The sequence below is a fragment of the Pezoporus occidentalis genome, unplaced genomic scaffold (assembly GCF_034315485.1).
Source record: "Pezoporus occidentalis ecotype Australia unplaced genomic scaffold, CSIRO_AGI_Poc_V1 ctg288, whole genome shotgun sequence".
NCBI lineage: Eukaryota > Metazoa > Chordata > Aves > Psittaciformes > Psittacidae > Pezoporus > Pezoporus occidentalis.
The window spans coordinates 40,619-184,797 of NW_026914807.1; the positions used below are offsets into that span (position 1 = coordinate 40,619).

The 144,179-nt window shown below is 38.9% G+C and overlaps 1 protein-coding gene across 2 annotated transcripts; it reads right to left on the minus strand.

Annotated features, from left to right (window-relative positions):
* Positions 1 to 5,176: 5,176 nt before the first annotated feature.
* USP9X (ubiquitin specific peptidase 9 X-linked) lies at positions 5,177 to 105,185 on the minus strand. 2 transcript variants are annotated; one of them, XM_062626053.1, is made up of 45 exons: positions 105,050 to 105,185; positions 79,807 to 80,060; positions 77,845 to 77,990; positions 77,440 to 77,519; positions 72,110 to 72,222; positions 71,130 to 71,348; positions 69,872 to 69,987; positions 69,358 to 69,609; positions 69,146 to 69,284; positions 66,915 to 67,067; positions 62,895 to 62,999; positions 61,306 to 61,512; positions 60,280 to 60,416; positions 52,961 to 53,094; positions 48,394 to 48,481; positions 47,296 to 47,638; positions 45,686 to 45,781; positions 43,925 to 44,136; positions 41,893 to 42,133; positions 41,548 to 41,697; positions 41,330 to 41,450; positions 40,739 to 40,869; positions 40,205 to 40,483; positions 37,487 to 37,612; positions 36,888 to 37,013; positions 33,083 to 33,249; positions 27,401 to 27,509; positions 27,146 to 27,292; positions 26,884 to 27,030; positions 25,872 to 26,079; positions 23,316 to 23,536; positions 22,732 to 22,922; positions 22,107 to 22,280; positions 20,174 to 20,315; positions 19,249 to 19,999; positions 18,607 to 18,730; positions 17,320 to 17,545; positions 16,110 to 16,239; positions 13,460 to 13,645; positions 11,517 to 11,737; positions 10,361 to 10,449; positions 9,444 to 9,600; positions 8,804 to 9,016; positions 8,259 to 8,354; positions 5,177 to 6,777 (listed from the first exon to the last, which is right to left on the minus strand). In XM_062626053.1, the coding sequence occupies exons 2-45, from the start codon at positions 79,900 to 79,902 to the stop codon at positions 6,643 to 6,645; spliced, it is 7,644 nt and encodes a 2,547-aa protein (XP_062482037.1). In that variant the 5' UTR covers positions 79,903 to 80,060; positions 105,050 to 105,185; the 3' UTR covers positions 5,177 to 6,642. The 2 variants fall into 2 exon arrangements, with proteins under 2 accessions (XP_062482037.1, XP_062482036.1); XM_062626052.1 differs by having other exon boundaries at positions 25,857 to 26,079.
* Between the last annotated feature and the right edge of the window lie 38,994 nt (positions 105,186 to 144,179).

Here is a 144,179-nt window from a genome sequence, read left to right on the forward strand (position 1 = left end):
CATCCCCGGGGAGGGCAGGGAGCCCTGTGCCAGCCTGACCAGCTATTCCTGCACCCGCACTAGCCTGACCCAGAAGCTGTCACACTGCTAAAGCCCCTTCCTGGCACATCAGCCTGCAGCAGCTCGGCAATGAATGTTAAGAGGTATAAACGGAACAAGCTCACAAGGCCTCTCGCTCAGCTCACTCCTGTCTTTGTTCGCCCAGAGGATTCAGCTTGGTACAGATCTTAGAGCAGAAGGATAAAAAAATGCTTTACATGCTCCCTAACTTCCTGCCAGAAACCAATTCTTCAGTGCAAGGGGGAGGCCTGAGGTTCAGGAGGGCTCACACTCAGTGGTGTGTGCAAGGCCACACAAAGCATGTTCAGCACTTCCAGTTACCCAGGGGCTTCACTCGGTGTGACCTCCCTCCCTTCAGTGAGACATCTCCATTTCTGCCCTTCACCTGTCCCGAGTCCACAGCAGGACAGGTAGGTGGAATTTGCGAGTATCATTAAACCCTGAAGACCTGGTTTTGTGTTTCTAAGCTTTTGAATTGGCTTCCAGAAGGACTGTAAAGCACCTACCAATTTAAATACAATCAAGTGTATTAAGAAGTGTCCAAGTTTTCAAACAGCCTTATTTCCAAAGTAGATTCCAGTGAAACCTATTGGTTTTATTCACCTGTAGGAACTAACTGTCCAAGACAGAAAATGAAGCAAAAAACCCCAAACCTAAACCCCAGTAAGTTACAAGCTGTTTGAATTCAAGACTGCCACCCACAGCATAAAGCTTTCATATCCTACATATGTTCTGAGAAGATTTAAGTTCACCTTGTCAAGGCTGTGACTGCTGCTGTTGCCCTGTAAAATGCTCTGCTGCCTGGTGAACATGGCTCTTCTGTAGCAGCCAACAGCAGAACAGCAAGTGTTGGCAGAAACAAAGGTAAAAGCCATCATGGCAAGTGAAGGGATTTGATTCCAAGAAAATACAAAAGTATTACATAGAAAATGATCCTGGCAATCCAGAGTGAAAAACTTGGTAAGAAAGAATCCTAAGAAGTGATTGACAGAAGTTTAGGAGTGAAGGACAAGAACTGAGCAGAATGTCAATAAATAAAACTACAAAAAATGCAATCAATGCCTTCAAAAGCTGCATCCACAGAGGTATCAGTACCAGAAAAAAGAATGTAACTGCTTGTTTCATGGCTTAGGTGAAATCACACTTTGACAGCATTCATCCAGCCCTGTGGCCACGTGGCTTGTATGGGAAAACCAGACATTTAAAGACTCTGCTCTGGTAAGGACCAGAAGGGACATAACTGCAAACACATGAGGAAGCTGCAAACTACACAGCTTGTGGCAACATAAACCAAGTTACTGGAACAGCAGCTGTAGGTTAAGAATAAAAATTATCAGACGTTTAAGATAGTATAGATACAGAAAAGAAGGGAATGGTCTTATTTTCCTGCACTGGATGTTCTTCTATGGTTAGATTTTGGCCAAATTCATAGAACCTGTTTTCTTTTTCCTCCTATTTTCATTATTCAAGGTTAGCTCATTGTTAAAAACCAGAAGACATTCACACATTATTTTGACCACTGAAGAACGATGCTGTTGTTTCAGAATTGTGCTAATGTAATTAAGGCTACATGAAATTCTTCCATGGAAACAACCTGTAGGCCAGTTTTATTATTAAGAAGCAGCTTTAAGGAATTATAAAGCTAAAAAATACAGAGTTGGGTATTTAAAATCTGATGAAAAATTAGCCCTTACTCAGGAGTGGTTTTCTCCCTCAGAAATAGGCTCTCCTGTGCTTGTTTTGATTTCACTGTCGCAAACAACTGTAAACAAAGCCAAGTAAGAGAGCCATCTTTTGTGCTACCTGCTGACTTATCTGTCCTGATCACTTCAAACATCACCAACTTCAACTCTTAGGGTGCTGAAATCAACAGGACTCATACAAACACAACTGAAATCCAAAGCTCCACCACAGCTTGCATTGGAAAAATCAGATTACGGGAGTTCCTCTGAATGTAAGTGCTGGAATCTGTGTCAACAGTTCTGAGAACAACCTATGGTGAAGACGTGGCAGGGGCAGGACTGAACACTTCTCTTGTATAAAAAGACAGAAGTATTTGATGCTTTAAAAAGTTAGTCCCAAGGAAATTCTTACAAAGGACATTTATAGTATGAAATTTAAGAAGTTGCGCACTGTAAAAGCAACAGTGCTCAGACTGAGTTAAAGCCCTTCTAGTGCAGCAGAGCTGCCTGGTGTGTGTGTGTGGGGGCAAGTTTCAGTGTAAATGAATCTGTCAAGGTGACAATCCCCACAGAGCAATAGAAGGAAGGTAAGCGAACACCCTGGAACAGTATGGAGGGCATAGAGGGTGTGCTGCCTGTGCTGCTGCTGCCCAGGGATCTTTACTGCACTACTAGAGATCAACTCTAGCTGTGAGCCAGAAATGTACATGCACTGCGCTTTGAAGAGCTGTTTGCTGTCATGTTCCTCAGGAGACCACTTGCAAGAGGAACAGAAATCATGCAGAAGGATGTAGCTGCGTTTGTTTCACTTGCTTTCTGCTTGTTGTAGTACCACTGTCCAGCATGCAGCATTTTTACAAGATGGTTCCTACCTCTCTCCCAGAAAGCCTCGCACGTCCTGCTCTAGAGAGAAGTCAGGTTTACTTTATTCCTAAGATCTCATGGCTGTGACAAAAGCGGTATCATGAACATGATGCAGAGCACAGGAGGCAAGAAGACAGGGAGCAACAATTAATTGTCTTAATTATGCTGTGCTGGAGCAAACAGGAAACTCCCATACCTGTCATCAGAAATGTACGGTCAGCATCAGCATCTCACCCTCCCAAAAACTGAGGTTTGTGTCCTTCATCACAGAGGTGAACTTGCTTTCAGTGTGGGTTTGCAAATGTGGACCAACAAGGTTTAACAAAGATATTTAAACACTTAATTGGTTACCCTGCAGATCTCCCAACATGCCACTTCTTCCTCTAATTTATATAGTTAGCCTTTAACTTTTGTTTGAAGCTGAAGTCATTGCATGGAAAGCCTCACTGCAATCAATGCCTAGTGACTGAAACAGCCCAACAAAAACGCTGAGCCACTTCGCCTCGACACAGTTCACCAGCCTATTCGTTTCTGGCAAAAGACACAGAGGTAGACAAAACTGATTGAAACAAAAATGAAGTTCATTGCTACAGCGGCCAATTTTTCCCCTTTTTAGCTCTGGCAGAATGGCCGATACCATTTTCTCCTGGAACTTAGGAAATACACAGAAAGTTTTGGAACCCTAAGTGCTTTTTCATGACACAAGCTAAACCACACAAGCTAGGCACAACAAAGTGGCTGAAAAGGCATAATAGCAATGACTGTAACATAATTTTCTCATATTGTCTACAAGTCTCACTCTGGAGAAAAAAAAAAAAAAGGAGTGTAATTGTGGAATTTCATTTCTTCCTGGCTCAATTTCAGCAAGAAGCACTCAGCTTTAAAAACACAGAACTTCAGTTTTCAGGGCTGGTAAGTTAGCAGGGAAAATAATATGAAAAAAATTTAAGTCAAGCTGAGTCCTTTCCTGCTTGTGCATCACCACAGAAGTAGGTTCTGCAGGGCAAGTAAGCTTTGACTGAACCCTGTGCAATCCCATTGTTGTCAGTAGGGTAACACAGGTGTAGGTGACCAAAACTTAGGTCAACTATTGATGCACAAATATTAACTGAATTCCTTTCATATATGGCTGTACTGATTTTTTTTTAACACTAACAGCAGCAAGTGTTAAAAGCTCACTTTAGTCACTAAACAACCTAAATCCAAATGTAGTAGAGGGAGAAATTCTGCTTAGCAAGGCTATGGTCAAACTACACATTAGCCACCATACACCACCACCTAGGAATTCTCAGTTTCTATGTATTTGATGTTACATCGTCAGAAACATTACTATTTATTGGCTCATTTTGTGGAAGACCAGAGATCCCCTAGTAACTGTTCTAAACAGAAGAGAGGACTAAAATTAGTAATGGGGATATCAAATCTTTAGGCACTTTGAGGACTAGTATTTTAAAGTGTGCCATCAACAATGAGGTACTGTGTAGTGCCTGAAAATGACTGCTGCCAAAATGCTGTGACAGTAACGTGCATATGAAACTTTTTACTTGTATGATATTCATCAAGTACAATTCAAACTTGTTTTGCCCAGAGTGAAGAGAATGTTGCACCCCTCACTGTAGCCAGCCTTTTAGAAGCAGCAGCTGCGACAAAGAATACAAGGCTTATCCTTCTTCAAAGTCACAAAGATGCACAAAGATGCACAATATTCTCCATTTGCCGCCTGAAAAACAACTGCCCCTGCAGTCATTCTCAACTCAAGGACTGGGGGTGTATGACTGAAGAGTCCCAGCCTTGAAGCGTCACAGGTTTGACGTGTCTCTACAATCACTGCACTATTAAAAGCGAACACATGTAGCAAGGCTGAACTAGCACTTTATATATTTTACCTATTAGTAAAAAAATACAGAATAATCGCCTCTGAGATAGCTTGTTTAACAATTACTGGTCCAAATAAATACAAACTCTTTCAGTTAGAGCACTTAGGGTAGAACTTTTGAGTTAAAACCTCCAACAAGCATTCCCAAACATAAGTGGGGGTGCTTTATCCAGATTTACTAAGTCCAGGTAAAATGGAATCACCAAAAAACTATGAAAAAAAATCTGAATTAACTTGAGCACGAGGGAAACACAGAAGCATAAAAGAGATCATTGAAACACAGCGTATTCAAAAACCTTCTGTGTCCCTTCCTTGTTACACTAAATGCGTAAGAATTAACTTGCAACCGAATTTCCCTTTGTCCATTTCAAAACTAAACCTTTGATAAGCAACTTTGTTTCTATCAACTTTTTTGTAAAAAACACCATCAAGCTTGTGCTCATTAAATATATATATGTATATATAAAAACATACAAAAAGTACAAGATAAATCACATTAAGAAACTTTTACAGTGTAATTGTCCTGGTTATTTTATTCTTAAGGGCCAATTTTTTTTTGTGCACAGAATCTCAATGTGACTGTTGTTCCAGAATTCAGCATCGTGCCACTGCACAGAATTCACGTTTCTGTGCAGTCCATTAAAAAAAAGCCAAAAACAAAACAAAAAAAACCAACACACCACAGGACAAAACATTCTTCTTAAATCAAATTCTATTTGTGAATTCAGCAAAATAATTTCTATAAAATAAAACAGCAAAATATTTAAATAGTATAGGGTGGGCTGTATCTGTTTTGCAGGGGTATTTGGTTTTTAGACAGGTTCCAAAAAAATTACACACATTCAAGTTACCAATTTTCATTTAAATACAGTATTTACTGATGCGGTTCTTGAAGTCTTTAAACAAATGTTTATTCTGGAACAGAGATACCTCAGAATTGTATTTGACTAACCAGTAGTTTCTTTTATAATTAAACCCTGCTTCTAATGTTAAGATTTCCTGTATAATGGATAAAGAGCTAAGACAATTCTCGCTTTCAAGTAGAACTGTGAACGAGCAGAAAACCAGCAAGTTAACTTGGTGCAGTGGCACTCACAAGTACTGTGTGATTTCGTTGACTTCCACTTCACTGGGATGCAGTAGAAGGAAAGTGTTAGAAGTTTATCTAATAAGCTCTACCAAAGAAACAAAACAAGCACACCAAATACAGTCTATTATGCTCCAGGCATCCTGGCATAGCAAATTTTTGCATATTTGTTTTAAATCTTTTAAATTCCTATTACTGAAAACTAAGTGTTCTTTATCCCACCCAGAGACAGAACTGTCAAACATCAGATGTGAGGAACATATGTGAAACTGAAAACCACTTGTTTGTCACATTTTCCCTCCCCATTTTATAGTCTAGGTGTAAGAAGAGAAAGTTCTGAGCAATGCAGTTGTCACACTGGGACAACTGCTGTCACCACTTTTTTTTTCCCCCCTCATTGGCTACACTAACTTGGTGTGAAGCCATGCTAAATGTTACAGCATAACTATAGCTTCAAAGTGATTAACCTAATACCAGAATGAAAAAGGCAATGAAAAAAGATCTAGAAACAATGTTACATCACCAATTTTCCACATCAACCAAATAATTAAAAGGTTACCAGCCATTACGTTGCTCATAGTAAAATCGACTCCAGTGGCAAAGAATTAACATGAAACTATTCTTGTGGTTGACATGGATAGGCTTTTTCGTAAAGGAGTTGATCCAACTGCCATGAGGCAGGCAACACTGGTTGCAGAGCGCAGCAGATATATCAAGATTTTTTTTTTGTTGGTTTTTTTTTTTTTGTAGATCTGTGAGTCTCATCAAGACAAAAAAAAAATGTTTCTTGCTCAAGAATTAACAGTCAAACATTAATATACTATATACACCTTTGCCATTTACACATTAGCATCAGGCCATTTATTACAAAACACTATACACTTTCCACTGCAGGCGGGTTATATATTGACAGCAATTTTCTGCAGATAAGACAGTGAATAGACTCTCCACTCCATGTTGATTAGGAATAGTTTTTCTAGTTTTAAATATTAGCCAGACACAGAGAAAGGTTGGACTGTAAGGCCTGGGTGCACAGTCTTGATGGAGCAAGTTAATTGATTATGTGCATTTCACTAATCTTTTGTCTGAGGCGGGGAAACTTCTTCACTGCCCTCATAATTTTCTTGTGCTCGTTGGCCAGTTCGCTGAGGGTTGTTCATATGATGTGCTGCTGGGCCAGTATACGGCTGTCCATGCACGTGGTTATTCTGCAATAAAGCATAAACATTTTAAAGGGACATTAAACTTATGGGCTGTTCCTGACTAATTTTTGTGTTTGCTCCTTTATATTCAGACCATTGAAAAGCATCTTCAAGCCCAACAATGAACTTCTCATGTAGCAGTATCTGTATGTACACGCACTACAGTTCCCTTCATTCCCCTGGATGACGCTTTTCACTTACCTTTTTAATTTACACTGAAGGAAAACAAACTTTCAACTTGTAAAGATAAAAGGATTTACTTGAAATAGTATTATCTGGTTTAGAAATAGCAATCTCAGCTTTTGAATAAGTTACATGCAAAGCAAAGGCAGCAAAAAAGAAAAAAAAGGAGATGGAAAGAGGCTGCCCATATGCTGTGGACATTAAACTGCACGTCTATCAAAAGTTTCAACCACCCTGAATTCTTTTCCTAAGTCAATGGAAAAAGCATACCTGTATCGAATTTTTGAGAGGAAAACTTTAATACTACAGAGTTGAATGAAATCTAGACCAATAGTTTTCTGCAGATGTTCTGCCCCAATTTAAAAAGTCATACACACATCTGGCAAAAGAAAACAACTCATCTATCTACCCCTTTGCAGAGTTTAACTAACTGTGGAGAAACCAGGAATACGAGGATTGTGTGTGTTAGTGAGAAATGCCATCTCTTGCAAGAAGGTGAACACATCAAACAGGTAATGGTGAGGTTACGGTATATGTCTGGATTCAGGAGCTCAGGAAGGAGTGGGAAAATCTGCATGACTTACCAGCTGCTCTGCTGAGAACATCAAGTAGGGGAAGCAAGATGGAGGGGAAAATGCATTTGGGCAGGAAAGGAAATTAAATTAGCAGATTTGGAATATATAAAATGAATTGGAACAAAAAAAGAAAAAAAAATCACAACTAAGTGGGGGATCTACTATTTTAGTCAATTTGGTAAGAAAACTGGTTATGATTTTTTTCAGATCTGTCTTTCCACCGAAAGATAGTAACAAAGCAACCATTTCACATAAAACCAGGTTCAGATTTTATATGTACTTAAGATTTAGAAATCAGTGTTCATAGCACAAATCATATGTAACAGCCACGTGGATTTTTCTGAAAGCCTTCCAATTACCCAAACTGAAATTCAGACCTTGAGGCTTGATTTTGTATTTAAAAACAAGAAAGCAACTCTCAAAATATTACCAACAGCAACAAATATGACATAATCAAATTCAGTCCACACTAGACTGTGATAGCATCTATCCTTCTACTCTTTCTATGGACAATTAATCCATGATCTGATAATATTAAAATTTTCATCTGAAGCTCTAATGGTGAAACTGTTGCTGGCAAAATGGAGGTGTATCTATATGTTTATCCCTGCAAGTGTGACAGTGGACAATAACATGCTTCTGGCTAGATGCCAGTAATTTAATTTACCATAAATGCTAAAAAAAGCTAACCTGGAACTCTGAATAAATGGTTCAACTATGAGCTTTTACCTGTTGATACTGGGAACCAGGTGAATGGGGATACAGTGGGGCATCTTCAGGTGGAGAAGATTCATGTTCATCTGGGGCATCAGGATCATCTGGTTCCTAAAGTTTGAAAAAACATTTTATTTACTTAGATAAGATGTGGTTATTTTATCCAGAGCCAATTCTACATCCAAATGATCCTTTCACTCATGCCTGAAAAATGGAAAAATCTCCACCCCACTGTGTCATCCACAGCTTGCACTGTACTACATAAAAATTCTCACTATCAACGTATTACTGGAAAAACAGACCCCTTCATAATCTACTTTAAATGGCCACTTTCAATTTTATACTGCTAATTCTCTAAGTGGTAGATGCCTACAGAAACAGTAATAAAAGTAAATGAACATAATGAAATTATGTAAATGAACCACAAAAATAGAAATCCAGATTTATAAAATTTGGTACCTCTATAATGGCCAGTAACTGTTACTAAGGTTCACAATTTATAGAAGCACTTTACTCAGATTTATTTATTTTTTTTCTTACAAGTCAAATGAATTCCTTACCTCCTCTGGACAGAGTTCACAAGCTTTTGCAAGAGTCATTCTAGCACTGTGTGATCTCTCTAGGAAGTAGCCATTTGATGTTTCGTTGCTTTGTATTGGTGGAGACCAATTATTATAGGTGTATTGGGGATTGCCAGTGTATGGTCTACGCTCAAGTTCATCTCCAAGCCATTCTACTGCCCACGTCCATTTTCTCTTCAAGTCCCCATTGCTCTGCAGGTGGAAAATTAACAATTCAGAATGGTTTTTTGTATTCTTCAAAATAGAAGGATTTTTCTCTTCCTATACATCAGCTATCAGAGAACAGACCACTAACGCACATTTTGCTGTTTAACAGACTCCCTGAAATATCCCTCTTTTGCACAAAGAAAACTTTGAATTTGAAATGAAATCTATGGATTTGCAGCTGCATCACAAAATCATGAGTCTGAATTTAACCGAATTGCTTTCAATCCTGTATACTGAGCTTCTGATACAGGAAGGTTCAACTGAGTTGTACTCAAAAGTCGTAATTTCTTCAAGGTGATGAAAACTTAAAAATGGTGGGGTATTTTTTGCAGGGCTTAGCTCATTGATTGATTGTTGTTTTTAACATAGAACTTGGAAAAAAAGCAGCAAGAAACAGAACAAAAGGTATCACCTGAAGGATCTGGTAGGCTACAGGACAGTTGCTGAAGAGAGCTACCATGCACTTTATGCACTGGTAAGCTCTTTTCTGATAATGGTTCTTAGAGCGCTGAATGGTGTCAAACAGCCCATCCCTGTCATCTGGGATTCCTTTAAGTGCATTGTGAATCCTACAAAAAAGAAAACCAAAATAAACCCCCAAAACTTCAAGAGTTAAAGAGTTTTAGTATTTAAATTAGTCAGTATCTACAATAATTAAACCTTTTTAATCTCAACTTTCAAAAGCCTTATTCTGTAGACATATAAAAGTTAGGTTTGAAACCAGATGAATATTTAATAGATTTAATATACTAAAGTTAAAATTCTCTTGAAATGTGATTGCATAGAGAACATTTATGTATTAAATACACTTTTGCCCCCAAGTTCACACTTTTTTCATGTCTTAGTATCACTGCTACGACTGACATGCTGCTGAGTCAGTCCAGGCTATCACTGGACTCTCTTGAATGAGATGTTTCTAAGAATCAATCTAAGCAGCTCACAGTAAATACCAATGAGTTCAGTCCAGGCTATCACTGGACTCTCTTGAATGAGATTGTTTCTAAGAACCAATCTAAGCACCTCACAGTAAATACCAATGAGTTTAGCCTAAATGGCACACTCTTGTATGTGAAAAATCTTGGGTTTATGGGACTAAGAAGTAAATTTCCGACTACTAAGGAAGGTCAAGGTGAAAAATTGTAGGTTTATCATAAAAACTGAGGTTTCTGAATTATCTCAAAAATTGAGATAAAAGTGAAAAAATGCTTTATTAATTTAATATAGATTTTGAACAGTCCTCTTGAAAGGATGAGCGCAAGAACCACTGGGGAAACAAGCTGTACAAAACATAATAATGATGAATTATAAGAAAGACAGGTACGTACTAACCTGTGAGTTTGCCAAGAGTCCTCAATTAAAAGGATTTGTAGAAGCAGATCCAAATAAGGACGAAGCTCATATGTATATGAATATGCAACCTTAAAAAGTAAAAGTGCAGAGAACGTAAGAAAGCATTCCTTGAAGCATGCAAATTACATGGTGCAACACAAGAATACAATTAATCTGAAGTGAACTTCACTGTAATTTAAATGATACCTCAAGATACGATGCCTACTTTTCTTTTTTTACGTTGATTGTGTCAGTCTTTCCAGGGGTTGTGGTTTTGTTGGGTTTTATTTGATTTTTCAATACAGGAAGTTTTGCAAAGGACAAAATGTTTTCTGATGAATTTTTAACACAACTAAAATGAAGCCCCAAGCATGTCCATGCTGAAGAAGCTACCTTAAAAATTATCTTTAGAAAAGCAAAATTACATAACAGTGTTTTTCCCTGATAGTGCTACTTTTAGATATTAGGTTCAAAGGTTATCCTAAAATGTAAAACACATGGCTAGCAAAGTATCAGTGAAGCGATTTTTATTCTGATTCTTTCAATTGCCAAACAAAAGGACATAGAAAAATGTCATGTTTACATGGGGGGGGTGGGGAGGAAGGGTGAATGTAAAGATGAGCAATAGTAAAGTTTTATGTGGTGTGGGAAAGTGTAAGTACTTTATAGAGATTGAAAAAGGAAAAAACAAGACAGTCCAAAAAGGCTTTCCTGAGTCTGAAGCCAAGCATGTTCTGCAGGCTTGTAACAAAGAACCTTATGAATGTACTTCAGCACAAAGGAGATCTTATAAAATTATTCTTATTTTCCACACAACATAACAAGCTCTTTTAGGGATAATGATGGAAAAGGCTGAGGAAATGACACTTTCACAACACATAAAGAGCACCTCAGCCTAGTTACTTTCCATCTTTAACACAGCGTTTCTAACTCAGAACAGGTTGACTGCTTTCCTAAACTTGTAAAATGACTTCCCATACTACTCCAAGTACTTAGTTATAGACCTAAGAGTGTAAATACTGACAAACGATGCCATCTTCAGAAAAGTTTATCAACCACCTGTTAATTATTTAACACAACATTTCTATATCTAAATACAGAATCATGTGCCGTACACATATGTATTCCCATCTTTCTCCTAGTTTTTTATTTTTACCTGCCAGAGAAGCTCACTGAGGACAGTTGAAGAGAACTGAGGATTCTCCCAACAGCAGAAACGAAGCAACTTGATGGTCTCTTCAGAGTTGCTGCAATCTTCAATAATTTTCTTCACATAACTAGTTCTCACAAACAAAATGTCTGTTACGTTCTGCTGAAGTGCCATTATAGGCTGAGATAAATTAGGATCACCATAAGGGTTGGCCAGTGGGGGATTACCTACAAGAGACAGTTACTACAGATGAAAAGGTACTGAAGCACTTTCAATGTAGACACAACAAAATATGAATTGGTGTAACTCAACAAAAAACAACAGATAGAGGAAGAAAAAACCACCAACCACACAACCCAGCTGATTTTCTTTGAAAGATACTGTGGTATGAAATAACTAAGTTTTCCAACTGTGAAGCTAGACACCTGCTGCCTGAGAGAGCTACTTCTCAGGCAAGATTATGCAGGGACAATCAAAGCAATACAGCTGAAGGCATGTTCATATGCAAGATGAGAAATTATGCAGTTTTCTTAGTAAAATCATCTCCTGAGTTTATCTGCTTTGCTGATTGTGTAACACAGCAAAAATCTATCATATTTTAGGACACAAGGTCTATTTGCTGCACAGGCAATGGGAAACAGTTCAGAGGAATATGTATGTCAGAACAGCCCTGTCTGAACCTCTAGAGTGCAGAGAACATACTCCTGAAACAATAATAAAAAAAAAAGTATCTTATTTAGTAAGCTTCATTTTTGTGAAAGGCAAGACGGCTGATTTGCTCCTGATGTTCCTAAATTTAACAGTGTTTTGAGTTATTGTTTGAAGATGCCCAAAAGTCCAAGACAGAACTTTTCTAGCTTAGTACGTTGAAGCAAAAAATAACTTTACTCTGCCAATAGCAATTATAATTAGTTACAATAATGTTCATACAAACTAAATATTTCAGTACGACATTATGAGTACAGTGAACATATTTTCATAGGTAGAATACCTTTCAAGTTAGTCTCGAATAGTGCACTGGAGACAAAACCAAATCAAAATTGCCAAATGGTTCTGAAGCTTATTATAGCACAGTAAAATTTTCAGTTTGTTAATCTTACAATAACATATTCTAGCCCCTACTGACTTCACAACCTGACACATCAAGTTGTAATGAGCTTGCCATTAAATAGCTTCTCTACAAATTCCCAATTAGGTTTTCTAGAATATGCTTAACAGAACATGTATATGCTAGGTATAAAGTCGATGTAGGCCAATATTCTGTCACTGTTTCTCAAAAATAATTGCACTACTGGGTATATTAATGCTTCATGCTATGGTCAATCAATTTCTAGCTGATCCTTTATCTGTTTTAAGTTAAAGTGCTGGCGTGCTGGCTTCTGTTTGTTGTCTTGAGTGCAAACAAGCACCAAATAATTTTTGAAAGCTATCCACAACAATGCAAGGTCTCTTTACTGATAAGCAGTATTAGCTGTTTTTAAAGCCTGCTCTAGTGTTTCTCCTGTACAGATTACTTTTGTACTGGTAACATGAAAGTGATCTATTATTTCATTTCCTATTCAGAATCAAAAGATCTTTATGCAGTTCTTTAAAATGAGCTTAAACTATTCTAAAATCATTAGTATTTTATAATCAATAAAATAGTACTTTACTACTTGGTTGTCTTCCTGTATCTTTAAGGAATAAGCCAAGAAGCATAAGCTACAGAACAGATTTCCGTCTTGTGCATTAGTACAGCAAATGTTTTGCTGTATTATAAAAAAGTTTTGCTATGTATAAAAAAGTTTTGCTAATGACAAAGAGTTTGGTCATTATATAAAAGGAGCTGCTGAACATGAAAGGCAAATATTTTCCCAGCTAATCCATTTTACACATAATAGCTAAATATGCACAAAAGACATTTACAGATATGTTCAATTAACCTACGGAAACCTTAACATTCACTATACCATTGATAGAAGACTGCATCCGTGATGACACATTGCAACAACGGATCAGTTGCGACACAACAGTGTACAGCTTCCCCAATTCAGCATACTGGTATTTAATTGGAGGACCTGGACCTTCATCCAGAGCCACAAGCATGAAGGTTGCAGGAACACTTAATTTCAGAAGTTGTGTCTTCTCTGCTACACCTTTACAGGGGTGGGGAGAGAAAAGAAAAACAAGATGTATCTTATTTGTTTACATGATAAAACCCTGCAACTGAAAAGTAATTTATCATAATCATCATTTATGTTTTCTGAGGAAAAAAATACATCAGCAAAGATGCACAAGAAAATTATGTTCAGTTGAAATATCACACTGAAGGAGAGTTGTAAATGACTACGATTTGTTAACTGTGCTCATGAGCACTTTAGTAACTAACATTTATATTAATAGCAAAGCCTCAGAGAAGTCTTTTGGACAAAGAATTAACCTTATATTTGCAAGGCCCAGGACAGGATGAACAACCCCACAGTACATTTTGTTATTTTTCCATCACATCCTAGATACTTCAATTACAAATTTAAGACATTTCCAACTGTGCCATACTATGCAGTAAGTGTAAGGGTGACAAATCAATTTAAGACAAGACATAAAAGCAAATGAGAAAGCCTCCAAAACCAGCCAAAAACCTAACCAAAATATCCAAACCATACAGCTAGTTTCATTCCAAGAACACCTTGCATGTACTACATTAAGTACTTACTTAAATTTGGTATGTCCCTTCTGATCTTGTATTCTGTTTCTCAATTAGGTAGAACTAATGATTTTTCATACATATCCAAGTTTTTTCTTATTCTGAAATACAACTGGGCCTTACCTACCATCTCTCTGATAAGGAGGAATCTAAGCACTCTTTTATAGGATCTTTCTGATCATTAGATAGTTCTGCGGTTATATCCTTTGTATAACTGATCTCTCACTTGTTCTGATGTGAACAATATATTAATTTCTCAAACTATCAGACAACTTAATCTTTTTCACAGAACATGAGGTGGTGCAGGAATGATGCATTTGTTGATTTTGCTGAATCAACACCCTACACGCGTAGAGAAGCCTTCAGGTAACAGTAGTAAGACAAGCACAACTGCTTAATAATTTCATGCTTTATCTTTGCAGGTAGATAATGATCAGACCCACAAATATAATTTAGTTACTCTTTTCCATCTGGCTTCTGAGTGCTTTCCTAGTCAGAAGCTTCAACTGCACTCACTGACTATGAAAACCTAGTGAAGGAAAAAAGGCAAGTTAGAAGATCTCTCTTCTCTGTAATTAAATCCATTATATCCACTTTGGGGGTCATAACAGACCTCTGGCTGACAGAGAATGCTTTGGCAGATGAAGTATATGAAAGCAACACGTATTATGAGTGAAATCATGTTAATTTAATTTCCTAGATTAATTTTACAGGTAGGAAATTAAATTACTTTGAAACTGTCTACCCACACAAAATAGCTTCCAGAGGAGTGAATGAGAGAGTGTGTGTGTCACTGAATTCTATGTAGAAATACTGAAATAACTCCCATCTGGACTAATGCATATGCTTAATACTTTAGCCACAAAGTAATATAACAGAAATTCATATTTATAACTTGTCTGTATGAGCTGATAACCAGTAACGGCTGAGCTGCTCAGTATTATGGGCATTCTGTAAAATTTCCAAGGGAACTGGATCTTCTAGTTTCATACCCTTTTACATAAAAGGATTAAAATACCTTGTATTAGAATATGAGGAGAGTGTAATAGACTACCACTATGGAAGAATATCATGTCTTGTTTAGAACTTGCTTAAGAGGACGATGCTTTGTCACTTAAGCTACCATGTGTGAAAGAGAAACGGGCCTCCAATAGAAGACACTAGTATCTGGGGAAAGTAAGAATGTAGAACTCTGTGACTTATCACTAGGTATGAAACTGTGACTACCCTCATCAACCTGAGAGCAAAACCAACCCTTTATTCATTTGACATTTATTCATACGATGTCTATGGTAAAAGCATTCTGCAAGCAATGATGTCTAAGAACATATACAGACTGACCTATTTCCTCAGCCTCCCAGAGAGTCTTTAACAGGAAGAGAGATACTGAATCGGTGTTCTGTATTCATAGCTATGAGCTTCAAAAGTGAACTGAAGAAATTAATATTGAAAGGACACAGTAGGAATATATAGATAAAGCACAACCATCCCTATCAACATTTTCATAAAGGAAAACCATGCATCTCTCTCTTTTTTTATCTTCACCAACTTCTTCAGGCTCAAGCCAGTTGAGAGCCCCACATGCTTCTGGGGTCTCATGACCCCCTGTGAATGAGCCCTGAACAAAGCATCATCTCTCTCGCCATTTTTTCACCACCACACCCTCCCAGATGGACACTGCCTTATTCCTCCAACCTTATCGTGTTCATCTTCCAAGTATGCTAGGAAGACTCAAACCCCAAACTCCAAACTGGAGGAACACAGATGCTCTGGTGACCATTTATATGACACTTAATCATACCAACCTGCCTGAGGCTGAAAAACTGGATTCTCCTGCTGTTACTTGTGTGACTGGATTATTAATAAAAACCAGTTTATTACAGTGTCATCAGCAAAGATCTGTGTAATTTCCTTACCAAGATTGGCATACATCACGAACAGATTGAAATACTGTTGCAAATGGCGCCCATGTTCAGATACTTCCCTTCTTAGAAGATTTAGTACCGCTCTCAGCAAATGATCACTTAAACTCAAGTTATCATAAGCCTAAAAGAAAAAAGAAAAAAAGGTTTTCATATTCACAGCTGAACCTATCAAATCTTTATTTTGTTTATACTTTTTACTATGGCAGAAAACAGAACTGGTTAAAAGGTACGGAATTCATACAAGCTCCAAAATACTAGCAGCTGGTTAGTCTTCTGCATCTCACACAGACAGACATAGAGAAATGACTGCCATCACTAAATACCATGCAGGACCAAGAAATTATGCAAATACAGAAGCTTTTAATTGAGCTTTCTCTCTAATTGCAGCTAGGCTTAAATACTCCAAAAAGCATATGTAGTTCCACTGTGAACTTCACAGAGTAAGACAGACAACCAAATCACCTTTACAAGTGTATCTCTAATACCTTGTGAAACAAACACTGTCAAAGCATATGTAGCTTTAACTTAATACAAATTCTTTTGCTGCATACAATAGCGAAAAACATTCTGAGAAGGGGAACAGTACAAATAAAAAGTGTCTTGCTGTGGACATTAAAAATACGACAAAGCAAATGCCGCAAAAGGTTGATATTTAAATTTTAATACAGTACAAATCTCCCCCACACCCACTGTTATGACAAGTACTACATGAAGGTTACTGGGGGTTTTGGTGTCGGTGGTTCGGGTTTTTTTTGTTTGTTTTGTGTTTTTTTGTCAGTTTTAGGTGTATAAAATTAGTCAAAGTTTTCAACAATTTCAATGTTGCAGGATACAGGAAGAAAACTCGGGGAACTTCTGCGTGCTTTCATAGGGTTTGGTTTTTTTTTTTTTTTTGGTTTGCGGGGTTTTGTTTGTTTGGCTGGTTTTTGTTTTGTTTTGCTTTAGGGTGTTTCCATTTGGTTTGAATTCTAGATGAAAAACAAGGGTTCACTCCATTCACATTATTTTACTATAAGCCACTGCTTTTATTTTGCAGATTTCACATGTGCAACCCAACTCAAAATTCTCACTACTTACTTTTCACAGAGATTTACAAATGAGGTGCAAAACGGACTGTACAGATTTCCTGTCAACACTGATGTATCTAATCCAGAATTTACATTAAATGGTTTTTAAAGTTTTTCATTAGAAAATTAAATACCTGACTGGAAGGTCCAGGAGAGGCAAAAGGTGAAGGACATGGCCCATCTTGCAATGAAAAATGTGCAATAAATACTATAAGTTTTGCAAATGCACCCCTCACTTCTGCACTAGGGCATTCCAGAAGATACTCAGAGAAGCGGTTTGAAACATTAAAAAGGACATTGTGTGCAAACCAAAAGCGTACATTCTTGCTGTGACGAAGAAGGATGCATAATGCATCATACCTGAAATAGAAGATGATGCAACTGAGAGATTACGACCACATGTAGACATTGACGAATTTTGGCAGACATATTCTTTTGCAGAATTTGAAGAAAATACATAATATTAAGGGTGATCCCCAAACACATTTTCTCACAAAAACAATCAGATAAACTATAGTTCCTATAGTGATATTAGCTATCACAAATTAAAAACATCCTTCGATTAAAAACCTAACATTTAACTGTAGCACTTTACTTCTGTCACCCATAGGAACTAAGACAGGATGATGATCCCCTAATAGTAAAATAACTGTTCCAGAGAGGCTCTTGTGTGACTCTGTCCTCTTATCTGCAGCAATATTTGAACTTCTCTTGACATCTTAAAATAACAGGAGTAACTTAGCTACTCTGCAAGTTGCTCTCTCTAATAAGAGAAAAACTCAAGGTATATATTTGCCATGTATTACACAACTGCTTATTAGTAGTAGGTAAACTACTGGTCATCATGAAGATCATGTAAAGACTAGTAAGCTATTGGTCATCATGAAGATGTGGTGCTATAAGTAAGATGGTATTGTTTGTTATATTACAGATTTGAATTACAGGCCCTGTAGCAATATATATAAAGCACTCTGCTAACAGTCTAGAATACTATTACATACATGTTTCAGAAACCAAATATAAATAACAAGCTACAAAAATGGGTTGAAAAGAGCTTTGTCTAAAACTTCCCAAACCATGAACAAACCACTCTGATTTAGTCAGAACATATAGCCTATTAGTTCTGCACTAGTAATAGACTCTAATCCTTTATTCTTAAAAAAACAGATAAAAGGTAGATTTAGGCTCTGTTTGAAAATGAATTTTGAAGCTGCTCAGCTCAGCAGCTTATTTTAAAGCTGTTTCTCCCCTATATTTTCTGTTCACATTTCCCCCACTTTTCATATGCACCCTGACCACGCATCTGGGGAGGAGGGGAAAATGAGACAGACCACTAACACCTTTTATTGTCAAATGCATATAACTGGGATTTTAACAGACATCCAACTTTCAAAACTAATTGCTCTTAAAAGACAAAATACCAATCACTCGCAGGGCCACGGACTATTTTCTTCGTATGAAATCCTGTGGTAAAGAGAAATCTAGCAGCGAGCTGAATACTAATCATAGTTATTTCTTCTGCTTCAGGCAACAGATGATCTTGTCCTAAAGAAAAATCAAAATACTGACATGTAGACAAAGTAAAAGCAGTGTACTTTTACCAATTTAACTGATTCCAGATTACTGTTTTGTCTTGACATCATCTTCCAATTTTAACCAGAAACCTGGATCAAAACAGCCTCTAACTTCTATAATGTATCATTTGAAAATGTAAGCTTTAAAACAGGCACCTGGGAGGCTAACCAGTGTTTGATTTTTAGAAATTCAGCATCTCACCTTAGAGAACTGTCTTCAGCGGAACACTGCACAAACTGCAATATTTTAATATGACTTAGTGCATTAATTGAGTCACAGTTGATAGTTTATCAAAGTATTATTTGCTAAATATTCTGGGATGTATCACTGATGAACAACTCAGCAACAGATGTTTAACTGCAGAAGTCTGGATGGACAGAGTATTCAAAGCAGATCACTCAAAATTTCACTGGCAGACAAATTGTTAACAACACAAATAAAGTTTCCTTCAAGAAATTAATCCATAATTACCACACTAACATACTAACCTGGAGGAGGATTTAAGTAGACACTATTACAAGTAAGCAACTTCTTTATGAACTGGAAATATTCTAGGCTGTACTGCATACGATTATGCATGAATTGCACGTTCTGCTTCCGTACACTTCGTTCAATGGCTGATGGCATTTTAATCTGATGGGGTTTAATGGTGATAGAGAGTTCTGAAATATATTTTATTAGTTCATTGTCTTTGTCTATTGTGTCCATACGTTCATAAAAAAGAATATAAGCATTCCACCACCTCTTCTGGCGTCTGTAGGACATACGCTTCATCATGTGATCGAATACTTCTCCCATGTATTCTCCACCAAAACACTGATTTTTCATTTCTTCATCATCATCCATTTTACACTCTGTCACATCTCCATCATCAAATTTATACCACCGATTCTTCTCACCATCTCCACCATTCCTCTGGATAATGTAGGAGTAATAATGTCCACCACTGGCCTGGCCACTGTGTACAAGTACACCAACAAGCCTGTATTTTGTGCTCCCAGAGTGCTCATTTTCGGACTGCTCATTTTGTATTATCTGATTTTCAGGATTTACATCATCTCCTTCCAGTTTAGCTACACCTGCCACTGTGTAAGGCTCCATGTCCAGCTCTCGTGGAAATTCAAAATAGTCATTGAACTTGATTGCACATTCCCTTTCCCAGTCATAATCAAATCTTTTCAACTGGATTGCAAGAACTGGAGGCAACTTCTTAATCAACAAGCGTTTCACTGTATCGACCTAGAAAAGGACATGAATAGTTATCAGCTCTTAAGTTTCCATTCACATACTCCTAGCAACAACTGAATTCAGTAATTAAAGGATTTTATTTTCCCTGAACATGAACTAAGACTAACCTTAGTACAGCTGTAACATCACAGTTGTATGCAACTGTAATATGTAAGGAATCATTACCTTTTTGTTGCATTTTTCACAATGATATGCATTTGCTCCTTCCAATAAATCTCCTTTGACGTACTGTTCCAAAGAATCAAGAAGGTTTTGGTGATTTCTTATATCTACATTCAGAGTTGTGAAGGATTCCTCGCATTCGTACCTACCAATGAACAGACAAGTGTAAAAGAAAGGTAGTAACATGCTCAACTTTTACGTTTTACAGTTGCTACACAGCACCTTTCTACAAAAGTTTTATTCAGCACTTGATGTCAACTTCTGGCAAAAGTAGCTAAGAAGTAAAAAAAGAACTCTTTTTTTATTGCAGTCTTCCTACAATTACCTTACAGTATCTGCCACTGTACTTTTTGATCTGCATTAATTATAGTTATTTTATGAACATCATAGAAATTACCTGTATGCCTCAAATTCACTGAAAAGATCATGGAAATTAAATCTTCTGGCACATCTTGTTTTTAATGCAGTTTAAGTAGCATGACAGACTCTTGGCTAACTTAAGCTAGTAGAGAAGCACAGACAGCAAAGTAGAGTATTTTTTCCAATCACTTCACGTATTCTTGACTGACTGAATTTAATTTATTGTGTTATGACACAACCTTTAAACAACTGCCTAGCAATGAAACAGCAGTGCTTGAGACAAAACCAGTTAAAACATCTTGGAAATGTTTTTGGTTGGTTGGGTTTTGTGGGTGTTTTTGGTTTGTTTGTTTGTTTTTGGTCGGTTTTTTTTTTTTTTTTTAAGGCTAAAGAAGTGATAAATAAACTTTAAAAGTTGCATCTATTCCAACATAACCCTGCAGGGCTTGTTTCTCAGATATGCAATCACGCATATAAAGGGTTCTGTAACAGTGAATAAATTAATATTTAGAAACACTTCAACCAAAACAGCATTATTCATTCATCTATGAGATAACTTACAAATTCAGAAAGGCTTTGTCATACCCCAAATCCAATGGTTTAGTTTGTCATCAGTTCTGTCCTCCCTAAACTATCAGGGTAAAATTTTTATTAAGAAGTACAGTTACACAAATCCAGCAGAATTCTGTAACGATAGATAATATTTGTCTATCATGTAAGAATCAGAGAGGATCTGAAAGATGTCGTGAACAGTAAGAAGGCCAACTGTTAGTGATACAAAACACGATTACAAAAAAAGCCAACTGCTGAAAAAAAACAAGTCCATCATTAGGCCATCTTGAACCTTGCACATAATTTTAATCATCCACCTCAAGAAGGACAGAAGAAAGTCTAGAAGTACAACTGTACAATGCCTAGTTCTATTCCTCCAGAAAGCATTTGTCATTGATCACCATCATCAAGATGGTGCACCAAAGAACTTCAGTCTCATTCGATACAGGTGGTTTTTTACATACCCTGTATGAAGCTGAACTTCAATGTTCACATTTTAAGTTATTTAAACATACAGCAAAAACCTTAAGATAAACTTTTTTTACACTATTATCCCTAGTTACAGCTTATATAGTGAGTATGAACAGGGTTTCACTCATTGGAATTAAAGATTCATACTTGGGTCAGCATTATCCACACACTGTGGAAGACAGAAGCCAGCAACAGCTGTTTCCTATGGCTTAAAACTTTATACACTGCATGGTCCCGAAACTGTTTTCACTCTTAACATGGAAAAACTGTATCTTTTCCTCTGCTGATCAATACACAACACTTCACATAGAACTGTTAAGTAGAAGCAATAATCAAGTATTTCAAAGCACCTGAAGCCAAATCAATGTAGAAAAATCAATGCTGTAGAAAAAACAACATACCGAATTCTATTAGCTTAAAAAATCCCCAACAAAACAACAAACCAAACCAACACCAAAACCACACAAAGTACCTACTCTTGGCTCTTTACTCATTTTCATAAGGCTAAAAACACAGGCTGCTTTTCCTGGAAGAAGAATCTTAAAACACTTACCGATGTGGGCATCCTTGACAAATCTTCTGATCAGCAAAGGACCCTCCTAGAACTTTACTTAACATTGCTGGATGGCCCAAAGCTTTTAAAGCTTCATCTAAACTGTCCACTAAGGAATTAAAAAATTCTAAAGCATCATGTTGTTCACGTAGATTTACAGGTTCACCCCAAAGTCTGAAAACAAAAGCACATTCTTGTCAAATATTTTTGGGTTTGTTCCCCAACAATTTATTAAAAAAAAAAAACCCAAACACTATTCACACTATTCATCCCTCTTTCTTACTGACCAAGACTATTTGCTGGTTTGTGATGTAGGATACCACCTCTTACACTGTCCCTGACACTTACTGATAAGTAAAAGCAAGCTTTTGTGTATAACATCATAGCTAATTCACTCTTAATATCAAGCTCAAGAACTACTATAATTCCAAATAACCATCTTGCTGTAAGCTTTAGTTTTTCAAGAGACTTCTACAGAATGGTAGAAAGGTAGGATAACAGATGCAAGGCTGAACAAGTTCTGCTAATTTACACTTAATATCCCTGTCATTTCTTCTATTACAGCTAGTTTTGTGGCATTTCAGTGGCCCAGTGAACAGACATCAATACTAAATCTTCTATTTACCTAAATTGTTTCCAAAACCCTCTTGGTACATAGTACTGTAGCCTGGAAGCCGCTAAATGACCAAAAATTACTTGGAGATGTCTCAGAACTCCAATATTGTACTCTTTTCTATCTTCTGTTTTACTCAATGCTGGTTTGTCTTCATACTGATGTGGATAACCAAACACATCATCTCTTGGGTCAACATTGCTCTGAAAAGCAGAAGAAAATTTGTGCTATTAATTTTGATACATAGCTGTCTTATAGCCAGTTGTATCCCTTGTTTAATTTAACCATCTAAAGCGCTTCATATTCTCATCTGAAGAAACAAGTGTCTTGGTATGCATTAACGGAGTTCTGTTGGCAGAATTAGTGTATGGTGCTGTCAAGTGAAAATCCATGAGGAGGAAGTCTGCAAACCCTGCTACCTGAATCTTTTGAACTGCCTCTCTGGCAGTGAGCCTATTCAAATAAGAAACATTACGCCACTGCCCCCACTGCCAGCAGTGGAAAGAAAAGTGATAAGAAACCTGAATTTGTTATAACCTTTTCCTAAAAAAGAATTCTATTTCAAAGATAAGCAAGTTCTGAATAATTAAATTTACCTCATTGTCCTGCTTTTCGTCCCCAGACATGTCATCATCTACATCACTGCCTGTGCCTTCAATTGCAAGAATCCCATTCCTGATGGCTGGAATCATGTACAGCTGCTGAATGACAGAATTCATGTAACAAGTGGCACCAGCATTTTTTAGCCCTACAAATCCCTTTGGTGGTCGAGGCCCAACAGGTGGTAGATATTCCCATTCTGTGAGCGCTTCACAAGCTAGAAGAAAATAGCAGAATGTGATTAGAAACAATTTTATTATAAAAGAATCAGAATATCAATGCAATACAAAGGGCAGTTGCACAATATTAGTACTAGTCTGTATCACCCTGCAATTCAGTAAAGCAAACGTTTCACTGGACAACTTAATTGCTAAAATAAACACAACTTCTATGATCAGTATTTCTATCTGTAATCCTACCATTAAACTATTTTACCAATTGCATAACTCAAAAGGTAGCCAGACAAAAATTCAGTCTATTTTTGTATCAAACAGAAGTCTTCTCTCAATACCAGCAAGTTTCTTAGCTGAAGAACTCAGCTGAATGAATCTAGAGTGTACAGCCAATTTATAATGCCTTTCACAAATGTGTAATGTTTTTAAAATCGGAAAATTTCACGTATGCCTCACTTTCCCTTGCCAGGATAGGAAACAGTGTTAGATAATGCTATTTATATGACCTTGTGACAGATTTTTTTTTTTTTCCCTCCTGATTCTTCTCCCTCAGACCTCTCACATCTCTTCCTAGTACATTTACAATCACAGGTTTACTACATTAACCTTTTGTTCTGTGGTTTTAACACAAAAATAATACGAGATCATGCACGTTTGCAAGCAAGCTATATTTGGTATATGACACACAGAGCATGCACAGTTCATACATGTGTTCCCTTTTCTGTCTCATACCATGGAGAACTGGTGTTCTACTGTGCTTACCAAATAACTGAGTGCAAGGAAATGCCATAAAATCTTTCTAATTGTGAGGTGATAGGAAACAATTCCCAAGAGAAAAGGATGAAGAAAAAAGGATGAGGCAGGGGGATAAACCATAAAGCTGCCCTTTTCATTTATTCATTTGAGATGGAACTGGACAGGGAGATTGAAAAAACCTCAGATAACTCAGTGATACCACCAACTGGGTAAGTGGCACTGCCATTCTGAGAGGTAGTGGACAATTCCCACTATGGGAAACTCTTTGTAGTTGCTTATAATTTTGCTAAACTCTAAAAGTTTAAATATATTTCAATCATAGAATGGCTTGGGTTGGAAGGGACTTTCAAGATCACCCAGTTCCAACCCCCGCCATGGGTAGGGACATCTTCCACTAGACCAGGTTGCTCAAAGTCCTGTCCAACCTTGAACGCTTCCAGGGATGGAGTAGTCACAAGTCCTCTGGGCAACCTGTTCCAGTGCCTCACCACCCTCACAGTAAAGAACTTCCTTCCTATCTAAATCTACCCTCTTTCAGTTTAAAATCATTGGCCCCTGTTCTGTCACTACAGGCCATAATAAAAAGTCTCTCCACCTTTCTTATAAACTCCCCCTAAGTACTGAAAAGCTGATCTCCCCAGATCCTTCTCTTTCGCAGCTGAACAACCCCAACACTCCAAGCCTTTCTTCCCAGACAAACTTGGTTTTGCTTGTTTTCAATTGTTCCACTCACCTCTTCCCCCTCTCCCTATCTTTCCTTCTCTTTTCCCTGTCAATATTACAGCCAAAATAGTTACTTATCCCATTTAGGGCTGCAGAAAATACTCTTTTCATTCATTTCTTAAGAAAGAAGTAAGTCTTACATGCTTTTTATTGGTAACAAAAATCTATGTTAAGTATGAGCCCTTTGTCACCCTTGTAAGTATTAGCCTGCTTCATTTGAATACCAGATTTTGAAACACTTAATATTTGCAAGTTTCTGTACATACTGCAATTGCTATAATCTTTCTCCAGTGAGGAGAAAGTTGTTTTGAGTGCAGAGCTGTGCTGAGACAAGGCCAGAACCGAGAGCACAAACGTCGGAGGAAGGACCACAACAAGCAGAGAGTAAGTACAGAACTAAACAGGACAGTGGACCTGTGTCTGTGTCTGGACAACGATGACAAATTAAGTGAGCAACCAAGAGACTGGCACTAAAACTAAGCCAAAGATACCTGATGAGTTTCTGGGATTGGTTAGGCAGAGCCTGAAATGATGAGGCAAAAGTAGAAGATACAGACAGAATGAGGTTCCTGGGAGCTGGCACAGACAAAGGGGAGTAGCCAGGTCGGGGTAGGTGGGGGTCTGACTGTAAGTGACTGGGTCTGGAACTTGGATGCAACTGTGTAATGCAAGTCAGTACATTTACCGCATAAAGAAGAAAAGAGAAAGGCTACACTGACAAACTTTTCTAGATTTTTGACAGCTTGATGTTGCAACATTAAAGCAGCCACAAACATACCACAAACTAAAACATTTAGCATCTAGTTCAGTTGACAATATAAACAAAACCTAGGCATAATATATACATTAAAAAGTAGAAAACAGATAATTAAAAATATTACATACTAGTGATTGCTGTACCTATGTAATACATTTCAGTCAACGTGTCTACTATCTGTTTGAGATTTCGTACACATCCAACTGCTAATGCAACCAGTAGCTCAAACCCAGCGTTAATAGTAGCTGGTGAACTACAGACTGGTATAGCCTGCTCAGCAGGCAATTCTCCATTTCTCATGTACTGTAGATAAACATTTGATGCTGGAAAGATGAAATCATCTATCAACTCCTGCAGGGAAAAAAAAAACAAACAACAAAACAAGGAAAATAAATCACCTGTTACTTTATAAATTTGTATTAGTAACAGAGTAAGTATTATTATGTAAATGAATGTCTGAGAAACAGAGTAGTACTTAAAACACTCGAGTTAAAATTGAGACCAACGCCATCATAAGCTTTTAAATTTAGAACAGAATAACTCCATTTTAATGTGGTTCCCTGAAAAACCACCCCCCACTACAAGCTAAAAATACATCTGTTATTTTTCTTGATTGGTAAAATTTTTGTTTTGTCCAACCAATATTATCTACAAAGCTCTTTACCAATTACTGTTGGAAAAAACAACATTCCTGCTGTATAATATCAGAGGTACAAAGAAGACATGACTGTTGAAAGAGACACTCAGACATCATGCATTCATTCAAACCTGCCATAAACGTTAACAGCACTAATTAGGAACATGTGACGAAAAGACAATACAGGGGTAATGAGAGAAAACAGTCCTGTACAGGACCATCCTGTATCTAGCTCACTATCCCTGTGTGATGTTTGCTCTTGGGATAACAGTTCACAAGGTCACAGCGACTCCATATGCCATGGTTCCAAAGAATGAGAATGTTAAGTGCTCTTATGAATGAAACATGTATTTTAAAAAAAATTTTAAACCCCGACTGGAAGCCCTTTTCAAATACTTAAACTGAGATCTTTTATGGTTACAGACCACAAGACGCAAGGCTTGTTTTTACCTCTTTGTATTTAACACCCTCCCCAAATATCATCAAAAAACTCCATACATCAAAAAGTTTGAACCTACTTTAATGAGATTTGCACCTCCTTTTTCACAACCAATATGGTATTTCTTTTCAGGTGTCTGGAATGCTAACAACTCTTTTGTTACTCCAAGGTGACCCTCTAAGATAGTTTCTTCGACACCAGTTTCCCCTGTTCTTTTCACTTCATCCTGTAATTCAAGCTAAAGTTAGCATAATATATATACACTTAACAAGCGTAAAACTTATTTCACATCAAAGTAGTAAAAAAATGATTATTAGAAATAAATTGATCCTGAAACTTACCCTAATCCTCTTAAGCCAGTCAATTTCATTATTGAGAAGAACTTCAGCATTGGGTACGTTAATATTACTGTTGTAAGCATAGTTAAGAAGATGTCTTAAGAGAGTGAAGTAGTCTCCAGAATGCTTAGCTCGCTCTCTTGCAGTACTCTATGTAAACAAAAAACAAATAATATGCAATTCAAACATGCTTCTACTTAAGAGTGCAACCCTAACAGAAGCCTAACTCTACTGAAGCCTTTACCTCTAAAAACTTACCCCTAGGACAGTAAACAGCAGGGTAATGAAGAAAAGGAGAGGTCTCTGCCCCATGCAACACCTGGTAGCCATTAAAAAGAATTGCTCCTGTGCCATCTGACGAACAGTTCTGAAAAATCATTTAACAGAAGCATTAAACTCAACCTTCCGATCCAAACAGGATATTAAAAGAAAAAAATAAAAAATATTTGTGCTTATCTGCTCGATGCCAAACTCTATAATTGCACATAATGTAAGAAATGGGAATGCTTTAATTATTGTCCATTCATCATATTGTTTCGCCTTGCAGTGGAATTTTATATAATTTGAATTACTATTACAAAACCTGTTCCACAAATCAAATATTTAAAGGTGAAAAGACATTTATTAGCAGCTAACCACTACACAACTGCCACCAAATACTGCATAATGCAACAAGCAATATGCAACCCTAAATAATTCTTTTGTGTTTTTTTTTAATTTTCAAGCACCAGCTGTGCCTGAAAGACACACTAGAACTGCCCTAGTAAAACTGCTCTTACGTATTACTTTGGCAGCCTGCTCAGCATCTGAAGTGATCAAAATTTATCATTAGTAAGAAATCAGAAAAGATGACCCCCTGAAAATTCAAGAGGCTAGAATTAAAAGACATTTTCCATCTATAAACTTAATCTAAGCACTGGCATAATATAGGAACAGATAAGCCTGAGGAAAAAAAGTAATTTAAGGCAAACCCTATTCTTTCCAGTTGCAAGACTGCCTCAGCATTGTATCTTGTGAAAATTCAGAAACAGCTCTGCTTGTGTGGGGAGAGAACACAAATTAATGCTGTGCTTTATGAAGTATCTCAACATAAGAAACTGAATTTTACAGTGTACTTCTGGTTGCGGCTGTCATTGTTTTCTACTCATGAGGTCACTGTGGCAAGCACACAAAGAATCCTATTTCCCTCAGAGTTCCTTCACCTGCAGTTAACTGTGCTTCAAAAGACATGCAAGCATGATCAGAGGTCAGAGCAAAAGATGCAGGTAGCTAAGCACTCTGCCTCTGGTATACACCTAGGAAAGTGCACAAGAACAGAGAAGCATGCAGTGACAGCTCTCCAGAATGTTCTCTCAGCTTCTAACAATCTGTGGTTCAGGAAGACTAACCAAAGCAGTATTTCATAGCTCTCACTGGACAAATTAATGAACAACCCCTCAAACTATTTCCAAACTAAAGGTTTACACTGCTTACATGTTATGCTCATACACAGAATGTTCTCTTTCTTCTCTCTGCTACGTCTGACTTTAAAAGTCTCTGTGGTATTCTCCTCCCACCATGGATCTCTTCACCAATACCAAGTGCCCCAAGCTATTCAGCTGTTCCTCAGATGGAAATAATTCCAGAGCTTTGATCTCCCTTGTCACCCTTGCCTGATCACTGCAAGTTCTACTACATTTCTTTGAATTGCAGAAGGCCATGGGATGTATGGGGTCTGTTTTGTTCTTCAGAATAATTGACATTTTATCTGATCTGATTGCTGAGCTGACGTTTCCATAAAACTCACAGAAATTTATTTTCAGATATAACCCTTCAATTGCTTGGGACAGATCACACAGACACTCCTCAGGTTCATGCATTTCAAGGCAGAATGAAACAGATAAAGGTGGTATTTTCCTAAAGTAGAAATGTGACCAATGAAACACAGACTTCACACTGTTATGTCTCTAATTAGCATGAAATATTTGAACACAGGTATTAAACTTTCATGAGGCTGTAACAATCTAAGTGCTCTTAAGAAGCCATGGGATGGATACAGCTGCCTTAATATAGGCATTTTGTGCCATGTTAAGACACCATGACAACAGCATAGAACTGGCAGGACATTTGCATGGTGAACTTACACTCATCCAACAAAACAGCTGAAGGCCAAATGCCTCCGATCAAGGCAGCAGGCAATTTGAATCCCATCCCATTGATAGTCCCAGGATACAGACTTCTGCCTAGTTAGCAGAAGTCAGCCTCTTCAATGGATATAGGTGCCACTGCTTTCCACAGGCAGTAAGAAATTTTATTTATGTGCGCCACATATGTATGACCACCGAACAGTTTGCAGCCATCAGCTGGAACACTTCTGGGTTCCAGGGTCATTTTAGGACTAACTGTTCAGCTGCCCAAGTCATTCTTATATTCAGGCGTTACCACTATAAAATCAATTACCTTGGAGTGCAAGAACTGCTCTAGTATTCAGTATTAAGCATTTTGCATTATGTTTCTCAATTTATAGGTAGCATGGTTATGCTATGAGGAAACAGCATTAGGCCCATAAAATCTTGGAAGTCTGAAATAAACAAAACCCACCGATCCATCCAAATCTTTTCCAGAAAGACTGTATTTGTGAGATCTGAACTTGACCATCTTCCTTGTCTTTTATGGTTCACCAAAAACATTTTCTCACATGCATATTTTTTCTCACATTGTTTTTCAATTGATGATACCAGATTAGAGAACAATAGTTGAAAGGATATTCAGAATTCTGCCCAGTATTTGCTAAACTTTCTCTACACTGTAAACACTGATTTGTTTCCACATTAAGTCAGAAGAGCTTTTTTTTTTGATTACTTCACAGTCTTTATTTTCAAAGCAGTCTTCTGTTTCTACTCATATTTAATGCTGTTCTATCATGTAATAATGAACAGCTGCATTCAAAGTGAGATTATCAGATGTATCAGAAGTTTTACAAGCATATGAGAGAAGACAGCTCAAAAGTTAGCTTCTACGGACAATATGAAGCATTTCTCCATACAATAAATTCAGCTCATTTCCCATTCTGGTAGAGGGAAAAAAAAAGCAGAGATAAGGAGCTGAGCAGCAGTTCACTTGGAGAAGAGAAGCCCTTAAAAATTTTCTCCCCTCCGACAAAACAAACCAACCACATCTATTAATGCTACTCTTATTATTAAAGGGCAAGAAGCTAACATATCCAGGGAATTAAAACACAGCTGTTCAGATGTGGGCTGACATGCCAACACACATGCAGAAAGAGAAGCCCACACAGATTGTTTCTTCCAGTATTTTAGGAAGAAAAGTACAACAATTAACTATTCAGTAGACATAATATCATCATACAGCTGGGTTTCAAATTCAGTCAACAAAGCTCAAATCAGCAAGAGTAATCATCAGAAGAAACTGGCAAAACCACAACAGATATTCCAATCTTTAAATCAAGACTAGGCTTTGCTAAGATGCCATTCTATCTCCATCACAAACTGTGTTAGATGCAATCTGCAAAATGAAATTCAGAGACTAAACTGTTTAAGACTTATAGAAGTTCTGATTAGAACCAAGAGTCCACTTCATTAAAGAAATACAACCAGAATAGAAAAATCCTCATGAAGAGCATCTGCAGTTTCAAAGACAGAAAGAGTGGTAACTGTTGATACCAAACACTAACTGAAATATAAATAAATGCTGGTGAACGCTTGAGAAATGTCACCTTAACTCCAAATATAAAGCACAAAGTCAAATAACTACAGTGACATTTATTATAGAAATTATCACTCATTACTTGTATTTTCACAGTTAAGATTATGTTAAAAAGCCACAGATCTCATAAATCTTCAGACAGATACTAAAAATTAAAAAATAAAAAAATAAAAAAAATCAAAGGATGGGGCACTGACACTTGCCCATGCTATTCAGTTGTACTGGTGCTCCAAATGTGACATGTGGCCAACATACACTTACTGTCAAAACAGTAACTTGGTATCAACTGTTGATGTTTTTAAAAATAAAATGTAGTGATTTCTTACTCATCAGCCTTGAAAGTTACCAAAAATAGTGAAAGACAGCTTGTTCCATTTAATGTATAAAGTTACAACGTATATTTGCCAGCATGTTTTGTTAAACTTGTCTAACTTCAATGATAATAACAAGCTTCAGTGAACCTGAAAATTCAACATCCTATAACACAGGTTGCAAACTAATAAAGCTTGTGAGATTCCAATAACAACACTCCACGGTTTCACCAGAATGTGCAAATAATTCATTATAAAGAGATATTCTGATGATACCATTGATTATTTTGTTATGGTGAATATTCCTGAACATAAGACTTATCAACCTATTTTACCTAGAAAAGTAAAACTGCAAAACATGTTTCTTGCTAGAATTTATTCAGCACTTCACTGTTTTTTCAGAAACACAAAGTAGCTGAAACAATTTTCAAACATAGTTGCTGTGGTGATTTTTTAAATAGAATAGTATTTCTAATTGGTACATGGGTTACTCTTTCAATTAAAGATTTGACTCATGCGTGTTTTGATACATTTCTCTAAAATAAATACTTGAGAATAAAAGCAAGGCTTTTCCTCCATCTAAGCCAAAACTAATTAAATAGAAGTTCTGAAAAAACTGAATGTGAATATTCCTGAACATGAGACTTAGCAACCTGTTTTATCTAGAAAAGTAGAAACAAGAAAACATGGTGCTGAAATTCTGACCCTGTTCACCTGAGAGCATCACAATCTGACTCCATTTAAAATGTACTGAAAGGCTTATATAATGCCACTAATTTCTGATCTCTGGCATTTCTCAATGAAAAGTTAACATAATACATATCTGACAAAACTAGATCTTTAGTAACAATTCAAAGCACCAGTAACTAAGTTTAATAGCAACATACCAAAACTTTCCACCCGGATAGCTTTGAAAAACACCCCCCTGCCCAATACTCCACAATTTCAGATGGGCTAAAAGTCACAAGACGCACATTGCACAGATGCTGTATTGTGCAGATGCTGTCTGAGCAGATGTGTAGGAAAAGCCTGGAGATAACAAGAGATCCCCTAACTCCAAGGGGCAAGACTGCAGGGCAACAGACACACATAGCTCTTGGCAGCTCCTGATAGTTTTTCCTGTCTCTCCCCAGTGTGACAGCTCTATGTAAAACATGTGTCACATGAGAACTCAGAAGTGTGCCACTCCAGTACAAAAATCAGAGGATTAATCTTAAATTCCCCCTCTCCTCAAACTGCTAGTACTTAGTACTGTGTTTTGCCTTTATTTAGCAGAAGTATAAGAAAGTTCTTCTATACCTAAGTTACTTAAATGTTCTAACGTAGTGAGTATTCACACAACTTCTGAAAAACAAATTACCTATGATTTTATTCTAAAGTTGTTCTAAAGCCATCAGTAGCACATTATCTGGCATCCGTCTTGCTTCACAATATCCTCCTTATGAACACAAAGAAGATGGAACTGATACAGCTGCCACTTTAGGACAGGTATCCAAATTACAGATTTATATTGCTAAACAATAAATTAAAACAACTGCAGAGAAAAATCACTTAAATAAGAAGTCACTGCTCTGTGTTTAGGCTTTATATTAATTTTGAATTGTAAAATAATTGCTCCTCATCCAGCAAGAGGACAAGGAGAGTTGTGCATAAACTAAAACACAAGACATTTCGCCTCAACATGAGGAAGAACTTCTTTACATTGAGGGTGGCAGAACACTGGAACAGGCTGTCCAGGAGGAGTCGTGGAGTCTCCCTTTCTGACGGCATTTAAACCCCACCAGGACATGTTCCTGTGTAACCTGCTCCAGGTAGCCCTGCCTTGACAGAGGGGTTTGGGCTAGATGATCTCCAGAGGTCCCTTGCAACCCTAATGACTCTGTGATTTTGTGATTAAAAAACCAACCAAAACACCAAAACTTACTTGCTGTGACAGTGCAATAGCAAATCAATGATAAATGTCTGCCATGCCTTTTCTTTACTGAGTGCATCCAGTGCTGTTGGAATCAAAGCAAAACACAGGGTCATCACCTCCAGTGCTTCACAGCAAACCTGTTCATCTTCTATGTCTGGTTCATTTCCTGCATTTGTCTGTGAATATAAAAAAGAGAACACAAAGTGGGTATAGAAAAAAAATATTCAAAGAAACCCAACTGGCTCCAAGGTACATACTCTTAACACAAACACAAACCACAAATCTGTATACTAAGTGATTATCAGTGCCAAGTATTCTATGCACTCCACTCAGATGTGATTCAGAGCACTCCGTGGAATGACCTGAACTTCCAGTACTGTGCTTCTCAAAGGAGGCTTCCAAGCATGAACTTAAGGAGCCAGAAATGAAATAGGAAGCTCGTAGGCAAAAGTTACAACAGTTAATAATGTTAGGGTTGGTTTTTTTTTTTGGTTTGTACTTGGGTTAATTCTTAAATAAGATGTTTTTCTTTACTACTCAGAACCTGAAGTTTAAAGCTTTGGAAACAGTTACTACTTAAACACAGGAAGGCAACAATGCTGTAAAACTCTTCAAGAAGTTCAGTTTTACAAAGCTTTGACACTCACAACTTATTTAACAAAAGTTTCTTAATACTGCTAGAATTTATTCAGCACTTCACTATTTTTCAGAAACGCAAAGCATCTGAAACAATTTTCAAACAGATTCTATGGTGATTTTTGAAATAGGAAAGAATAATATTTTTAATTGGTACATAGGTTACTCTTTCAATTAAAAAACTGAATCTAGCAAGTTGATTTTGGTACATTTCTCCAAAATAATACTTGAGAATAAAAAGCAAGCCCTGTCCTCCATCTAAGCCAAAATTAATTAGCTTGAAGAAGTTCTGAAGAAACTGAATGTGAGTAGGTTTCAATCTTAACTCACCAGTAATCCTGGCTGCAGGTTAGCAACATTAACTACAGCCATTAAGTGTTTTATACATGGAAAGGTATCAAGAATAAGTAGGCAGAAAGAGGTGATTACAATGTAGAAGAGATAACTAATTGTAAACAGCAGTAGAAGAGAATGAAGTATGTCTCAGTCTGGCAATAGACACTATTTTATCTTTGTGCAACAGCTAAAAATCAGGGACAGTCACTACCACTGCAGCAGGAGGCCACTGTAATTCTGACATAATTCTGACATATCTCAAGACAGGAAAGTAAAAGCAAAATGTTTTCAACAAGTTCAGGACTGCACCTGCTTCTGTACTGAAGCTCTATGTAGAAAGAAAATAATTTTTGCATGGGTGCAGAGATCTAGTAGAAAGGAAAAGTGAATTTTCTATTCAATGAAGTACTTCCCTATACACAGGCACCAAGAGCTCATGAGTTTGTGCAAGCAGCATAGTTGTGGTATTTCAGGTGGGTATGAGCCTTCTCTGAGATAATAAGAAAATGGCAGTTTGACACCACTGAAAGTCACACACAGCCTTTTTCAACCACTGAGAGGACTCCCATACCAGAATTTTTAGGCAGAAGGCAAAAGAGACTCCATAAAAGTTATGCTCTCAAAATAATTTATCTTGGCTTTAAAGTCTAACTGAATTCACCAGTTAAGTTCAGAAGCTTCTTAAAGCGCTCACAACACTGTTGCATAAGTCATACTTAATGAGACTACTCTGAAGTGCTCATAGTAAAAAAGTTTACCATAGTTGCCTTTGATGTTTTCAGGAATCCTGACATGACATTCCTGACTTCACAAAGATAAGTCTGCTTTTGTTCTTAAACTAACATTTAATGATAAATCTCTGCACCATAGACTCAGCAAAATACTCCTATGACCTATGAGCTAAGTCTAAGATTTAGTGGTAAACTCAGGAAACTGAAAGCATTTTTCTTGAAACACTTTTTCCTCTAAGCCAGTGTTTGTCAGTCACTGGTTTATTCAATCTTTATAAAATACCACAGGAGATATTTTCTGTCATCTACAACCAAACACAGTTCTCTTATACTGAAAGTGTGTATTTTCATGCCTCATATTCCTTTTTTTCTGCAATAATTTCTATGTTATTTTAACAGTGTTCTTTATCCCCCCTTATTATTTCTGCATTTTCTTCCTCTTTTTATATTTTTCACTACCATTTTTACTTCCTTTTGCCTAGCATAAATCAAATGCAGCTGCCATTTATTACAAATGTCAAGTTAAGTGTCAATAATAATCATAAAAAATAATCATAATCATAAAAAAGTCATTTGAAGGATGACTGATCATGTGCAGCTTAAACTTCAACTATTTTAAAACTTCAATTGTTTGAAAGTATTCTTATAGAACTTAACTGCAAAATTTTCACCCAGAAAAATACCCGGAGGACATTTAGGTGTATTTTCCTTTAGGTGTATTTTCTCTAGAACAATACTGCTGAAAACACTGGGGCTGTTCAGCCTGGAGAACAACAGAAGGCTGCGTGGAGAACTGAGAGCAGCCTTCCAGTATCTGAAGAGGGCCTACAGGGATACTGGGGGAGGGACTGCAGTGATAGGACAAGGGGTAACGGGTTAAAACTTAAACAGGGGAAGTTCAGGTTACATATAAGGAGGAAGTTCTTTACTGTGAGAGTGGTGAGGCACTGGAATGGGTTGCCCAAGGAAGCTGTGAATGCTCCATCCCTGGCAGTGTCCAGGGCCAAGTTGGACAGAGCCTTGGGTGACATGGTTTAGTGTGAGGTGTCCCTGCCCATGGCAGGGAGGTTGGAACTAGATGATCTTAAGGTCCTTTCCAACCCTAACTATTCTATGATTCTATGGATGTGTAGATGTAGGAGCACATCTTCATATGCCTGGACTGTCATGCTAACTAAACTACATTTTATATGCAAGTTAATCACATCAATTAAAAAAGAAAACAAACCAACTCATAGAAACACAACCACCCCACTCCAACTTATTTCATGAAGCTGTCATTCCCACAGCAATCAAAGCAGATACCATTATATCCCTATGTAAGCTAAATGAAAAGGCGTTGCAATTTGAAGTAAATATTCTTCCTCTAACTGATCATTTAAGCACAACCCTAGATATTCCTTTCCCTTTAACTCTGAAGCATTAATTGATTTTACAAGACAAACAAGAAGATACTTAACAAAATTTATTTCTTAAATCACTTCCAGAATACAGATTACTATTTCCTAAAACTGTAAGCAACGTTCATTAAACGAGGTATGTCATAACATACATACAACCCCCAACTCCAAATGATCTGCATAAGCCACATGTGAAACCATGAATATATTTTACACATCTACATAATAAAAGAAAAAACCCATAAAGGATTGGCACTGAACTTTCATTTTACCAGTGTTTCAGCGCTGATTTCAAATCAATTACTTTGTTTCTCATTCTAGACTGCACATACACTTTACATCAGCTTTTGAGGAATATACCTTTAAGTTCAAAGAACAGAAAACATTTGCATTGCAAGAAACGCTTATTCCTTATTTCGACACAGAATCTAACTGGGCTGAAAATATGTTAGCAGCTTACAGAACTGGTGCATTTTTGAACTGACATCAGATTTAAGTTACAATTAAATAGTTACTGAGAAGAGTAATTTCAAATAGAGAATTAAACTGTGGTATGACAAGCGACATGTTCTAGACTACAAGTACCAATTACTAGACTCCATCACGAAGACATCCACCTAAAAGCTCATCACACTAAGTCTGACCTGGTTGATACTGTCTCTTCTGTAAGAAAAACACCAGTTAGAAAAGAAGTTGCTTGGGAGTTCTTACCTTTTCATAGATTTTACTAATTTCCTCATTTGAGCTGAAAACCAGTTGAACTGACCCACAACCTGATGCCCAAACAATTTTTTGTACTGCCCTAATAACACAGATATCAGGGATGTATTTTGAAGCCTGAAAAAAAGAGAAATAAACCAAAGCAACATTAAAATGCAGTTGCAAATAACATTACAATGGTTTCTGAACTCTTACAAACGTATTTTATAGAAAGTTTAAAGTTTTAAAATTTAACATAGAATTTTTCTTTAAATAGAAAAAAGATGATGCATCTTGAAAAGCATTTGTATGTCATATTTTATTTTTTAATAGAAGTAGCATGTAAATTAACATGTGAACTTAAAATCTGCAGCAGTTTTCATAACTTCAGAAACTTACAGACACAGTGATACTGTCAAAGAAATTCAGATTTTGTTTGCTTTGACGTGCCTGGTGAAAGCAGAAACTTATTTATTAGAAGTCCTCTAAAAAGGGCAAAGGCACAATTAAAACCCTTTTTTCATACCTTACTGCAAAGACATTTCTTCTGCATAAGGAATCTAGTTAAATCAGAGTTCAACTGTCTGATTTTACAGATACAATTCACTAACCTCATCAGATATTTGTTGTGCAAGACGTATTGCTACATTTCTTAGCATGCATTCTGAAGTTGGATTAGGAATGTTTTGTAGGGCATTTTGTAGCACCACTGCCTGGTCATGCGTAGCCTGATTTATCTGGAAGAAAGTATTTCTTATTTATACATAGAAAAAAGAAAACAAGAAGATATGAAAAGCTAATGTTACTTGGAAAGGTTTGGTAGAATTAAGAAAGATCTTGGAAGGACAGAAAATGCAAACACCAAGAAAAATAAGCCCCCTCATTTTCAAATAGATACCATCACATCTGAAGACATCGCATGCTATCCTGGACAATCACAGAACACAAGCAGTTAAGAGGCACTTGCTCAAAACTATGTTGTAGGTTTGGGGGTTTCTCTACTGATCCAATTATTTCAAGTTAACATTAATATAACATTTAGATGCCTTCTTCCCTTCCTGATGATGTAGGAAAGAATGGGTATGCTAAAACAATAAGTCTCCCTCTGGATTCGCTACTAGTGTCCAGGAAGAACATAGCTGTAATTTTCGTTATAGTTAAGTAAATTTTACGCATTTGTGTTAAAGCCCTGTTGAAGAATTCTGTTCCGAATTATCCCTCCCATTCTTTATCACACTTTCACAACAGGAACAACAGCAAGACAACCGTTTTTTTTTGTACTGGTTTGAGCATGGAGCTCGTTCTCATGAAGTTTCTTTGTCTGACAGAGCTTCACAGTTTTAACAGGTCAAATCCAATATGGTTGTTTCCTTCCCATAGACAAACTTACTTGAAAGGACTGTATGCCATGGTCTTGCACAAAAGAGTTTCCTCAGTTTCTATTACCATTTCAACCAAAACCCCTGTCTCAAATGCTGCTCAAAAGGTACTCCATGAAGTTGTTCTGTAACACCTGACGCTGGTCATATCCCTTTGCTTTAACAGGTTCACTAAAGACACTTGATTCAGGGAGCAAAATTACAGAACTTCCACTGATGACGGACAGAGCTTAGAGTTAATATAACTATTGGAAGCAGGCTGTAAATAATCAAACAATATATATGGGGGCAAATCAGGATCTGTGAACCAGAATACTATGCCTAACATTACTGCTTCAACTTGCTATGAAAGCAAAAAAGAAAATAAAAATCTAAAAGGTCCTAGTGACAGCAGCAGACTGATAACAGGAAGACTGCAGACATGTAATAATGGTTATCTTGTTATCTTAAGTACAGATGGAAAGCCAAGACAAAGTTATGATGTGGTACTTATGTTTTAGACAAGAAAGGTGCAAAGTGTTCAAAAATCTCACCTCCAACCCAATGTGTAAGCTCACTGGTGCTGCAGCAATAAAAATTATAAAGACCAAAGTCCTTCAAACAGGATGACGATGACAGCAAGAATAACAGTTTTTTTTCCAACAAAGCAGTTAACAAATTGGGTGCTTGAAACATTAAACATTGAATGTCAGTAGTCATGGACAAATGCTGCTTCCTCCTAAGTGGGCATCATTAATCTGTTTCAAACAGTACTTCAAGACTGTTGTTTCAAACAGTACTTCAAGAATCAACTGTTATCTGTGTTCCAAATAATCGTAAGAAAATAGGGCAGTAACATTTACTCATTTTAAATAGATGAGGGACAGGGCAGGAAACATGTTTGCTTGAAGATGTTTTTTATTATATTCTAACATGAGACATAAAGAGGGATATTCACCTTTTTGCAATCAGGACTTTTGACTTCCTTGAAAAAGAATGAATTAGGTATCTTCTAATAGATGCTGCTAACCAGAACAGATACTTATTTTTCAGACTTAAGAGGAATGTACTTCTCTGATTCAGAGATGGATCTTAGTACAGATACTAGAAAAAAGTGCTCTGAAGTGGGGCCCTGTTATGTATTGTTGAGCATAAGTTGATAGCTCAAGCAACCATCTGGGACAAAATCTCACAAGAAAAAAACAAAAAACAAAATAAATAGCTGGAATACCTGGAAGTAATTGTCCAAGAAGGAAAGCAGCATTTTTTTCTTTTTGGGTCTACACTGTACGCCTTCTTTAACAGGGCAGAAATAAAATCTTGACCCACAACATATCTGTCCAGATGCAGACAAGCTAGCCAGCCATATTAAACATCAAAAAATCTATTATTACGGACACGTTAGATCACAGTTCAGAACTTCCCTTTCCAACTCCGAGAAATCTTAGGGTAGAACTCCTTTCAACTATCAACACTCAACTTTGCAGTGTACCTAGCTGTTCTCTGCAAGAGCTTTCTACGAGCAATGGACAGAATTAAGAATCTAGCAAGCCAGGAACTTATTTTTGTGTACAAAAAGCGCTAGCAAGACTCAGTGTCAATTCTGTTGTTTTATGCTCTAAATAGAAGATGGAAGAAATTCAGAGGCACATCGAATGTAGACTCCACAGCTCAAAAAAAAAAAAAAAAAAAATCAGAATTCACATGTATGGGATAGACGTACTTGCATAGTAAGTACATACATAAAAGCAAGTGGATCTCACATCTAACTTTTCTACAGTCAGAAAGAAACAGAATTTGTTTAGTAAGTTGACTTCTTTTTTTTTAGAATTACAAGATAACATTATCTGAAAGTACCACGAGTTCTTGATATGCAACTCAAAGATTGTCAATAGAGAGTAGAGAAATGTTGCTAGAGACAATATAAAACCAAAGTAAGCTGGTATTTGAAGCAAGGAACATTTGTATTACCGGTGAAATTGTACTTGTGCCTTCCACAACTGGCTGACAAGCTTCTGCCACAGCTCGAACATGGCCATATCCAATTGCTGTTAGCAATAATTTGGCTATTTTTAGAGCATTAAGGTAGGCACCCCTTCGAGTTTCCATATCTGCATTTGGGAGGAAGTTATTTCTAGTCAGCATGCTCAATACAAGAGGCAAGCCACCACTTTTTAAGAAGTTGTATTGAAAGTCGCTGGCATCTTCTCCCAGAGGTGCACTGGCAGGCATTAACAAGGCATAAACTACCTGCAGAACAAAATACAGAGTTAACAGAAATGCACTAAATTGAATACAGATGACTGAACATGAGTCTGTGTTGGAATATTACTTAGGCAATGCTTTGACAGCATTTGTCATACACCAGTTTATTTCAGTAAATTGTTAGGTATCTTCAATTGTTAATTTCAAACCAGAATTTGGTCTTAGGCTTCCATAATGTTACAAAAAGGATTTCCAAAGACAGAGTTGAAAATTTTTACATAACAGCAAAGCATCACAAACCTCTGTTAGATACAGCACTTGTGAGGCAGAAGGACCAAAGAACAGAGAATCAAGGGATGGACTAAGGCTGCTTTCCCCAAGCTTTGCATGATCTAAACAAATAGCTCTTAGTTTCTCAACGGTAGTGTTATCTGCAATAAAAACACAACTTATAAATATTTTGAACAAACCTAGAACAAGACAGTAATAACACTTACGATTATTTACAATTGATTAAAATCTGAAGAATTTTAAGTGTAAGGTTGCACAAAATGTAACTGATAGAAGATCAGACTATGAAGTGTTCTGCAGTGATTTTTTCTGACAGTACAAATGTGATCCTATTAAAGCAGTGCTACAGAAACATTTCCAAGATACAATGCTTCTCCCCATTTTCACTGCACCGAACCCTACCAAAACCAAACTTTACATACAAGAAATAACTATCTGGGAAATACATTTATAATCCCAATTAGGATAACAGTCATAAATTACATTATCAAAAAATTACCAAGAAGTGGAACATACTACTCTATCCTCATTTTTATACAACAGGTGAGAAATTATTACACAGGATTTTGCAAGATAAAACAGGATAAAATTAGGTTTTACCTGGTGGCATGAGCTTCATAAGTACACGTGCTCCATCTCTAAGAGGTGGCATATTTAGGCTACTGCCCAGGTCTGCAACTTGCCAAAGAAAAGAGATGTACCGAGGATGCAGGGACATGATCTTAAAATAAGCAAATAAAAAAAAAACAACATAAAATAACTGAAGACAAAGTCTAGGGAAAAAATGCTTTTAACTGTTCATTTCAGAATATGCGTACCACTCCAGGCAAACAGCTTTCAACTTCTGGATTTGGACCATCACTGTAGTGATTGCCATGGTTGCCCGGAGAACCAGTTGAAGAGTCAGAAGAACTATCTGGACTTGAGGGCATATTAGAATTTATCTGTGTAAGCTTCGCTGTAATTAGCTGAAAAACACAATCAAAGCTTTAATACTACTGAAAAATGAAGATTCTGTCCTAAATAAGCACCTGATACAATGCTGATGGCATAATACAAGGAGGAGGAATGGAACTATTTCACATAAGTAAGCAATCCCATGCATGGTATTTTTCAAACGTTTACAAAAGGGAAGATGTAAACAATCAACCTGCAGCACTTACCGTTTTATCTTTGAGATTCAACTGCCCGATTAATTTTCTATCATCTGCAGGGTCCACCAGCTCACCACCAATGAACAGTTCTACTTTTGTGTGTGCGCTATTGGCTTTAATACGATTGAGAATACAACGCCGTACTTGGCCAATTGTGTCATTTGTATGAGACCAAATATCCAAATCTTCCACTTGTCGGCCTTGGTTTGGAAAACGAACCACTAGTGTGATATGTTTACCACGGAAAGCTCTGAAAACACACAAATCAGATAAAGTAATTTTCATCCTCACAAAAGAAATTACTTTTCCTGCTGAATTTTGTGCTGTGGATATTTCAACATCAGATCTTTACACATGGTGATATACTCCAGCATGAGATTTTATGCAAGCCCCAGGAACTATGTGGACATAACACACAAGAGAAACTCTGAAGAAGCCACACTCCACACAACTGCACTACGAATATGGTCAACTTTACAGACAGATTAGGAACTTTAACAGAATTCTGGGAAGTCTCTTATGGAGTTTTAGACCTTTTCTCTGGCTTGCAATTTCCTTATGAAAACATGTAAATAAAGCTCAATCAGACTGGCAACTATGTCTTGCTCTTTTAGCAAAACAACTTAGTTTTAAACACACCAAGATCAGAAAAAGCCATCAGGACAGCAGTTCTTAATGCCTTCTGTCAAAAGCTGTCAGAAGTTTTATATTAGGATTTTTTTTTTTTAAATTAGAGTCCTTTTAAAAAATTTAAAGAGGTCAAAAAAAGAAGAAACGCTTTCACACTTAGCAGTGATCACGCTTTGCACAATGGCAGAGAATTCATTAGGAAAGATGTGCCCAGAGAAGCCTAACAAACTACTCCCACGCAAAAGAAGAAGGAAAAAATTCCTCATAAATGCTCCTTGCTAACAAGACCTGTGAAAAAGTTAGACTAATCAAATAAACAGCCTATATAAAAGAGATGCTCCTGTAATCAACAAGAGAAGTTCATCAGGACTAATCAATTATATAAACAATAAAAATGCTGTAGGAGTGCTGCAAATTACTGACACATCACGAAGAAACAGCCATCTCTTCAATTTTCTTGACAAAAAGGGCATTTAAAGTAAGGGGACAACAAACCCCCATCATGTCTAAGAATATATTAGATGCATCATAAACCCATAGCAATCTCAGTGTATTCATCATGTATTTTTGAGACTTGCTTCCCACAGAAATCAGCTACCATCACTGGAGTATTTAAACAGTTTTCTGTTCTGCTTTTCTCTCTCAGGAAATAAAGTATTTTGCCTGTGAAGACAACCACACAACACTAGATTTAAGCGTTTCCTTTTCCTTTGTACCAAAGACAGTTTTGAAGAAGGAGCAACTAGGATTTAAGCTGTTTTTTACTCAAGGATGTATTTAAAAAGAGTGAAGGTATACAGAAAATAAATACATCTCAAAGTGCTATTCTCATCTTTCTCTTTTTATGAGCAACTTACACAGAACATTTCACTTAGAAATAATGCTAAATTTTAGTTTGCAAAGTAAGATTAGCATCTCTGTAAACAAATACAGAGGAGGTTGAAGATATACATTACCACCACCTTTTTTTGTGGTTGACATGACAGGAGTATGAAAAATAAGGAAGCTTTGCCCACAGTAACTTAGAGAATGATACTGCTTTTAAATAATTATCGGGGGGGGGGGGGGGGGGGGGGGGAAAGCGGGAAAAATTAAAAAAAAAAAAAAAAAAAGCCCATCTAAAACTATGTAGCCACAAGGTACACTGGTGTTAGCTACAGAATAAACCACCAGAAACAACTTTATTGTCGGGTCTGCTGTCCCTCTCATATATGCCTGTGTTTGCCTGATTTTTCAGATTTATTATTTTTTTAAACTACAGACCAGTTTCATGTGTGAAGAAAGTAGGATCCTGAAACTCTATACGTTTATTCCCTGAACAGATGCCCTTTAGACCACAGAAATCACAAAGAGATCAGTAATATTCTGGTTAACAGAAATCAAGATCATAGTAGTGCGTTTTCACACATACCTTGACATAGGTAGAATAGTTCTCTCTTCATGGTAATCACTGTCACATTCATTTATATACTCTCTTAAAACAGTCAACACTCTCACCATTCGTATGGCTTCTTGTCTTGCACAATTGATACTGTCTTTATCTCCATCCAACACACATAATGTATCATAGGAGGCTTTTAGACGATCAAAACAGGACTGAATGAAGTCTTCATGAATCACTACCTAATTACATTGAAAAATGGTCCAATTACAAGAAATATTAAAAAACATCATTTCAGCTGGATAAACCAATGGCAGATGTAAAGAAAAAAAGCAACAACCAAACAAAGCCAGGTACATGACTCTGGTTTTATTCCACTTTAGAATAAACTCCTGTTGATAAATAGCTCTAACTTCGTGTGCGCTTCAAAAATCTTGCATGTCATCAGTAGCTGTAACTGTACAGAAAAAAACTTGCATTTACACAGAAAAAGTGAAAATCTGAACAGAAAACACTAGAATTTATTCTCTCTTACTTCCTCAGATGATGTTAAAGAACCTGTAGCTGACAATCTAGTGTACAGGTTAATTTAAGGAGTGAACACACAACACTTACAGACCACAATGTCCCCCCCCTCCAAAACACATAACACAGTTCCAGATACACTCTATGCATTCTTCTCCTGAATTAACTCAGAAGTGAATTTTGAGTGAGATTCAGTATAGTGGCAGCTGCAGCTAATCTTTTCCTTCTGTCTGATATCTAACATCTCCTTGCTCCTGACAGATAACCTGTACTTTTGCTATAAAAAGTTTGCAGTGTCTCCAGGTAGTAGCCTGCAACAAAACATCATAGCTATGGCAGTAAACCATAGTCCAGTATGCAGTTTTCTTACAGGCAACTCAGGAGCAGAGGAATTACCATCACACTGAAACAAAATACTTGTGTGCATGTTATATAAATCCAACACCTCCTGTATGTCAGATCTATCAATGTGCACATGGACAGATCTATACATGCTTAGCAAGAAGGAAGCACAAAGCCCATTTGCCACTACACTTAAGTTATAGCTTGAATGGCTGCAAATGCACTACCTAGAACAGTTGTGCTATATCTATCAGACTGACAGCTCTGAAGCCTGTAAGAGTGTTTTTGAGGACAGTACGAAAACTGGAGTTTTAAGAAATACATATGAAAAGCTACCAACTGAAGACTGCCTGAAGGACAATATCCCCCCTAAAATTTGTGAAATCCCAACAGTTCACCTCCTCTGAACTTTCAGAAACTCAGCATCTCTTTCCCCTGTCCACTGAAACATATCTCCCAGAAAATATTAATGCAGGGAGGTAATGCCTGGTTTGCTAGAGCTCAGCTTGACCATTATATGGAAACTCTATGACCCTTTGTAAGGGACATAACATAAAGATTAGGTGAGCTTATGACAACACTCAACAGACCCACCCACTGAACATACTGCAAATTCAAGTCTTATTACTTAAGCATACTTATGCATATGATACCAACTTTTTCTGAGTAGAAAGAGCACATGACAGATCAATTAAATGCAAAAAGTTTATCAGAATTCAGTCTGAAAGTATCAGAAAAAGCTCTCAGTTCTGCATCTGACCAGAACCTGATGGCTGGACCCAGGCCCATACTCTCCAAAATATGAAAAGTCTTCTCTGTTTTCAAAGCTTTCAAATATGCAAATATCACCAAACTTTATTTTATCACTATTTTTCTATCTCATTACATCCCAGTTTTCTTGTTGCTTTTTTTTTTTTTTTTTACCTGATTAACTTGTAACCTTGGGCCAAGATTAGTATAGATCTCTTTAAGAAGATCTATTGCTCTGTTTGCGATGTCATCATTTCCCTGAATCACAACCTAGCACAATAAAAAAAAAAAAAAGAAAAAAAAAAGTTTTAGAACATCTTAAAACTTTTTGGTGTAAAATTTAAAACCAAAACATCTATGTAAGTATCCTGATACAACAGTATCTCTACCTAGTTTATGAGACAAAAGTGACTAAAATGCTAGGTTGCAAAATACAATCAATACAATTTACACAGAAGTTAACTACGTAAGAGTCAAAATTAAGAATTAACTAGTTTAAAGGAGTTCAGAGGTAGCAAAAAAAGTTGATGCTTTATAAACTGAATAAAAGCAGTGTTTATGTATTAATATTCACATTACATTTCCATTTTCACTAGTTTCAGAGAGTAAGACAACTATTTTTTCAGATGCTTGAACACTCTACATTACCAAAGACTTAAACCCAGAATTTTAAAGTATTTAAACAGCTGTGAGTGGGGGGCAGGGGAACAGGCAAATGAGTTCTGTTTCTAACCTGATAATCTAAATTTTGTTTATTAGCCACCAGGTCTGAAAGCAGCCCTTACAGACAAGCCCTGCAGGATAGTGAGCAGAAGCTTCGCAAGTTCTGTCATACTGCCAGCAGCAGGGCAGATCGAAGTAAATTGATTCTCATAACTAAAACATGCTAGCATTAAGTGTGCACTTTGTAAACAAACACTATGTGAAAACTTACTTGCATAAAAATTGTGATCTTTGGTTTACCTGTCATCACTAGGATTAAAATACCTAACCCTTCAATAAGCCACAACCAAAATTACTGAAGACCACTGCTTTATATACAGCACATTTTACAAAACACAGCCATGATAATCATGCCACAGTGTGTTACTGTGGGTTCCAATGCAGCTCCTGAAAACTAGAAATATTCTGAAAAAATTAAGTATCAAATTAGATATTGGTGTTTTTCACTGATATATTTGGCAAGCTACAAAATGCTACAATGTTTCCGTTAAAAACCTATGACCATGTTCAGGTGAAAAGTTGGGGATATAAGAATCAGACCAGTCATCACTTGGTCTAATCTAGAATCATTCCAGTTTACCATACTAGAATGAATTACATGAATTAGCTTATGAAGTACACAAAATAAAGTTTATTTCTAATATGCATGAGAAGGAGAAAGGAAAACCTACAGATAATTCAAATGGAACAAGCCTTTCTTCTTGAAAAACATAGGTAAATTTTCAGTCTCATGCACATACACAAATATACTTGATGTTTCAAATAACTTTCCATTAAACATCAGTCTGCAAATGTACCAGCTTGCATACTTGCTGGAAAGACACTAGAATCAACATCCAGGCATTTAGTAGCTTTTTTACCAAGCAAAGGAGCTTTTTTTAATTTCAGTCTCAATTAACAATTTATTAATAATTTTATCAATATACTTATTAATTTATATTTAAGTATTATTTAAATTTTATTATAAACATTAATTAAATTACACATTCCCCAAAACACAAAAAAGAGACTGAGAAAGACTTAGGAGTTAACCTTTCACATGTTTCCTCCAGTTAACTCACCCTCCAAAGGTAGTCTAATCCTATTAATTCCAGATCGTCCATCATATAGGCTCGCCTTTTTGCTACTAGCTTTCCTTCTCGACAGTTCACAGCTTTGAAGAAACGTTCAAAACATTTCATTCCATTTTCTGTTAATAGGGAAGGATCCAGCTGAAGCACATTATTTTCAAAGAAGTCCTTATTAATGTCAGGGTCTAAGTCTGGTTCATCCCCCATTAGTTTGGAATACCATTTAAAACAGGCTTCACGATCACAAAGATAAACTGCATTTTCAGCTAAACACTTCCATATTTGCTTCGCCTGCGGGGCACAGAGCCACAGCTGACCATCCTTCAATAAAAATCTTGAGCAAAACAAAGAGACAATTAATAGCACTGTCTAACAGACATCTAGAGTTACAATTCAGTAAAAAGTACAGGCAAAAAGGTGAATATGCACATTATACACATATGTATCACAAGTATGACCAAATAATAAAAAGCTGAGAGAGACACAGCTTAAAGAAAACGCCAACATAGTGCAGCTCTGTGATGAGCACAGGTCCTTTGTTTTCTTGCTTTACTCAAAGAGCAGCTGGTCAAGAGCCACTAATTTTTTTTACTCCAACCTCTTTTTAACACTCAGTTTCTGACAACCTAACATCAGTGTCTGACAAGAGTGTATGCTCGTTTATGATCATGGAATTAAATCTGACGTGGTAGAACACATGGGCATATCCCCACAGAAATATTTTTAATTTTCAGCTAAGTTACAGCAATATGTATGTAACTGTATCCACATGCTAACTGTATTCAAGTCAGTAGGGTTCTGCACACTAACAGACAAAGCCTACACAAATCTTAATGCATAATCACTAGCATGGATTGCAGAGATCCTAGTAAATTCTATTCGAATATTCCAATAGTAGCATAGAAGACCTTGGGGGAGGCGGTGGGGATGACAACAACAAACTAAAACAAAAACATTCAGTGCATTTTTGCATCTGTGTTTTGGAAGAAGTTAACACAGGAACTTAAAGCTAGATAAAGATACAGAGTTTAGGGTTTTGCTTCTCTTTAAAGTTAACAGAAGTTAAACACATGATAAGTTAAAACTAACCGTAAAAAGTTAAGTCGCTCCTGTACTTCCTGTACATGACTGTATCTGCTTCCTGGTCTTACAGTTTGAGGATCATATTCACCATGCTCTGAAAATATAAAAAGTTTTATTAGACAATACATTCAGAAAAAGACATGCTGATCCTAACAGACACATTTGAAGACTTAAGTCTTGTAATTAAAACCACTCAAAAAACAATAAATTTTCAGTAAGGTGTATGAAAACAGTTTTCAGCAGCCTGCTACCAGTTGATATTTAATCCTAAATTAAATGCAATCCTGAATACAAGCAAAGACTAGGAAGGCGTATAATCAAATCAACAAACAATTACATGCAGATACATGTGCTTATCATTAAGTATAACCGAAGTGTTAAAGAACAATTAAGAATCCACATTCTACTTATTCAGATCAATTTTCCCTAATTTCAAGTAGTCAGTTTGAAGTCAGAAGTCAGAACAAAAGTGTACCAATCATATAATTCATATTACCCAATGCTTTTTTTTCTGAGGATGCTTTAGTTTCATTACAGAGCATCTTTTCCAAATTTCAGTTTTCCCTCTTTAGGGTTTTTCCTCTCCAAATGAAATAAATCATGACTCCAGTTCTTTAACACCTTTTAAGTAGCTATGTATGCAATATCACTTAGAGGAAAAAAGTATATGACAACTTTATTTACTGCAAGTTTTCAAGTACAAAAAACCAAATGCCTTTAATATTGAAAAGCTTTAAACAGAAGAAGCCGAGTAATTTGAAAGTAATGCTAAAAGTAAAACTGTTACCTGCATGTTATCAATTCTCAGTATAGTATTTTATTTAATAAACAGCTGCTTGTTGCATAGGAACTTTGTTTTGGTGTTGTTTTGTGTTCATTTTGCTTCCTGTTGTTGGGGTGTTTTTTTTTTAATTAGAGATACAAGCTAGATCTGTACTTGCACTACCTTGACCTGTACTAGTAATATTTCACCATGACACATTCATTATGACAGTTCTGTTAAACTAATTAATGCTGTATTTCTTATTTGCAAATATATTATCTGTACCACGATGACATCTGGACTCAGTAAAAATTATCTTCAGAACTGAAAAATCAGTTATCTCCTTTGATATCAAGGAACAAGGAATACAAAACAATAAAATCTAACAGCCAATCTATCATCATAAATGTTTCAAAATTAGGAGAAAAATAATTGTCATAAATGCTGCTCTCTACACTAGTGCAAAACGTATATTAAAAAGATCAAGTAAAAGGAAAAACAGAAGGGTAGTAGTTAACTGATGTCTACAACACTGAAGAAATTAGGTTCACCAGAATTCCTTCCAAAATTTAAATCACGAACCTCATGAAGTAAGCATAAATGGGCAATTATAAAAAGAAGACGTGAAAGAAATTCTGAGGAAAGAATATAAAAGTAATAGATAAAAAAATATTTAAATACTAGAAGCAGAAAATCTGAAAAATATGCTGAGGTCCTTGCAGAAGAAACAATTGCAGTACATATGCAATTACAGTACTGCAGAGAAATGAAAGCTGTTCACTTCAAATGTTGGGTTTTTTTTGTTTGAATTTGTTTTGGTGGGGGGAGGTGGTGGCGGTGTTCATTTCTTTTTACTATGGGGACTAACTGGGCTTTTTTTTTTTTCCTGAGTAGAGATTAATTCACAGACACAAGTGTCAATAGTGGCCACAAGAGAAGAACTCAAGTACTAAAGGTCAGTCAGTTGTTCAAAAGCAGCATGTACTTTAGAACTCTGAAAAATTCTGAACTACAAAAAAAATCAGTTTCCCTAAATATTCTCCATCTCAGCTTTTTTCTACATTTGCCCGACTTATTTTCTACACTGTGCATCCCACAGCAAGTTCAAGTGTGATCTCCTTAAAAATTCTTTCTACATACAGAAGCAGAAGAATGAAGAAATTATACATCAGAAAAGGACCGGTTGAAAATTTAAGTGTAACTAGTGATAAACACATATGGCACAATTTCTACAAATAATTATACTTCATTAACACTCTAGATTTTATTTCTTCAGAAAAAGATAAGAACTGGCTAGCAATCTTCTAAGATTTCAAAAGGCTTTGATGAGTAACCAAGGAGATTAACTATGACCTCCTCCTTCAGGACTACACAATGCAGTAGTAGATGCCTAATCTCCGGGAGGACTTCGCAGATTTAGAGGAAAGGGTAAATTCAGTAGAAAGGAAAGTCACAGAAAAATATGAATCACAGATTAGGCTTTTCTTCAACTGTAAAAGGGCAAACATATAAAAGGTAATATGATAGAAAAGAATATGCATTAGCAAGTAACAGGAGCATAGGAACAGTCTTCTCTGTCACAGGACACAACTATGGAAGTCTTCAAGGAAAAGGAAAACATGGCAAAATCAAAATTAAAAACGTTAACTGTAAATAAGAATGATGCCAAGTGAATTCTTGGTTTGTTTTTTTTTTTGTCTGTGGCATTTGTTTGACCTGTGCTATTTGGACCTTTGCCTTGAATTTTCTCCTTCTGTCTCATTCACCTTCTCTAACTAAGCTTAATTCTACACATGTCCAGTTCTTTCTTCTGGACTCACAATCACTATCTTCCTTCTTCTCCTTTCATTATTCTCTTCCCCACTTCTGGAATCTTTTCTCCAGGAAGGCATGGAAGGCAATCTTCACAGTGCTGTCTCTGTGTTCTGCTCTACTTAATATATAAAACTGAAACTGAAACAGAAGTTGCACAGAAACTGTATTCCAGTTTAACTACATAATCTGAAGCATCAGGAGGTATTTTCTGACTGCCTTTAATCATGTACTAAACTATCTAATTAAAAAAATCCACAGTATTGCTCATCTGGTTTTGTACTTCAATGCAAACAAGTAGAAGTTCTGTAGCAACTCTGTCTCAAGAAAGCACAACATAACTGCTTTGTAATTAGATTCCATTAAACTCTACACACTTGTAATTCCTACTGCGCTGAAGATGTTTATATTACTGCTTTACTGAGTCATTATAGTTGGGGAGGGGCAGGGAATGGTATGTGTCTTTTGGCACAAAAGGATCATGCAAGACAGGCATCAGCCTAATTCTTCTGCTAAAGTCATCAATAATTTGATAGGTACACTATATTATAAAAAATGACCTTTTGGCTTCAGAAATCAAAATTACTGAAATTAATGATTAGCAGTTCATACATTAATAGTACATACAGGCTACTTTTGGACGAAGATAACACTGCATTAGAATATAGCTGCTGATTATGTTTCCTTCCTAACCCTGAGGCCAAACCCTGGATTTCATATCTGGCCAAAGTCCAAAAGAAAGAAGAACCACAGATTCTAGCCTATTCATTTAGTTAAGATGCAAACTTTGTTACAAACGAAAGAGCACTCCTGCATCACTTTTGCAAAGTTACAGAAGTTGTAAGAAATCATACTTGTTTTATTCTACCTTTCTGAACAAGATTAAGCCTAAGACTGTATGGCTTCAGAACAGAGCAAGAGTTCATTTTAACATTAATTAGTGCAATGCTGTGATTAATTAAGGAACTTAAGGTAACCCCCCTCATGTATTCATGAAGAGAGAAATATAGCTGCAGCATACAGATTTAGCTTAAATGTCATTCTCATTGACCTATTCCTGGCTGAAGCTATCATCTTCACACAGCACCACTATTCAAACAAGTCTTCAAGAATGTATTTTGGATACCTGTTATCAAATACTCCAAAATCAAATGAACTCCAAAATTAAAGGTGTCTAGGCAAATTACGCAAGCATTGCACGACATGCACATGTGCTTTACAATGTGCAAGTATCTTGTCCTCTGAACAATCTACACTGAATTCCTGCATAACATACTGTGTCATTTTTGAGATGTAACTGGGAAGCTGGCAGGATGTTAAAATGCCAGAGCAGTATGCGTGTGTGTGTGTGTGTGTGTGTGTGTGCGCGAATCTCTTCACTTCTGTTGACTTAATTCAGTATATAAAGCACTGCAGTCTAGTGTAAGAAGTTTCCTGGATGACCATTCTCCTTCACTTCCCTACTCTCATCTCAGCAGCTAGAGAGCTAATCCAGAGTAAGAGTATAAACTCATCAGTGAAAGGTTGAGTTTAGCCTGAAATACATAAATACTAACATGATGTGCTGCAAAAGGGTTGCTGATAATAAATGCAGTGAGAAAGCAGCTGAACAGAAATAAGAGTTGCATGGCAAAAGGAAATGGTATCCCTGTGATTTGAAGTTCTTCTCCCTGACAAATTCCAAACACTGGCTTCAAATTGAGGTGATTAAAAAACTTCTCAAATGAGCCTACAAAAGTTCAAAATTGAAGTGTGACAAAATCCAAGATGATTATTAGGCCTTTCCACAAAAATAGTGACCCTAGCCTTAGTAAGGCAAGATGATGTTTACCAATCCACAGATAAACAAGAGCTGCCACTTCCCCATATTCTGCTGCTAAACACAAATAAACTTGACAAATAAAAGTTATTTCATTATCAGAATTTGCTTTTAACTTGATTTTCAACTGGAGCTTACATGCAATCTATTTCTGAGGCAATTCGTATTTGAAAACTTACCTTTAGCATACTGCCTCATGCTTTCCATATAGGCAGAGAGATTTTCTGCAACCAATGTAACTAGGGCGTGATTGTGCTGAAGTTGATTGATTAAGTCATGCCGGTAAAACACGTGGGGACTTCTCTGGGTTTGACTGAAATTAAAATACAAATATTGTAAGATATGTGGAGAAGTCTTGCACCTAATAGTTCAGAAATCAGTTTAAGAAACTCATCTTTGATACAAGATCCAAATTTTCCTAGATCTCTAACAGAAAGCATATGAAGTCTCTTGCAATATTTTTTTTTATTCTGACACATCAACAGTTCTTACCAGTTATTAAAAGTAGTTAATTTATGAGGATTATACAGTTACAGTATGGATGGAAAATATCAAAGCAATCCGAGAAGCTCAGTATGCTGGAGGGAGAATTAGCTGCAACAAGACGGGAACAGAAATACTGGCCCACAAACTTGATAATAAAGACAGAGAACATAAACTGTAGTATATCTACACTATGCATAATCACAGTTTCTTCCACATCACCTGATATTGTTTTCAAAATTTAATATGAACACACTAAATAAAACTAGGTCAATTTTCAAATCGAAAGCCTGTGGTCTTAAAACTATAGTGAAAGAATACTAGCTAATAATCACGTCATTTCTCTCAATACTTCACACACAGCTCTGCATTAGGGTTTTTAATACTATCTATATGAAAAAATGTTGTTACAAACATAAAAAAACCCAAGATTGCTATGCAGAGCATACAGCCTAAGAAAAAACACAAAAGTTCAAGAAAAAAATTATTCTAAATAATCAATCATAATTTTAGCCTATTAAGCAAGATCTGACAAAAATGCTGTTCTTAAACAATACTAGATATATTTAGATTACAGAAGTAAACTCCACAAGAAAATATAGTGCTTTGGTCCAAAACCCACATGGCCATGAACACTGTCAAATTCTACTAATTAATTCTGCACAACAATCTCAAAATGCTTCAACTTGTGTAGATAAGAGCACTGATCCCAGCTGCATAAACAATGCAAATTTGCACTGTTCTTCCACCATTAACAAAGGGGGGGGGGGGGGGGGGGCAGAGAAGAGGGAAGAGCAGCATTCCTCATTGTTTGCCATTCAGATGATACTGTAGCCTGCCCTGAAGAGACAGAGATGGGCTTTCAGAACTGTTCTCCTTTCCTTCAATACTTAAGAAGGCAGACTCCACACTCAGCTGAATGGATTACAGGTAGGAATTCTCACCCTTCTTAGGAAACACGGTCTCCATACTACAGGACCTAGAGTACTCTACAGTATCTCCACACATTTTGAGAACAGTAGGGAAGGCAAGAAATCCCAGTTCCAGCACCAGCTGATAACGATCTTGCTGCAGCTGACAAACCACATTTCACTGCCCATGTACAGGAACTGATAAACCGATTCACTGGGCCAAAAAGCACTTCAATTTGAGCTTAAAAGACAGAAGCCATCAAGACCCTGCCAATAATTTTATAATCTGCAACCAACAGAATTTGGCCTGCTAAGTACAGAGGTGTTCAAAAGATTAAATTTCATAACATGCAGAGCTTTCCAAAACAGCTTAAAAGAGGCACTTAAAGCACAAATTGTGCTTAAAAAAAAAAAAAAGAAAACAAAACAGATAGAAACATGAAAGAAGAAAATATACAGGACTTCAGAAAGCACATCCTTGGTTTTGCTTTGAGAAACTTTCTAATTACACTTCATTCCATCTCTGCCAACCGTCCTTGCTCAGCATAAGCCAGCAACAAAACCAGCAAAAGACTGGATGTGTCTCTTTTAATGGCTATCTCTAGATAGAGAGATGCATTTACAGAATATAACAATAAATAAGAACACTGACTATTCAGGAAAAACAAATGACAGAACAACTAAAGGAACAAACAGAAGCAAGACAGGATATTTTGCAAAATCAAGTTATTGGAGTATTTATACATACATAATACTACACATTTATATCAGTCTTACAAAGCATAGAAAAAAGCTTTATTGGCAAATGAAGTTGCGAAGCCGCTGGCCATCCTATTTGAAAAATCATGGCAGTCAGGTGAAGTTCCCAACGACTGGAAAAAGGGAAATAAAACCCCCTTTTTCAAGAAGGGGAAAATGGATGACCCAGGGAATTACAGACCAGTCAGTCTCACCTCTGTGCCTGGCAAAATCTTGGAGCAGATTCTCCTGGAAGGCATGCTAAGGCACATGAAAAACAACAAGGTGCTTGGTGACAGCCAGCATGGCTTCACTAAGGGGAAATCCTGCCTGACCAATTTGGTGGCCTTCTATGATGGGGCTACGGAACTGATGGACAGGGGTAGAGCAGCTGATGTCATCTACCTGGACTTGTGTAAAGCATTTGACACTGTCCCACATGGCATCCTTGTCTCTAAATTGGAGTGACATCAATTTGATGGACGGACCACTCGGTGGATAAAGAACTGGCTGGATGGCTGCATGCTAAGAGTTGTGGTCAATGGCTCAATGTCCGGCTGGAGACCAGTAACAAGTGGCGTCCCTCAGGGATCAGTGTTGGGACCGGTCTTGTTCAACATCTTTGTCGCTGACATGGACAGTGGGATTGAGCGTGCCCTCAGCAAGTTTGCCAATGACACCAAGCTGTGTGGTTCTGTTGATACGCTGGAGGGAAGAAATGCCATCCAGAGGGACCTTGACACGCTTGTGAGGTGGGCTGATGCCAACCTCATGAAGTTTAACCATGACAAGTGCAAGGTCCTACACCTGGGTCGGAGCAATCCCAGGCACAGATACAGGTTGGGCAGAGCAGAGATTCAGAGCAGCCCTGTGGAGAAGGACTTGTGGGTGCTGGTCGATGAGAAAATGAACATGGGCCGGCTTCACTGTGCACTTGCAGCCCAGAAAGCCAACCATATCCTGGGCTGCATCAAAAGGAGTGTGACCAGCAGGTAGAAGGAGGTGATCCTGCCCCTCTACTCTGCTCTTGTGAGACCTCACCTGGAGCACTGTGTGCAGTTCTGGTGTCCTCAACATAAAAAGGACATGGAACTGTTGGAACAAGTCCAGAGAAGGGCCACGAGGATGATCAGGGGACTGGAGCACCTCCTGTATGAAGACAGGCTGAGAAAGTTGGGGCTGTTCAGCCTGGAGAAGAGAAGGCTGCGTGGAGACCTCCTAGAAGCCTTCCAGTATCTGAAGGGGCCTATAGGGATGCTGGGGAAGGACTCTTCATTAGGGACTGCAGTGACAGGACGAGGGGTAACGGGTTTAAACTTAAACAGGGGAAGTTTAGGTTGGATATAAGGAGGAAATTCTTTCCTGTTAGGATGGTGAGGCACTGGAGTGGGTTGCCCATGGAGGCTGTGAATGCTCCATCCCTGGCAGTGTTCAAGACCAGGTTGGACAAGGCCTTGGGTGATATGGTTTAGTGTAAGGTGTCCCCTGCCCATGGCAGGGTGGCTGGAACTAGAGGATCTTAAGGTCCTTTTGAACCCTGACTATTCTATGATTCTATGAAAACTAAAAACTTCTGTGCTAGACATTTTTTACTTCTTTCTCAACAATGCACATAAACAGTAAATTTGTACACGGATTTATCTTGGTTACCAACTACTTCTGAAAGTTGAATAACTGTAATTACTGGAGTTATCAGCTGTGAGTTGTTACACACAGTATTTCTGAGCAAAATTTTAGACGTTATTTTAATCCTTTGCTAGGACGAAATCAAGGGCAAGACGATTGTCTTTAAGCACAGAAAAAAGCCTGTCTGATAAGACTTTCTAGCATGCTTTCTAGAATTAAAGCAAACTCCATACTCAACTAAAGAATTATTCCTTAAGTATCTGAGGTTAAGCTATATGATGATGTTGCCACTGGAACATATTGCTTTAGTAGTAACTGAGGAACATGAAAAATTTAAGTTAACAACAAAACTCATCTTTTCACCATGCTTCTACTAAATGGAAATCAAAAGCCACTGTATAAGAAAAAAATATGTTTTGAGATGGATGACAAAGTACTTTGGAAATACTAAAGACGACACTTCATAGTTAGAATGCATGCTTATTTGCTAGGAAAAAACTGGCAAAGTGACAAAAGCAAAATTCCAAACTACTTCATTTACATGAATTTTAAAATAATTACGTCTGCACAAACAATTTGCTCAACACAGTACTGCACATGTAACTCATGTTTTGAAGTCATGAGTTCTACTACATGAATAGATGTTATATACCATGAAAGCAGACATTAAAGATCCAAACAGCAAGTGAGTAAACCCAGCAAATTCTACTATTTGGGCTAAAATGTGACATGAAGCTAGCATCACTGCTGCTTTAAAACACTAATGAAACCCCTAAACACTTACAGAAGGTCCTCTCAATGCTCAGTTAATTCTTCTTGGAAAGTAATTTAGAAGACCAATCTTACACTGCTTGAGTAGATACAGGTCAAATTAAGTGCTTGAAATTAGTATAAAGGAGGCTCTACCTTCATCAGCTGACACAGAGAAAATTAAGATGATTCATTATCTGTACATTAAGGGTCAGTATGTTGAGTAATAAAGTTGACTATTCCCTACAAGTGTCCTCGCACCCAAAGAGGAACTATTTTTTTATGCTGTTATAATTGTGGTTAAGTTAAACTTCCTGAAATATGCTGCATTTCTCTGTGATCAGGGAGTTAAGTTTTGCCAAAGCTTGTGTATAACCTCTTTGTCACTTTGCTCAACTGCATGAATAACCAGCAACAATTAAATCCTCTTCCTCCTCTCAAAAGGATCTCTACGGTGCCAATGGCAGAAGATAATTTATACTTATTTCTGCCAAGAATAAGCCACCTTAGTTGTTCTGAACTTTTAACTGCTATTGACAATCAACTGAATCACCCCAAAAGAGTCATATACAGATTATAGGATTAATGCTGCACACAGAAAGCTCTATGAAATATTTTTGAGGCACTTGTCAAAAAACATCTGGTTTGATCTACTTTCAATCCAAATTCTAGAAGGATGTTACAGATTAAAATTTAAGTCAGATAAGTAACCTGATAGGAACAGGTGCCAGATGGATGCGTTGCAATTTCCAAGCTGCATCAAGGTTGTAAGAAAACATCACATTTTACTTCAAAATGATGTTTTCACTTACTAGGTTTCCCAGTTGACTGGGAAACCTGACTACCTGACTAAAATAACTCCCTCACCAATATCTTGCTAACAAAGACTTCTCCACAGAAAGAAGTCTTTATAAGACCCTTGAGTAAAACCTTTAAATCGTTGTTTACTTTCCTGCAATATGTGTTTTAAAATTCCGCATAAAAGAAGAGGCATTATCACACACTGCACTACGGACTTCCTTGAAATGTGAGCAATGGAAGAGATGATCTGACAAAAAGATATATTCAAGCCATCTTGTACTGTATATATACCATACTGGGAACCTGCATTTCCATAATCAGAAGTAGTTAGGTTCCTCCCAAGATTAACTCAGAGCAGAAAAATAATAAAGTGCCTTGAATGAGCTCTACTTCAATAATTACTTAAAGCAAAGCCTTTTGTTAAGGCATTGTTCTAAGAAGCATTCAACTTAACAAGTACCATGAATAACCAGGTGGCTACAATCACCTAGAGCTTATAGCATGTAAAAGGTTATGGATTCCAATACACACAAGAGAGACTTATCTACTAAACAGCAAGTACTTTTGTGACCTTACTGGAAAAGCCTCAAACAATAATTAATGTGAACCTTTAAAGGATTAAAATATCATGAAACATTAAAAAAGATGTTGCAAACTAAATTAATAAAGAAACCTCCAAAAGCCAGGAATGCAGTGTTATCACTGCTCCTTAAAAACACTCTTTATCATTAAGTAGATAGTGTTGAGTAAACTGAAGGCTTATTTTGCCCATCTTTCCCTGCCTTGATCCTTCTTGTAAGCAGCCTGTACTAGCAACATTGATCTGACTAGTTTAACTTCTTACAAGAAATAAAACAACCCAGTTATGCAACACTGATAAGCAAACAACATTTTTCTAGCATTTATAAAAATTTTGATGAGGATATAATAACTTTTGGGGCGCAGAAACTCGTATTTCTGTTGTGAGACAACATTTAAAATAATGAAAACAAGCACATATATTTTAACAAATCCAAACAGACAATAGCTTTTCTTTTTTTTTCCTTCCTTTTAAAAACAAACAAACAAAACAAACCACCATAAACCCAGAAAAACACACCCAACACATTCCTAATCTCATTCATTCAGGAGAGAATCAATATTTTCCCCCCAGACAAAAAAAGAAGTCACCTTTAATTTCAAGTATATAAACTGGACCATATATATATATTTGTCATCAAAGAATAGGGATGGGTGGGTATGTTTGTGTGTGTGTGTGTGTGTGTGTGTGTGTGTGTGTCTACATACATACATGCACATAAGATGTATTTGTACTTTGTAAGTGTCCTGGGTTCAGCAGTAGCAGTCATTTTTCTCCTTAGTAGCTGGTGCAGTGCTGTGGCTTTGACTTTAGGCCTGGGAACAGCACTGATCACACCAATGTTTTTAGTTACTGCTTAGTAATGTTTACCCTGACCAAGGACTTTCTGAGTCTCATGCTCTGCCAAGGAGGAGGGGAAGCCAGGAGGAAGCAGAGACAGGACACCTGACCCAAACTAACCAAAGAGGTATTCCATACCACAGCACATCATGCCCACTATATATTATGAGGGCAGTTACCCAGGAGGGCTAGATCACTGCTCGGTCGGGCTGGGTATCGGTCGGCGGGTGGTGAGCGGTTGTATTCTCTTCCCTTGTTATTTCCCTTATCGTTATTATTATTGGTGGTAGCAGTAGTGGTTTGTGTTATACCCCAGTTACTGGACTGTTCTTATCTCAACCTGTGGGAGTTACATTCTTTCGATTCTCCTCCCCATCCCTCCGGGAGCGGCGTGAAGAAGGGGGAGCAAGTGAGCTGTGTGGCTGACTGGGCTTAAACCCCAACAATAAGCCAATTCCATTCACAGGCAGGGAAGTCCATGGATAACAGAAAAACAAACCTGGATTTTTTCACAAATTGGGCTACTGTTCTAAAAATGAATAAAAGCATGTTTGAGGAAACAGTTAACTTTTACTGTTCAGTTCTCTTACTGATCCTGGGTGTCTGAATTTTTAGAGTCTATTTACATTAAATTCAAGAACATCTTTAAACACAGGTTATGATTTTACTTAAACCTTCCCTGCCTCATGTAAAAAAGATTTGAAAATTTGCCTCATTCCAACACATTCAACTTTTAACAGACAAAATTTTTTTTGCATTTCGTTCTTACCTCAAGTTTTGTGGTGCTTCACCAAATAAACTACAAATTTCTCTAATTTGTTTCAGTGCAGGAATGACCCATTTGTCATTTGTGCGAAGCTCTTCTATAAAACGATCTATCCACTGGATCTTTTGTGTATCTCGATCCTTAAAGAACAACCATTTGTAATCAGAATCAAGTATATTGCAGAAACTATCATTATTCCCTTTAGTTCCAAGACAGGACAGAAAGTACAAAGCCACACAAATACTAGATCAACTGAGTTCTGAAACATATCTGAGCAGCACTACATGTTGGCAGAAGCCATCAGTGTGTTTCAAACTCTCTGCCTTCAAGCACTCAAGCCTTCAGTACTTATTTAAGAAAATCTGTAATTAGACAGAATCATCAGTGTTTAAATAATCCACTCTTTTCCCTCTTTCATTTAATTCTACTCACTGGCACTCAGAGTAAACTACTATCAAATATATATCTAAAGAAAAAAAAAAAAAAAAGAGAGAAACTGTTTCTTAACAACTAAGAAACAAAACCTGACAGTGGCTACCAAGACAGATAATGGACTATTCTGAATAACAATGAATTATTATTCTGGCAGACTTCTACAGAAATTTGGGTGGGGAAGGAGAGCATGTAATAGTTTTCACTGTCCTTTGCTAGGTCCTTTCTAATATTACACAAATAAAAACCCTACCCAAACGAATCAGACTGAGTTCAGAAAACACTCAGACAGAAGGGAGATGCTGCTTTTCCTTCCTATTTACTTTGGTAGGGTTCTTTTCCAGTTCCTTCAATATGGTCATTACAGTATGTCACCAATTGCAAGAAGACAGGAAAACTGATGTCTTTCACTCCAGTAAAAGTGCAAACTGTGTTATTTAAAATATATCCCATAACATTTTAAAGTACCAGAATGTTGGTAAAGTAATACAAATCTATAAGGAACACTTCTGTTAAATTACCAAATCCGCTGAAATTTTTATGGGGGGTGTAACTGACAGTGACTGATTTCACAACAGAACATACCAGATTACTCACCTGTGAACAGCTGTAATCTAAGATTTTAATATGGGCGCTAAGAGCCTGGTCCATGATATCAACTGGTACATCATCACTATGAGCCAAATTCCACAAAAGGTTCAGCACTTTGTGTGCCATCACACCATCCTTGTCATCCTCTGCAAGACGACGAATTAACTCAAGAAGCTTCTCACGCTGTTTCTTGCTTGCATTTGTCCAACTTGCCTGAGAAAATATTTTATTTGATATGAAAGTCAGTCTTATTTTTTTTAAATTCCACACATAACCTGCACCATTAACAAATGAAGCAACAATAAAGTGATACAACTATGTAAAGAATGTTTACCTTAATTTGATTAAAAATAAGTAGTACATTAGATCAATACTTAAGGCAGACACAACTGAGTGGGTCTTTTAGTGTTTACAACTAAAGTATATTCAGCTTGGGCCTTAAAAAAAAAAAAAAAAAGATCTTTAAATAAAGATCACAGATGTGCTCGTAAAAGTTAACATTGCTCCTGACACGTTCGTCAACAGTCAAAGTAAGAGTGGCCTCAGCTGTTTCTTGGAAAAGCTATGTCAAAACACCTGTGCTTACACTTAGACAACTTCTTAAATAACTTACAATCATTAAACGAGTAAAACTTTAGTATCACTTGTGCCTCTGAAACTGACTGAAACAAATGTCCTCTGCAATAAAGTTAACCTTTTTCTAAGTTTTGAATTAACATTACTTCATGACCATCTTATAAGGTCAGACACAACTCATGACAGTTTACACACAGAATTTCTGACCTTTGAGTTCAGTATCTGGATTACAGAACATTAGATCACCAAACTAGAGGACTCCCATTAATCAAAGCATGAACTGCATGTAAGCCAAAACATGACTATAATGTATTCATCCAAAACCAGAAAACACAACTCTACAAAGGCAGTTTGCAATTTCTAGTACAGCAGCTTATCTGCTAAAGGCAAAACAATAAAACAAGTTTGATCACACCACTACTGGCAGCTATAACTGTCTGCATCCATTTCGTATCCATGTTAACTGGAGAAAAATTATTACACAATAAAGAGGAAGTCTGGGAAGAGGGTAACAGAGGTCCTTGATCTTCTCTATTTAAAGATCAAAAGTAGCAACTTGAAACCTACTCTAATGCAGAAGGAAAACACTATTCATTATATCACCAACACTTAATAACTTGACACAAATGCAAAAAAAGTATAGAATAAATTACTTACTTTATTTGAAAAATTAAATATCCCTAGGATTGCTAAGTGTCACTTTAACATGAGAGGCCTTCACAGACATGCGTTACTACTCAAAAGTTGTTAAACCAGAAAACAAAGCTAGTGATTAAGCTAGCAATACTAACTAGTCTTTGCTTTAGACAAGAAGTAAGAAAAATCTCTCAATGTATGCTCATTAAATAGCACAATCTAGCATTCCTAATATTAAATAATACAGACAGTTGCTACACATTAAGAACACAAGGAAACTACCCGTATCAAAAAAAAAGTGGAAAGTAGATGCTGGTAGAGTCACAAACTGTATCCAACTTCACAATCCATTCCCTGAATACAGTCAAAACATGCACAGTTACCTTAAAACAATCAAACAGGTGATCAAGCTGTTCAGGAGAGAAATCCCAAGCTAATTTTGCAAGGAGATCATGTACATTTTTTACAATGGCTTCATGTTTTCCTGCCTGTCAAGAAGACAAAAAGAATCCACCAACATTTGTAGCAATCCATACTGAGTTAAGCAGCAAGACATCCTACATCATTTTTAAAAGAAGACTGTTTGAAGTGGCCTGCAAGAAAAGCTGATGCTGTGGGAACAGCATGGCAAACTGAGCATTTCACTGGGAAGTCACAGTATTTAGATTCCTCTTGTATGCTTTAATTTTCTGTTCTTTAAACAAAATCAAGCTTTCATAACAGACAATAAAGTCTAAAAGTTTATTTTAAATTGCAGATAAGTATTTTAATCTAATGCTGTTGTGGTTTTGTGGTTTTGCTTGTTTTGTCTTTTTTATGAAAAACCTCAAAATCTACCTCCTCAATGAATTTCATTGGGGTGCCTTAAGCTGCAAAACAACTTTCAGTACTTCCACATAGTTTATCAGGTTGAAGTACTTCCTTCATGAAAGTCGATTCATGGGAAACTAAAGCTTTCTATTACAAACAACTTATTGGCAGACATTTTAAAGTCCAATAGTTTGTAAACTTATGAATTCTAACAATCAAACAACTAATGGCAAGCTCCCGAGTCATATATACTAGCCACAGTTTTAAGAGAGTCTGGTGTATATCACAATTTTGACATTTAAAGAAGAGAGTAAGAAGATAACAGCAAGCTCAGTTTTAACTATGAGTGAGAAGAAAACTTCATTCCTACATGCCCAGGCGGGAAAATGCATCCCATACTTTAAATCTGCACTTGAAACCAACAATTTTGGACTATGTGAATCAATAGCTGATCTGCTGCAAAAAAAGTTCCCTGTAAGTGTAGAATAAAAAAATGCAAAACAAACACACAGAAAATAAACTCTGATGTAACCTCATACAGTATTAAAAATACACGCATGAGCAGTTTTGAAATGTATTTCCTTCTAAAAGCTTCCATCAGTAGTTCACTTAAAAACAAAAACAGAGACTAATAGCTGTTACATGCTGTGCTGCAAATTCTTTATACTGTGCCATAAATCCTTCAAGAAGAATTTAAGCAGTTACATTCATTTTCATATTATGTGTCAGATTATGAGAGGGGGAATTACTAGACCACTTGCATCACCTGATTTTGCAAAACATAACATAATTTTTTCCTCTGACCAGACCATTTCCTGGCTAGCAAGAAAAACAGAGCATACAGGGCAAGAAAGAGCATCTACAATACAACAAATGAAAGAAGCATGCAGAGCTGCTGGTGGGGTGGGGTAAGAAGAGTAATAAAAAGTCATAGCACAAGATAGTAGAGGGAGGTAAGGAAACCTGGTGTGTGAACTGTCATCTTGCTGTGCAGAAACACAGAAGGGCCTGTGAAGTTCTAGTTAAATACTCCAGAATGTAAGTAATAAGACTGCAACACTAATCTCTGCAATTTTATTTCTTGTCCAGCTGGATCTTTCCCTGCAACTTCAACAGGCTGCAACTTAATGCTTGTCCAGAGATTTCCAACATTACTCCCTCAATCAAATATACTTCTACATTGTGAACACTGGCTAAGACATGAAAACACATCAAATAAAACTTAAAATATATGCTGCCTTCTAAAGGGAAAAGCAGTATGATTATATTATTTTCCATAAACTACTTATTTTTATTGTAGCTGTATACCGAGATTCTCACTGTCAACTGTATACTGAGATTCTCACTGAGATTCTACACTGTCAACTGTAAATTTGCTCATGCTCACTCTCTAAACCCAGATAGCAACATAACAGCTCTAGCTTAAAAGCAAAACCACACCATTGCTGCACGGAGCCAGAGCTAAAATAGCCTGCCTGTTATATAAAGCCACACAGTAAATCAACTCTTCACTACTGAACTTCATGCTCCAGCTGCTCCTAGAACCAGTCATTTAATAAGAACTTCTAAAAACTACTAAACACAGGGAGTAGCAAAGTTGGTAAAAATCACTCTGTATTTGCAGATTTTGGTATTCTTATTTTTTAGTCTACCTTAATTTCAACAGTTTGGCTTAAGTGGACTTGCCCAGGTGTCCCTATTTTCAGGCATGCTGTTTTCAGGCTGGCCAAAGCCACAGCAAAACCATCTTCAGACTTAATGAATTCAACTTTCACACAAAAAATGAAAAAAATACAGGGTAAAACTACAGCAGGCGCAGTGTGGCAACTACCTAACTGAAAGCATAAGAAGGGAGCAGCGTAAGCTGGGTATCTGAGTGCATGGGAGACTTATTCCTCAATTTTTGTTTGCAGCTGTTGGGTAGACCATCCCTATCTTTAAAGGATGTACCACTTTGAACACTTTTCTTGGAAGGGTAAAAGGTTTGGCCTAAAGTAGTTTATCCACATGTTCCAGTTCCAGGCACTAGGAGTAACATAATTGCTTGGATGACTTTTTTTTCCGGATTTCAAGATTCCGCCCCCCCTCCCCCCCACCTTCCTTATAAAAGGTGAGGCTCTAATATTAATATAGTAATACAAGCCTACTAACAGCAAACTAACTTCTCAAAGTCTTTTTTATCTGCACAGACTTCTTACAGTTTGGAAAGATTTACAGACCACAAGCTGAAAAATAACAGCATGACCACAGATCTTAGTTCAAGTAGTCTGTGCACCGCTGTTACATGTAACTTTCTAAACAGGACGTAGAGGTAATGAGAAAATAAAGGCTTTCTTGAGTTTCAGCCTGTACAGTTACTATTGTGCCAGAATTGAAGTCTAGAGATTATAATGTTAGTTGAAATATTGGAGATCTCAAGTCAACCTTCCACTGCATCACCTGTCATCTCAAAGTGTTTTAAATGCAACCTGAAAACAGCATGCCTGAAAATAAGAACCCCTGGGTAAGTCCCCTTAAGCCAAACCGTTAGCTTCAGAACAGTGTGAACACACATAAGATAGGGGTATAATACTACCCAAATCCTATATTAGCCCTTGTAGTATAACCCCAGCTGGCAATTAAGTGGCACAGAGCTACTCACTCTCTAACTCGAAAGTGGGATGAGAGAGTAAATCAGAATGGTACAAATGAGAAAATTCATGGGTTGAGATAGAGTTTACAGGTAAATCTTCTGCCTTACCTACACAGAACTATATAAGCTACTACAAAGAAATTTAACTCTATCTCTGCCAAAACCAGTACATAGTTTATTTTGGAAACCACATTTAGTCTCCCACACTCAAAAGACTGGCCTGAGGGCTTACTTTTACAGTTAAGTTAGATTTTCACTACCCATTACTGATGAACAAAAATATATGTTCTCATGATTGTTTCTACCCTAAAACGACCCTTTATTTTATATCTACTCATTAATTAATGATGATTTTGTTTCTTCAGCTGCCCATTATGTGTGCTAAACTCATGCAGCTGACAGCTAGGAAGTCCAGCTTCACCAGTCATTTAAATAAACAAGCCAGTATTGCAAAATACATAATTAAAAAAAAAATAAATAAAAAATCATTACAACACTAAGGAAAGAATTTGCTGTTAAACAACTTCTAGAACAGTCATTATTATTAGCCTTATTAACAGAGCTCTGCCCAGGAAAAATATACAACTGTGGTGAACTCTGAGATTAGCAATACATATTCTAATGCATTCTGACACATTAACTCATCATGTATCATGTTCTTTCATAATCCAGACTTTGTTCAACATTGAGGGTTCCTTAGTACTTAAAATGGATAATCTTCACACCATGTTCTGAACTGCGCCTTTAGAGACTTTACACACACACGTAGTTGACCCCGTTTCCACTAGACATCCAAAAAGACAATTTGGAGATGCAGGACCCCCAGGAAGAACACTATTTGATTTCAAATTTTTCTTTAGTTTTATCTAACACCAAGCAAAAGGACAAGTCATCTTCTCTATATATGACATACAACAAGATCCCTCCTGCACAGCAGCAGAGAAGCAGTTGAATCCTTTACCTGTGCAGCCCAAATGTTGTCAAGATCCTGCAAAGTGAGGGCTTTCTCTTTGATGACAAAACGGAGGATTTTCTCTAACTTCTCTACATATTGAGGTTGATGAAGACTATCTCTCAACACAATTGATAAAATATTATTCTGCTGGATCCATTCCTGAATATAAAAAGAAAGTAGTGCCATCTCAAATTACTGAAGTGCTATCACTGCTATTTAAGCTAAAAAGCAAAACGTCAACCTGTTACAGATTTTATATGCAATATTCTAATTGAGAAAAGTGAGGAAGATGTAGCATAAGAGGAAACTATTTACTTCATTTATATTTCACCTTAGAAAAAACCCAGCACTTTAAATAATCCAATATGCTAGTCATTGTGATATCTTAACGAGAAGTATTTTTTCAGGCATATTAAAATCATGAACTGAAAGCATAAAAATGTTCAAGCAACTTCAAACCTAAAAAGCCAGTGGAAAAAATATTTCCTATTCAAGGAATAAAAAAAATTTCTCTTCCAGTTCACAATCATTAAGTATCAAAACGAAATTGTTGAAGTCACTTCTAGCTTTACTGGCATGCCTACAGCACATCACATAAAAAGGGCATAAGCAAGGACTGAAATACAAAAGGGTTAGATTATTCAAGTACTGCCACTTACAGGTTTTTTTTAAAAATGCTTCCAACTAATTAGAGGCACATATTCAAGCCATAATTAACTAGATGCAATTTTTTCAGTGGTGTCATTGACACAGTCAAGTAGTGTACTGTATTTTCTTCTTTTGACCGAAGCAAAGCAGTGTGTGCTTTGAGCAGTGAAAAACAAATGTGCATAGTATCATACCTTCCAACAGAGTCCCTGATTACAGACTTAAAATATTACAGCTAGTCTCATGAAATACTTAAATCTAGAAGTTTTCATTTAAAAACAGAGGTCTTGTCTGAGATGCCAAACTACAGGGAATATGTAAAAAAAGAGACCTATTTCCTCCTAGTGCTTTAAAAAGTCAAACTGCAAATTTTGTCAGCGATCCTTTTGCAGATTATAAAACTTACATCAGGTAGCCAGTCACACAGATAAATGCTCCTTTTAATAGTTCCCTACATACACACTCAAGCATGTAACAGTATCACAGAATGGTGAGGGTTGGAAAGTACCTTAAGATCATCTAGTTCCAACCCCCCTGCCATGGGCAGGGACACCTCACACTAGACCAGGTTGTTCAAGGCCCTGTCCAACCTGGCCCTGAACACTGCCAGGGGTGGGGCATTTACCACTCCTCTAGGCAACTAGTACCACCCTTATGGGAAAGAACTTCTTCCTTATACACAACCTGAACCTCCCCTGTTTAAGTTTTAACCCATTACCCCTTGTCCTATCACTGCAGTCCCTGATGAACAGTCCCTCTCCGTCATCCTTATAGGCCCTCTTCAGATACTGGAAGGCTGCTGTGAGGTCTCCACGCAGCCTTCTCTTCTCCAGGCTGAACAGCACCAGCTTTCTTAGCCTGTCTTCATGTGGGAGGTGCTGAGAGCGTGTGTGCATATGGGAGGTGCTCCAGCCCCCTTATCCTCTGGACTTACGCTAACAGCTCTATGTCCTCCTTATGTTGAGGAAACAAGAACTGTATGAAGTACTAGAAGTGGGGGAATCACAAGAGCAGAGTAGAGGGGTAAAAATCATTATTCCAAGTATGTAAATATTAAATAAAATAAAAATGTGATAACTAGAATTTTCTGTACCAAAGAATCCAGCTTTTTAAATGTGAAAAGCAGAGTAGTCACTTAAGAACTCTGAGAAAAAATTACCTGAAGCACAAAATCTAGACTACATCCTTATTTAAATGAACATTACAGTATTTAGGTACAGTGGCATGAAAGTTTCAAATGAATCACACCTGTTTTACGCCAGTGTTTTGGGGTTTTTTGGGGGGTAGGGTGGGGAGGAATACTGTTCAAAAACCTAACTATTCAAGGATTCCTTTTTGAGAAATCATTTCAGCAGAACTGAAAATAATTCTAAACAGCAGCTTGGAAACAAATACAGCCTTTTTTTCCCCCCCACAGAAAGACTACTATTAAAATTACCTCTTACCATGACATGATACCTACTGTTCATAACACTAGATATGAAAACAGCAGTGCATGCAAGATGCATAATATATAACAACTCCTACAATTAAAGTAATAAGGAGAAGGAAAATCTAGTCAGTGCATTTCAGTGAAGACGAGAACTTACTGCCATTCTTTCAGCTGTAAGCCATTCTTCCTCTTCAGGATTACCATGCCGATGGGTATAATATGACACGCTGGATATTACTTTGTTAACTTCATTTAGTGCATTCATTTTACCATTGAAAGAAGAAATTTGTAACAACCTGTAAGAGAAATTAAATGTAAGAAGTGTGAAAAACTTGTCAGCAGCAGCCTATCCCATGAGGCATATCTTACCTAAGTATCATTTTTAACCTAAATATTTCTAAGTTTTTTACAGTTTCTTCTTGTCCAGGTACTCTTGAAGCTAAGTTCTTTAGAGATTTGATTATCATTGAGAGAGCATCATTTTTGGCTTCATTCTTTGCTTCTTTTTTCAGTTCATCATCTGTTAAATTTTCTAAAAATTGTGGAACCATTTCTATAATTGGAAGGAAGTATTTCTTCACTGTATGTAATGTTAGAAATTCATAACATTGTCCAAATGGCCTAAAAAGAAAGAAGAAAAGGGATCAAAGTGCTGTAACTGGCAGTTGTGTAATATTATGATAGTAAGCAACAACTAATTCAAGGATCTCAAGTCCATTTACAAGTACATGAAATGCTGAAGGTAAACAGGTGCTCAAACTAATTAAGAGATGGAGTGAGGGGAATTGCCTCAAGAAAAGACTAAGCTTTGCACTCACATATTTTATACTTAGTCCAACTATTCCAAATATATAAATTAATAAGAAAAAAAAAACAAACTTACTTGATGAGAGCTGCAATTATCTGAACATTCAATGCTGATCCACTCATGAAGCGATCATGTAAGATCTGAAATCCATTTAATGTGCCAAACTTGTTGATAAGATCTACTAGCCAACCCTACAATACAATAAACAGTTATTTTCTGGCATCTACAATATCCATTCAGGAACACTTTCAAGTACCTGTTAGTAACAAAGTTTGTCTTAAAAGAAGTCCTTACACAACTGTTAGGAGGCAACAGATCTGACAGTGGGCTTGCCTTTATAGTTTAAATATTCAGTTTTAAGGAAATGCTCAGAAATGAGCAGTAACATCTTTCCTGTTATGTCAAAAAACAGATGCTGTATATTAGTTCTTCAGAGAAATTTATCACATATATAGAAATAAGAATGATTATACTTCAGGCTCAGCTTTGACTGCTAAGTTACTACAGAAAGCATGATGATTCTGGGTTCTTTTATTCCTCGTCCTGATGTGATAATGCTTCATATAAAAGCAGTCAGAATGCAAAACAACATTCTTCTAAGCACAGTAAGTAATGCAAGGAAGTCCAAGGACATTGGAGTTCTTTATCCGTGGTTCTTATGTATCAATAGCTAGCAGTTCTACTAAAAAAGGAGGAGGGGATTAAAAAGAAAGATAGCAACAATAACATAATTCAGCTACATCCTGAAGTTGTACCAATGCCATTTGGGCACAATTCCGAAAAATTCAGACCCAAGAACCAGAACAGATTACTAGTCTGCACTGCTGGTTCAAAAAACCCAAACCAAATAAACCCCACAAAATCAAAACCAAAATAACCCAAACCCCCAAAACCACACTAACTGTAACATTCCATGTCCAATTAAAAACATTTCTCCCATTACTGGGAGCTCCAAGAAAGGAGAGAGAAAATTCCTACTTTATCACATAATCTCCCCCTCAAAATATGCCACCTACAAAATCATGTTGAGTAAGAAGGTAAATCCATCAACTAGCAAATACAAGCAAGCCAATTAGCACAGTAGGAACAGCATTCCAATAGAGCTGTGCCAGCTTACCACAGAAACACGTGACAGTTTGACTGTGGACCAAAGACTGAACGAGTGAGAAGGAGAAATGTGCATTGTTTTCATTATTGGTTAAGAGTCAAAAGCAGCAGAACATCTTAGCGATATAATGAAGGGGTTTTTCCCCTCCTCTAAAACCACCTCTCTACAGCTACTGTGTAATTAGCTAACACTGCATAAAATACAGGCCTGAAAATGGTCTCACACCTTTGGTGATCGTGGGTCAGGAGGACGGGCATAAAGTTCATCTTCAGCAAGCTGGACTCCTGCAGGAACTGTTTCTGAGGGACGAGTACCGTTGTATAGATGGAATTTGCAGTGAGGATTTAAGGCCATTGCAAGAAGTTCAAGAAGGGGAAACCAATCCTGGGACAGCTTGGCCACACATAGTTCCACTAGTCGATGAGTGTTGTTAATAATGCATCTCTATTAAGAAAAAACAACAACCAAGAATGTGGTGACTGTACAATGAGTATGAACTAGAAACTTTGAACCATTTGTACTCAGTGTGCAGAGTTGCATAAGAGTTTTTACAGCACTGTATTTTAATTTGTACTTCTCCCAATAATGGCTTTAAACAATCTGTTTTCAATTAAAAATTAAATTTAGGAAAGAGACAGAAATATTTTTGGTGGAGACATTCATGACTTTCCAATGAACTATTAACTTCTCCTTCTTTCACCTATTTTTCTCCAGATACTGATTTTCTTATCAAGAACTTTACAGTTTCTCACTTGGCACTTGACTAGCTGTCCAACAGGCAGTTTTTATATTCAAGGGGCTGCTACAAACATTCAGAAGTTAGCAGACTGCTAAAAGCTTTTACTAACAAAACCAAGTTTTCATGCCCTAGCATGCACATAAAAATAAGCAGGTCTCTAGACATCTGACCAAAGACAGCCTGCCTAACAAGAGCTGCACTACTGAACATACAAAGTTCTGGTCCTCCCCAGACCATCTCTGCCATTTTATTTCCTTCCAAAAGCACCAGAGACAGTAAGGTGAAACAAGAATAGAAGGATGACTCCCCTACCACCCACCCAGAGCCACACGTAAGTGTTCTCCCAGTTCTCTGGTGAGTTTCAAAATTGAGATTCAGTCTCTGCAACCTCTTCATAGTCACAAAAGCAGTCTCCTTCCTCATTTAAATTACTATGCTTCTCAGAAACACAACTTTAAAAACTCACATGTATCTCAAACTTCCAGCCGCTAACTGCCTCATCTGTAAGGATTTTTGTGAAAGATATTGTCAACCCATCTCGAAAAAATCGCTGGCATGCTTCACTTTTGACATCAAGGCCTATTTTAAAATAGAAAAGAGAAAAACAAACTATTAGATATGCAATTTCATTAGTTGGTACATGAACTTTTAGATATTGAAAGCAGTGATTTGGTGTGCTGGTTTGGGCTGGGACAGAGTTAATTTTCCCCACAGGAACTGGTATGAGGCCATGTTTTAGATTTGTGCTAGAAACAGTGTTGATAACACAGGGATGTTTTTGTTATTGCTGAGCAATGCTTACACAGAGCTGAGGCCTTTTCTGCTTCTCACACAACCCCACCAGTGAGCAGGCTGGGGGTGCACAAGGAGTTGGGAGGGGACATAGCTGGGACAGCTGACCCCAACTGACCAAAGGGGTATCCCAGACCATATGGGGTCATACTCAGCATAGAAAGCTGGGGGAAGAAAAAAAAGGGAGGGGTGTTTAGAGTGATGGCATTTGTCTTCCTAACTAACCATGATGTGTGATGGAGCACTCCCTTCCCTGGAGATGGCTGAATACCTGCCAGCCTATGGGATGCAGTGAATGAATTCCTTGTTTTGCTTTGCTTGTGTGGGTAGCTTTTGCTTTACCCTTTTGTCTTTATCTCAACCCACACGTTTTCTCACTTTTACCCTTCCAGTTCTCTTCCCCATACCACCATAGGAGTGGCTCTGTGGCACTTAGTTTCTAGCTGGGGTCAAACGACAACATTTGGACTTCAAAGGTTTGGTGTTTACAGTTTCAGAATTACTTTAAAATAATAAACCTTGGATGAAGACAAACTTAATGTACTCCTGAATGGACTAAAACCTGATGGATTCATGTTCTAGGAAAGCTACCTCCTTGCACTCCTTAGATAATTTTAAAATTATTTTTAAAACATGATAGGATTGAGAGAAGTTGGAGAAATGGGTTATGCAGCGAGAAAAAAAAAAATGAACAGGAAAGGAGAAGGTGATGTGAAACATAAAGTATATGGGAGCTCCAATTAGGGGATTGAAGAAAGAACAGAGGAACACTTCATTTCTGTACCTGGGCTTAGAAAGTGGTCAACCTGCCAGATAATTCTGTGTGGTTTAACCCTGCCTCAAGAGCATAAACACCCTGGTCCATAAAACTTGTCAGTCTAGATACAAATGTTTATGAACAGACACTGATGCATCTGAGTATTCAACAGTAAATGGTTGTAACACTAAGGCCCCATGCAAAATCACCCACCTTCTCTTCTCCATGACTTTGGACTACACAGCTTCATAGCTGCAACCCCACAGCTGAGCTGGCTCCATGCACTGGTCATAGAGCTGTGCCAGTGATCCCCCCCCTGCCCAAGACCTGGAGCCTTAATAAGGGCAATGCAGAAAACCTTATGGTGGGCTGGTAAGGGTTGGCTCAGACCTTGTAGAACTGACAGTGACCTGGGGCTAATATTCTCTGGTGAAACGCACGCTTGCCCATGGGCACAGTGGCTACACATGGCACTTACAGATTCTGGCAGGCTTTCAATAACTCTTACTGATCAAATCATCAGGAGTTTAATAGTTCTTCTACAACAAGACACTGCACTGACCCTACTGTAGTTAATTTTCACTGCACTGATTCTAGCCCAAATACCTGGCTAAGAAACCTTGGAACATGAGGACAAATACGCTGTCCTTGCTTTAGATACATGGCAAAACCCAACCATTTCAAGAAAACGCAGAAGATACCTTTTCAATAAGAAACTCAAGAGTGGTCCCACAGAAATGCAGACAGATCATTCAGAGAGAGATGGTCTTTAAAGGCTACTCAAACAATTCCCATTATAGGGCTGCCCAGCTTTTGAAAGCACATGTGCTCATGCACACAAACTTTGTTTTTTTAAGACTCTAGAGCCTGCCTCTTTTCCACTCTGTAAGCCTTTCAATTAATCAAAAATAAAGACTTGGGACCAAGGCTGATCAAGGGTTTGGGTTGGAAGGGACCTTAAAGATCATCTAGTTCCAATCCCACTGCCATAGGCAGGCACACCTTCCACTAGACCAGGTTGCTCCAAGCCCCGTCCAATCTGGCCTTGAACACTTCCAGGGATGGAGCAGTTACAATTTCTCTGGGCAACCTGTTCCAGTGTCTCACCACCCTCACAGTAAAGAGCTTCTTCCCAATAGTTAATTTATACCTTCTATCATTCAGTTTAAATCCATTCCCCCCTGTCCTATCACTACACGACCTCACAAAAAGCCCCCCTCCAGACTTCTTATAGCCCCATTTAGGTACTTGGAGGCCTCCCTGGAGCCTTCTTTTCTCCAGGCTGAACAAGCCCAAGTCTCTCAGTCTGTCCTCATAGGAGAGGTTCCCCAGACCCCTGATCATCTTTGTGGCCTCCTCTAGACGCGCTCAAGCAAGTCCACGTCCCTCTTCTGTTGGGTGCCCCAGAGCTGAGAACAGTACTACAGGTGGGGTCTCACAAAAGCAGAGTAGAGGGGCAGGATCATCTCCCTTGACATGCTGGTCACGCTCCTTTTGATGCGGCCAAGCATACAGTTGGCTTCCTGGGCTGCAAGTGTACACTGAAGCTGGCTCATGTTCAGCTTCTTGTCAACCAATACCCCCAATTTCTTCTCCGCAGGGCTGGTCTCAATACATTCTCTGCACAGCCTGTAGTTGTGCTTGGTATTGTTGCACAGTGAAATCACATTTCAGTTTAAATAAGCTACAAATTGGAAAAGTTGCCTTGCATCTTGCTTGCGTGTATGTCACACTGGAAAGTTTCAGCAGCATATCAAAAATTGAATGAAAACATCAGAAGCAATAACATCCACAATAAAGATGGAGCAATGCAGAGCAGTTTAGGGAAATTTGAAAGAAAGAGCGGAGAATATTCTTGCCTATAAAAAAAAAACAACAACTAAAACAAACAGCTTTTTTTAAAACTTTTATATTTATAGCATCCAACTCACTACAACATTTCTTTCTGGAGCAAATCTCACTACTCAAAACAATTCATAAGTATTGCTGAATTACTGTGAATATAAATATCAGTCTTGCTATTAAATACTATTTTTCAAGTAGGTTTTCTTCTATTAGCAAGTAACTCCAGACTATGGTTTGATACTCTCACAACTTGCTTAATGAAGACTAATACATCTATGCCTACACATAAAAAGATAATCTCCCATAAATAAAGGCATCTGCCAGGAATAATGCAAGTCACAGTCTAGACAAGATTCATACTACTCTGCCATATTTGCTCCTTGAACCTGAAGGTGGTAATGATGACATTTAATTCTGATGACTGTTTTCAATTCAGTGATGTCTCTTTCAATTTCAGTTGCTGAAAAGATTTATAGAGGATGCAAATACCACTTATTTTATAGACAGGGTCACAAAGACAGCAGCTACACCAAAGTCACTCCAGAATGCTGATGGCAGCTGGCAATGGTAGGAATAGAAGCTATTTAAAAACCCCAAACACTGGAAAACTGTGCTTGGGAAAAGCTTTTCTTAGGTTTTGTTGCTTCATAATACAGATGAGTTACAAACTACAGTATAAAATTTAAGTAATTCAACAGCTGGTTGTTTTTCTATTTCTGCTTTAAATTCTTCCATTTGAAACAGAACTCCTCAGATTAAGAAAAATGCCCACAGACAGGAAGCAAGGTGTCCTATTTTAGATCCTACTGAGATAATGGAACACATATTTTTCAATCTATTAACAAAGGTATCATTTATATTACTTCTCTCTATATAAACAACTCTGAAACAGCGTCTGCCAAGTTTTGAGCTACCAAAACGGTGTCAGTTACTCGGTTGAGTACCCTATCATTCCCTTGAGCACTGAAAGGTATTTAAAGAAACCCATCTTTTTACAGAGAAGACCTCAGGCCACTGCAGAAGATCAGGTTCAAAATCAATCTTAGGAACCAGAAAGTGCACAAGAGTCCATGGGACCTGATGAAATCCATCTGCAGGTCCTGAGGGAGCTGGTGGATGAAGTTGTTAAGACGAAGTTGTTTGGGAACTTTTAACTAAGTCTGATACTTTGGAGATGTACACTGATGTTAGAAGCAGCTGAAAAGCTTGTTGTGTTCTTATTACTTCATTCCATTGACCGTTTTTTGGGGTTTGGTTTGTTTTTTTTTTTTAAGGATGACTTAACAGCTGGCAGTACATACATCTCTCACAAGCAGAGAATTTCTTTTTACTGCACTGTTCCATTAGCCCAGACACACAGATGGCTGCATTCTTCTTTCATAAGTTGACATTTCTTTTGCTCCTGAACAGATGCACTCACTTGCAAATTCTACAGTTACCTGAGGATTCCTGCCAGACCTAGCTACATGCAAAGAAGCAAATTCCAAACACAAATACCAATAAATCAGTGTTGGCAACATCATGTTATTATCCTATCCTGGACCACAAGGATGTACCCTAACTTTAGTTTCTCCAGAGAGTGCTCTGAAGCAAAAAAACTTACAGAAAATATTCAAGATAATCCAGAATATTATGATCACAATCAACTTTTTATTCTTAGAACTCTGTAAGAATAACCTTTATTAACATGAAATTGAAGTCATCCTTGTACAGCTATGCAAAAGTAATGAAAGGGTACTCTGTATGTCATTGTATTTAAAACATAACTACCCGGTAAGTGTAGATCCCCTATAAGAATATTTTGATCTGATTTCTGCTGTTACTGAAATATGAGGGCAATAAATACTGACTGGAACAGGGGACCAAAGCAACTTTCAGGAGAACTTCCCAGAACACACAACAAACTTGTCAATCTGACTAGTTTAACAAACACATACACAAGTCATGTTTTTTAAAATTCTACCTTTTCTCTGATCTCAAAAGTATGTGTGTGCAAAATTTGAACAAAAATTTATGGCAAGACATTTGGAAAACTATACAAGTATCTTACTTTTAAAAACCTAGAATTCTTTGAGTTCTAGCATCTATTAAAAAGACCAAACCCACTAGGTCTGATATCAAAGAGAATATAGAAAACAGGTAGAACAGGAATAACATGATTTTTATTGCTGTGAGCTTATTCAACTTCCCCACTCATGCTAAGGCACCTAATTTCTTAACTACATTGACGGCTTTCTAAAATTTCCAATCTGTGAGGGTTCTGCACACCATTCTGACACAATACGCAAGACCAGGGTTATAAGAAATAATTAAGAATTTTTAAGCCTCCTCCAGGGATTCAACAGAACAGGAAAAGACTTTACACACTGGCCCAATAATCATTAATTGTCTTTTCAGCTTACCTTTTTTACTTAGTTCAATAGCAGCTTCTAGAAGAACTTCTAATTCCCCTTTTGGCAATACAGGAACCACCCATCGAGGCCTATATTCAAAAACAAAACAGCTCCTTTGTTAATGCTTGTAATATAGGGTAAAAAAATAATTTTTTAAAAGCCTTGATGAGTACTCCATTAAAAAAAAAAAAGGGGGGAACAGAAAAACCTCCCCACAACAACAAACAACCCACCAAAGCCAAACCAGGCCAAAATAAAACAAACCCATGATTTGAGCTTCTTTTTACAATTCTAACCCAATAAAAGAAGTATTTAATGAAATCCAGCAAAATAAAAGGTGCAAGAACCCTGATTCCACTATCAAGATATTTTGCACAAATAACCTACACCTTCTGAAAGAAAGTGTGAAAATACCTGTTAATCATGTCATCCAACTTTGCCAGGTCTGTGTGTGGAAATGCAGGCTCCTCATCTTCAAGCTGGGGTGGAGCATCTGCTTGGCCCTGCTCATCAGGCGGGGTAGCTGGGGAGTTCTCATTGGAAGAATCAGGGGAGGAAGTCTAAAATTGGTATGGAAAATACTTTAAATACTGCCTTTTGGCATTTTTCCTTCACACTGTGTTTCAAAGAATCACTTGAAGTTAAGTACCTGTCATCATAAAATATATAAAATCATTTGATTTCAGATTAAAGAAAAACAGAGCATTAAATGTGCTATTTGCATTCTATCTTGACAGTTTAAAAATTATGCTACTTTCCCAGAAAGTGTGGGGCTTTTTTGCAACAGTCTTCTATTTCAGCAGGCCACCTATACAGAAAGTGAAAATAAATCCAATATTGATGTGCCAGTTTTTACACATCTTCTCCAGGAAAAAATGACTATTTTTAAGGAGAAAGACAAACTTCAGCAACAGCACATAAGAAAGCAATCATGAACAACATCTAAAGAAGTTTGCTAAAAATGAGTAACAACAATTACAGCTGGTTATTCACCAACCTCCAAGAACATGATTAGTTAAAGCCCATTTTGATGGGCCACGCAAAATACACTGAATTCTATAGAAACAGACTTATCCGTATACAGAAATAGTATGAAATGACAAGAATAGATTCAAATCAGAACAGCAAGATTTAGGAGGACAAGGAAGGACCAAAACCTCAACAATATTTTTCAGATATCACACCATGTCTGGTTGACACAGAGTTTTCTTCACTGCACCCTGTGAGGTGCTGGGTTTTGAATTTCTGACCAAAACAGTACTGGTAACGCACCAGTGTTTTGTGTGCTACTGAGTAGTGGCTGCACAGATTCAAGGCCTTGTTTTTTCTCACTCTGCACCCCAGCCATAAGTAGGCTGCGGGTGACCAAGACGCTAGGAGGGGATTCAGCAAGACAGCTGGCCTAAACTTACCAAAATGATATTCCATATCATACAGTGTCACACTCGGCAATAAAACTGGGGGGGGGGGGGGGGATTTTTTCCAAAGGTAGCTGTTGCCTGGGGACTAGCTAGGCATCCACTAGCTGCTGCTCAGTCACTGCATTTGCAGTACTTGTTTCTCTCCCATACCCCTTTCACTTATTAAGCTGCCTTTATCTCACCCATACAATATTCTACTTTTCCCTTCCTGTTCTCTCCCCCATCCCACTGAGGCGGAGGGAGTAAGCAACAAGGTGGCCACTTACCTGGCAGTCAGAGTCAACTCACCACATGTGTTCCAAAGAAAATTAATTCTCAGGAAGTAGCAACCACTAAAACCTTATAGTATTTAACAACTGTCACCTTCATACTGAACTAAATGACAAAGTGTAGTTTTTCTTCCAAATGGCTTTGGCTTCACTGTTTAAAAGCATCTTTTCTGGTATTTTTTTAATCAACAAAAAGAATCATAACATTATAATACAATATTTGAAAACTTTTGCTTCTGAAAGCAGGACAACCTGTTCAACAGAAACATTTTCAGGGAGTCTAGTACAATGTACTTAGATGACGCTAGTCTTAAATATCTGATACCGACATACAAGCTGCTTTATCTGAAAAGTGCTTTTGAAGAACTAAGCATAAACTGAACTCAGAGAGTAGTTTTATCAGTCAGTAGCAGACAATTCTACAACACAGTTCTGAGGAAGCTCCTAATACTCCTCCAAGAAAGGTTCTTATCCAAAGTACATACACCTTGAAAGGGAGCATCTTTTTTCAATGCAGAGCTCCCCAGCTGTATTTGCTTTGCCAACAGCACTGCCTTCATCCCTCAGAATCTTTTTGGGTTTTCAGACACACACAAAAATATCAAACTTAACAGACATCTCTAGAAACATAAAATCACAAACAACTCAGAAACACTATTCTAGAAGAACCCCTGTTAATATCATACCTGATTCTGCTGGAGGGGAGGCTGTGACTGTCCATCAGGAGCCTGGCCCTGGCTATCATTCCCTCCTACCGGAGAGCCACGAGTCGTGGCTGTCATACTCGACACAGGGCAGATTTTTGCAATTTTGTCTGCTTATGTAGTTGTTGCGAGAGAAGAAATTATAGTCCACTTAGTAAAGCTGAAGTACCAGCATACGCTTGCCTTAAAAAGCTCCAACTCAAGAACACGCCATCTTGCAGAGACCATTGCATAACCTGAAAGAAAAAAAGAAGGACAATATGCTATATTGACACATGCATATGAAAGTAATCCACACCTGGGAAAGAGCACTACAAAACCAAACATCACTGCTACAAAGAATCCTTCATTTTAGACTTAGTATTTCTTTTTATTGAGTATACTGACATCCGAACATTACATTTGAAGTATTTAAGACGATTTTAAATGTTCTAAGTAAAAATTACACTGATATTTACCTCTGTACCACTGAGAAACTGACAGATATCCAAAATTCACAACTCACTCTTCTCTGTTTTGTCCGAACTGCTACAGTAGGTTTTAGATTTTAATTCAAGGTACTGATTTAGGTCTATACAGAAATTATCTAGTTAAGAGTATGAACAGCCAAATTCATAATCTTTTCCAATACTATTCTCTCAACACTATCTAGCTGCAGATGCCTGAGAGGGAGTTAGAGATTGATTCTACCTCAGCCAAGCCTCTTCTGTTAGCACATCCGTTTTTACCCGGGGCATTTGACCTGTATTCCCTTCTTCTACCACATGTCTGGGTCCATTGGCCTTTCAGGCCCACTGCAAAGCCCATCACAACCCCACAAAGTACTTCAGTAGATTATATTAAGAAAATTCTGACATCAGGTTTACTTGTTGATCTTGTAACCATGATACACAAACAGTTCAGTAGTCACTATGTGTTTCAACTTCACTGTGTTATATACAGAAATAAAAATTGTATTACAACAGCAATTCCACTCTATGCCACAGGGCACTGTGTAACCACAGAAGACACAATGCAAATTTTCCAGAACAACTCAGGCTTCCAAGGACCACATAAACACCAAGCTTTTTGAACTCGGGAAGTTCAAAAGCCAGGTACAGTGGTAGACTGTATGAGCTTTCAGCAAGATTCACTTGGCAGTGCCAAGTTTCTGATTCAGTCAGCAAAGGTTCAAATTATCAATTTAGACTAAAGTTTCTGCTGTAACACTATGCACATTTTTAAGTGTTTAATTATGACATCTCATCTCAAGGTATCTTTCTTCTCCAAGACACTTAAAAATCCTTTCCTAAATAACACAGATTTGCAAACCATTACATATACAATAAAAATTTTGACTGAACACAACACTATCCCTCCTCTGTGCAGTCTCCAATATTAACAGCACCAACAGACTCGGAGACCTCCACTAAAATAATGCTCACTTTTGAACAAAACTCTATTCTTTGGACACAGTCAACTGTAATCCACCCCTGTCCTTCAGAATTCATATTCACAGTGAGCCTCCTAAGTCCAGAACAGACATTATAAACTCCAACTTTCTTATTATATATATATATATTATATATATATATATATATATATATATATACACACACACACACATATATACATAAACACACACACTGCAATCTAGCAATCTACTGCAGTTCAATGCAGTCGATTCCCCACCACTACCCAACTGAGGCTTCCAGGTAGTAGCATAAACCAGTAAAATCAAACTTCTGCCAACTTACATTGTATTTTTCAACAGCCCTAAACCAACTAACACCAGAATAAACCTTCCTTAATCACAATCATTCTTCCTGCGCAAGGAAACGATGTAGCAGAGAGGCCAGAAAAGGGTGAAAATGCTCCTTTCAGAAGCAATCCTAGTCTAGGTTTGTTTCTATTGCAGAAAGAAACAATCACTGGCAGTTATGGTTCCACAAAATCTTACATCAAGTGCAAGCAGCTTCAATTTCATGTCTTTCTTATTCTGATGCTTTTGGCTGAACTATCATGAAGTGAGCCAGTCCAGAGTACTAAAGGAAACAACACCACAGAAAACTCCAAAAGACTGTGATGATTTTTCAGTTTTTTAATTACCTGAGCTGGTGTACTACAAGGCAAGAGAGTTCTCATCCTAATGCCAGCTAGGGAGCCAGGACAAAACTGCAGCTCTCCTGTTAGACAGACTTACACTAGTGTGAATTTACCTTTCAGATATTGTCTGTGTTTAGCTGAAGGGTCTGGGCGAAGCATTCTTGTAAACTCATTTCTGCTCAAGGTAAGATACATAAATTAACTAGGATGTACAAGAAAACTACTACTGAAATAGCCTATTTATTCAAAAGCTTGTAAATTCACAGAGTAAACCAAAATCTGTATAACAAAAATATGCAGAATTTTGTAGATGCTAGTAAATACAGAACATTTACAGGCCAACTTCTTAAGTGAGTTCATCACTTTTCCCCTGCAAATTTGTGTGATGTCTTCAGAGATACAAAAGTAACTTCAGGTTATGCTGCAGCTAACTAAAATCACTCTAGTAAATGGTCTCACTGCTTCTTGTAGTATCTATATATTCTAAATTGCAAGGATATCCTTTTCAGGTATTTCCCTTCTAATTACAGAGTATACAAACATGTTTTTGTAATGACAAATTATATTCCAATTTATGGTTTTAAACAGCATTAGAAGGGAGTAGTTCACCAGTCCTGTTTTCAGCCACTGATTTAACCATTTATGTTTCAGAGAAAATGCCAAACTGCACGCCCACGGAGAACACACTACTGCTTTATTGACTTTAGAACTGATTAACCACGGAATTTCAAATTCCCATCACTTCTCTAATTCAGACTAGTCAACCTTTTACTTAAAACTCACCATGGCACAGTTTGGTTCAGCTCAAGAATAGCCTTTATACCTGTTTAAACATTGATTATTTCTAGACAAATGTGAACTGATACATTGACACCTTGCTTTTAAGCATACAGAAAGGACAACAGTATATCCAGCTGAATTCTAATGGAGACTCTATTTTAATTTTTATATATGGCTACTATCTCTACTATATTTGATTTTGCATTCAGCACGCTAAGACGTTAAAAAGAACCCTATCTTCTTTACCCAAAGCTTTGAATGGATGCTTTGATACAGTGTCAAGATGGAGACAGATGCCTGTTAAATGACAAACCAACTACTCCATTGTTCATCAAGCGATGTTACGAGGCTACAAAGACTGAGCCAAATGAATCTCACTGACATTTGCTTTCGATTACCAACCAAGCAAATTCCAATTTGCCATGCTTCTTCTATCTCCGTATGTCACCCTGATTCACCACTAAATTACAAGCAAAACTCAGCTTCTGCTTTACCTGACTCCTTGTAACTTTAGTTAACACCAGGCAAAGCCAGCTATGGGGTTTTTGACTCTGCATGCTCCCCACTTAGAAGACACCACTCGCTGCAAGTAGCATTCCAACACCACCAGCACACCATGCAGAGGATGCTGGATGTGGCACTGCCCTCCGGGAAGGGCCTCTCCTTCCAGGCTCAAGCATTTAGTACAGCTGCACATCAGAGCTTCACCTCAGCTTCCAATGCCAGCAACCTCCTGCCTATGCGGCAGATAGGTTAATTTTGCTTGGGTAAGGAAAGTAACCAAGCACCCTCTCAAAAGGCGGGAAAAAAAAAACAGCAGACATAGGTTCCCAGGTAAGTGCTAGACAGGAAGCAAGTATGTACATATTGCTCTGTTACAGGATTAACATGTAACAGCAAATACAAGGGATGGCATTTAAGCATATAATGGCCAAGAGACACACTCTTCTAATCCAGCTTACTTCTCGCACAGCTTTCATCTGAGTTCCTCAACGTCATCTCCTCAAAAGTAAATAAAACACCCCAACACATACAGCCTTTCTCCTAAATTAGCTACTTAGAATCATAGAATAGTTAGGGTTGGAAAGGACCTTAAGATCACCTAGTCCCACCCCCCCTGCCATGGGCAGGGACACCTCACACTAAACCATGTCACCCAAGGCTCTGTCCAACCTGGCCTTGAACACCACCAAGGATGGAGCACTCACAACTTCCCTGGGCAACCCATTCCAGTGCCTCACCACTCTAAGAGGAAAGAACTTCTTCCTTATATCCAACCTAAACTTCCCCTGTTTAAGTCTGAACCTCTTACCCCTTGTCCCGTCACTACAGTCCCTCCCCGGCATCCTTATAAGCCCCCTTCAGATACTGGAAGGCTGCTAGGAGGTCTCCATGCAGCCTTCTCCAGGCTGAACAGTCCCAGCTTTCTCAGCCTGTCTTCATATGGGAGGTGCTCCAGTCCCCTGATCATCCTCGTGGCCCTCCTCTGGACTTGTTCCAACAGTTCCATGTCCTACACAATACTCCAAGTGAGGTCTCACAGAGCAGAGGGGCAGGATCACCTCCTTCGACCTGCTGGTCACACTCCTTTTGATGCAGCCAAGCATACGGTTGGCTTTTTGGGCTGCAAGCACACACTGAAGCTGGCTCACATTCATTTTCTCATTGACCAACACCTCCAAGTCCTTCTCCGCACAGCTGCTCTGACTCTCTTCTCTGCCCAACCTGTAGCTGTGCCTGGGATTGCTCCAACCCAGGTGTATCTACAATACCAAGTCTCAGAAAAAAAGCAAATGCAAGGTGACAGGTGACAGCAGCAGATCTCAAAAGACATATTCCTGAGTATAACTTAAGCCCTATGTAGGGACACAAACCTATCTTCCTTTATTTCAAGTTTTCTGGTTATATATAAGAGAAGATATGCGCCACAAAATCTACTTTAAAGTGTGGTAACAATGTATGCCGGGATACTAGTCTACTCAATATGTAACAATAGAGCTTTCTAAAAATCACAGAATCATAGAATAGCTAGGGTTGGAAAGGACCTTAAGATCATCTTGCTCCAGCCCCCCCTTGCCATGGGCAGGGACACCTCACACTAAACCATGTCACCCAAGGCTTTGTCCAACCTGGCCTTGAACACCACCAAGGATGGAGCATTCACAACTTCCCTGGGCAACCCATTCCAGTGACTTACCACCCTCACAGTAAAGAGCTTCCTCCTCATACATAACCTGAACTTCTCCTGTTTAAGTTTGAACCCATTACTCCTTGTCCTATCACTACAGTCCCTAATGAAGAGTCCCTCCCCAGCATCCTTATAGGCCCCCTTCAGATACTGGAAGGCTGCTATAACATCTCCACGCAGCCTTCTCTGCTCCTGGCTGAGGAGCCCCAACTTTCTCAGCCTGTCTTCATGTGGGAAGTGCTGAGAAAGTTGGAGCTGTTCAGCCTGGAGAACAGAAGGCTGCATGGAGACCTCATAGCAGCCTTCCAGTATCTGAAGGGATCTATAGGGATGCTGAGGAGGGACTCTTCATTAGGGACTGTAGTGGTAGGATCATACAACTGTGCTAAGAAAAAATAATTACTAAGCATTGTTTCCAGAAGAACATTCATATCTTAATGGGATCTCACAGAAGATGTGCTTTTTCATCCTAAGCGCTGTACTGCAAAGAAGTTTAACTGCTGCAACAGAAATTTTCAGTTGAAAGGTATCACAGATCTGTTTCATACAGGATTATGGGAACTGCATTCTTAAAATCCAAATAAATACTGACTCATCACAGTGGTTATGACTTGATTTTAGTCTAAAAATTCTAGATTTGGGAATCTAACCTTCTACCCTATTCCTTTATTTTAACCAAAACGCCTTCTCATCTAGAAATACCTCCCCCAAAACTGTAACACTGACCTAATTCAGTAGCTACATCTATGCACACCCCCACGCATTTATCATTTTCTTTCTTCTCTGTTCCTTATGTCTTTCAGGAAGAGAAAATTATTTATATAATTGGAATAGAAAACTGGTGGCCTCAACAATTCGCTCATTAACACTGGCATGCACTGAAACCGAAATGTATTCAATAATTAATGAAAAACTTGTCATTAAGCTACTATTCAGTAGAGCAAGAAGTGTCTAACTTTAAATATTTAGAAAATACCTGATAAGCAGCAATCAGAGAAAACATTAGTTCAAACAGTTTATATTACAAAGACAAGTAATTTAGGTTCCTTCTCCTAGTAAAGAAGTGAATGTAATGCAACTTAACTGCATCAGGTTCCAACACATTATTTCAAAGCAAGAAATTTCTAAACAGTAACAGCAAAAAAACAGATTCTGAGTAACTGCAATTGCTGCTGTTCTGACTGAACAGAACTAAAACTGTTCTGACTGAAAAACAGGTTACTTCAAGCAGTCTTTTTGGTTTATCTTTCCACATCATACATCTCAAGCTAACACACTTGGCAGCGTAAGTTTCTGGAACACTGGAAACATCCATGAAAACATACAATTTATTTGCCCCCAATATCATATAACACAATAGAGCGATACCCTGCAACACAATAGAGGGATGCCCTGAGATCTTTCAGGATTATTTTTTAACTTCAAAGCTTAGTGTTGAGACGTAGTTTAGCTAAGATACACCTTCTTAACAGTATGTGACTTCACTTTGTACAAGATGCTCCTACACCTACCATTCATGTGAATTTCACTGCATGTTCTATGCAATAAAAGCACAGAAAGTGAACTTCCAAGAGAAAGTATCACCACATGTTGTCAGGTCAAGGACAAAGCAGAAAGACCACAACTATCAAACCCATAAATTTGGTCTCAAAGAAGTCATCTGCATGCATTCAGTATCTTCAAGTACCAGCTACACAGTATTCTATGCTGAAGTCTGTAGAGAAATGCTGCAGAAAATGGTAGCTTTATGCAATAAGGCTTCCTCCTCTTTGAACAACAAATTATGGATATTACCTGATTAGAGACTTACTGTCTTACTTCAAGGCAATAATCAATGAAGGTCAGCCCTTGAAAGGGAACTGGACAGCAGCAACAAGTGTCTTTCTCTAAAAGACAGTCACTTGCCAATAACTGTTGAGGCATGTGATGGTTAGATAGTGTACCACTGGTTACTTAAGGTACATGATGTTTTTTCACAGATAATGTAACAACAGGTCAGGTCTTCAGATCATACGCTTAGTTCTGGCTACCAAACAGGAAAGTCAACTGCAGGTCCTATTTTGACGGCAAAGTGCTTTGCTTACGTGACAGAGAACATCATCAAAGATACAGCATCAAGAAACCAAGCAGTCAATGCCTTACATACAAAAGCAGCAAATGTTAAGTCCATTAATGGTGTTCCCTGAAGTGAGCTGTGGCCTTGCTGCCATGCTTTTCCCTAGGCATACGTTCCAGGTCACTGTCATGGACAAAACACTCAGCAAGACTGAGTGTCTCATCCAGTATGACCAGTCCTTCACTCCCAGGAACCTTCAGTGGGAGTTACATTGGCATGAAACTGTACCCTCAATGATACTCAATACATCTCAATGACAGGAGGAGAAGGGATGTAGAACTTACAGCCCCTGCAATTGTATTAGTTAAATTCCTGTTTCCAAGTGAGTAAGAAAATACATTCAAAGATAATGTGAGGTTTTATGCTAGGAAATCAGAATTCAGGTCATGACAGTAAAACAAACCAGGCTTTCCAAAAGCGAGAATGAAGTATCTGTATCAGAAATAGTGTGGCCAGCAGGACCAAGAAAGTGATCATCCCCACTGGTGAGGCTGCACCTCAAATACTGTGTTCAGCTCTGGGCCCCTCAATACAAAAGAGATATTGAGGTGTTGGAGCGGGTCCAGAAAAGGGCAACAAAGCTGGTGAAGGGTCTAGAGAATAAGTCTTACAAGGAACAGCTGAGGGAACTGGGGTTGTTAGCCTGAAGAAGAGAAGGTTCAGGAGGGACCTTACCACTCTCCACAACTACCTGAAAGGAAGCTGCAGTGAGGTGAGTGTTGGTCTCTTCTCCCAAGTAACAAGTGATAGGACAAGAGGAAATGGCCTCAAGCTGTGCCAGGGGAGGTTTAGACTGGATATTGGGAAAAATTTATTCACAGAGCAGGTAGTCAGGTATTGGAACAGGTTGCCCAGGGAAGTGGTGGAATCATTGCACAGACGAGGCCCCAGGTGATATAGTTCAGTGGTGCTCTTGGCAGTCCTGGGGTAATGGTTGTACTTGATCTTAAAGGTCTTTCCCAACATACTTATTCGATGACTTTAAGTCAAGTGAATGAAAAGCACATCAGTAAATGTATGCACTAAACTAAGAAATGCAAACTCAGCAAGTCATTTCTATCTGGAAAAATGCTGAAATCTATTTTAAAAATTGCCTGAATGTTTTGAACCATAACTTTCACTTACTATGCAGCCTTTTTCTTGAATTCACAACGAACATGCAAAGAAGAGGGCAAGACTTTCTTTCACCTTGGATTAAAAGAAAAGGCTACAAGAAACAACCTCAAAACTAAAATTAAAATAAAAATCAGATCTAAGAACTTCAGTATGCACGTTTCATACAGAGATCCAATCTCATGCTGCTAAGCAACACAATGCTGTACTTTTTTCCAATTATGCTACAGTTCATTTATGCAGGAGACTGCCATTGGGCAACCCAAACTCCATGTTGTTGCCGATATAGCCAATCAGGATTTTGATATTGCAGGTAGAACTGCAACCTCAGTCCTTTACAGGCAGCCACAGAACACTAGAAGCAAGGACAAAGCATAGTTTAATATTTAAATTTAAATAATGTTCTAGATTAAAACTAATACACACATTTTTAGTTGATCCTCTATCATCTGTGGAGTAATTATTATTGTATCTTGTCTACTTTTCATTATTTCAAGAAACTAGTCCGCCTAAATTTTGTACCAAAGACTGACTAAATGCTCTAAATCTAGTCTGGTCATGGCTATATCAAACACTTCAAGCCATTCATTCCTTTCTAAAATGGATGTAATACTTACACCTCTCCAACCTGTATAGCAAAGTCTACTGTCCAGAACACTTTAAGAACACTGTTTCTTCCTTAAAGCATTAATCCAAATGCCAAAAATTGAAAGATGTGACACTATTAAGACTTTATAAAAACATTAATTCTTACTTCATTTTTAAAAGGGATAATCAACTTTTAATGTTACTTCATGTTCAACTTGACTGCTCTGCTTCTTCTGCCAGAAAGAGCATTACTGTATGCTCAAAAGTCAATGGGGAAAATCGAAATACATTCTCAGTATTATGGGTAGCAAAAAAATACAGGCTTAGTTTCACCCAAGTAATAAAGGCTTTTCTCAGCAAGACATGAATTTTTACAGCAAAGCAATAAGAAATAGAGGTAATTAAAAAAAATTCTGAGCACCGAGGTATCAACGGCTTCCTACTAGCTGCCAAAGCATACTATAAAAGTGGAATGAAAAGCTTTGGGAATGTACAGAATGGGATGAATTACAAAGTCTGAAAGAGACAACAGACCAGAAACCTAAGTTTACACAGTAGTACTCATTTTCCCTACATGAGGATGCATTCAATTCTTTCCAATTCACATTCCTCATATGAGCAGACAAACTGTACCTCTGTACTGACATTGAAAGTTTTCTCTTTTAATTATAATAGCAGTAGTTCAGAAAGCAACTAGACAATGATAGCAACGAGTTCAGTTTCCTGGTGGAGTTATGTCTTTAAAACTGTTTCAGACTAATGCAGGTAGAAAGCAACACCTCATTTTTTTTGTACTTACAATCTAGTTTTGGATAAACATGTTGCAATATACTAACAAAACAAAATGATGCATCCCAAATGAATCTTTTTCTTCAGGCAATTAATTTAATACACGGCCTTCAAATTTATTCTAATTGATTATTCCTATATTTTTATTTTTTACCTAATATGGATTTCTTAATATACACATATGATTGACATTCATAATACATTAAAAATACCCAACCACCATATAAATCATTGAACAAATGTTAAACATCTTGGTCTCTTCTACCATGTTATTAAGAAATATTTCTGCTCTGATTCTAAACACAAAAGATGCATCAGCGTCACAACAAAAAACCTCAGTTCCCAATATTTATAATGCAATACACTAGAAAAAAATAAGTATTTTAAAATGAAAAACCCAGAGAAGCTACAGTTAAGTTTTACGATCTAATAAAGAATCAAGAGAAATCTACAGACATAACTTCTACTAGATCTTGAAAAACAGGATATAGTCCAAACTAGTGCAGAAAGGAAGGGGGGAGGAGTAGGGGGAATGGAGAGAAGAAATCAAACCACCATCTCTGGACAAAAACCTCTTTAGTGAAACTCATAGCCACTCGCGCAACTTCTTACAGTCACAAATAAGATTAAATGAATACTTTGTCATCAATGTGAAAGATTTTACAAGACCACCTGAATTTCTGTACCGTAGACTTCCAAGAACAGAACCAATACATATAAAATGTGTGTTTTGCAAATCTTCAGCTAGTCAAGCAAGAAAACATTTACTGGCTGTTTGAAACAGCACTCAGTGCTAAGAAAACCAGCTGATACTACTACAAAGTATATATACCTACCCTTCCAATTAAAAATAATGCCCATACACAGAAACCATCTTTAAACATAACTTTTAAAGTGTAAATGATAAAGATTAATATATTCAGTAACACTAATCTTCATACCAAGTACTTCCATCTATTGCAATTCTCTCACTGAAAGGGGTTAGGAACTGTATTTTACAACATATTGAGGAACTAAGTACCATGACGTTGTCATTTTGCACTGGAAACTAAAGCAGACAGCAGATGAAGACTTAGGCAAAATACAGAACTAAATGGGAAGGAAGGTCTAGGTTTTTAACAGGTTAGAAACAAAATCCATAATAGGACAGTGTTAAAAAAATTATTACCAGCTACACACAAGAAAGAATAGTAAGTCTTCAGCATTAAAAAACAAAGCCAAAAAGGCTTTCATCAGAAGGCTCTTAAAAGGAGTTTAATCATGCCAGAGAAAGAGCAATAAATACCATTTTTACCAAAGTCCAGTTTTTTTAAAAGCAATAACTCAGCAAGAAAATCAATTCATACGACCCAAGAAGTATACCATCACCTTGTAGAAGCCAGTAAAAAAAAAAAAAATCACATCTGATTTTGTTAACATGTAACCCTCCATGTAACCCCACTAACCTAAGAAAATGGTCTATTACATTTATGTCTTTCTGTTGAGCACTATTTTTTAAAGTATTAAAGCAAACTAAAACAAGGCCAAAAATTTTGTTTGTAAAAAGCTGTGTCACTTTTGTTTCATTTTTCAGAGATTAATATCAATATTCTGTTTTGCAGTAGCTTAAGCCTACTTGATTTTGTGCTTGGGCATCACATCATTTCACAGCAAAGCATTTTTTTCCCCCGTTTTGCTTAGATTTGGCATAAGAAGTCTGCAATATTCACATTTGGATCAACAAAAATAAACAAAATATCGATGCATCTACACAGGTTTTTTTGGTCCAAACTGAAACCTCCAGTTTCCCAGGACACTCAACCACTTCAGAAGCTTCTTCAAAATTCCATCTTCAGGCATGGATGTTCCTTTCTTCTTTCATGATCAAAGCTTTGAGTTTTGCACCTGATATTGTGAGGGTAGCTGTGAAACCTTGATAGACACCAAGAACTTTCATTCTAAGACTTAAGAAGAAAGCTTTCATTGTTATTTTAGGTTGCAACAGATTCTGTAATTTCTCTCTAAATAGGGTCCTAAGGTTAACAGGAGAAGAACATGAGTTTTGCAAACTCCAAAAAGCTTCCACAAAGCATCTCACTTCTCTTTGGGAGCTGGGCTCAAACCCTAAGTAATTATTAAGAACCTTTATCCTCCAGCTCCACTGACCTTTGCAACTTCCCTGGAAGTTGTGTTCTTTTGCTGCAGGACTCAGAAAGAAATCTCAGATTCTTTCAGAACAATTTTGTAGACAGGACTGATGAAGCTAAAACTATGAAGTATCCACCTCCTCCTCCAATGAATATTTAAATAGAATTATTTTTCAGCTGGAAGGGACCTACAATGACCATCTAGTCCAACTGCCTAAGGATTACAGAGAACATTAACTGCTGACAAAAATTTAAAAACTTCATGAAAAAAGTTTGAATCAAAAAACTCCCTTTGATCCACTACACTGGAGCAATTCAATACTACTCACTTCAACTCTTCCTGGGGAACAAAGCAAAAACAGAAATAACACTTCAACGTTCCGTCCTTGGAAGATCCCACCAAACCATACATATGTCCAAATCATAACTTCTCACATTCAGTGGCATTCCTAGTCTTTTCCCGAGATACATAAATACATTGTGGCTTCTGTTCTGAGGAGGTTTATGGATGCTACCAGGCTATTGGTAGGTGCTGAATGGCTTTTGCTACCTTCATTCTTTCTCTCGTATCTAAAGGAGAACATCATGCCATCTTCCAGGTTCATTCCACCTGTGGCTTTAAAACACAGAATTATTTATAGTATACTGCACTTAAGGTTTTGCAAAACTCAGCACTATAAATATTTGAAATACTGTCTAAATCCATTCAGCCAATAAATTATGGATAACACTAGACTGTTATAGCTATATTTTCCTTGTGTGTTACTCTTTGTTAAATCATGGTTAGACACAGCACCTGATGTATCACGGGAGCGTGCAGTACCCAATACCACCACCTCAATTATACTATAAAGCATCTGTTAGAAAAGTGAACTTGAAAGTAAGCCTGCAAAAATTAGCCTAGCCCCTTCTGATTCCCTTCATGTTTGCTATGGAGAATTTAAAGACTTCTCTAAACTATGCTAAACACTGCACTAAAGAAAATTATTATTTAACTAATTAATTAATAATTATTACTATTAGTCTAAACTCCAAATTCCCTGTGACATTATCACACATTACAGAAGTTTTGCCTTAAAATATAAAATTAACACAACTTATTGCTTGGTTAGCTGCAAATAAATAAAGCATGGTATAGCACCTAACCCAGATATTAAGTTGGAAGCATTTTATATTCTTGGAACATGACAAAAGTAACTTTGTGAAATTCCAAGATATTTGGAAGTGCTTTAAATTCAAATAATCTAAGCATTTCCATTAATGTACTAGCTTTAATTTAATCTTTTTTTTTTTTTCCAACTCTGCTTTTCATGTAATCTTCAATCAGAAAGCACAGGAACTCGAACACTACCATCACCATCAAGCATAATTTAAAATGTCTCAAATACACAAGAAAGTGATGTCAGCATTAAAATTCATGTTTCAATAAGCTTATGTTAAGTGCTTAGCAAGCTTCCGCAAACTTCCACAAACTTCCAACTAGTTTCCAGTGTACCAACTGCTTAACACAGCCTGGACATTTGCGTACAGTTCCATACTAGCTAACTGCAAGTAAACATTTTGTCATTTCCTGTTGCCTTACAACCATTTCAGTCAGAAGATACTTGCTCTGAAAAAAATCAAGTTTGCACAAGCTCACCAGAAATGTTATAAGCTGATAGCTAGGGTTTTTTTAAGACCGTCTGCCTTAAACATGCTCCATTCCAACTAAGCTCATACAAGCCATTTGCCTAAGCAGAATGAATGCTCAAGAAATCACTGAAAATTATCTGTCTGCTCCAGAGAACTTGCCTAACAACTCCCCTTAAAAATCCTGGCCTCTCTGCAGAGAAATAAGAAGCGGCAACAGGAACAGCAATTTTGTCTTCTGTCTTAATACTGCTCTGCAAACACAATGAAGATTGTATATAAATATAAAAAGGTAAATAGCAGAGGAAATTTAACAGGAATAAGTATGGAAGACACTAGAAAGAAAGCAGAGTTAGAAACAGGGTAATTATTTCTACTACATTACTACTCCCCCAGCAGAACCAAAAAGTGACTCCGCTGTCCCAGAAACTCAATACTCCTGTACCTACAAAACCTATCAGAAAGCATGTCATAACCCTCTTTTTTAGGAAACACAGGAGACAATGATCAACTATTACCACATCCTAAGGACTAAGGATGGGTTTAAAAATTCTGTTGCAGCTCTGCCTGAAATTAAAAAAAAAAGAAAAAATCAACCAACATTAAAAAACTACAACCCACCACAAAAGCCTTCTTGCTAAAGAGCACCTCCTTCCAGTATACAAAATAACTATAAAAATAACACTGAATCCACCAACAGGCCAAGAGAGACAAGACAAATGTCAGAATCATTCCTTTTAGGGACAGTGCTTAAACTAGCACAAAGTCACAGTCACAGAACACTCAGAAGGTAATTTTGCCATCACAGTGTGTACATGGATCTCTTCTGCTTCCATTGTTGGAATGTCAGTGAGCAATAGCAACCTTACACCCCAGTAAGAGTATTATACCCTGATAAATTTTGGGACAGAGGTTTCATTGTAGTTCTGCATGTGGACAAGCCTTAGCTGAAGATACAGCTTCATGGTCTGTTTGAAACCAGGTCTCCACTGTCACAAGAAGAGGAGGAGGGCAATCTTGCTCGCTTTCATCCTAACCACCTTCTTAGCCATTGCATCACCACACAGTTAGCCAGATCAAGAAGCCAATCTGGCTAAAAGGTAACTGGGGGAAAGGAATGAAAATAATTTTAGTTTTCAGCTGTATCACATGCCATGTGAACACTAACAATAATATGAGAAACAGGAAGAATATATAACCACGGATAAAAACAACTTTTAGCACCAGTGCAAATATATAATGAAAGACACCCTGAAAGAAGAAAAAGGAAGGAAACAAAATATAACTACTTACAGTTATATAGCACATATTTAGCTATAATAGCAACCAAAGTTCACGTACATTAGACTAGAGATGAGTCCTGATGACACAGAATTGTCATAAAGACTGAAATTCTCCTCAAGCATAATGGATAGCACAGGAAAATGCACATACAGAAAGCTGTTTAGGAGTTGATAGAATTCCAGGAATCTCAGTTCATGAATATCTAAGTTCAGTCATTGAAAGAAATACTAAGCAGCCAGAGCAAACAAGACTAAGAGTGAGAAGTCTTAAGAAAGCAAAAAAACTGCCTGGAAATTATGACAAAGCCACTGGAATACTTAATTGATCACAGTAAATTGGGAAAATTAGTTTAACAGTAACACTTGGAATAATCTGACCACAAGCACATAAATCAGTGACAAAACTGCAGGCAATGCAGATGCAGAAAACAGAAGCTGGCAAAAAATTCATAACCAGAAAAGAAAAACCAAACAAACCCCAAATAAAACAAACAAAAAAACACCCCACACCAAAAACCAAAACCAACCAAACAAAAAAACCACAACCAGACAAAAAGAAAAAAACACAAAAAACAAAAAACAACGACAAACAAACAGGCCAGTTATGAAACTGTACACAGGACTGCTTTATTATCTGGAGATCCAGGTCAAAACACTGGAATTAGAGATGACACAGTATGAGTGCAAGCAACAACTGTATCCACTGTGATAGTAAATGTCTTACTACTTCTTAGTGAAATAAATTTTCAAGTAACAAAATTTTGTGCCTGTGTGAGAGACAGAGACAGAACTTGCTCTCTAAATTTGTCAAAGGCTGAATTTGTCATTTTTCTCCTGCATAATTTCAGATTTTCAGATTAATCTGGTTTCCACCGTGATTTCATTTCCATCAAATGAAAGCTCGTTTCCATCAAACTAAGTCCCCTGGGCAAACAGTAATCAACTGAGGCACCAGGAAGAAAAACTGTCCATACCTTATTTGTTGCAGAAGTCAAATGATGTTTTACAAGAAAAGAAACAGAACTGCGGAAGTCAAAGGGAAATCTGCAGGTTATAAAACAGCAATATATGACCCCTGATAGGTTAATTCTGACTGCTTCTTTTTCATATACAGTGCTGGAGAAACCACAGATTTCTCAGATTAACCTCTTCATCCTCCTCTCATTTTTCTGGGTAGTGAGATCAAGGTAAAACTGAGGAAGAGCGAGGGAGCACAAGAGCAACTTAAGCCAACATAAACTGTACCTAACACCTTAAACTTCTAACACAAATCCATTGAGAAGGTATGACAGGAGGTACTTTTGAAGTTTACAGCCTCTATGCCCCAATTCTTCATTGGTAAAACAAAAGACAAGTGTTTTAATTTGCAAAGTGGTGTGAGAAACAATACATTAATGTTTGTGAAATGCACAAACTGGGAGTGAAAAGCACCTCTCGCGTTCATTAAGAGTAGTAATTCCACTCAGTATGAGATTCAGACCAATGTAACACATGCATTTACAGCACGAATTCTAAAGATAAAATACTGAATGACAATCCAATTTAATCCATCATCTAGGCTGAATGAGTCAAGGATCCAATGAGAGGAAAAGTTCATAATTAAGGGGTGAGGGGGAACCCCACTGGTTTAATGACTAGTTTCATTCTTGTATTTCCCCCTTTTCTGTTTTTATGTAAGCTTAGAGGAATCTTCTTAAGTTACCCAAGTGAAAATATCCACCTTTACGGGGTAAAATGCTTAAATAGATCATGACTTGTGCATTTTTTCCACGTCTCTTTACAGCATTTGCTTTCCACCACACACATTTTTTAAGCAACTTCGCTGAGCCATCTGATAATTCAACTGAAAAACGAATAATGGAAGCATTTTTAAAAAATCAAGCTTTTAGTTCCGCTGAGGAATCCAATCAAATATTACAACCCCCAAGTCCTAATGAAATAGTATGTACTGTAAGTGGGAAAAACAAATTTTGCTCTTGTATTTGTCAAGCATCTGAGCAAAAATAAGGCACCTCAAACATGAGCCTCATATTCACAAATTCAGCACACAAAAAGTACCCAACTGATTATATACACCCTGTGGCAAGTTTTTGTCTGTAAAGAAGACGTTTTAGTCTGTAAAGAAGACATTTTCTTCCAGCAAGAAAGTCTTTGCAAAGTATACATCTAACCTCACCAATTTTGGTGAAACAAAACATTAGCTGTTCAGAAGCATTAGCTATCTGGAAGTATGAGAGAGGAAAGAAAAAGGAAGTACAAAGGAAGATACCTACTAAATCAACTGGGCACTCTTGAATTTGTAAGTAACACTTTCAACCAAGAACGGCACAAGAAATCACAGACTGAATTAAGCAGAAGATACTCAGGAAGTAAAAGAAAAAAGGTAAATGCATAGACAGTCATTTCATCAGATCTATAAAATCTCACCACAGCATTTCTTTAAAGCAGACTAACACCACCAGACCAAGCATGCAAGTAGGAACAAACTACAAAAAAAATAAACAAAAAAAAGTTCATTTCTTATGAAGGGAAAGTTTCTCAAAAAACATAAGAAACTATCTTAAGAGCTTGTGAAAGAAGCAAAAAGGGGGTTTATATCTACAGAAAAGTACCCCAATAATGTCTTCATAATTCCTGTAGATGAAAAAAACACTGCAGCTGAACTACTTAAACATCAACGTTGTTGTTAAGGCTTCTTCCTCCCATCCCTCATCCCCAGCACACAAGTTCTGAGAACTCTGTCAAATGCACTAGAGAATCTTATTATACTAAAAAGATATGGAATAAAGAATTCTACTGGACAATTGTCATTTAGAAATTAAATGACATACAATAATAAACTCACATATAAAGCAAAATTTTGCTGTTGGAATAATCAAAACTGAAACTGAAGGGTTTGTCTGCATTTTAAGTGTGAACTACTGTGAAGAACCACAGCAGGTCATCAACACTGAAAATCACCCAAACTGTAGGTGTAGCATAGTCTAAGCACATAGTTAAAAGCATGAAGGAGCTCTCATAAGAGATTCCGATTCTCTGCTTCGAAATGTTAGTTACTTTCTGCTGGTCTAGGTAACATATTTAACTGCTAAATCTTCCTGTGTGATACTTACACCTAACTAAATATAAGCATATAAACAAACAGCACACCAAGTATCAAGGACAATTTAAATTTTAGAAAAAGATGATCTTCTGAAGTACCAACTAAGGATCAATCAGCACAGCACATGTGAATCTCCAAGTCAAACTCTCATTTTGGCTACTGCTTGCCAGCAACAAAACTAAACTAACAACATGGTCATTCACTATCCTAATCTTGCTGCCTCCAGGCACCAAATTTGCTACTGGTTCTAGATATTCATTTCAATATCAGGGAAATGATATGAAGAAAAAGGGAAATTCATTAAGGAGGGTTTGGTAAAGCATCCTGACATCTGGTGAAAAAAAATAAGGAGAGGGCAGAGAAATGAAAAACTCTGTCTTACACCTGCTAACCAGAGGCTGATACTGATCACATGGGGTTTTTCCATGGCTGAAGACACATTATCTTACAACAAGGTTTCACTACCACTAACACAGCATAGCAGCACTACCTTTCTGCATCCACTGCCACTGACAAAAATGAAGCTTTTCATTTTATATATACATATATATTAATCTAAAAAATTTTTAAAAATTTAAAAAAATAAGAAAAAAAACAAACCTGTTTTCCCAATCCTAAAACATGGAAGTGAAAGGAATTAATGGTTTCTCAAATGCCATAAGGGGAATTCATGTTTTAAGTTACATCTTCACTAGACACATTACAAACTGTCAACCACAGCAATCTGGCCAAACTGCTACAAGAAAAAGAACATCAAAAATTTTTGGGCAACCTGTAGGTTATCTAATTACCAGAACTATCATGAAGAAACTCTGACACAGCAAGAGAGCTATAAAGCACTTCAGAAATTTGACATTACTACCTCACCTAGGGGGAAAAAAAGTCAGTACATCAACTCAAGAAAATGTTCCATTGCATGAATGTGTGTTCGCGTATGTCTGTGTGTGTGTTTATATACACACACAATTAAAAACAGTCAGAAAAAGCACCTGGGATCTTAAGGTCCCACTGTGATTAATAAAGCGCTGTCTGAAAGACACGTCAAGGCATATGGAGGGCTATGCAAAACTGGAGCCTGAAACTGTAGAACAAGTCACTGGAGTGTCTACCTTCAAGGTCCAGAGAATTTACATAACAATTTACAAAAATAAAAAGAAAACCTAAAGGATTCAGGAAAATGCATTAAAAGAGAACATCAGAAATACACAAAAAAAACCCCCAACATTTTGTTTCTAAATTAGAAACACACAAATTCTAATACATAATATAGTTTAAACTATAGTTTAAGCTTTTGGTTTATCAAAATTTTGGTCTTTCACCAACCTACTTACCTAAAAATTAAGCTAAGCAGATCCACCTTTCTTATTTAACTTTCAAATTCATGGACTTTTCAGTTGAAACATGTTCAGAAACACACTGAAGTACTCAATTGCCAAGACAGCAGAAAATTGGAACACCAAAGATGCAAGGCTCATTTACTGAGATGATGGTAGATTTTGACAACAATATTCATTCTCATCTTGTATTAGAAAAGTAAGAGACTTCTTTTCCTCACTATCAATTTTCATTTCTGGACAGGAAAACTGAAAGTCCACCCACAACCAATACAGGCCTGTCACCACTATCCCCACACCACAGTGCTTGCAAGGACACCCCCGTCCAACCAAAAAAGCCTGTCTGGTAACAGAGGGATCCTACCTGACACACATCACTTTCTTCTTTACTGAACACGTTTCTAAACAATCTCCTTCTTTCATCATTTCAAAGCATAATAGCTAAGACCACACAAACACAAAACACTACCTTTTCCTCTTCCCACACCTCGTCCCGCTGAAGCTACAGAAAAGGTTAAGCAGCATTAAAGTGACTTAAGGATTGAAGTCTATGGTATTTACAATGCACATTTTAGTGCCATTTCATGTTACCATTCAGCTGCTTGTCTTAAGCAAAGGCTCCTCTAGGCACAATTTTCTATTACTTGAGTTTTGGATAGTTTATATGAAACTTAAATGAAACATTAGTCTTGAACTTCCCTCCAAGTACTTATTTTGAAGCACTCATTCGAACACTTCTGCTAAATAAAAATACTGGAAAATTCTTTTACAATTTAGAGCAGGAAGGAGAAGAGAACATGAGCAAACATTAAGGAGTCACACGCTTGTGTCTTGCCCTCTACAAAAAAAAAAAAAAAAAAAATTGGAAAAAGGTTTCTTCTGTGAGTTTTTCATTCACAAATGTACATCCTAAGGGAATACCACATTGCATCATTCCTTACTTAAGAGTGAATTCATGACTGAACACTAACTACCAAACAATATGATTTGCTATGATGCCCATGCAAAGATGTATATGCAAGAAAAACACATTTTCTCTTGCCAGTTACATGTATAACTAAATCACAAAAAACGGCTACATAATGGTTTTATAAGCAGATCAAGGATGCTACAGATAAGTTTCCCACAATAACATTCCTAATAGCTATCCACTACTTCTAAGCAGGCTTCATTTTTAACTTCCTGAAAAAAGTTGAATATACTAGCATTCAAAACATAACTAGACTTTAAATCTACATCCCATGGACCTCTTTAGAAGCTGTACTAGCACAAAGATGTTAAACAAAAGCAAGCAATCATTCTCACAGTTAATACTAACTAATCCTTTAAGAAAACCATACATCAGTAAAGTTTACATTAAAAATCTGCCTGTGAACACACCTGTATCCGAATGGCATTTATTCTCACCATTTTAATTTTTATTTGAAAACATGTCAACAGCTGGCAATCAGAAAGCTTTGATACCAAGCAGACTGAATTCAACTGTCAAAATAAAATTAGTAACTAATGGCTTCTTATAAAATGGAGTCTCAGAAAATTCACAACAGAAAATGCAAAAGGAACTGACTGTGCTGTTAAGCTCCTTTAAGAAGGAAAAAAACAGCAAAAAGATTTTACATTAAGTCACAAGTGGCCACTTTAGGACCTTATCTCTCTTGGTCCTCTCCTCTACTGTAAGGAAAGTTCTTAACAGCTCCCCTGTAACCTTACCAACACTCAATATTTTAAATGATTTTACCAAACCAGATCTACAGAAAGTGCTCAAAGCACCAATGGGCTCAAGCGGACACTGTAATGTCTCAGAAACGCAGAAGCTGACATTTTGAGGATGTCAAGTCACAACAGAATGGCTTTCTGCCACCGCCTATCTATTCAAGACTCTGAACAAGAAGATCTAAGTCAAAACACGGTTCTGTCATGGAGTACAGAGAGAACCTCTTTAAACAATATTCTCAAATCACGTTACAACCTTAACAGAGACAGCCAATACAACATAACTTCCAAAAAGATACCTCAACTCATTAAAACCAATTCTTTGTAAGAGTGGGAGAACTTTACCATCACTGTCTTTTTCTAACACACAAATCCAAAGCAGCTCAAACTTTACAAGCAGAAAAAAAAACAAGTCTTACTGCACACAATCACATACTTATGAAAGACTCCCTCTACATCCCTGACCTCTGCCATGGAAAGACTGTTTAACTACCATTCTGCAATACAAAGGTTTACCAAACTGCTCTTCCTAAACATAACCAACTGCTTGGCAAGACAGCTAGGCAACTGACATGCATCACTAGTCAATATTGCAGAGTTGTGAACCTCTTAAGAAAAATGGAATAACAAGACTGTGGTATAGCAGGGCAGGTACAGCAGTACAGTATAGTTTAATTTTTCATTCTTTTTTTCATTAGGTTTGTGTCAAGGAGATGGTATGCAGTTATATAAAAAAACAGAAAGTGTATTTATACACCATAAGCACCTTGTATGACATAAGACAAGGCTACAGCAAGTACACACAGCATCGCTAGCTTTGAAAAGGCAAGGTACTACAACAAAGAACAGACATTATCAAGCTCTGTTCTCAAAACTTACCCTTGACTACAGCTTGAGACTTTTAAAAAAGGGTGATATAGATAATAAAACTGGATGCAACCACAAAGAGTTTCAAGAGGAGACATATCCATGTCACAAGAAAAACTTAAAGAGACCAGGAACAAGAGAAACCATGTCCCCACATTCAGATTGATACTAATGATAACATTCAGAAAACAATTTTCTAAAGGACACAAAAGCCTCCACATGTACAGCCTTTCAAGTGAACAGAAAAAACAGCAACGTTTCTTACAGCTTCAGACAATCACCTGACATTGGTCTCTGCAAGTGCTGGATAAGCACGACTACTGGTTCAATTAAACAATATTTATGATTACAAATTAAAAAAAAAAAAAGTTTAAGAGTTTTGAGGGCTTTGGCTTGCTGTGTTTTTGTTGGGTTGGTTGGGGTTTTTTTTGAGAAAAAAAATAATAAATCATTCTTTAAGTGAAAAACAGTAAGGGACACTTGATTCATTTACTTCAGAAATGAGGCTATCCTGTTCAGGATGTTTTCAAAACATACCTACAGTTTTTAGATCTCTTAGGATATACAAAACAGTATTTCTGGGATAAATAAATGTATATACACATATACACACACACACTCAGAGAACTGCCTAACACAAAACTGCTTGCCATTCAAATACCTGAAAAAAGTTCTGAACTTATTTCTGAGCTGGAGCAGGAAGGACAGAAATATTTCCCATGGAACTTTATATACCTTCAGTACACACCTGGCAAAAAAGTTAACTTTAAAGCCACTTGAAAGTTACATGTTCAAACTAGTGAGTAACTGAATTCCTATCCTTTTTACCCAAAGTTGCATTTATACTGTGAAACCTAATTTCAATTTTAAACAGAAAATGTCTTAAAGGTATTACACATACCATTACTTTCTTAAAAGTCTGATTTTTGTTGAACAGACACTAATCCACTACTTTTGTTTACCCCAAGTCTCGCTTGTAAGAATTGCAGAATATTAATAAAACCCATAAACCTCAAAGTGTGTGTTTAGAACAGAGAGTATCTGCAGTTGTCTATTTCTGAGTACAAATGCACCACAATGTGGGAAATGTTTATCTAAGTTTATGTAAGACAATATTCCACAGATACAGAAGGAGTAAACAGTTTTGATGTCACTATCCTCATGATTACCACCTTCAGATGTAGTCTTCCTGTCATTTCAATGGGCAGAATTATTGCCAGAAGGGAAAATTCTGCAAGACATGAAGCAGCAGCCTGGAAAGATTAAGAGAGGAGCTACCCAAAAGAATTACCATTAAAAAAACCTACATGCAAGAAAAGTACAAAATATATTGGAGAAAAGGAAACAGTTACTGAGATACAACCTTATATTTATTTTGCTAAATTCCTCTCCCTATCTTCTCACCCCCAGAAAAAAAAAACAATATGCTGATGCTTGAGTTTCTTCCACTGCAGCTTTATGACTGTTTATGCTTTTCACTCAAAGCTATCACTAAGCATCACCACTGTCCAGGGTATTGCAACAGAATAATCAATATATGTATTTTACATGCTTCCCCAAAATTCTTAATTTTAGCCACTGTACTTTGCTGGTTCAAAGAATAAACATCACTTACACTCAGAGAATCAAAAGCATTGTAAAAAAAACAAAACAAACATGCCACCATACTCATGTATGACTTAGGTTTTGCTGAAATAAATGTTACTTGCTCAGGAACATTTATAGTGAGAAGTTCTGCCAATACTTCAAAGTAAAACTAAAATATCAAACATAAAGTTAGCTATCTACAGATTTTAGCCACCCCTAAATCCTTCCTACTAGAGATACCTTTTCAATTCCATAATCAATAAAGGCCAGCCTTCCAAATACCCTTCCTAAACATAGTAATTTTAATATCTATTTGTCAGGCATTTGAGAAGCCTCATGAAAAAACACAGCTTACCTAGTCCTTCTGTCACAAGTGTTGCCACCAGTATACTTAACACTGCATATTAACATCTAAATTCAACAACTTCTTAAGAATACAGGTCCCAGTTCTGCAACTAGGTCAGCAAAAGTGGGCCTTGTGCTAGCTTTGGGTCTGTGACTTCAGAGGGTCTCCTCTGGGCTGATACAAACGCCCAGTGATTTGAATACAACTGCAGAATTGTGAATATAAATCAAGTTGTACAGACAACATGAAGACAGCCGAGACAGACACTATATGTCTACAGTGAGACAGGGAGTCTTTTGAACATTTAAACAGAACAATTCTTCTCTGAAAGATTTTCCCCCCTCTGTACAGCTGTGTCTTGTGTGTTACTGTACATCTTCAAAATACTTAACTGGACTTCAATGGAGAAACTTGAAAATAAAATATGACATCTTAAAAACCTCATCAACATTTTCAGATGCTTGAGTATAAAATCGCTTAAGAACAGAATAATTTTCAAATGCTACTCTCTTTGCATACAAACAATGCCGCACAAAGTGGGCTAGCATGCATCAATAGCGATTTCCAACACACAAAAAACCCCAACAACCCATCCAATTGGTGAAATCCCTCAGTTTTCTTGACGATAGTTGACAGAGAATAATTGTGGCCGAACTGCATGCAACTACCTCGCTCCTTATCGCACACCTCGGACAAGCGGAGGGGGCTATACTGCCTAAAATAAATCACAACAAACAAGCTCCAAGACATAACTCCGAGAAGATACATCAGGGCGAACTAGAGGAAGACGATGCAAAAAGCCACAAATGCTTTTTGTGCATCGAAATAGGGTTGCTAGAAGCCGAGACTAGAGGAGTGGCCTACGCGTTAATAATGTTTACAGCGGGCGTGAACGAGCTGGTGCTGGTGGTTTTCATTGAGACTGTAGGAAAAGCGTCTCAGCAGGGCCTTATTTCCAGGCGTCGCCCAGGCCTACACGGCTCCAATCACTCCACCTCAGTAATGGCGTTCGGTGCGGAGGGGTAAGGAGAACCAGAGGAGGCAAACCTGGGTGCAGTGCTGCGGGCAGCCACCGGGCCCTCCTCGCCAGGCCGCACAAGGGTGGACGGCGGGAGGAGCCGCCCGGCGCCTGGCAGAGCCCCCCGAAGGGCGGCGGAGCACTTCCACCCGCCGGCAGCCGGGAGAGGATGAGGAGCCGTCAGCCATTTTCCCTTGCCCTCCAAAACACCAGCGATGCAGGGCCACATGCCTGGGGCTGCGAGGGAGGCGCTGCCGCCGCCACCCTCTGCTCACTGCCCTCACACACGCCAAGCCCCCGCTCCCTCTCCGCGGGGCCCGACTCGGCCCTTCCTCCCCGCCGCACCCCGCCGTCCAGCACCCCGACCCGGGAAGCCCCATCCCCGGGGAGCGCCTCCGGCCGTTCCGTTCGGCGGCGGCCGACGGCTGCAGTACCAACAGCTGCCCCCACGCAGCCGCTTCGCTTCGCCGCGTCCCGGCCTCGGGCCCGACTCCAGCCTCCGGCCCCCGGCCCCGACTCCGGCCCCCGGCCCCGCCCGGGCACGGCGCTCCACCACTCACCCCCACACGGCTTCCCCTTGTCCCGCGGCTGCTGCTGCTGCGACGGCCCGGTGCCCTCCTTGGTGCTGCCGAAGAAGCGCGACCGAGGACTGCCTCATCCCAGGCGGCCAGCAGGGCAGAGTCTCATGCCAGGCCCGCGATCCCGGACGTGCAGCCGGCTGCCTGAGGGGGCGGCTCCGCTTCCCCGGTTCCCCTCACACACACACCCCAGGCGGACGCCGTGTATTGCGACGGGAAGCGGGAGGGCGAAGCTTCCAACGCTGTCCGCGCTTCAGCTCCCGGACCCAGTCGCTTCGCTTTCTCCGGCGCCGGCAGCACCGCCGGGGCGTTTTTCCTGCGTCACCAGCTCCTGCCCCGCGGCCCTGGGCTTCGGCTCCGGTTGGGGCTTGGCCGGGGCCTGCGCGCTCCGCCCCGTCCAGGGACCGGGGCGCACGCGGGGGAGGGGGGGCACACGCACCGCGCTCCTATCGCCAGGACCCGGGGCCCGGTTGGGCGGCAACGTCCGCGGCGCGCGGGGGCAGGCAGGCAGGAAGGAAGGTGGCAGCGGAGGCGCCGGCCCGGACGGCTGAAGCGCTCTGCGCTTACGGCTCCGTGCGTGCGGGAGGGGGAGGGAAAAGTGGAGGTGGGGAGAAGAAGGGAGGGAGCGAGGCGAGACGCGGCGGCGATTCCTCGCGCTCCCGGCGGCAGCAGCGCACCTCTGTCTGGCGGGGCCTTGGGCAAGATGGCGGCCCCGACAGAGCCTTCCGCGTCCGGCTCGCGCTGCAAGGCCCCGGCCTACCTCGGCGGCAGCGGATCCGCCACCCGAACGGCGTGACGCGCTCCCCGCCCCCGTCGCCCCCCCACCCCTCAGGGCTGTCACTCACGCCGCAGCGGCGAGGCCCAAGCCGCGGCCCGCTGGCCCCCCACCCCTACGTGTGCGGCGAGGGAGGGAGGGCGCACGAGGAAGGCGGCGGGGGGAGAGTGAAAGGGGTGGGAAGGGGAACAGGTAACGAGGACGGTGGCTCGTATGAGCGCGCGCGGCCGTTTCATGCCGGTTGGCCTCGGGCGGGCTCCATTGTGACCCGCCGGGCGAACCGCGCGGAGGGCCCGGATAATGACGTCAGCGCGGCCGCTGCCGACTAAGGCCCAGCCTTCCTGTTCGCCGCTGAGTGCTGGGCCCCTCCGGGGAGAGGGGTGGCAGCTCGGGCTGCCCTGCTAGCGCGTCCCCTTCGGCCTGGCGGCCGCGGCCGGTACCGCTCCACTTTTGGGTCACTGTGAGGCACGGCGGGCAGACGGACGGACGGACGGACAAAGCTGGGGTGGGGGCGCAGAGGCGCACTGGCTGCTGGTCACGTTGTGGCGTGGCGGTGCGGGCTGCCTGCTCATTGCCCCGGGCCAGGAACACCCTGGACAAGCAGGTGGAAAGGTGGTGTTGCCCGGTACCTGCACCAGTCAGCTCGTCTATGGCTGGGCCTTCCCTAGGGCTTCATCTCTCTCCAGGCCGCGGGCCCAAAGTTTGGCAACGGGCTTTGGGGCTCATATAGGTGCAGGCAGGGATGTCTTCAATCCCCACCAAAACACTGCCTCCTCCCTACCTGATTAGGGGGGGGAACCAATATTATAAAAAACAGATGGATCGTTTGTTGCTCTTTTTTCTTGCCTTTGATATTTAGGTGACTGCTTTAGAGCATGATGTATCTGAAGTATCTTGAAGGGGGGATGCTGGAGAGGGCCTGTTCAGGAGGGACTGTAGTGATAGGGCAAGGGGTAATGGGTTTAAACTGAGGGGAAATTTAGGTTGGGTGTAAGGAAGAAGTTCTTTACTGTGAGAGTGGTGAGACACTGACACAGGTTGCCCAGAGAAGTGAAAGCCCCATCCCTAGCCGTGCTCAAAGCCAGGTTGGACCGGGCCTTGAGCAAGCTGGTCTAGTGGAATGTGTCCCTGCCCGTGGCAGGGGGGTTTGAACTGGATGATATCTAAGGTCCCTTCCAACCCAAACCATTCTATGAAGTCAGTGTAACCCCAGTGAATGTAGATGCTTTATGTAACAATCCAGGAGACTTTAAACCTGTCTTTAAAACCGGGGTGGGGGCAAACAGGAAGGGAAATGGGAAAGCATGCCTTGTGAAAGGACAGGAGTTTGGCAGATGTTGGGGACTTGGTGTAGGAGATTATCTGAAATGGTGCTTAATGTTTTGTTTGTCTTATTGCAAGGTCAAAGTCTCATTTTAATAGCATCATTGAAGAATTTCAAGCAGGAAGTGAAAAATATGGTATCCAGGCAAGAACACAGGAGGGATTTAGATTGCATGGGTTTGAATTTGCTCAAGAGGCTGGGGCTAACAGCCTTAGCTCTTGTGCAAAATGTTTTATCTTTTGGACCACGCAGTGACAAAGACTAAAATACCGGTTGCTCATTGCAAGAGCTGTGGGTGGGTGTTTTTCTGTAAAAATCTGGAACTCCAAATTAAGTGGTGATATCTGCCGTTATTTCCTATTTTAACAAAGTTAGAGTTGGTCCTTTTTCTGCTGATCACTAGATTTTATTATTTGTGAAGGGAATCTGAAGTACATCTTAATTGCATTAACCACTCATATAATATAATAAAGGATGCAGCTGCTTTGTTACTGTACCAATGCAACAGTTTACTGAAAGAATAGTTTTACATGCATTTTCTTCACCAACAATAAAACCAAGCCATAACCATGGTGAAAATCTGTGTAAGTCTGTTCATGTTTGGGTTAGAAGTCTGTAACAAAGAACAGCCCTGTTATCTCAGTGATTTTCATGACTGAGCACGTTATTATGACCTCCTTTTTCCTTTTTTGCCCGTTATTGGTTACTTTGGGTTTTTCCTCCTGCTTCAAATTTGTCCCATTTGGTCCTTCTGGGAAAGTATTTAAAATCACTGCACCTATAATGTGTTTAACTTTTCTTGCCTGCCACAGTATTCTCCTTCAAACTCGTCACTCTTTATGGTGGCTTACAGGGGCATAGCGGCAGCTCAGACTATTGTAGTTGTGTACTTTTTGACACTTCTTGCCCTTAAAAATAAACTGCTATGTTTATTGATGGTCATTTCTTTTATTGTTCAGTAGATCCCTCTTTTAATGACAGGCCAAATACTGTGTTCCTTCTAACTGCAGTGGCGTCTTTGGCAGAGCTGAACAGTGACGCTTCAGTGCGTTTTTATAATGCGGGCAATTGTCCACCAAGAAACTCGCTGCCAGTTCACATAAAAATCAACAACGAAAAAAAAAATACGAGTAATACTTGTGGAAACAGTACTGGTACAACTTGTAGCAAGTTTTCCCTCTTGTGAAGAGGGGTTCCCTTAGCCAAGAGAGCGTAGAAACTGAGTACCTTAATTGAAAACTTAGGTTTGGAACAAGCTAAGAAGTGATTCCTCCTCAGCTTTCCAGCACCTTTGGTAGTACTGTTGTGATTTTAGATTGTACTTCATGTTACATTTGCAGAAGTGTAACAAGATACAAGAGAAATTTTGCACTTGGGTGCGGGAAATAAATACATTACTTTGTGTTTATTCTCTGGCTTTTGTATTTGACCTCCTTTCTGTTTTAAAAGTATAATCTGAAGTGCTTTGACAGACCTGCAGTTGCTCCTGGCCATGCTAATCAAAGGTCACGATAGGCTGAAGTCGACAGCTATTTATGGCACCAAATAAAAGAAGATATTGGGACAGTAGTGGCACTTTGTGGTTGCTGAACAAGCAAACTGCACACCACACTTCCGACTGGGGAATTCTTCTTGCTCCCCAGACAAAAATCTATGCCTCTTTGGCTTCCAGAGTTTTCTAGGGACATTGCTGTGGTTCTTCTTGGATGACACTGTTTTGCCTTTGGAAAAGATTGACACTTCCCCCCCAACCCTGATACTGCAAATTAATGTTACCAGTTTATCTTGTTATAGCAACTATGGAAACAAAAGGATGTAATTGAGATAATTTGCTGATTAAAAAGTATCCATAGTATGAAGACAGAAGTCAGTAGGCACTCAAAAAACTCATTAATTGGTCCAAAATAAGTGTCAACATAGAGAGCTATGACAGACTAATTTATTCGTTGGTAGTGCTTCCAGCTAATTCCCCTCTGTACACAACTGTTGGTATGATTAGAAATGCTTTTGCAACATTTTTAATTCAGTGCAAAAACATGGGGCATGGAAGCATTTTCCCTGCAGGCTTCCCAGCTCCCGCACCACAGTCAGCCTGTCAAACAAAAAGTGAAACCAGCTGCAACCTGGCTGGTTGTGGTATTCATTGACTAACCCAAAAGAAATCAAAAATGAATCATTTTGGTGAGGGAATGATTCAGAATTTAGAAAACCTCTTACATTAATAGATGTGTTTATCCCCAGTTCTTCAAGTCTGATTGACGTCACACTTCCATAGACAGAAATGAAACTTAGAATGTTGCTGAAGCAGAGTAATGCTGTGGAGCTTTGCAATTGGGTAGTATAAAAGAACAGCAACAGAAGAGAGAAAGAATTTTACCACAAACCCAAGAACATTTTTTTTCCCTTCCTGTTCAGCCCATTGTACGCGGCATTAGGTGGTATCCACCAACTCTCAGAAAACAAAATAGGCAGCTTAACAGATCAGGAAAGTATCTTTTAGAAAGAAAATAAAATGCTGCTTGAAGATCAAACAAGCTACTGCCTGAACATTAAGATTTGTTCTAAGAGATCACATAAAGGATCACTGTTGCAACATTTTCAGTATTTTTGGGCCCACTCCAGTAAATCACTTAAGCCCATGAGTAGTAGTGCACTTGGTTTACATAATCTTTCATTGACTTATTTAAGCCTGCACTTGAGCACCAGTAAGGAAAAGAGTACTTTGCACTTGCCCGAGTCTTTAGTTTATGCAGCACATATTTTGCGTAGTATTTTGGCAATAATGGTGAGCGGTGTATGTTTCTTTGTACAACATCGAATCGTAGGATGTCATCCCTTTCAGAAAAGACTGTCTTTCATAGTTGTCATTTCTAATGTAAAGCATAATTATATCGTTGCGGTCACAGAACATTACATTGATGATTAAATGATATTTTCATACTGGGAATAATAACAAGTCCCAAATACAACACACAGTGTCTGATACTGTCACACTCCCGCTCAGTGCACATGGTGGTGTTTACTATTGGGTGGGTAGGGCATGACAAAAATGAAAAACGATTCCAGAGATGTGCAGATGTGTTCCGCACAGGAAATTGGTTTCATCAGGGCACCCCAGAGTCCAGCGTTTCCCCCGGGCTCAGGTGCACTGGGGACTCCCCAGGGCATCCAAGCAGGACCTGGCAGCTCTGGCCCTTCCCAATGCCTCAGCCAAGAGCAGCCAGGGCAACAGGGGCAGACCCAGCCCTAGGCATTGGGCACCTCTTATGGTTGGCTAGGCTGAAATGGGGTCTTGGGCAAGAGTGTGGGGAGGCCCCATGGGATGCTGCTGAGGGGCCCTGTTAGTGCCCTTAGAGCCCTGTTTCACATGTATTTGCTAACCAATATGGCAGGAGATTAGTGTATCATCTGATGAGAAAATGTCAAGCAGGTCAGTGAGAACTTTGCCCTCTGTATCTCTAAATCAGTAAGCAAAGCACAATAAAGTTATTCCAATAACAAATAATTAAGATGGGTTTAAAATGTTTAGCATATAATATTATACCTAGACACCATATATTTAGGCTTTTCTATATGGAACAAAACCAGAATCCGAATTTAAAAAAATAGCTATTGTGTATGTATTCCAAAACTCAGATGTAATTTCTACCTTCCATACTATACTGAGTTCAATAAAGTTGGGGTAGGGGGGAGGATGATGTCACCCTGAGGTATCAGACAGTAATTAAGTTTCAAAATTAGGAATCAAACCCACATAAAAGTAATGTATCAGGAAGTTGGAGTGATGCTACATCTCTCATCTGTTACAAATAAAAGTAGAGTGTAGACATTCCATTTTAGTTTCTCTTGAGATGGCTGCTTCCATTACCAGTCCTCACATCTATATAAGGCATCTTTTCATAGTCATAACTTTCCATTTTTCATCTTTTGATTTCTGTTTGTATGAAAAGTTAACAGTGATGTTGGAGTAATCATGATGTCACTCTTGAAAGATTCATAGATGCAGTTAAATCTAATTTGTGCTCCATACTTAGAGGTACAAAAGAATGCAAGCTTGGGTAGAAATCATAGGAAGTTGGTAAGAAAAAGATTTTGTAGGGACCTATGTCTCTTATGTGGAAGAAAGAATGGTATCTGAGTAGGAACAATTCTTAGGATAAGAAAAATATGGTACAGCATTTTCCTGTTATTAATTTAGTTGCTCAAATAAGGGTTAAATGATTAGCAAGACAAGAAATTCTTTATATGTCTACCAAATGTTTAGAAGATATTGCAGAGACGGGTTGTGAAAATGTATATTTACAGGCCCAAAAGTGCATCTTTTCCATCTTTGGGAGGGGGAGCAATTCAGAATACTTCATCTTTTCTGTCAAGTTTGTTCCTAGCTGAACTGTCCTTGGATAAACCATGCGCTGTCCATGTGAAAAGCATCAGTCTCATAGGATTTGGACTGAGTTCAACAGGTTGATTTGACAACCATATGGTCCTCTTCATCCACATGAACCTTGAAGAAGTCTGACTTCCTTCCAGCCTTAGGAGCAGAGTGGGGGAAGAAGGAAACTGTTCTTAAAACTTGTCAATGTTATTCCCAAGTGTGCTAGATGAGAATTTTGTAAAAAAAAAAAAAAAAAAAAAGCAAGAAATTCTGTAGATTTGTGAACTACTGCTATTTCCTCAGTTTTTCTGAATGCATCTCTGCACACAGAGCATTTGTCATTGCACCAGTATAAACTTGGAGACTTTTGATCACAGAATTGTATCTGTTACATATTATGTGATGGTCATTTTCACTTACACAGTGTTACTAAACACAAGAGTTGCTATGCGCAAAGCATAAATGAAGCAGTTTGTTTTCCCAAGGCTGAGCATCTTACACCCATCCAACCCTGATCCCCTTCCAACCTTAAATTACTTCCCTCACATGCCAAAGTGTCTGGTTTATGTTAAATGTGCTGGACTAGTCAGGAGCTTAATTAACTACCAGCAAGCAGGAGGTATAATAACTGAATTGTACTTCTCTTTCCAACAGTGGGTACTACTTTGGTGTTTCTTCTTCCAAAACTTTGTAGGAATTAAAACTCTTTGAAAGCCCTTTGCCCTCATTCAGAGTTTATTGAAATTAGTTGAAAGGCTCAAAGGGAACTGATAGGCAGATGGACAGTTAGAGAACAGGATCACGTGAAACCAGTATCATTAAGAAACCATGAAAAGCTTCAAAACAGGGTAGTCTGAGAGGAGAAAGGTTACTACTGCAGTTTGGGGGGGGGAAGGTGATCCTAGAGAAAGAAACACTATAAAAAGATTATTTAAGAGTAAATCACATGCTAACGTGATTTGAAACGAAGTGCAGATCCATTTCAGATTTTGTATCAATGGTTTTATCCCAGCTTTACAAAATAGCTTGTCAGAAGGCCTTAAATCTAAAAAGATGTACAGGAAGGAAATTTGTTATTTTGTAAAGCCAGTTTTCCTTTCTTGGGATTGAAGATTTCTCATTTTTTTTTTTTTCCAGTCTGAAGAGGATTTAACAGTGTAGCGTGCAGAGTAGTAGGATTTTGGAACCTTTAGTAATGTGTTTGTCACTTCACTCTCTTTTTTGCCTGAAGTTTTTCTTAGCTGTCTGCATTTTATTGCCACTTCCCTGCAAAAATAAGTCCCATTGTCAGAAACTTCTATAAAAAAATCCTTTTTTCTCTTTTCATGAAACAGTGTAGTAAGCAAATGTCAGATTATATTGCTGACTTGTAAAGACTGAATTTTGGTAACTGCTATTATATTGCTGTTTCCATTATCTCATGGTGACAGGTCACTTCAGAATACAACGCAGATTAACTTTATGCCATGTTGTATTTTATGTAGCCTTGTAGCCTTTCTGGGAGATTACAGACACTAAAAATATGTTTAATAAATATGAAGTAGCTCATACTAGGACTTTTGAGGTAGTAGTGTTGTTATTTTAGCTGGGAGGTTAGTAGTTGTAATAATGTTTGAACAATGGCACTGTCTTTGTAGCCAGAATAGTATAAGGCAATAAGCAAGCCAGAACTTGTAAGAAGAGGTAATATCTTTTATTAGATTTGAAAACAGGCTTGTATGCATCAAAGTCTGTATGTTTTTACTAGACATATCAGTTGGTCTTTTGAAACAATATATAAGTAGATCCTTTATCATCCAAAGGCAATCTGCTTTTTCTCAGCACGCTATTTTTTTTCCATTAATTTTTTTTATTCCATTAGTTTGGGAAGGTAAACATAATTCAGGATCTAAATGTATAGACATAGGGTCAAAAGATAAAGTTTATGCTGCAAACAAAAGTTTATTTCTGTGTTTTTGCTTTTTCTGAATATTAACCAAAACACACTTTAAAAGTCCAATTGACTTGTCAGTACTTCTTTTTCACTGCTCTCAGTTTTACAAATTGAGACCAAACGGGCAAATCTGATACCAACAAGTTACTTTTCTTTTTGAAAGCTAGTAGAATTTTGTAGTTCTTCTGCTTTTAAACTTATTACTGGTTATTTCCTAAGTTAAAATGAGAGTCAAGTTTCAGATCATAATGTCCCTTTAATTATTTGCCTTGTGTTTGTACTTTTTCACACGTGTGTAGTAATACTGTATGTATTTAGGTGTATGTCTGTATTTTTATATCTTTAACAGAAAATACAAAACAAAATTGATCAAAATAATGTATTTTAACTTCCCAGAGATGAAGTAGCTCCTTTATTTTCCAAAACGATGGGGAAAAAAAAAAAAATCGTCAATGTTTTGCACTGTTGTTCTTGAGGTTTTTTTCCTTTTCTCTGAGTAAGATTTTTGGTAGATGACCCAAAATGCCCACAGTTCTTAAGGATTTTATTTTGTGACTATACATCATTACAAAAGACTAATTCCTTACTCTGCTCAGGTGGAGCGTCCGACTGAAGTGCATGGATTAATGCCATTAGTAGTATTCATTTCGCTGAGCAATAGGAGACTTGGAAGTTTTCCTTGAACCTTAATTCAAGGAATGTTACAAGTATCAAAAACATATGGCTGAAAGACTGTGGCTGAGTGCAGTTTAGCACAGATCTAGCCCCTACTTAATAGGCTAAATCCATCGTAAGTCTGTCTCTATTTCAAAGGGGAATGAGGCTCCTAACATGTTACACAATAGTGGTTTCAGCTGGATACATTTCACCGGGTTGTAACCACCTACAAATGGGGCACCTTGTCGGATGTGGCTGCCTGGTGTCCGTGGGCAGTCCATAGGGAAAGGCAGACGCTCCCTGAGCATGACTCATCCTGCTCCACCACTGCCCTGCGGAGCTGCTTTCCTGTCTCCCATAGCTGTGGAGAAAAGTGTGAATGGCTACATAACTTGCAGCCTGCTAATGCTGGGTGATTTCAACGAGTTAGGTGATTTCATGTGCCCAGAAGCAAGTTTTGCAGTTGCAACCAGGCTGAGCAAGGAGCCCAATAACATGCTAGCGCCTGTGGTCAGGTTAAGGAGGAACCCGATATTGGGTGTGCATGGCAATGTTTTGGTAGCAGTGGGGACTACTTTTGTATGAAGCTGTTGGAAGCTTCCCCTGTGTCTGACAGTGCCAGTGCCAGCTGGCTCCAAGGTGGATCTACCACTGGCCAAGGCCTAGCCCATCAGTGATGGTTGTAGTGCCTCTGTGATAACATAGCTAAGAAGTGGGGGAAATAAAACACAAGAGCAACTGCAGCTGGAGAGAGGACTGAGAATATGTGATAGCAACAGCCCTGCAGGCACCAAGGTCAGTGAGGAAGGAGGGGAGGAGGTGCTCCAGATCTGGAGCAGATTTCCCTGCAGCCCGTGGTGCATCCCATAGTGAGGCAGGCTGTCACCCTGCAGCCCATGGAGGACCCACAGTGGAGGATGCCCAAAGGAGCCTGTGACCCCACAGGAAGACAATGCTGGAGCAGGCTCCTGGCAGGAGCCGTGAACTCAGGAGAGGAGCCCACTCTGGAGCAGGTTTGCTGCAGGACTTGAGACCCCACGGGGACACAGGCTGGAGCAGCTCATGAAGGACTGCACCCCGTGGAAGGGGGATACAAACTGGAGCAGTCTGTTCCTGAAGGAATGCACCCCATGGAAGGGATGGACACACACTGGAGCAGTTCATGGAGGAATGTCTCCTGCAGGAGGGACCCCAAACTGTAGCAGGGGAAGAGTGTGAGGAGTCCTTCCCTGAGGAGGAAGGAGTGGCAGAGACAAGGTGTGGTGAACTGACCTCAACCTGTGCTACTGGGGAGGAGGAGGAATTCAGGAGTTAAGTGAAGCCTGGGAAGGAGGGAGGGATGGGGGGAAGGTGTTTTTGAGATTTGGGTTTACTTCTCATTACCTCACTCTGATTTGATTGGTAATAAAAGAAACTAATTTCCCCAAGTCAAGTCTGTTTTGCCTGTGACGGTAATTGCTGAATGATGTCTCCTTCTCTTTATCTTGACCCACAAGCTTTTTGTTATATTTTCTCTCTCATGTCCAGTTCAGGAAGGGAGAGTGATAGAGCGGCTTTTGGTGGGGGGGCAATGACTGAGCAGCTTTTGGTGTGCACCTGGAGTCCAGCCAGGGTCAACCCACCACATTTTCCCTTAGTCAGCATGCACACAGCAAGTGGATTCCAAACTGCCCAGGCCAGAGGAAGAGAAATGTACTACTCAGAGCATCTGAAGTATTCAGAGGGCAGATATAATGAGTAATTCATGTAGTGGGGTTGATGACAACCACTTATCTGTTTTACCAGACGTAGATGAAGTGCCACAGCAGCTAATGAGAGAGAAAGATAGGGTGAGAGAAGAGATGTGATAATGGCAGTCTGAGCAGAAACAATTATTTCAAGAGAACGGTTTCTTTAACTTACTCTAAACAATGGGATACACAGTCCAAATATTACCTACATAGTACTTGAGAGCACTCATTCTAATAGCAAACAGCTGTTTAATTCAACCACTTTTATGTCCTGTGCTTAGTGTTCATGGACATTTGTATGACTCGAGTTCTGGTCAGCTGTTCAGGAAATGGCTGATCTTCTCAGAAAGTATCTGTCCTGCGTATGAAGATACTCACTGTTTAACTTCAGTCAAGCATTATTGCTCATTTCCCTCCTTGAAAGGAAAGGCTTAATTCATTATATCAGGGAGCAGAAATTGCAAGATGAACATTATTTCATGTATGGATTGAAAATTTTGGGTTCAAAGTTTTCTTAGGAGCCAGAAATATATTTATTCTTTGAAGAATTGTTTTAAAATTGCAGCCTGGACTCAAAGAATGTGGGGCTCATGAGGCTGCACACATTTTTCAGATGCAGCATCTTGAAGTTGCCTTAAGGATGCCGAATTTATGTTGCTGATGGTGCTTGCAAGAAGCAATACGTGGCAGGCTAGCTCAGTCTCATGCATGTGAAGAATTCACCAAGATTATATTTTGGCGGGGGGTCAGTTTCTCTACGTGGCTGATACTTTTTTGTTCACTTACATTTAATGGTGAGTAAAGGTCATCCTTGAAAGTTATATAGATGCCCTCAATGGCAAAATTTGGTATCAAGTATTTTTAGTCATGTTAGTATATGTTACTGTCTTGGATAAATACCAGATTAGGTCACAACCATTTGGAAAAGAGCTTTCTGAAACTGTTTCTTCATTTTCTGGAAAGAATATTGGTAATCTCTAACTACATAATCTTCTAGTTAAAGACCAAAGTGGAAGTCAGAAATTGAGGATTACTGTTGTAACTCTGTTTAACTTGGAACACGTACACAGACTTAAGATTGCCTTCATATTACACAGAAAAACAGCAACAGAAGCAGAGAAACAAGAATTGCATTGTTACCTTCCTCATCTTTCATGTGTTCATGAAAGACCATCTAAACTTCTGATTGGTAATGTTCACTTTCATATTGGCCGCTACAAAAAATATAAAGTAAGGATAAGTTCTTTTCAATTAATATTGCTTGGATTCTCTCATCCCATGTTCCAATTTGGTGCACCAGAACACAACATGCTGAATTTTGAACATGCTAGAAAGCTGTGTTGTTCTTGCTAAATCCCTTATTTCTTTATCTAATTAAAGAAAAATACAAGCAAAAACTTTTAGCCTTCATGAAAGCTTAAGCTTAATAAATATTACAATTACCTATCTAACTTAGCTGTAGTAGCTGTACAACTAACATAGCTGTAGTACACCAGTGTATTTTCCTCTCTTCTGGTGTATATCTCTTAACGAAGTTTCTCCCACTCAAACATTCTGTAGATTACAAGGGCAATAATGACTTACTGCTTGTTGAATGCATTACACAGCTTCTATGGACATAAGATTTTAAACCTACTGATCTGTAACTGAGAAAAAGTATTATTTCCACCTAAGTAAGCACTACACATTCACTTGGGAAACTACTGCACATTAGTGTGGACCTATTATTTAGAGCAAATTAAAATATGTGTATGATCAGCCTTGCAGCTTGTCACAAACCACTTATTGCTTGATCAGCTTACCCAGGATGTGGAAAATTTCAAAGACAGTAAGCCAGTTCTGCTTCCAGATTCTCACCGCGCTCATTAACTTTGACTTGCTGTTCCTTTTGTGTATTTAGGGAACCTTCTTTGACTTCATAGCTATCCCCAGCACTGTATGATGTAACAATCTATAAACTCTGCTATTTTGTATAGTTAAAAATGGGTTATGTGTTTAACACAGGCAAAGTACAGTTAAGATATCTATCCCGTGGTAATCAAAATATGAGCTATCTGTCAATTTAATTAGAAGTATTAAATAAATATATACAAGTATATAAAGTGATGGTAAAACTACACAGCTGTTCACATAGGAGTAAATGTGAAAAAAGTACTCATCCTTAAGTACCCCCCTGTCAAAGACATGTATGTAGTGTATCATTAAATGATTGCACACTGTGCATGCTTAATTACAAGCTAAAAAATAATTATAAAGTATGGCTTTTCTAGCACCTTAACAATTCATAAATACATTGATTGTGGAATCTCAGATAAAGATGATAGAATATTTCGCTGCAGCTGTGAGGCTTGTAGGAAGAGGAAATACTTTTTGAACATGCCAACTGTCACTGCTGAAGAATTCAGACAACCTTTTACACATATGAAGCCATTCTTCAGGACTGAAATAAAAGCAACAGATTTCAAAGATGTGGGGGTTGAAGTGGATGATCTTTAAAGGTCCCTTCTGACCCAAACTATTCCATGATTCTAGGAGTCTATAAAATAAATATGAATTCAGGATGATTACTCAGAGTTTAGCTGGTTATGTATCAATTAGATCATTGCTTTGAAATAAGAGTGATTGTTGCCTGTGAAGTACGGGGCATATACTGCAGGAGTGGGGAAAATGTGTACACGACAGAAATATCAGGCTTGCTACCTCCCAGGGTTAAGAAGAGAGACTAATACTTTATACCCTGTAGAGCACAGAGAGGTTAGTTTTGGAGAAAAGAGTTTATAAAGTGTCAAAAATCTATCTCTGTTAAGTCTCTGGCTTCTGGGGTTGTGCAGAGTTATAAATGAGCCCGTATTCCCAGGTTCATTTTCTGGAGATTTCTCCTGAGGGTCTGACTGATGGATTAGGTTGAAATGACCCTTTTGCAAGACACAGTCACCCACTGGCAAGTAGGTACTTCCTCTATAGAATTCCTCATAGAATTCCTGTATGTGTGAATTCTTCCTGAGGCACAATGATTATTTACTTTACTTTGCTTGCTATCGTGTACTGAATGAAGTCTATTACATTCCTGGACACTCAGGGATAGGATCCAGGATTATTCTGCTGTAGCTGGTATTTCCTCTGCAGTTGTGATGGACAAGAGTTGCCGAGTTTTACATTGTTTAATTAGATGCAGTCTAGAAGTGATTGTTATACTTTAGACAAGGAGTTTGCTTCTGATCACATGCTTGGTGGGACTGGAGAATGGATTGAAGTCTAGGATGGAAACCTCTGTCCATTTTTCCCGGTAAAATGTTCTGTGTGGAATGTAAGGACTTAATGATTTTCTGAGTAGATTACAAGGCGGAATGGTATGCAACAGAAGTGTATCACCAAAGGGAACTCCCCACTTAAATGCTTGAGTGTCTCTTCAAATAATGTTTATTACTTTAAAGAGCTATTTCTGCATAAGGATAAAAGAAAAAGTGCTTGCTTAAAAGACCCTAAACTCCACCAGCTACACTCTTGCTGTATTTTTGACAGTGATATAACACAGTGATGAGAAACAGTATCTAAGATGAAAAGAGTGCATTTCTAGTAAGAAATGAGATAATGAAAGAGAAAAGGTTATAATAAATGACAAATGCAAAGGGTAAATCCTGCTAATTCAACCAGCAAGAAGGTCTGGTTTTGTTTGTTTGTGTTTTTTAAATCCTGGATAAGTCACTCAACCTGGAAGTGCATCAGGTTTTGCCTTCTATTAATGAAAGCTTTAGTGTGTGATGAACTTGCAGATGACAAAATTACCTCGCTTAAAATATAAAAGCTCAAAATGTAGGGTACTAGAAATGAACTGAATAACAAGCAAGCAAACAAAAAAAGAAGAAATTTGTTCTAAAAATCTCCTTGACTCTCACTAACACAGGAAAAGCTAGAAGAAAGAAATGCATGAGTTATTTAGGTTTTCATTAAGTTGCGATTTTATTTTGTGGGAAGGGGCACTTGTATTTTTCTTTTTTATGACATAAGGGTTACAAAGCTAATTTCCACCCTGTTTGGCTTAATTTTTTTTGACTTCTCTAAGGAACTCAAATAATGTGCAATCTCTCTGTTAGTCCCCAGCTCCCTCAGACGTGTTTGAAACCCATGGCCTAAAGAGGTCAGGAAGATACCTTGTTCCTGCAGATATCATGAATGACTGGGACAATAGCTGGGGCGATAGCTGGTGGTGGCTTGCATGCAGGCCCACTGCAGGCTTCCTTGTGCTCAGGCAGCAAGGCAGGGAGGGTGGCAGGGTTTTTAGGGTGAAGTAATGAGGTGTCAGTGGTGGAGAAAGCTGAGCATGTGATGGTGAGGACCACAGGCTACATTTGCATTATCCAGTCACACAGCTGTCCTTCGAGACGGCCATATGGCCCCATCAGGCCTGCAGCCCATCAGGCAGTCCTGGGGAGTCCCTTTAGGAGAGGATGTATAGACCAGGGGACTACCTGCACATAAAAACACAGCGATGACTGCTCATTGCCTCTACATGCTGCGGTAGGGCTAGCAACTTCCTGTGATCCTGATTTGAAAGTGGAGGTGCATTAGAAAGATCTAAGAAGTTGTCTTAACAGATGGGAATCTAGGTTGGAAAGGGGAATCATATTACATTATGAAAACATAAACATGTTTAATATTTAATGCCATGTTAGGAGTGCCTTCCAGCTTAAACAATAATTGAAATAGTCCTCAACAAATATGCAACAAAAAGATAATGAAAATCAAAATAAAATAGCAACTAAATTAAGAAAATTACATGCTGGATTAATTAATTGTCTCTAAGATGGATGTTATGTACATGCAGCTATTTCTCATCCTTAACTTAAAGGCCATTTTAAAATGTAACACTGGGAAAAGCAGCAAAATAAAGAAAAAATATTGGAAAATAAAGGGCTTGCTTTTTTCTTCTGTGTTGACAAGGAGGATACCCTATCAAGAGCATAGACTGTGACTTAAAAAATTAAGTTTCTGAGAGTCTTAAGTGCTAAGATCAGTCACTCCCCAAAGCACGTGCTAAGATTCTTCAGCAATGAGTAGACTGTGCAACTGATACAGTCATATTTCCCTATCTTATCTGTGAGGAGCTAGCTCGACTAATGAGCATTTGAAGAAACTGGAATGTGGGATGGCCATGCCAGAGTGACTCTTGGGTCTGCAACAGTACTGCCACTGTGCCTCTCAGGCTTCAGTTGTCAGAAGTAATGTGGAGCTTTTCTGTGATTCTGTGATGGCATAAGGAATATATCATGTTGGTGATATTTTGCCTCGATATTTTGCCTCTTTTTTCATGTAACCTACAAACTGTACGATTAGATGACAAGTGGTGAATGTCCTAAACTGTTGTTAATCTAATGCAATTTAAAAGAGTGATAAAAATAGTGTGATGGTGTTGCTTTACAGGCGCTCACTTATGGTAGTAAACTTTGCCCAGTGCACATAAATCAGAGTGGACAATTCCAGGCTTGTATTTCTTACATCCCAATTCTTAGAATTGATGTCTTTGAAAATAGAATATTAAGATGGTGTGATTCTGTAGGCATGTCTTATTTAGTGGTTCTACTGAATCATTGAAGTAAATATTGATTTAGGTGACTAAGTCTCCTGAGATAAAATTAGGCACTGGCTACCAAAAAACTAAGATCTATTTAAAAGTTTAATAGTGCTTGTATTAAGGACTGAGATTCCTTTTCTGCTGCTTTAATATTGGTTTATTCTGTGGGGTGGCTGGATGTTTTGGAAATCTTTGTAGGAAGTTTAGCACTGCAGCAGTGACTGAGGTAGGTCACTGGCTCTCCAGGAGTTCTTTTCAATTCCTCTGATCTGTCATGGCCTACAGATGTGAATTCTTGGGTACAGTCTTGAGGATGAAGATTTGGGTTCTGCATTAGGATCACGATACCCATCACATTTACCAGACACATCCAGAACACACCTGAGAACACCTCTACACAAAAATGGGAAAAGACTGTTATAAATGTAATTCTGGAGTGGTTACTCTTCTTCTACTGATATTTTAAATTTTCATAGGCAAGCACTTAAGTGCATTATTTAGCTTTGTTGAACAATTTTATTAGTGATATTTCATATTCTTGCTTACAAGCAATATAAATACAATCTTTTTTGCATATCAGAAAGGTATTTTCTTAAAGAATAACAGTCCTTAGCGTATGTTAGAAATGGGGTGACAAGTTAGGAAAAGAACCAACAATGCTTAATTTCTGTATTGCTGGTGAAATAACTCCTAACAGGTGTCTTTGCTTTTAGCCTACTTTTGCCTGCTCACAAAGAACTTGTCAGGAATTCTAGGTACCTACTCTTCAAGTGGAAAGAATAGATGGCCTCCAGTCTCTCACAGGGACAGCTGAGAATTAAAAAGATCTTTTAGAGAACCTAAGAATGGCTTTAGCTCCTTCAACGGCTGAACAAGGATTTGTAATAAAAGTGCGAATCCATGTGCTACAACTCGTAGTGAAAAGCAGTCATGATACTGCAGTATTTGCAATCTAAAAAGCAGCTTTCCCAGGCACCCTCCTGCACTTTATAAATGCTTTTGATGTAGAAATAATTTCTGGCATAGCTCTTGATTACTTTTGACAAAAAAAATAAGATTATAATCTCCCATTACAAATGTGAATTAAATGTGTGTCCTGGAAGCTTTCTTTTCAGCACGTAGCATCAAGAAGTATGGGCAGGGGCTGTCTCAAATGAGCTACAGAATTGTTAGAAATGAATATTACATGCTGTAAGCAGGTTTGCGCTGGGCTGTCTCGACTGTCAACTTCCTTGTGTGCTCGGGTACTGTCGGTGATGGGGACCTTTATAAATGCACACGATACAACTACTGCCAGTACCAAATTCCTCAGCGTGAACACTTAGAACTTCTGAGATTCTTTTTTGTCCAGAAGAAATAATTGCTACTTGGTAGACATAGGTTTGTACTTCTAAGGCAGCGTCCATCATCAGAAAATGCAACTTGTACAGCTGTAAATCAAACTTTCCTGCCCAGAGTGCTGTGAAAGGCAGCACCCCAACACCAGTCATCTTTCCAAGGAGATATCATTGCCCAATTCTTCCTGCACATTCTCCCACTCCTGATGTCCTCTTGGCTTCTTTTTGAACTTGCCCTTTTCTTCACTGGCCTTCAATGACACACTGAAGGTCAGAGATACTATTCATCATAACTTTATCTCCCTTTCTCCCCCCTGCCCCATCCTTTGTGCCCTTCTGCCTCCCCTACATGTGGTTCACTGAGGGGATCCCTTTTCTCTCTTTGGTTTCCCTTTCTTCATGCCAGCTGTCCTGGACCTTTAGTTTCTCATGTCCTTCTGGCCCCTCTTGCTGAGGGGAGGGACTTTGCTGAAAAGGTCTGCCTGTTTGAAAGGACAAGGGATAATAGCTGTTCTGACTCCTAGATTATAGCATGCTTTAAGAATGCTATATTCTTAGGACTGAGGTATTTAAATCATACATATTGTATATTGTTAGGAGTACGTCTAACCACATTACTTGCTCATACCTTGCCTTCTGTCCTGGCAGCTTGAACTGGGCAAAATTTCCATTTATCCACATTGCATCCTCCCATATGTTCTCTGCCTGGTCTAGCTGCAGCCTCTCCCTGGGCTTGTTCACATACAGCTAGAAGATGTGGGAGCATAACCCAGTTTCCTGCTGTCCACCCCAGGGAGAAGAAAGGCAAAGCTGTGACCAGAGTGACTGCACAGAGGATTCAGTGAATTCTCAGCCTCGCACCTTCCCACTCCTCCCCTGTTCCAGGGACTCTCCAACTGTCTCTGTGTTTACTTCTTCCTTTCCTGTAGCATCTTCTTATAGTCTCTGCTCCTCTTTTGCATGCCAGAGAGCATGTTATATGCAGCCTTCTTGTTTTCTCTTTTGTTGCACTGAGCATGCCTAGGCTCCTTCACAGCTCTTGTCCTGCCAAGGCTATGAAAGACAGTGCATTCATTGCTTCTCCTCGTTCACGCAGTCCTTAACAGCAACAAAATCCCCTTCTCTGTGCAGTTTTCAGCTTATATTTACTAGGGTTGTGTTTGTAATTTGTGAGATCAGCTGCACAAAAACTGGTGTAAATTTAATAAAACGACATCTGTAAACATTACTGCATTCAGCACTATGATTATTTTTAAATGCAGCGTAGCAATTGCTGTCTGTAACACAGGTGGTGCTAAGCAAGGCTTTAATTTTAAGGTTAGGATCCCAGATCTTCTTCCAGGTGAGACACTAAAGACCAATACCCATGAAGTTTCTGAAAGCAAGAGGCATCTCAGACTGGTGTGCAGTTCCACTGTAATACTCAGGATTTTTCAGAGCCAGATGAAAGCTTGACAAATTGGTGAGGAGAAGGGTCAGTCAGCTGCAGGGGAAAAAAACCCACAAAGTTTGCCCTCCCAGCTACCTTCATGGACTCGCTGACATTCCTGCTGCATGACAAATGTGCCAGCATCATCTTCCCAAGCTGGGAGGAGAAACAGCAAGAATGTGGGAGAAACGTGAGGAAGCCAAGAGCATGATGGAGGGATTTAGGAAATAATCCTCTCATTTATGGAAGGATCTGGGCTATTGGTAGATTTCCATAATGGAAGTAGTGGTAAGGGAACAAAAGACATTACACTAGGTGGGCAATACGTAATGCACAGAGAGAGGAGGCAGGACAATAAGACATGGGATACAGGCTCCATAAAAAAACCCTTGTGTAAAACATTGCTTGTCTATAAAGGCTTACATGACCTTTTATGATTCTTCCCCATAAACATTGCTGTATCATCATTGATGAAGTCTCCATACTCTTGTATTTGTCCTCTTTCTATATTTTCTGGGCTATCTGTGATGCTTTGGTGTTAAGAGAAGGAAAGCAGCCCAGTTTATGGCTTCCACCTTGCACTGTTGCTACTCGGCATATTTAATCTGCTACCAGTGCTGACAATTAGTCCTATCAATATCCAGGGGTGCCAGAAATGTCACCATAATGGTGAACAACTGTGGTGGTGTGGCAAAAAAATTAGGTTCCTGGAGTCTTCCTTCTATGCACTCTTGAGAATCTTTGCATGGTCTCCTGACCTGTGCATACCTGCATGTGCTTGACAGAGCACAGATCAGTCATGGAGAACAGTGACCAGGATTTAGACCACATATGGTAAAATAAAGTATATCTCACCTCCCAAGAAATACAGGCTAAGGAGGAATGTACAGTAGACAGGCAGCTGTGCTGAGGAAGGAGCAGCTGCATTTGAGTCTATCCTACTTTCACAAATAGAAAGAAATCTTAGACATTAGGAAGAAATTCTTTACTATGAAGGTGGTGAGGCACTGGAACAGGTTGCCCAGAGAAGCTGTGGCTGCCCCATCCCTGGCAGTGTTCAAAGCCAGGTTAGATGGGACTTTGAGCAAACTGGTCTAGTGGAAGGTGTCCCTGTCCATGGCAGGGGGGTTGGAACTGGGTGATCTTTCAGATCCCTTCCAACCCAAAACACTGTATGATAAGGAGAAGGCAGGTTACAGTGGATATGCAGTCATTATTAAAGGAAGGCTTGCAAGTTAAGCTTGTGTTCATCTTTAAAAAAGGGAGGCCAGCTGCTTTTTGATAGTTGGGGTTGACTGTCTCACACATCTCTGTCTCCCCCCTCCTGACACACCTGTGTCCTGAGAAAGACACAGCTGTGAATGTCTGGAGAAAGCTGGGAAAGGAGAGAGGTTGATCATTAGGCTTTCTACATCCCTTATTGCCAGGCCCTCAAGAATCTGCCTTGACAGTCCCTCTTGGGCAGCATTCTGAAAGATGGCAGTGGAAAGCTTTAGGTATGGATGGCAAACAGCTATGGGCATGCAAGCAAAAGCACCAGGTTAAGCCTACACTGCAAGCTGAGCTAAAGGATCCTTCAGGTTGCAACTGCAGATAGGGGTTTCGAAATACCAGAAACATGGTTTTTCTTGGCAATGCAAGTATGGAACAATATCATCAATTTTGTGTATGTCTTCCCTGAGAAGCTCAGTTCTTTAAGGCAGATCCAGTGTGTGATGCTCCTTTTGACTCTGAACAAGTCCCTCATGCACATGCAAAAGAATTATCAAAGACTTACAATTCTGTCAAGTCTATCAATGAGTTTTCTTACAGAAAGCAAAAGGTACTTTTGTTAAGTTCACAGTTGCTTATTCCCAATTAGAAATGCTTAAGCAAAATAAAGAGGGAAATGGTTAGTATTAGTTATGCTGCTTGTGTTTCAGCATTTTGAAATGGTTGAGATGTTTGTGGATTTTTTGTTTGGTTTTGCTGGGGTTGTGGTTTTGCCTTGAAAGTGGACTTCTACTTGTGATCTCACGTAAAAACTGGGAAACATTTACCCAAGTCACAGGCAACTGAAAATTGTTATAATGAACAATTTTAGGAAATTGTAATATAAATGTTTACGCTACTTGGCGTATATCTGCAAATATATTTATTTACATTGTAGGCTAAATAAATCAAAGTGCCTACTGTAAAAGAGCTCGTAAACACGCAAGTAGCCCCTGAGATCTGCAGCAAGGTAAAGCAGTGGAACAACAGAAGGTTTTCTTAAACTTACCAGCAATTGGCCCTAAAATAAGAAGTGACAATCAATAGATTTTAACAGTTTACACTGTTAAAATGATACTAAAATAAAAAAAGCTCTGCATGGCTGTGCGCTTGATTTCCTTGTTTACTGCAAGGCTGTATCATGAACAGTCACATTTCAGCTCTATTTTTAGACAACATTTATGGAGAGGAACTGTGATACCCAGAGCTCCTACAAGCTGTGCGTTTCCCAGGGAGACCTCAGGGAGCAGCTGATGTCTTGTTTGTTCTTCCAAAGAGGGTAGCTCCGAGCCCCCTCTTTCTGCAATGTCCTCCTGAGAAAGGCGAAGGGGGACATTTCTACTTTGGGATGTGGCAGGGGCATCCTTGCTAGTGGGCAGCCCTGCCAGCATTGACTCTGTGCCACACAACCCTATAAATGAGCCGCTGAGAGCTACTGGATGAAGCAAAAATTGCATTTTGCAAAGTAAGCCTGAAGTTTAATCATTCTTGAGGCAATGTACATGAGAAGGAAATGAAACTCCTCTCTAGAACAGCGATCCGTTTGCTTGTTACCTGAGGAGCCAAATATTGTGGAAAGGAAAATGGGGTCTATAACATATTGTATCCACTTTTTGTGCAGCTCAGAGGGTAAATTTGCCTTTTCCTGACTATAGATGTAGTGATAGAAACAACCCCTTATTGCAATACTTGAAACCAAATTTAAAGTGAAAGAGTTGATGCGATTATACGATAATTTTCAGTCATACTGAAAATGAAAGCAAAACCCATGAAGGATTCACATGAATCCCTCAAGTCACATTAACCCTATGAAAAAAATCTGCTTTGCTATCATCTGTAAGCATTTCACAAGCAGGAGGATTTAGTGCTAAGGAAGTACACAGTTTATTTAAACTTCCCCTCCAGCAGCTGTCAGTGGGTTTGAAACTTCCCCATGTCCCCTCAGGGACTCCTGGGTGATGGTGATGATTTTGGTTCAGGACCTCAGAGGATGTGCACTCTCACGGCCCTGTTAAGAGAGGTAATCTGACTGCCGGGACTTTTATGTAGCACAGCTAACACAAATAAATCAATTTAAGAAACACTGCTTTTCCCCTTCCCTCTAAATGTGTTCACGGATGCCTGTAGCAGCATTTACAGAGGTCAGGCCAAGCAGCTGTTGCCATCATAATTTCATATTTTCAGTCACACTTGGCAAAACTGTGGTTTTTCTCTCCGCTTGGAAAGACCAGTGTCTGATCTCTGCTCAAATTTACCAAGTCAATAAAACATTGGGTGGTGTCCCTGGGGACATTTAGGAGTGTAAAAAGTGGCAAAGTAGGCTCATTTGAGAGCTCTCAACTGAGGGCAATCACTCCCATGGCACCACCTCTGCGCTCCCTGGCATCAGTATCGGCAGTGATGGACATTAATCTGTCCCAGATAGAGGAAGCAGAACACCCCACAGTAAAATAAAGCAGTTATTCTGCTACTAGAAAAATGCTGTCAATTACAACTAAATGTAGTATGCTGTATGTAGCTGCAATTTCTGCAAAAATATGGGCCTCTCCTGGCTATTTTTATACCTGTTTTGTTATAACAATATCTTATAACTGCTGTGGAGTCACAGTGCATTTTTCCTTTTCTTGGTGGCAGTTGTTTTGCACCTGACAAGCCAAAGGCATATACATTCTAATCATGTCCAGAAAGAAGATTGTACCAATTTATCTTAATCTTCTCTAAACTGAAGCAGTTAAATTGATACATGTGTGTGTGCAGCTGATGGTGCTCATCTACACTTCTCTTTCAATTAATCTCTCTGGCAGTTGCAGCACATCCTGCCTAACAACCAGTCGTTGTGTGGGCTTGGGAGAGGTTCAAAGACCCTAACAAGAAAAGGACTGGGCTGCAAACAAGACAAAGCAGAACTGAAAATGAAGTCTCAAAGTGTTTTGCTTATTGCTCAGACCTCCCTTGCAGTATGAAGTCTCACTGTGCCCCAGATTAGGAGGCTTGCCAACAGGCACTGTTTGAAGCCTGTTCGATAGACCACATTTTCTAATGCTGTTTAAATACATTGCCCTTTTTAGGGCTGCAGTGCAGAAATAATTAACATTCAACAAGTTATAGCAACAATTTGTCTTTATTACAACTGAAGCTTTAAAGTTCTGCTGACAGTTATTCTTACCTTTCTCCTTAGGATTCAACTTGACCAATGTTTAAGCACACAGATGCTGGCACTCTAAGTGACACTGCTCACTGCCCGCATCTTGTCCCTGGGCTCCCCTGTTTCTTCATGCTACTGTAAATATTTGTGCAGTTGTCCAAAGAACTGATATAGTTGGGGAAAATAAAAAGAAAGAGAAAAGGTTGCCCTCAACCCTATCAGTCTAGTGATACATCCACTTTGCCTTGTGGACATAGAAACAGTTTTGCCAGCAGAAGGGAGGAGCTAGTTTGGCTGAGTAGGATGGTTGGAGGCAAGGGGGCGGAAGGACAACATTTTTTCAGTGGCTGTGCTGACTTAGGGTGCTTGTCAAACAGTACAGCCTTCAGTTCAGCCTTAGACTTCATGTTGATGCCTCCTCCTAAGGAATTCTTCACAATAACTGGTATTTGTCATGTTGGCAAAGTACATCTAGTGGCATCTGACTCTGGGAGCTGAGCACATGTGGGGCTGACTCACTGCCTGGGATGCCACATAGGAGTCCTGGCCACTGGCGTTCAACCCACCGTTAGCATCAAATATTCAACAATAGCAAATGGGCAGCAACACTTTGCCATGGCCCATCTGAAAGACAGGAGTAAACCAAGAGCTTGTTTGTGCTTACATGTGCCTGTAATTAAACCACTAGGATGCTAAAGTCCTAATCCGATTGAAAGTTCTTTGATTACAATATTTTGAAGTGTGCCTTCATTACAAACTCAGTTGGCCCACTTAATTTATAATTATAAACATTAATAAGTGGTATAGGAAAATCAGGGCAGCCTGGAGGATTTGGAGATGGGAACTGCTCCTGAGAAAGACATGAATGCCAGAGAACCAAGTGTTGGTAGATGACTTCCACAGCAAATTTGGCTGAAAGTCTTTCAGGCTGGCTTTATCACACACAGATACAGGAGAAACTGGGCCATCTCATTTAACAAAAAAAGGCCCCAGCCTCTGGCTTTGTGTTGGTGCTCTTTGGATAGGGCAGAGAAGTCCTGATGGTCATGAAAATGACCATGACAACAGAAGCCTGTCTGATTCAGCATGGTCTTTGTTCCCATACCTGCTTTTTTGTTGAAGCCTTATTTGAGGTCCCTGGGCTAGGATTTAGGCTTGACTCAACTAAGCCTCGGGTCTTGCATACAATTTTCTCACCAGCTACTTTTCTGGTCTATTATTGGTTCCAAATGCCAAAGTAACAGGTCAGCAAAGTGGACCACAGTCTGGTGACCATTTCAAGTAACACAAAGTAATCAACTCAATCTCCTTTTATTAGGCCAAGAATGAAAAAGTGGTAATAAAGCAACTTGAAAAGATTATGGATTAATCATAAATTAGTATTAAGGGCACTTAGGAAATCACAACTCATTTTGGTAGAAGAAAGGTCTAGCGATCACTGTTGTTTCATGGGTCACCTGCTAGCTCTACTATATTGCCATCTTGAAGTGGACTTTGAGCTGATGGCTGTCATGGTTTAAACCCTAGCCAGACAGCTTGTTCACTCACTCCCAGTGAGTGGTGCCGGGCTGACAGCAATCGAGGCCCCCCCCCCCGGGGCTCTCCCCTTCCCTGCTCCCGGAGGAATGGGGAGGAGGATCGAAAGAGTGCAACTCCCACGGGTTGAGACAAGAACAGTCCAGCAACCAATGTACAACACAAATCACCACCGCTACCACCAACGACAACAATGATAAGGGAAAATAACAAGGGAAGAGAATACGATACCACCGGCCAAGAAACGAGTCCCACCTGGAAGCCCGTGTCCTTCCGGGTAACTCCCAGTTACCCCCCACCCTGGGCATGACGTGCTGTGGTATGGAATACCTCCTTGGCTAGCCCGGGTCAGGCGCCCCGTCTCTGCTTCCTCCCAGCTTCCCCTCCTCCCTGGCAGAGCATGAGCCTCACAAAGTCCTTGGTCAGGGTAAACATCACTTAGCAGCAACCGAAAACATCGGTATCACCAGCACTGTTCCCAGGCTGGAAGTCAAAACACAGCACTGCACCAGCTAACACGAAGGAGAAACATGACTGCTACTGCTGAACCCAGGACAATCGCCTAGGCAGGGTTTGTAGGCATCTCCTGTCAGGGCAAGCTCTGAAGTAGAAAAGGCAGCTGATGAGCATGTAATAGTCTCAGAGTTTTGAACTCTACCTGTTCTTTCTGTCTTAGAGAAGAAAGCCATGCTCAGTGGGAACATGTCTAGCGCATTAAAGGGCAGTACTAGCCTCCTTCAGAGGGAGTGCTCTAATATTTTAGGATGCTGGGAAGAAGTTCAAGGTAAGCGACAAAGTTACTGTAGTTGAACACGTTACTTCCCATCACCGGAGGTAAGGTAACTTGTTCTGAACATGCTTCAACTGAAGGGTATCATGCCTCAATGGAAAACCTCTCCCCAGAGGTTCAGCCAGGGCACTCCCTGCCCTTTTCTATCCTTCCAGCCTCATCTGTGCTTCCCTGCCTTCTCCATCAGCACTCCTTTGGCACTGATGTTAGCCAGACCAGGGAGACAAAATGGCAGAAAAAAAAAATCCCTTCTTCCTAAGGATGAGTTTTAACAAATTCCCAACAGATTGGAGGAGCCCCAGCATTAGCAAGGAGGAGGAGGAAGGGTGGGAGTGGGAGCTGGGCACAGCAGAGGGGAGCAGGACTGCCTTTTCAGCTGCACCAAGTTGTTAGACAGGCTTTGCTGTAATGCCACACCACACCTTGAGTTACATCACACCTCCGTTGAGTCTGGCTGTGTGTGTGGGATGGGTTACCAGCAGCTACCTGATGGGTGGTACATGGCCTTCTGCCATTGCTCCATTATCGACATACTGTTAGTGCAATTGCCTTCTCATTCAAGGCTAGCATTACCTGCAGCCTTAAAGGAAGTGTTCCCATTACCTGGTGACTCACATTAGCTGCAGGTGTAGACCTAAGAGCTTAGACCTCTTTGTGTAGGCCAGCCTGCAGCTGGGCTCTTGTCAAATGCAGCCAGGGACGTTAAACAAGAACTACAGAAATGAAGCACATGCTAAGTATGTATGTCTGTTCACCAGTGTTACAGAACAGGCTGAGGTAGAAGGATATTTTGGGGCAAGACTGGCCTCTTCTAAGTTTAGACCTCTACAATGTAAAGAGCTACACTGAGGTATCTGCCAAAGCTCCCTTTGGAGTCACCTTGGGAGAAGCAAGCCCTTTTAGGACACTGTGCATCCCATCCTGGTGTAGATACACACATCAAAAGGTGATAAATACTTCTCTGAAATTTTAAAGGGGCTAAATTCTCCACAGGCAACTATTTTCAAATGAGGGTGTCTTGCACTATGAGGGACTGTTTTGTTCTGCTGACAGTGCGGAGTGCCTTGCTGGAGTGTGCACTTGCCCAGAGGAATCCCACCATTTCTCTCCCAGGACCTGAGAGATGAGGAAACGTGAGCAACATATTTCTCCATGTTTGCAGAATCATAAACACATTCTCATTGCAAAGCAGTAACTAAAAATTGCATCACACTTGGAGGGAAAGGTAGTGATGAAAGAAGGAACTGCATTCCATTCTCCAAAGGACAAAGAACAAAAAGCTTTTGAAAGAAGAAGAAAATAGCCACAAATTCAGCTTTGTTCTGGACTGACACAGATATTTCTGTGCAGTGTGACGCTGACCACACAGCTGCTTCTTTACAGCTAAGCCTTGACACCTGTAATGAAGTTTGCTTTGGCTTGTTTTGCTGTTACAGTCTTAAGGTATCTTTTTATTCACAAAAGTGTTATTTGGCTCTCTTTAAAACCAAAGGTAGATGCTACTTGATTTTTGTTCTGAACCTTAGTCTATGTTTAGGGCTGTGTAAACCCTCAAGGTAATAACTGTTCAGAAACTGTACTGTTCAGTGTGGAAACCCAGACCTCTGTTAGCATGCCAATACACTGACAACTCCTGGGGGTATAAAGAGGCAAAGTATTTTTTGCTGCCAGAAGAAACCCCTTGTGCACACACAACTACACTAGCAACATAACCCTTTCATTGATCACACTCATTTCCTCCAAGGGGTGGTGGTTCTGCTATAGCAGTGAGAAACAAAGGTTTGTCGGTTTAGCAGTATCTGCAGTAGGGATGTTTTGTCAACAGAGTACACAGGTTAGAATTCTATACAGCTGCAGAAGTGGTACCTACTGTGCTAGACCTTGATGTCTGTACATTTTATTTCTTTCAGCAAAGGTTTTCACTGCTGATTTGCACTCATTCTGGGGCTGCCGGTGATGGGCTATATAGCATATTAAATTGCAAAAAACACTCATCAGAGAGTTTTTTTAACAGTCACGCTTCATCACAGATTGCAAAACTTCCCTTGCATTATTTTATGAAATAATACACAGTCTATTCAAATTATGTTTATTCTTAATATGTCTGAGATGCTTATATAAGTGTAAATCACATTTCAGTTATTCTCCTGCCTTAAATCTGGGCTTTATTCACTGTTTTATTTAAATGAGGTGCCACAACTGTATGCGGCATGATAACATATACCTGGTTTTGTGAAAAGAAACATGCACTTCTGGAACGTGTTTGAAAGGAGGTAGGCATATACTCTGACAGCTTCTTTCTCCTTAAGAAGAATGCGTATCCGCTTGCATCTGCTTCTGCTTGGGATGAGAAAGCATGCCAAATTTGCTATCATTTAAGCTAGGCTGCTAATATTTGGTTCTTCAAGGGTTAAATGTTGTCATTGCATAGTTTCACTTCTTCTCCATCAGAGACAGAACTACACGGTATGAAATAATGTGCTTATATTCCTCTCCTATTCCAGGCAGACTTACGGAGCACATTAATGTGACTACTGCGCCAAACATCCTTGCATTCCTTTAGCACAGAGCAATTGAAGACTAATTTTTTTTAGAGGGATTTTTTTTTTTTCCTTTAAATGGAAGGGATGCTCAGGAAATTTTGCATTAGGTAAGTAATTGGCCTGGATATAAGCCTTTGCCCTGTAGAAGCATTTTCAAGTGTTTTGAGTGATAAACTGTGTCTCTGGAGACACGTAATCCAGCAAACTGCTATGATTCTATCTGTGGCAGATGTGATAGATGCGTAAGTTGGGGTATGCATTTCAAGTAAGTAAATTTAGGCTACTATTAAACAATCACTTTGGATAATGTAAAGGAAAATCCTTTTAAAGAAGTTCTATGAAGTCTATATGCCTGCTGGATCATAGATAAATGACTGCTAGAAGTAAAACTTGACAGCTCTCAGCCGCAGTGTGAAACCATGCTATCGATAGATTCAATCTGAAGGACCTGAAGGGGTCAAGGTGGGGACAAGAGGGTAAATGAGTGATGTACAAGTTTAGTTCCAGACTGTGCTGTAAGATGCTCAGCATTCATGCTCAGGCTGCACTGTCTGCTTGGTTGCACAGGAAATAGCAACAAAATTGGTGACAAACTACAGGAACTTTTTGAAATTTATATAAGGAATGGAAGGAGGACAGCAGAGCCAGGGGAAAGGTATGGGAAGGGAAAATTGATGCTGGGGGAAAGGGAGCAGAAAGAAGAATTTCTTCTATTAGACTAGCCTTCCTCTCCTCTATAGTCTTCTTTGGGCAGCCTAGTCTTACTCTAGGGACAGCTGTACAAGCTGTAATTTGACACAGATCTCTTGCCTGACCCTTTTGTATTCCCTGCTACCTTATTTCCTTTAGCCCAAATAAGCAGGAAACATGCCTGCAAGGACTTTATACGTATTTAAATGGTACAGACAATGATCCTGTGAAGAGAATGGCCTCACTTCTTGACTCCACCACTCCTTTGCCACAGTAGGTCATTTATATTTGACATTTCAATGCCGCACCTCTCCCTCAGTATGAACTGGCTTCCCTCTGCCTACCTTGCATTGAAGCGGGGCAGTGCCCCAGCCCAGGATGGCAGGCTGACACTCGGGTTGTGCTAGCGGCAACTGAAAAGGAAGGTGGGCACTTTGTTGTGCGGCAGGACTGGGAAAGGCTCTGCAGTTAGAACAGAGGTGCTGCAGTAAACATTTCTTTGCAGTGGAGAAATACTTGAATCTTCTTAATTTCAAGGAAACTGCTGGTAGTTTTTGTGGGTTGTTTGCCAGAGACTATTATTATGCATGTGTATTAAAATAAAGGCCATGATATTTGCTTAGCAGCAGGAGAGCATTAGCGTGTCACAATGCTCTTTTGCACCATTCCCTAGTATCCGGCCACAGCAACCTTTCCATGCACTGTATGAGAAAAAGCCCCTTGAGCTAACTTCTCTTAAAGATGACAACTCAGACCTTTCTTCTGCAGTTTCCTCTAATGTTCTTGCTTATCTTCATGCTTATTTTCTCAAGTCATCTGCTACAATCTGCCTTTCATGCGCGTGATCTTAGCTTCTAAGTGGTGCAGCGTTTACAGCCAGGTAGAAATGAAGACACCATCACATGGCATTAACTCGGTTCCTCCACCCCAGGAATATGCTTCCAATTCAGGTCGTGCTCAATAGGCACAGATTAAAACTACTGAAGAAAGGAAAGTTTTGCTTAATGCTGAATGGGGAGTAAATAATAAAGTCCATATCACATGATGATTCAATGGATGAGAGAAACCCCTAAAGCTTATAGAGACCCTGTGGAGGAAAAAGCAGACATGAAAGACTGATGATTGATGCTTAGTACTTGAAAGACATATAAACAAATCCTAGTTAAGTCTCTCTACTAGGTGAATCACTGCCACCAGTATTAAAATGTCAAAAGATCCTAATGTTCAAAATGATTGCTGAGATGGCAGTTCTTTTCTAAATCCCTGTTTTCAGTTGCTCTTTATCTTTCCTTTGGAAGTGAAATTTCTCCATCAGCCTTGACTTGGAAATGAAAAGTTGGAGACTTTCGAAACTCAATTTTAAACAATGCTGCCCAGCGTAAAATAGAATCTGTTGTTCTGAAAAATGTGTGGCTGCCTGACATTTTCTAGCAAAGCTGCTGGCTTTATAATTTTCAGTCTTATGATTTTGACAGCTTGGGAAAAATGTGCAAGGAGAAATACTATATAGATATTAGGCTTGGGAAAAACTGCTCTGTATTTGGAAAAAGTTGAATTTTGTTTTTTACATTCAGAAAAAAAAGAATTACTGGTGACACGGATACTCTTAAGAAGAGTTTCGAAACTATTTTTCAGCTGCAAATAATTATCTGATTTTATTAAAAGGGTTATTTGGAAGCATCACAGAGCTCCTGTATAGGCATGATAATACAAGTCATATTGTGAGTGAGTGCTACTCAGATGTGCTTCCTGTGAAGCCCAAAGCCCAACCGTCAGTGTGATTGGGTTTGTACCACTAGAGCCAGGGGGAAGCAAACCCTTGGCATGTGGTGGAGACAGGACCACAGCCTGAGCAGAACTAATTGCAGGCCTTGTGGTGATGGGGGGCTTCAGAGAAGGTGCTCAGCGTAGCCCAGAATAAATGGCTCCAAACGGAATTTTTAAAAATAAAGCTTTTTAAGGTCCATGAATATTTAGGTGGCATAGAGATAGAGCTGTGGTTTTGTGCTTTTGCATGGGAAATGGCTGTTTGATAATGACGACTCCATCCACTGAAATGTCAGTACCTGAACTGTTATTAACAGAAAAGTAGAACTTTTGTAACAAAGCAGGTATCTCACTTCTGGCACAGGGGTTTACTACCCGTGACCCGCAGGCTCGCTGAGCCCTGTAAGGCGAAGGTGAGCGATCACCCCCTGCTCCGCTGAACCTGATCAAAGTGTTTTCAGTTAACAGCTGGATAGTAATGTGGGGGCTGCAAGAGACTGTAAAGACTGACAGCAGTCCACTTCTCCAGTCTTCAGGAATGACTGCTTTCACAGTAGAGGCGTGTCTTTTAGTTATGTTTTAAATTAAACCCTTTTATAAACAGTGAAGGACACACAGTTAGGCAGCCGACCAGTTCTCCACCTAGGCAGTAACCTCTTGCTGGCACAGACCCATTTTGTTTTAGCAAAGTACTTAAGTACATGCTTAACTTTAAGCACCTGAACTGTCCCACTGGAGCCACAGAGATGGCTCATCAACTAAAGTTAGGCCCCTGCTTGCGTATCTTGCTGACTGTGGGCTTCTGCAGCATCTACTGCCAGATGTTTGGGAGAGGAAATGGAAGAAACTCTGTAGTGGGCAGTTAAAGGAATAATTTATTAACAGAGAAAACTTTGTATTGCTTCCAAATATCTGAAAAGTGATCTAACGTGACTGTAGATATTTTGGTAGTCCAGACATAGGTTTAAACCATTTTTAGTCCAACTCAGGCCTTGATCTCTTATGTTTATTAGCATGTTTCTTCTTTAGTGCTCCAGTCTGTCTTCATTGGGCTTTATCAACTTTGCGGGTTTGTCCTAAGTTATGTATGCGCTCTTCATGCACTTACCATTAAATACAAAACTGCTGTATAAGAACGTATAATAGAAGATAGGAGAATGCTATGCTCAGAGAATGCAACCCTGCATTGTAGGAAGGCTAGAGTAAAAGATGGTGCGGTCTCCAGTATAACTCTACTTTTGCAATGCATACACTGATTTTCTTTTCTTTTTTCCTTTCCATCATACTCATCTTCCATTTGGATTGTAACTTCCAAAAGCTCCTTAAGGGGAAGGCACAATCTTCGCACAAATAGCATAGTGTTGGGATGGTGTTAACAGGAGTCTTCAGACTGAAAATCTCACAATTTTCTGTGCCATAAGCAGCACTCATTAAAATAAGGTCTTTCATTCAGTTTATACAACCCCACACAATGCCCCACACCAGTCAGTTAATACAGTCAGACCCCAGTTTTAAACACCACCCTTCCCACAAACCAACACACAGGCAGGATGCCTCCGATGTATCCTCTATACATCTCTGTACATGTATATATACATGTATATATATATACACGTATAGGGTGAACGAGACAATTGCCGCTTGCCCTCATGCGTTTTGTAGAAATGCTGTTTGTTTGTTTAGCTCTGGGTTATGTGAAGTTTAGAGAAAGGTGCTGCAGACTTGCAGCAGGCTGACACAATCTCAGAGAGAGCAAGTGAAAGATTTATTAGGGGAATCTCCTTCTCCTTGAACATAGATTTCTCTGAGGGCTGACATTTCATTTCTTCCTGGTGCCACCTCCAAGGGCTTTAATTCCCCAAGTGACGGTAATAGAATAAAACTTGCCATCTCCTGTCTTTGTCACCAGTGTGGACATAGCCCAGTGCCTCCTGAAATCGCCCTGGACTGTTCATACACAGATGACCATCCCAGATCTTAGCTGAATTACTTCCACTGGGACAGATTGTCTAAGTTGCTGTTGCATTTGCTGGTAATTTCTGCAGAGAAGTCAATCACTGACTGGGTCTAATGCTTACTGTAAAAGCAGGTTGCTTCAGCAAAGGCCTGAGACAGGCTAGAATGGGATTGCATAGGAAGCCTTGTCTTGTTAATGCATGGCCAGAGGGTTTTCTGCAGGGAAATAGGGGCCTGCTAGACAGCCCTTTCTGTGAGTACCAGCTTCATTTTGAAAAGCACTGGAGAAATAGTACACAAGAGGCCACACTCAAAATATATCTGACTGCTTTAAATTCTTTCTGTATGAATTCTGCCTTCCCTTAATATCTACGGGAATTCTGCCAGTAATCATCCTTCTGCTATGGTTTCTCCCTTTGTATTAATGTCCAGCAAAAACTGATTTCCACGTTAACTCAGATGGCATAGCACTGATTTCTAGTCTGAAACAGAAGACAAAGGAATTGTGAATATGTACTTTATTCTTGACCTATATGACCATATCCTATATGACAGATACTTTTAGTACATCCTATATGACAGGTACATCACATCCTACATGGCAGACCTCTTTTCATTGCTAACACTAGAAGGGAAACAAAGGCTTGTTGTTTCTCTGAAGTACTATAGTTACTCTTAGTTTCCACCCAGAAAATCCCTTCCCCACCATTTAGTATGTCTAGAGAAAAATCACAGATAGCAGTGGATGAAACATTGATAACATTAGGAAGTTCCTCCACTACTGTTTGAACAGTGGAGACAGGAAGGCAATAAATAGCTACAATTCTCCAGTCCAACCAGGTAGCCCTAATTCCCTAAAGAGTCCTTAGGGTGTATTCTTTTTGAGTTGTTACTTAGCTTGCAGTCTACTTACATGCCTATACGAGATGCACAGCCACCACCAGTGTCATTCCATACTGAGCCTAGACTATGAGATACTCAGCTGGGCAAGGCATTCAGAAAGGTCATGTGCTGTTTTTCTCTGGTGGAGAAGGAGAGTTCTGTGGTTGGTAGTTCCTCTCCTTCATGGCTTTGAGCGAGGTTTTAGTGAGGAGCTGTTCCTCTGAGGAATTCTCGCTATTGATACTGAGCTATTAACCTGCTTGCCCGAAGGGCAGATGGGTCAATAACACTAAGAACTTAACGAAAAAAAAGACCTAGGTTCAGCAATATAGGCCAATATAAAACTGTTTCAGGGCACACGACCTTTCATAATGTATTACCTTGCATTCGGGACTGCCTCAGCTTCCAGGATACTAAAGTATCTACATAACGTGCAAAGCCACCATCAATGTTGCTTACACTGGACCAGTGGCCTCTCACCCTGTTATGAATGTGAAACAAGGAAAGGGAAAGGACACACAATCTCCTTCGCTCCTTGTGCAAACAGCAGTTGCAGTCAGACTCCGGGTACTCAGGACTGGGTCTGTGGGTCTCCCCTGATGGGCCTTCCATTAGGGTTTACTGTGTATTGCAGCAGGAAACTTCTTACTCTGAGCTGGTAAGAGATAAGAGTAAAAGTAAAAGGCTTGTTAAGAATCAAGAATACCTTCATACAGAAAAGCTGCAGGTTTCTAAATAATGTTACAGCACCTATCCTGGACTGCATCCTAAACCTTGCTGGGAAATAGGGCCAGGGCAGCTGCTGCCCCTGTACCAGGTCCTGATGCCAGCTGTGTCCTTGGCACTGAGGTCTTAAGGCACCTCCCTGGCCTTGGGACATCTATGCCCAGGGAGTAGGTGGTATCATTTCCAAGCGAGCTCCCCTTTAGCTCAACTCAGCTGATGTTAGAATAAGGGCTTTGTCCCTCCAGGGATTTGAACAAACATTTTGCCTACTGTGCTTTGTCTGACAAACCAGAATGATTCAAGTGGCCCCTCCCCTGTAAGGAGAACTGAAAGAGTGATGCATGGAGTTTGGGCTGCAGTGAGCCCCTTCAGCCCTGTCCAGTGAGGATGGTACGCACCTTAAAAAGCTAAAGGTGATTCTGGATTTGGTTGTGGGTAGGTTTTAACCCCAGTAGCTTCCCAACTCCATGTTCTTTGCTGTGGGCATTGAACATATGACTTTGCTACTCTTTACAGGCTGACTCTGTGTTGTTTTGTTTGTTTTTAATATTACTGTATACCTTTATGGGTGAATTGTTTCATATATATTTATGAGAAGAAAATTAGTTTTTATAAATACATGTATGCATGTAACAATTTAAACTGGCATACTAAAAATAGCAACATCAAAAGGGCTCTTATCCAAGTAAAGAGACTACACTACAAAATGGGTTTATTGAAAAAGTGTCTTGTAATGCTCATTTCATTCTTGTAAACAATGCATCTTTTTAAATGTGAACTGCAAAAAATTGCACACAATGCTTCAGTCCAGGAATCTGCTAGCTGATTTTCTGAATCACTGTTTTTAATATAGGGACTGTGGGTGTCTAAAAAGGGTTCTATATATAATTCTGAAAAGCCATCTCATTCATTTGCTGCAACTTACTTTACCAGTTTCTCCTGATTCATTTTTTTTCTGTATGCTGAGCATTTTAAGAGTACAGACTGAGCAAAATGCTCTATATAGATCATTATAGTTTGCAGCTCCATGACTTCCCAAGAGATTATTATATCTCAAGCAGTCAGAAACAACTCTCACCACGTAAGAAATTATCCCATTGTGCAGTATTATTCAAGCAATTAGAAATCATACTGTGTACAAAACATCGTATCTCTAGGTAGCAATTTCTGGTGTTGTATCATGCCTGCTTATGTGTGTAGCTGCAGCAAAAGAAGCACTATGTTAATAATACAACCATTTTTAAACCAATACACTAACAGATTCAAAATCCAACAATATACTGTAATTGCAATGCACCTTTCCACTGGTTTTAGACATCCCAGTTTGCCATTCCAGAATCTCCAGGATTCATAATTTCCCTGCCATTCATAAACTCCATTAGGGCAAGGAGAATGATGTGTATTTCTTTGAAACCCACCACAGCAATATTTCAGAGCATGGAGAAGTCCGCAGGAAGCAAGACGCAATGTGCACTTTCCTTCCACAGCACTCCTGACTCTAACTGTTCCAAAATGCCAAAAACCTGGTCTTGTAGTTTCTTCCCTTGTCTAGTGCAATAAACTGCCATAAAACTAGGCAGAGCATTTCTAAATGCTCTGCCTGAAGTTTCTGAAGACCTGTAGTCAGCTTTTATCTTTAGAAAATTAGGTTGCAATACCATATTAACTTGAAGCATCTTGTTAAACCTAGCTTTGCAAATTATACAGATGTGGGTTAAAAGGGCAAAAGCTTAACACCCAACTCTTAGGGTGGATCTTGTTTGTAGGCAGAAGCAGAAATAGACTAATTTGTTTTTAAAGTCAGTTAGGACAATTTTATTGTTATCAGATTCATTCAATAAGCTCGCAGGCACTTTACAGTGATATTAATGAAAAAAAGTTTCATGACATGTCAGTGAGGCATGGAAGTACAAAAGCATGATTAATACCTACCTAAAATTCACACAGTCAGTGCCAGATGTGACCTCAGAAAGAAGAGTTCCCATCTTGAATGATTCTGGGATGCAGCTGTTTAAATCAAAAATGTTTTCTCTGAAGAAGTGGGAGATCCATGGTCCATGCTGGTCCAGAGTCTGAAAACTATGCTCAGCTGTGTAGGGTGACTGCATCCATGCTGTAAACCATTTTAAGGCCCAGAGAGCATCATGGCATTATGTCAGTTTTCTTCAGGGTAGGAGTGAGTACATGACTCTTGTACCCACCCCTTCACAACTGCTCAATACATCTGGCAGATAGCCCATCACCAAAGTCTGAGGTCGGTGCATCCTGCCCTATGGCTGCTGTGTCCCATGTCCCTGGGGAGGCAGGGGACACACACTCAGTTAAGTCTTGGTGATCCTTCTCCATAGCTATGCCCTTCCAGTATTGTTGAGGGACACTGAAATCACCAGGCACACTCAAGGGGCTCAGGAGCACCTGTGATGGGTGGATGGATGCAGGACTGGAGGATCCAGTGCTAAAGGGCACAGTCCAGGGTACACATGATCAGTCTGGCCCAGGAGTTCCAAGGTTTTGGGAATAAGTGCAGGTCACTATCTGATTCTGGGCCTCCTCACTATAAAAGCATCCATGAAAGCTCCAGTGCTGGAGGGGAGGGAAAGAGCAAGTGTGAGAGAGGCAGGAAAGCACAAACACTTCTTGTATGTAATGTCTACATTTCATAAGGCTGTTACCATGGCAATGAGCATGGTATAAATACCTAGACAGATCTCCCTTGTGGCAGTCCATTCTGCTGCTCCTGTGCTGCAGGGCCAGTCTGTGTGCAGACATTTTGACAGGCTTCTTCAAACCCTCTCTGGTATAACCGTCCATGATTTTGTTCAATCTCAAGCCAACAGTCCAGTGGGCAAAAGTGCTCTGTCCACTTCATTCACCAGAACTTGCATTCTGGCCCTTCCAAATAAGCAAATAAATTCTTTTTAAACATGGAGGATTACATCCTTATTAATTGGTATTCAGGCTAAGTAATCAATAGGAAGAGCTACATTCTGGTTGCATTAGTTGTATTTCAAGTCAGACTCAGCACAAGCATTTCTAATGAAAATTTAGCACAATCAAACCTGCTAATGCTGTTGAATTCTGAGTTGTAAAGGAGTTTAAACAGATGCAGGTTAGCCAGTCACAGAGAAGCATAGCCTTAAGCTAAGTGCAATAATGAAAAAGAAAGTGCCTATGTTTCACACACAGAAACCCTTCAATTGATTTTTTCCAGGATGTGTGTAGTCTTGCATGAGATGCAGACAGCAAGAGGTGAATTTTGTTTTAAAATATCAAGCATGATCCTTATTTTAAAAGGCTCACTGCCTCTGTATTCTTTGGCAGGTATGATAACAGCAATGACCAGATTTCCCAGGACATCTCTTTTCCATTCACCCCCTGCTTTTTGAGTGTACAACTGAAAAGGGGAAAATGAAACATCGAAAGATATCTATGTTCTCATACATTACATCTATGCAGGAAGACAGGCTACTTCAGATGGGGAAAAAGCATCTCCACTTTCAAATGAGGTTTGCTTTTACACTGAGGTAGCTAATCCAAACTCAAAGCCAGGCTAGGAGAAGGGAGCTGATATTCTGCACATAAATTAGCAGTAAGTTAACCTACAGAGTTAACCCAACCTGTTGTGTGGAAAACACGATAAAAATGTCAAGCTGCCTGATTTTATTGTATGATTGTTAACAGAAGATCAAGACAAAATAGGAGTGAGCGAAACATGTCTTGAAAGAAATCCATACTAGGGTAAATTTCTTCCCATACTCTTCCAGGCCCTGGTAACAAGCACGGAATATGGAAACAGATGGGGCTTGGAGCAGGAGGAGAGTCATGGAAAAGCCAGGCAATGGGATGAAAGACGTCTTCCTAATACCAACACCACGTAACTTCTGACAAGCTGAAGTTTTCCAGAGCAGCACTTACTCTCCCTTTAACTTCTGAATGATACAGGGAAGAGGTCAGTACAACTCAAAACGTGACGGAGAAGCAAAAAAAGTGAATGCCTCTCTTAGCCTAACTGGGATGGGTTTGCAGCTGATTTTATCATAAGCAGTAATACTTTATTCATTGCAATTCTTTGGTCCTCTTGTCTGAACCTCTTCCTCCAGCAAAAATGTTGTTTTCTCTATCTCCTCACTCTTCATTTCTAAGACAAACAATTTAAAGTAGCAAGGCAGAGCAAGAGAAATCACCAAGAGTTTGGAAGAGCAAAATCTGTGTTGGCAGAGAGTGGGAGCTAGTCAAGATATATGCTTATAACACTAAATGTATTTGAGACAGAGTTCTAATAGAATTATACTGTAATCACATGCTAAAGCTGAATAAGAGCTTGGACAGCTCTCCACACCAAATAATGTCCTGATCCTGCATTACTTTTAAATTGAAAACTCATGCAAGAACTGAGAAACAGCATTGCCTTTTCCTTGGGCACAGGTGAGATGATTTGTGTAGTGACTAGAGGGGGAAGGGGATATTGCATGAGTCACTTCTGCTTGTTATATGACAAGAACCTTCTCCTAATTGGTTGCTTAACCAACTTTCATTTCCATCTACCATCTTTTGACCATGACAGAGAATGCAATCCACAGTACATGATTTACACGTGGTTCTTAACAGTGAAATAGATTATGGAGTCTATTCAGTGGAGTCAAACAACTTGAAAAAGGAGAACAGAGAATAGTTGCTTGTGCTGAAAAAACTCT

What these genes read in the sequence shown, in the direction of transcription:
- USP9X (XM_062626052.1), bottom strand. Translation starts at nt 79,902, where the DNA reads ATGACAGCCACGACTCGTGGCTCTCCGGTAGGAGGGAATGATAGCCAG. An exon ending in CTCCCCTCCAGCAGAATCAG is followed by an intron (nt 77,991 to 79,806) that starts GTATGATATTAA and finishes TACCAATTTTAG; the next exon opens with ACTTCCTCCCCTGATTCTTC. An exon ending in AGGTTAAAAATGATACTTAG is followed by an intron (nt 69,285 to 69,357) that starts GTAAGATATGCC and finishes TTTCTCTTACAG; the next exon opens with GTTGTTACAAATTTCTTCTT.